This window comes from Netta rufina, assembly GCF_964035555.1.
Source record: "Netta rufina genome assembly, chromosome: 5".
Lineage (NCBI taxonomy): Eukaryota > Metazoa > Chordata > Aves > Anseriformes > Anatidae > Netta > Netta rufina.
In genome coordinates this window covers 12,368,956-12,513,134 of record NC_140128.1, presented here as the reverse complement: position 1 = coordinate 12,513,134, position 144,179 = coordinate 12,368,956, and the positions used below count along the sequence as shown (strand labels likewise).

General features: G+C 36.5%; 1 protein-coding gene and 1 long non-coding RNA gene across 5 annotated transcripts; both read right to left on the bottom strand.

Annotated features, from left to right (window-relative positions):
* Positions 1–11,097: 11,097 nt before the first annotated feature.
* On the bottom strand, positions 11,098–25,932 carry LOC311210461. Its single transcript, XR_014618530.1, has 3 exons — positions 25,835–25,932; positions 13,042–13,171; positions 11,098–11,182 (listed from the first exon to the last, which is right to left on the bottom strand). It is a non-coding gene; the product is annotated as an uncharacterized lncRNA (long non-coding RNA).
* Positions 25,933–43,506: 17,574 nt separating this feature from the next.
* On the bottom strand, positions 43,507–134,545 carry FUT8 (fucosyltransferase 8). 4 transcript variants are annotated; one of them, XM_084287429.1, is made up of 12 exons: positions 134,467–134,545; positions 117,120–117,196; positions 115,698–115,769; positions 94,650–95,078; positions 84,803–84,918; positions 84,480–84,645; positions 79,813–79,927; positions 72,004–72,241; positions 55,757–56,003; positions 54,977–55,153; positions 49,003–49,153; positions 43,507–44,782 (listed from the first exon to the last, which is right to left on the bottom strand). In XM_084287429.1, exons 4-12 carry the CDS (start codon positions 94,850–94,852, stop codon positions 44,465–44,467), a joined length of 1,731 nt encoding a protein of 576 aa, XP_084143555.1. In that variant the 5' UTR covers positions 94,853–95,078; positions 115,698–115,769; positions 117,120–117,196; positions 134,467–134,545; the 3' UTR covers positions 43,507–44,464. The 4 variants fall into 4 exon arrangements, with proteins under 4 accessions (XP_084143555.1, XP_084143553.1, XP_084143554.1 ...); XM_084287427.1 differs by lacking the exon at positions 115,698–115,769 and having other exon boundaries at positions 117,116–117,196; XM_084287428.1 differs by lacking the exon at positions 115,698–115,769.
* Positions 134,546–144,179: the final 9,634 nt, after the last annotated feature.

Sequence of the window (144,179 nt, the reverse complement as noted above, 5' to 3'; positions counted from 1 at the left end):
GATTGAGATGTACGTTCTGATTCTCCATGGTTTTATACTTTAGATAAACATTTACATCTCTGCAAAGAGGCCATACAAACCTACTGGAGCAGTATAATTACTTTACAAAAACTCTGTGGAGAGGTAGTTGACTAACTCTAGCATCTGGGAATAAGAAATTGGGCTGTTTATGCCCCAGCATTTGTTTCTAGGCCCTGTCATATGCTGACTGGGGGCAGATCTAGGGATTTTTTGCACCACAGAGAGCACTAGCATGAACAGCTCAGAGTTTTCTAACCCTGAGGACTGCATAATATTCTCCTCTAAGGCAAGAGCACAACCAGCTGGCTCCTCTTCCCCTGCACCTCCAGGCAGCGTGAAGGTAGAGCAGCATACAGTATCACCTTCTTGATTTTGAAACAGCCATGCTGTCTTCTTAGAGTGGAAAATCACCATTTACAATGCCTGCAGGAACTCAGTGGGACCTGCTGCAGTTCTGGAGAGCACAATGAACCGCACGGGTTCCCAGACAGCTGCCTTACACAGGTGTAGGAAATCACTAAGCCTGTGATACAGCAGCTGCTGCTGTTTTAGGCCACAAGATTTCTCCCCCACTGTGTGTTCTGGTCTGTGAGCCTCAGTGAGTCCCAAACTCACTGTAAGCTGGAAATCCCTGCCTTTTATCATACTTTGATTCTGAAAGCAGCAGCTGCTCTTATTTCCTAATTTATTCTTGAGTCCAGGCTCAGTCAGATTACCATTTCTTGCCTGTTTGATGTGAAGGCTCTAGTTCCCTTCTTACTGCTGACCTCAGCAGGGCTGCAGCTCTTCAGGTGAGGTTCTACTCAGCTGGGAATCATTTTGAATCTTTTCAGCACAAGCCTCAGGTTTTCTGAAAGTGCATCCCATTGCTCATCTTTTCTTCTGCATGTCTTAAAGCGTAATTCACTTACATATCGTTCACCTAAGACTTATGAATAAAATAGTGTTATGAAAGTATGACTTAGTTTCACCTACGACTGATGTCAAAAGCCTCTCAAGGGAAGTGGCCCAATTAGCAGGTACCTATACAGTTTCTTATTGCTAACATTTAAGGACACCTTTCGGATATGTCTGAAAAAATACAGTTTTGCTGCAGTATCATCAAAGCAGCATCTTACTGTAAAGTTAAAACACAGCAGTTTTTCCTTTGAAACTGTATTTCTGTCCTCCCTCCTCTGAATGCTGACAGGCAGTGCTCCTTATTGTGAATTTTGTTTTAATGGTCAGTAACAGCTCTGAGAAAGTCTTATAACTTAATGAACTAGCTCACATTATTTGTCACAGTAAAACCTAAAGTTTAGTAAATATGATCTTTTAAGCAGTGTCCCCTCAGAGTTGGTGGGCAAAGCAGACTAGCAAATTCTGAAGCACTTAATAACAATTTATCACACCTATGTCACATTACTGCTGCACCCAGAGCAGAAGACATGGTGGTGTATACATGTCCTGGTTTTGGCTGGGATAGAGTTAATTTTCTTCCTAGTAGCTGGTATGGTGCTCTATTTTGGCTTTAGAATGAGAACACTGCTGATAACACACCAATGTTTCAGTTGTTGCTGAGCAGTGCTTACACAGAGCCAAGGACTTCTCAGCTTCTCATGCTGCCCTGCCAGCACAAGGAGTTGGGAGGGGACAGAACCAGGACAGCTGGCCCAAACTGGCCAAAAGGATGTCCCACACCATGTGGCATCCTGCTGAACAATGAAACTGGGGGAGTTGTTGGGGGTGGCGGCTGCTGCTCGGGTCTGGCTGGGCATTTGTCAGCAGGTGGTGAGGAATTGCACCGTGCATCACCTGTTTTGTTTATTATTTTGCTATTATTATTTTCCCTTCATTTTCCATTTTATTAAAATGTTTTTATCTGAGCCCATGAGTTTTACTTTTTTTTTTTTCCTTTTTTTTTTTTTTTTTTCTGATTGTCTCTCCCATCCAACTGCAAGGGGTGGAGTGAGTGAATAGCTACGTGGTGCTTAGCTGCCTGCCTGGTTAAACCACAATGGTGTGTAATACCCATAATGTGATGAAAAGCAAAAAGCCCTTCCATTGGTCATAAAAATTCTCAATATTCAGGTGTTTTTTTCATATGTGGAACATTTACTAATTCCTAATGACTTTATACTTAAGCCTTTCCAGATTTAATTATTCCCTTCTTGAAAAAGGCTGAGAAATCCCACTTTGATCAGGTCCAGTGGGCAGCACTCACTTGAGGAAAGCTGTATTTCAAAAGCACCAGGTAGGCTACAATGCTGCAGTGCATCCATCCAAGTTCTTGCTCTTACACATTCATAATGGCTGCTCTGGTGAGGGCGTTCACTGTTCAAGTAAAACTAGCTGCTGAAATACACCCAAAAGTTGTCTCCGAAAAATAATTCTTTTGGGATCTGCAGCTCCTACGCTCTGGCTTGCTGCTTTTCCCGTTCAGACAAACCCAGAAAACTCCAGCCAGCCCCCTTAATGCTTTACTCCTTAAGTGCACATCTAGAACTGAATATCTTGGGGCTGACAACACACCCCTGAACTAGCTCATGCAGCACATCCCATTCCAAATGTTTGAAATCCAAGACCTCCTCAGGAAAGCAAAAACAATTGCACATTCCTAGTACCAAGACACATTGTTAAGACAACCTTATTTGATATAACAAGATTATTTTTTTTTTCTCTCAGGAACAGTTTCTGAATCCTTCCCTTCACTTTGACGTGAAGAGTTTTCATGCTGCCACTGCAGGAGCTTACCCAGAAATTATGCCGAAGCTGCTATCTGTAACAAATGCTCAGATATATCAAGAGTAATAACCTTCATCAGCCTCAGACTCTAGGCTTTGTGAATCAGGGTATGCCTGCAATGCACTGGAGCCTGTAAGGTGAAGCTTTACATTAGTTGGTTTAGGCACACAGGCAGGATGTAAATTGCCTCTGAGAGGCAAAGTAATCCCAGACAGACTTCTTTGCAGCCACAGCCAGCTTGCTTGGTTATCTCTGTGTGGCAGGATTTTTCAGGCAAAAATGTTTCCATGTACTTGCTGGACCCAGGCTCCTTTCTATCTTCAGCTAGCTGCCAACTCCTCTGTACATTTTTTTTTTCCCCATAAAAATCAGCACTGCTCCTGGCTGCGTGCTCCCTAGCTCTTAGATAAACTTCCCGCCTCTTCATCTGTTGCATCTCTGCACGCTGCTGGGAGCTTTGATCATAGTACACCTCCTTCTTTGCACCGAGCTGGTTACATGTAGGAAGTCACATCTCCACATGTTAATATCTCCATCCTTAGTGCCTTACACACAGATTTGTTTTCCCATATAATGAATGGGAAGGGATACAAGCTGAACTCTGTAATATGGGAAGTACTGCTGTAGAGTTTTACAGCATGCTACTGCCTGTCCTTTGCAATGTGCAACAAAGAATTATTCAGCAATCTGACCACGCTTTTCTGATAAGTTTTCCACATACTACCACCACTCAGCTCATCCCAGTTTCAAACCTCTGTGCAAAGACATCTGGAGGCACACAATTACAAGTACAGTAGCACCATCTTCATCTGACTAAAACACTCGTGAAGAGCAAGCACTCAGCAGATGAACTATTGCTCTCACCACTCATATGTGCCTGCTACAGCCCAGCTGCACAGGGCAGGCTGCTTTGCAGCTGCCTTCTGCACCCCAGCTGAACATCATCCTTCCTAGCAGACACATTTGTAGAGAAGATCTTCCCAATGTTCAAAGCTACAGGTGTAATGCCCTTCTGCAGTCTTCAATAGCTCTGCATTATTTAGTTATTCTGAGTTCTGATGTACTTATTTACAACCCAAAATAATACAAGCAATGTGCAGTTAGAAGTAAACTGCTTTAATCGCTTTGGGCAAGTAACAAGCAAAAATTCCACAGAATGCATTTCTTTTTGTTTCAGGGCCTAACACTCAGCACAATTAAAATGTTAAAGCCAAGTACAAACCCTCTGAAAACATTGTTCTTAAAGGATTATATTATGTATTTGTATTTATCAACTTTGAAGAATGAAACATTAATAACGGGTTATTTCCTGTCTACCCAGGACATCTCACATTGTAGAAAAACTTAATTCATCTTTGTTCAAGACATCCCTCTCCCTTTCAGCTATCCCCAGAACCCCTCAGGAGGGAAATAACACTTCAGTTCTGTCTTTTTAACGTGCCTGATTTACATAACTCTAATGATATTTAAGTGCCTTTGGCTGCACTTTCCTTTCCTTTCTCTGTTTCTTTACTCCCAAACTCTCAAGGCAGATGAAGTAACAGTTGGCAGCATCCTGCTCGTTACAGTGCTGCCTGTGCTGTTCCCTAGTCACAGGACTGTGGTTGCAGCTGGCTGAGTGGCTCTCCAGTCCTTGTATGAATTCCAGTTTCCCTTTGAGAAGCTACTTCCAAGTGTCCTCCCCAAAGGGGGGAAAAGAGCTCCTCCTTGGAGTCGTGCCATTTCTCCAGGACGAAGGGCTGGAGGAAAGCAGGGAGGTGCAACAGATCAGGCCAGTTCTGGTTCAAGCCCAACTTCTCCCCTTACATGAGCAGGGACAGTTCCTGTGAGCATCTGCACCATCCAGACCCCGTGTGAGAAGACACAGACATCACTCTGCCCATCAAGTCCAAGAAAGAGACAAAGACAGCAAACCCTGATTAAAGAAATAGCAGACCTGAAGGTATGCAGAGCAGGACAGATTTGGATCTGGGGACTGAATTTGTTATAAAATAGGGACTATATGTGGATTTTGCAGACAGGATGAAAGGAATCTCGGTAAATACGCATGATCTTCAGCTATGCTAATCTTTTTCACTTCCTAATGGTAAAACATGGGATGGCGACCCCAAGCCACGTCTTTTAGGGCATTTCAATGTTCCCAGTCATCAGCTGGCATTTGGCCTTCCTTGCTACTCAGCTTTGTTGTCTGTTCCTGTTTGGCATGCTGGCTCTTTCAATTTTCTTTTCCCTCTGTACACAAAGGAACTTGAAGTATGGGAAACAGAAGTAACTGTTTTTCTTCACTGCTTCCCTGATAGTCCATGTGGTAAGTGAAAAAGGAGAAACAGGAGTGTTCTCTGTCACTCCCAAAGTTGTGCCAGCAATCACACATCTGCCACACAATTTCTGCTTTCTGTCTTTCTAAAAAGGGCTTGGAGTCCTTACCACGCACACAGGCAGAAGACCTGAATAACACCCCCTGCCTTACAGAGAGCCCCAGTGGTGGGCTCCAAACAAACTACCAATTTTCAAACTGTTTAAAGTGTTGTGCAAAACACCCACAAAAGTGCCTAAAACCAATGTTAATCCATGCTGTCCCCTTTTTCCTTTTGGCTGTGACAGCCACATGCCACCTTCTGCACCGATGCCTGGCACAGCATTCAAGCTCCTGCTGTCACCACGATAAAGCACAATTCTTCTTCCATGACTGAAATCCAAGCAAACTGCATCCAGGAATGCTAGAACTACTGAGCGTTTTCTTCACAGAGAAAGATGTAAGAAGTGCAAGCTTGCAGCAGTCCTTATTCAGGGTTTTCTCAAACAGGACAGTATCATTAAAACAACAAAGCCTTCAGAAACAGTTACATTCACGTGATGAACCTCTATCTGTATGTAACTGTATGCCCCATCCCCTGCTCCTACTAACTTTTTTTTTTTTTTTTCAAACCTGGATTTACCAGGAAACCTTCAGCATTTTTCCAAAAGCATACAATGTGTTCTGGGTTAAACCAAAAATAAAAATTCATTGTTCCATTGCTTTCAAGCAACCCTTAAAAAATGCTACCTTCTAACAGAAAGCAGCATGCTTTCATGTAAAGACTAATAAAGTCCTTTTATGGGTCATAATATCACCTCATAAAAATTTGTGAGGACTGGACTACTTTATGTGATTATGTTTAACAAATAAAATCATTTGAAAGGAGCATCCATCTCCCTCAGAAGTTTAACTGGAACAAGACCCCACTGTGCATTCACTATATTATCTTTCTGGCTATTGTAAATTTACTGTTTGGTTAGAATAGTTCACTGTGGATACACAGGGCGTTTTTCTTTTTTCCCTTTTCAAAGAAAGAAATCTGACATCAATGTATTAATAAAGGCAGAATAATCATGTAATCAACTCCGTATTATGAAGTGACCTTGAAACCATGACAAAGGCTCAGCCACAACCATCCAAGTCATACAGTGTGCTAGAGGAGGGAGTGGTCCTTGGCACACATAAAACAGCTTCCAAAGGATGCATCTACATAGCCCAACTTAATTATGGGGGCTGTAAATCTACTTACACTTCACCGGAATGGCATGATCTGCTGATCCTCTCTTGCAGTAGTGAAAAGATGTGACACCGGTTTCACAACATTTGTAGTGGTGTATGTTCATAGGCCAAGTATGAATCAGCAATGAAGCCCTGCGATGTGGAAATCAGTGTCAAAACAAGACTTTGGTTTGGTCTGTTTGTTTTTTTCTTTCTTTTTTTTTTTTTTTTTTTTTTTTTTTTTTTAACAGCTGAAATACACTTAACAGACAGCAACTGGTTATCACTGGATCACTCACACTGTAATATTCACAGCTCAATTTAAAATAGAAGCATTTTCTTCATTCCTGTCTCACAAAAGTATCCTTTTTTTTGTAACAACAGATGTCAAGATGTTGCCTGGGTACACACTATGCCAGTGCCTGTGATAAATACGTGAGCAATTTCATTACCCAGAAACAGAGCTTCCAATAGTTCCCTGAATATAAATATCAAACATTCCCCTACCTCAGCCTTCCCCACACCTTCCAAGAATTAATATAAGTCAGCTTCACTCCTTTCAAGCAATACTAAAGCCTCCAGCACCCTATTTGTCCTTCAGAACTATCTCACAGCTTCCTCAGTGCAGCATGCTGCTAACACCGTATTGTCTGACCCCTCACTGATCTTGTTTTTTTATCATGGCTAACTTAGCTCAGAGAAAATGGTTTCTGGCCTAAGAGAACATTTAAGCACTTATTGATCATAACAGTAGAAAGACAGAGAAAGAGGCTGTACCTCTGTTGACCAGAGAGTTCTGCCCCAAATGTAATTTTACCTCCCCAAGATGAAAGAGAAATACTCTGACATTATACAGACTGAGAAGTATATGGCTTCCAGTACAGTCTTATTACTTTTCCAGAAAAAATCTAGTTATTATTCCAGGAACTGGCTAAACTCATCACATTCTACTACCATACCCCTGTATTTTCATTTGAAGAGTTGTTTTTTCTTTATTTCCAATCTCTATTTCTTAAACAACTGCTGTGGAACATAGGAGAAATGGATGGCTCTCCATAAGGATGGGGAGTGAAGTGAGTTTAGTGAGAAAATCTTTTAAATCCCCGTGGGATGAATGTTAGCATAGATTGAAAGACAAAGATATTTTAGCAACTTCTGTTTTGTAATTAGGGGGAAGGAAATTTCTTTTCCTTTATTTCATTCTCAGAGCAGCACTGTAGTAATAATCTTCCCCTATTTCTTTTTTTTTTTTCCTGGAACTGCAGCATCATACAAGCCCAGCAGGACAAACTGTTCTTGTGAAAAACTGTTTTTTCCTCTGATCTCTGAGAATCTGAAATGGACGGATTAAATGTTGATCCTCTGATTTTCCTTTTCCCTTGTCTCCATGCATACATTTTGCTCTTGCTAGCTTGCTGACCAGTCTTCAAATATATTGCTTGAATGGCCCCATTCCATTAGGGAACTGACATCTCTTGCTTTGGAGTGTTATTAATATCAGTCCTTGAAAACATTTAACCAATGACAATCTAACATTAGCTCACAATGGGATTTAAAGACATTATGGTTCATTAATTTATGGTTTAATGCTGGCTTCTTCCAATCTGTTGTCCTTTCTCATTACAAATGGCAAAACAACAAGCTATGAAGTCTACAGAGTCCTGCACAAAATGCTTGCATAAGTGCTTCATTTATTTACCAGTATGATTTATACATACAAATTCTGCCTGTTTTGCAAGTCAGTTGCCAAAGAATAACTGCTGGACTTATGACAGATACTATTTTTACTTCACTTTTCCTTGTTTTGCCTTTTCTCTTTCCGCACAAGCAATTTACGTATTATATTTTCCTCTCCCATAATTTCTTGATAAAATATGAGAAACATAACTGGTATCAATCAAACTCAACTGAATAAAAGCAATAATATTATTTAAACCTTTTGAAAGAAGACCTTCCTGAGCAGAAGGACAGGTTGGTAGTTACAACTGATTTAAGAAATGCAGGCAGAATGATGTTCAATTCTGTCATAACCCCAGCTCTTTGCAAAATTAGATCAATGTAATCGGGTTTTCATTGTTCAAAGAAAATAGAAGGAACAAAAAATATGTCAAAATGTCCTGTTTGGAAATTGGAATAAAATATTTCACGTCTTCATTTTCTGTTCTGACCTTTCCAGTATTGCCTCCTGGTAAGCAGGAAAGCGGCTGTGCTGAACAGGTCCAGGGAACCTTGGTGGACACCATGCTGTGTCCACCAAGGTTAACAGTGTGCCCTGGCAGCAAAGAAAGCCAACAGCACCCTTGGGCTGTACTAACACTGCAGATGGTGGATCAAAGGAAGCAATTATCTGCCTCTGTTATGCACGTTAGAGCATATCTCCAATGTTGATTCCAGCTGTAGTTCCACAGAACGGGAAAAATAACATGTTCAGTAAAGGGCTACCAAGATTGTTGGGGACTGCAGCACTTGTCCCGTGAGGAGAGGATGAGCAAGCTGGGCTTGTTCAGCTGGAGAAGAGGAGAGACTGACCTTCAGGAGACCTAGTAACAGCCTGCCTGCACCTACAGGAACTTACAGGAGGGACAACCAGACTCTTCACAGCACTGCATGGTGCAATGGGCGTAAACTGGGACAAGAGGTTCAGACTGGATATAAGGAGAAACCTTTTTCCGTGAAGGCAGTCAGGCAGCAGAACAAGCTGCCCAGAGAGGCTGTGCTGTCTCCATCCTTTGCAGTTTTCAAGACTCAGCTTAGCAACCCCATAGCTGACCCTGCTCTGAGCAGGAGGTTGGTCTAGAAGCCTCCTCTGCTGCCTTGCATTCTGAATTGTCCTACAATGTTACAAACAAAAGTGAATTCTCTTCCCAAATTCTGTTACATGCACTACACAGGTAAAACTCTGGAGAAACAGGACCTAGCACTAGGAATGAATTTCTCTGATAGATCAGTAAGATATTAGTATTCCAAGGTCAGAAAAAGGATGGATCTATCCTTGTTTCCAAAATGTTATTTTTTCTCTTGATATCTTCATTAAGTTTTGTGTACAATTTCAGTATTTGAGCTTTGGGGACCAAAACACTCTACTTTTTCCAATTTTGCAGTGTCTGAATTCTGGGATTAGTGTTTTTTGTATTATACAAGGTAACAGGCAATGCCAGAGATTATTGTACAGCCTGACTTTAACCCCATGCTGGCTAAGATATTAGAATGTTAATTAAGTATTAGCAATGACAGCCATAGGCTCACAGACAGAACAAACTCCCCTTAATTAAAATGCTTACTTAAACATAGCCAAGATTTTTCAACTTCAACATAAAACAAACAAACAAAAAACCTCCATGGTTACTTATAAATGCATTTTAAATACATTTTGCATTTAAATAAGCCCTTAAATCGTTATGATGTGAATCAGTCCTGCCAAAATTAAGCTCCCATTTTGATTGGAGGAATGAGTTTATTCAGCAAGATTTAGAGGTGAAAAAACAAACCAGTGGTAATGTGGTTACACATTAGTGCAACTCTGTATCATTCAGAAAGTGCCAATTCTGCTTAAACCTTACTTAAGTTGCTCCACCGGGTATCAATAATATGCACTGCCTAATGGAAATGCTTTTTTCTAATAAAGGGAAGCAGAATATATTTGTGGGCAACTTGGGGCAATCTCTTAGGACTGCCAGTACCTTAGCAAGAATGGTCTCTAATACAGGTTTCATTGCCTTTACTACTATTTTTCTTGTCATTTATTATCTCCCACTCTGACTGAAATACACTTGTAATGAATAATTTATAGCATTACACATTTACTCTCCCAGAAAATGCAAATCATAACTGCGTCTACATCAATAATAAAATGGGTAATCAGATACACTAAAAAAAGATATATAGCAAATGCTTACAGAGATTCACCAAAATTACCAACTATCCATTCTTTCATCACCATCTTGCTCATCACAGACCACTCTAATCCTTGAAAAGCCACTGAGCTACATCACTGTGGATTCTGTGACCAAGCCAATCTCCTTGAAAGTCTATGAACATAGCAAAGAGAGATCTTTATTTTTATTTTTTATAAAGGCCTGCTCGTACAGAGAAGCCTGAGAATAGACTACAACTAAGGCACTAAGAAATGGGCTACCTTCTCTTCCCCTTAAACAGCTACACACTTTTTTTTTTTCTTTGTGATGACTGAAAGATAGTTTCCATGAAAAAGATATGATCCGAAGACCAAGAACAAAAGCCGGTATGTTCTGTGTTTGCTATGTATATATGATATATATCATATGTAAGATGCCGAAAGGCAGGCAGGCATGAAAAACCCAGTCATGAAAAAGCACAGTCAGGTCTGCAGTGATCAACCATTCCTAAGCTTTCCAACAAATGGGTAAAACAACCAATATACATGGTAGTCTACAATAACAATACCTCACATTACCATACAGAAATTCATTATCTATCTCAGCTCAGACAATAGAAGTCTAAAAAGTTCTGAAGAAGTTCTGGGTCATGATTTTTTTTTCTTTTTAAAGGTAGAAGTATCAGTTTTTACTTGAAAATAATTAGTGATAAAATTAAGTGCACATAAAACTTCAGAGAAGAAAAAATTATCATTCAGTCTCATCTTCTTAAAATCTCACAAGAATTAACACCTTGCATTTTTCTAGTACCTCCTATTCACCAAGTACTTAGTGTTGGTGAAGATAAATAAATTAAATCTTGTATTTTATTTGTGGGTTAAATATTTTACAAGTACAAATTCTAAAGAAAACTCGTGGGTTGTTAATGCTTATCTAAGGTGTCTGCAGCAAAGTAAGGAACAGCACTCACGGATTCTGATTCCCCGTCCTGAGCTCTTCTTTCCAGGTCATTCTGACTGCAATTCAGTTTCGGTGCAATATGGAAAATGTTCAATGCAGACATTCTCTGCTTTACAGAAAGAAGGAGAAATAATTAAATGGACAATGAGTTGTTCCACTAGAAAAATCAACAGATCTAGCCATCTGCCTCCATCTTCCCAACTGTTGTAAGAGGAAGCAGCAAATTCTATGACCTTTCTGCTGGCTTCCCACAATAAGAAGTTCAGATTACCCCTGCTTTCAAGTGCAGTGAATTACAGAGCACATACTTCCTAACCCCTCATACTTTACTTGAATGAATGAATAAATGAGAAAAATGGAGTCAGTCATTTATGATTTCATTTAAGTGACACTGGTGAATTAAAAGTCAGAACAAAATCAGAGGAGAAAATAAACAGTAATAAAGGGAGTATGAAGAGGACAGAAGAGTTTGACTTTCTTTTCATCTGTGATCCTTACACAAGCAGCATTGACTTAAATGCTCTTAGATCATTTTTTGTTAATGAATTTACATGCAAGATGCAACAGAGTTAAAGGTGATAATTAATTTCCAACCTTAAGATCATGCTAATAGCGACTTTCTATCCACACAGTAGTCCTTGATTTCTTACACCCCTCCGGGATGGACCATTAGGTTTGAAATGCCCAATGCCACTTTCAGGACTATTATACTTTTGAACTAATTTTTACAAGAGGAAATGTTAACAGTCTGCCACCAAACACAACTGGGTACCAAAGTAGAACCCAGAACTTCATGGTCAGGTGCAGATGAAAATCTTGAAGCAGCTACCTTAACGAGTACATAAAAGATCGCTCATTTTTAAAGCAATGCTTACTGATTTTTATGCTGTACCTACACATCTGGGGAGGGGAATAATGTGATCATTTATGCTCATGAAAATTTTTCTTTAAAGCAAACTACATGAACTGCTAAAAAGATACTGTATTTATACAAGAAATAAAGCAAGAAAAATCTGCAAGCTCCCCTGCTTCACAGAAAAAGAAAAGTTCACACAAAGCAAGTGAAGGAGAAGGGAGGAAATAAAAAAGATGGGGAAAGGAAAGGGGCTTTCTGAAAAGGCATTAAAAAAAAAGAAGAAAAAAAAAAAGTAGTAATAGTTTGCAAAAAGAACCTCGAGGAAGAGTAACTTCTGAAATGAAACTTATCTATGGGTAATTTGTCTTAGAGGAAGCTGGTGTGAAGCACCTCAATGAGGAAGCTCAATGAACAGATGGGAGCTACTCTGGTTTTCAGAAGTAAAGGTGAACGAAGTAGGTAGAATCATTCAGATACCTTTTTTGTAAAATTCAGATACTTTCTGAAGGGAAAATCTGAACTCTCCATTCTTTTTCTAACCAGTTTAACTCCTTAAACAGCTCATTGTGGGATAATGAGAGACTCAATAAAGAGTCTGAATGTCCCCCACGAGGCTTGTAGGAACTCATCTAGTTTTACCTCCAATTCCTAATTCTCTCAATTTCTTAAAGTTTGGGAAAGATACTCAGGCCATTCTTTCCTCAAATGGAGCAGCTCAAACAATATTTTCCTTGTTTCAGCAGATCTGGGCAGACTGCAGAGACTTGCTAAATAATGGTTCTGTTAAGACTGCGTTTCAGATTAAAGTAATTTCAATTGTACATTTAAAGACTTTAATGAATGGATTTAAAATGTGTTCAAACGTGTAAGTATAATTTAAACAGTAAATTCCAACTTACAAAAACTGTATTGAAACTTGGAGACATTTAGCAGGAAAATAAATGACTTGTTTAAAGTTCCAAAGATAGCTGCTAAATTAAACCTTTTCCCCTCAGTTTTCATTTCATTGCGCCTCTTTCATTTCAGATGACAATCTTACTCCACACGTGGATGTGCCCTGTTCTGCACTCTACCTCCACAATAGCCACATTCAAAGTCTCTCTTCCTACCTGCAAGGTGTTCAGTGACCATACTAGACGTTGCCACATTCCAGGACAAATCCAGGGTCAAGAGTCCACAAGAAGAGCTCGTTACCAAGTGGAAAGTTCCTCTGTGCAGAAGTCAGAGGACTGCAACCAACTGCCAAAGAATAAAAGACATCTCAGAATTAACATTTTCTGCTCCACCTGCTAGGTGCAGATCTGTAACCTTCCATCTCTCAGGAAACATGTTATGGAGTGTGCATGTAAAAAAACAGCCCAGTTTTCCTTCTAAATGCCCTATGAGAACAGAAACAAATTGCATGCATGATTTCTCCCCCTGACCCCTAAAGGATTAGAAAGAAGCATCTGTGCCTGACAATTCTGTTATCTAGTTTATTGTGAAGGAATATTAGTTTTGACTGGATTATTATCATTGTGTCTAGAGCAGAACAGGCTACCATTCCTGTGAATTTTAGCTCTGGTCAAGGAAACACAAATGAAATGATTAGCCATGGTTCCAGGAAGTCACTGTGCTGCAAAAAAAAAAAAAAATCTCAATGGAGTTAAACTGGTGTGTAAGTCTCACACTAACTCGTCATATAGGGGTCATTTTTACCCTCAAACAAGCTTCGTTAATCTGATTAAAGGTATATCTGTTTTTAGCCACACTTAAGATGCATTTTAGTTTTAGTCAGTTACTTAATAATATTGAGGATTTTTCTCAGTTACAGGACCTATTCATGAAAAAATCTGATATATAACAAAGACTGAATGAATTTGTCTTTATAGAAGGTAAATCTTTAAATTTGACCTTTAATCAGAGGATATAAAGATGTTTTACCAGGGCAGCTGAGAATTATTATCCACTGACAACATTTGGAGAAGCTAAGGTGCAGAGTCTGGAATTTTTTTCTTATCATGTTTCAAGTCACTGGAAAAGCAGAAACTAAGCAGCAGTACCCTGAAATTCAAGAGTTTTATATCAGATACAGTAATACACTGCTTCTCTGTTCTCTGTGTGGCCTGCACTTTGGAGCAGAATAAGGACTAATATATATAATCACCTTGATATGGTCTAACAGGTTACTGTGACTCAACTGAACCACACTGTGTGCATTTACATTTATTCTGCTCTCACCATGAGCAAAATCTGTTTCAGTTTAAGATTCCTTCATTGCTGACTAAATACAATTAAATTTGCTTTTTGTTTGCCACAGGCTAAGCATGAACTCATAAACAATACTGCAAGTCAGGCACTATGCAGTAACTTGCTAAATCGCAGCAATTTGGTCACTAGGATAAGCTCTCATTTTGATGAGGAAAATCATGGTAATCTCATTTTGTTCAAGACCTAAAGACCTTCCCTGGTAGAAGTCTATCATACACTAACTGATACCATTATTTATGTTGACTGATCACCGATGGCTCACTATTTTGATCACTGATCTGTAGCCTTTAAAATATATCTATGACATGCATACATAATAATCCTATCTACAATGTTTAATATGTTCATCAACACCTCATTGGAATTGGAGTTCTCAGATTTTTTATGTCCCTGTATCTTGCAGCTTTGCAAATCAAGTAGGTATTCCTTCAGAGGCTAAATATCAAGGCTGGGGGAAACAGCGCAAGGACCTGAATCTTCAGAATATTTATACAGCAGACAAATTTTTGCTCTTTCCTCCCTGCCCCGTGAGTCCACTCAGTTTTCCCCTCTGGAATTCTATTCATTTATTTATTTATTAACTAAAGGATATTGAGAGAGTAATGTGCTATGTTCTAACTGGCTAATCTTCACCTATAACAAAAAATGCCTACTATTATGGTTTCAAAATGTAGAAGAGTGTCTACAGACAAGCCATAGAAATCCTGTTCCTTGAGCTCTAGACAGGACAAGGAACAAGTTTTATAGCACTTGACTGCTGGGGCTCCACAAGATAGACGGAATAGGATGCAGGCCTCTGTTCTCATCTTTATGACAGGGTGAGTGGATTATTTCAGTTAGATGACGCATTCCACGAGCAAACACAAACACAGAACAGATGTCAAAAGAAAACACATTTCTTTTCATGCAGAAACAGCAGATGGAAGCCTGCATTACAAAGCCTGCAAGGTAGGGCATTCATTTAATATCGGCTCATACTTCCTGATCATGCTTATGCTTACTTTGTATCACCTCATCTGGTGTTTTTCTTACATTTTCTTGCTTGGAAACAGAAAGGGTATTCTGGTGTGATACTCTTCTAGAGACAAACCCCTCACTGAATAGTTTCACATTACTTTAATTAACGGACACCACACTGTCTGGGTTCCCAACAGTCACAGTTTCTATTTATTGGGAAACCTTTAACTCTCAGTGAGGACGATCATTATCTGATACTCTACAAGTGAAGTGTCTGATGAGAAGAGCATGATTAATCAGAAAGTATTCTGAACAGCTAGGCTTTTGGTGACAGGCCCATAATCACAGAGGCATTAAGAATGTGCACGAAAGCAATTTTGTGATTAACACACACATGATTCTGGCCACTGCTGCATGGAAAACAAAGTGCTGAGAAGGACAAGCAGACAAAAAGTGAGCAAAATTTCTTCTTTCCACAATTTTGCAAGTGAGATCTGAACTGAGTAGGAATAAAACTGCAGTCACCTACTCCATTCAACCTACAAGAACATTAGCTACATAAGCTAGTAAATAACAAACTTTATTTTCCTGTATCCAAAACTACTGACACTCCTTGCTCATTCCCTTATGGCTTAGAATATGTCATGTAGTAAGATTTAAAAAGTTTTATGTTTAGCTGCAAAAAAAGCTAGGCTATGCAGAGCAAACCAGCATTTATTAGAGTCAGCCTGCCAAAATGGGTCTGCCAAGATCCTCTCACCAAATGACAGAAAAGACACCTCACTGTGGTAACTTCATGATTTTTCTGTTACGTGTTTTCTTTACCCATTTTTGTCAATTAATTAAGATGGTAGCTTGTCTTGCTGTCTTCCAGGCTGCCTAACAGAGAATCATGACCAAGTATTGATTCTATTAACTTGTCAGGGACATCTACAAGATTTCCAGAAGGTAAATATTTCTGGTACCCTCACTTCCAAAGGCTTCTTTTATAACAAGGAAACACAGTAAAGGATCAAAACCTGGAAGTTTTGACTTCTTTTGGATCATCGTACTCCAGTGTTCTTTATCACCCCTAAAACTCTTGCTACAATATTGCAACAAGAGAAGTATGCATTTACGTGATCACTAACCTTATCAAAACATCTGAAGGTACAAAGGAGTTATTGCAAAGCTATGCTAAAATATGATTTTTTACACTTCCACGGTAAATAGAATATGGTTTAATCCTTTTTAAGCTACCTTAGGACATAAGAACATGCAAACAAGTAGCTTGCTGTGAAGTAATAAGTGTCCTGAAAGTTTCCATCTTAACAAACATCACACTAACATTTTGTGTGCCACAGTCTGAGAAGGGGACGTTTGGAAATACCTATTACAGATGCTTCCACTCTTGAGTTAATAGATCTATGCCTACAGGCAAAAGTATCTTGAAAATTATTTGAGACACTCTCCACTGCTGTAATCCTTGCACAGCCCTTCACCCTAGCATAGAGTGGGTATGAAATACAGCAGCATTTTTCAGCCACTTTGTCCTCATTTTGCACAGATGTAAATGACTGCAAAGGTGCAGAGCAATGGAGAATCTGGCACTTTATAAATATTAATTAGCAAAGAATTACACTGCCCCTTTGTGGTGCTAAGCATTATCATTCCCATTTTACAAATGGTGCTGCAGTCACTGAACAAGGTTAATTTAGGAGTGCACAATGGCATAAGACAATGACTGAGCCAGGAATAGAATAAAGGCATCTCAGAGATGCTTGGTAGTACTGTGAGCCATACAGTTCCACCTCTGCACATTTGCATTTTTTGGTTTGCCCGTCTTGCTGTGTCTGTTCCCCAAAACAGCTTAAATGACATCATGTTGCTGTCTCTTTACCTGGGGAAAATAATGTGAGATTCCCTGCAGCAAAAACCTGTCAGTGTCACAGCACAGCACAACCAGCCAGGGATGGTTTCCCCAGGGACAAGAGGCATGACAGCCAACAAGCAAAACTAGCAGCTCTAAGGGGCTTTTTGTTGACAGAAGGTTAGTTTTAAAATAAGTATTATCATGTTAATTGTGCTATTTCCATTGACTCTCCAACTTTAAAAGTCATTAGAAAGCAGCCTCCACAATCTAATGACTAAGGTGCATTATAAATAGCAGGCATCTCAAAAGATTCAAAGGGCTGATGGAGCACACAAAAACCTTGATATTTTGATGAATCTTGGATTTTTGCAACTTGCAATACAAATCAAGATCTCCTGCATGCTAGGCAGAAATACTGTGGGGGTTTTTTGTGCTGTGAGGTACAATTTTGCTAACGCCTTCCTGGAATAAGTGTAAGGACTGTCCAGCAGTTCACATCACAAGCACTCCCAGTTAATATCCATTTGAAGAGTGCTTGGTCCTGTATTGAATTGATCTGTATGTCTCTGAGCTGATGACAGTCACTGATGTTTTAACTTAGACAAATGCATTGTCAATTGCTTTGAACCTTTTATAATTAGTGCACCTGGACAAACAAGATTGAACTTTTATAAAATAAAAATGGTTATGTTTTAAATCTATGCAAAGCGAGTACAAATGAGTATATAATGTGTGTTTGTCTTCCCTGTATCAGCCAGCAGCATTATGCCCCCTGTGTTACAGAAGATAGTGAGTGCCAGTGACTAATGTTTTAAGGGCAATACTGTCCTGTGGAAAAATACATCAGCACATTCACAGAGCTGTAATACACAGGAAGACTTTGGGCTGTCACCTTTTCAAATGCAACAGACTCTATTGTACAAACACTACTGGTTTCAGGATTACAAAACCTGACAGCTTTTCCTGGACTACTAACGGGCACAAACACTCTAGGATAATTATTATCAAATTATTTATTTGATACGGGCCCTTTTTCTTTCTTTAATAAAGATATTAAAATGACAACAAGAAAACATTGGCTGCAGATCCACTTAATGTGAAAAAGACAGTCCTTGCCTTCACCGAGAAACAGAAACAAGCAGATGGTGACCTCGGTATTAATGGCTCATAGCAGGCAAAATTCCCATTGGCACAGAGGGGTCTGTGACATTGCAATGAGCACAGAGCATTTCATAAACCCAGTGCTGAGCACCACAACAGTGCCCTTCCCACCATGCTTAGAGGAAATTCACCAGCCCAGTGATCTAGATGTTCATGTTTTCCACTCCAAAGTCCCATGTCTCTGTCTCTGTCTTGTTTCAGTTTGTGAATGTGGGTATGTCTCCTTTTCTATGCACAAACACACACTTAGAGCCTCAGCAAATGCTTAGCAGCAAGAACAATCTAAGGCTACGGCTGCACAGATCTAATTTATATAGTATTTGACCCAAAAGCAAACTGAGTACTGTGGATTCTACACTTCACTCTAATACTATGTTGAAGCTGAGAAACATGGCACACAATGAAAATCAAATGTTATAAAACCACTACATTTAACTGTAAGCAATGCACTTTAGGAAATGCAGCATTGCTTCTCAAAAATGAACTTCATCGACTGTAACTGCTGTTAATAGAAGCAGCCACCTCTCAAAAGAATTTGCATTTTTAATGTTGAATGAATTGTGACAGGACATCCTTAACTGCCTACTGACATGTCAAGGAAAGGACTAATAATGATGTCCTCCCCCTTCTTCATTCTTAAGCTTTGCATTACAAATACCAAATATTCAAACATTATGAGCATCTTCTCCTGCCTCCCCTAAATGTCATAACATCAGTGTTACTAATACAGTGTAAACATGGTTTTGTGCTTCTCAATTTAACTTTTGGTGCTGCTGTTGGACAACTAGTATGAATAAACTCAGCAAGAAACCAAAAAGGAAGGAAAGGGAATTTTATTTCAGTCAAAACTCATTTCACTCACAGTCATTCTCTCACAGATTTAACTCATTGTTTTAAGCTCATTCTTTCATATTCACAAGCACTAAGTAGCCTGGCCATGACAAACAAGGACAGCAGCTGTCATGTCCTTGTAACATCTTCCAGGTCCTTCTTAGATTGGAGATCATGGTCATAATGTTTGGATGTGCCTTTTATATCCTTGGCTTACGGCTTGTCAACCTTAAGACTGACAGTGACTGTGAAATACTCTCTTAATTTTTTCCCACCTCTCTGAATCAATAAACACCACTGATGATTTACTCACTGCCTTTTGTTTCTTTATTATGGGGGTTTATAGTTTTAATTCTTTATCTTCCTGCCGTATTTTCTTTAGATGAGAAAAGCCCAGTAAATACATGCTTTTAGGTGAGGAAGAACCTTTTAAAAAAAGGTCGTTTTGAGTTTTGCAGAGAACAGCAAACAGTAACTGGCTCACTACACAATGAGCCCAGGAGCTCAGGAATAGTACATGACTTGAAAGCAGTCAGGGCATGAAGGATTCTTCCGCTACATTTTTTTATTTGTTAGTAGTTAGACATGGCTGTCTTTATGCTGATGCAGTTCCCAAGCACTAGGACCAGATGCACTGAACACTTGTAGTTCTGAGACCACCTGCCAGCAAAGGAATAGAACTATTGTTTGCTGAACAAGGCAAGGGCACCTGCTGATAAGATGCACTGCTGCATATCAAGCAACCATCCCCACATTCCCTACAGCCCTAAATAATGTTATGATCTAAAAAACTACGATGAGTTTTTCATGCGGATTGTCTCCCATGTGAGGAATTGTGCATGTCTGTGAATGAAACCAGTGTGAGTGTGAAAACTGCAAGCTGAGAATTGGAACGAGCTGGGGGAAAACTCACTATAGTCCTAAATGACGATATAATGTAAATACTTCTCTAGTCCTATATATGGCTGAGAAACCTACCCTTAAGACACTAGATCCCACTTCCTCACAATCCTGGCAAATTCTGTGAAGCAGAGGAAGGGTCCTGCTGCCCACAATCAGTCAAACTCAACTTTGTTCCTTAGGTCTCTTCCTATTTGCACCGTAAAGAAAAGAACCACATGTTTCAAACAAGCTGAGTCATCACACGCTTTACAGAGTTAAGCACGTAAGTAGAAGAGTAGCTAAGAAAAATATAGATGCCAGAAAAGAAAAAATACGCATTTTTCTGTAGAGGCTGTTGAAATAAGATGCAATGTTGGTACAGAAGGAAGCACTTAGCTGCTAAATGTTTCACCTTCAGGAAATTACAGTCAGTTATACCATCATGCCAAAACCACCAGCAAGCCACCCCAAAGATTAGCTGAGGGTGTCCTTTACAGACAGGCTCTCTGAAGATAATAAACATTCAGAAAAGCTTGGTTAGACCGTTGACCTGAATCTGCCTAGACCTTTTCTACAGCAAGATAATCTAAGAGACAAAAGGCTTAAACTGAAGAAGGGACAGGTTTTATAAATACTTGTAAAATACAAGTAACCCAGTTTTCAAAGTGTAAAAAAAAAATAAAATTCAAAGTGAATACTTCGGAAAAATAGGAAATAAAACAGTTTCATAAACAACTCTCCCCTCTGCCCATTGTGTCCCTAGAGACAGATCCTTGCTGGTAGGCATAGCTTTGGATAACGAAGTAACTTTCTGAACTGCGCTGAACTTTGCCAGTCTCCTCTGATCCCAAGGAAGTTCATTCTGTTATCTCAGAGACCTGCTGTCTGCTCCTCTGAGCAGTCCTGCAGTCCCTGTAGGCTGCAGCCTCCCAGGCCCACACTGGGACTCTCCTCCTGCCATACCTTACGACCCTGGAATCAGCTCCCTGAAACAGGCCCTGTAGCTCCCCAAAGATACACCCACCCCCCTGCTGTCATTTCCAAGGGCTCTCCTTTTATGATTACTTCTTGAAGGGATACAGCATGCAACTGAGAACACTCACCCAAAACAAATACCATCTGTCACATCTGGGAATTTTAATTTGTGTATGCATTGACCTGAGACAAGCTCTGTAGGCAAGAACTGAACTAGATGCAGTAATAAATTTGCTTCCCCTAAGCCAGTTCCTTCAGATCTCCTAGTAAATACAAGAAGAAAACAGTTTCCGCAGACCTAATATTCTACAATAGGGTGAGTTATTTTTGGAGCAAGCAAGTCGTATAGGCTTTGACGGAAGTAATGGGGCCTGGACATCCCCATCCATCCCCTTACAAAGGCCAAGTTACACCACAGTTACTCTAGAAATATTATCATCTTCCACATTGATAATACAACGGAGAATATACTATGTTAATCATGCAACAGGCAAACGTAGTGGTGCATTGAGAATGTCCCCGTGACACGGTCTGACAAACAAATGGCCTTGTCACATAGCCAAATCTGCACCCATCACCTGAACTGCAGTTGTAGGGTGGCTGTCATGTCATCTGTTAGTTGTGTGATGGGGATGGGAGAAGGACAGACAGCAGGACAGAAGGATAGACTGAGGAACCGGAGGAAGCCTGGGAGGAAACCTGTCATGAGTTCTGCTCCCAAATACAATGGAAGATACCGTTGTTTTGGAGGAGTTGGGATGAGGATGCCAGTTCTATTTTTTTGGAAGTTGTAGATGAGGGTATGCCTAAACAGTCCTTAAATTAGAAGCCTAAACGTTAGGCACACTCTACTCCAGCCTCTGGGCAACAATGACCAGGTTGGCCTAAAATCTGTATCTACAGTTGCATGAGTTTGAATCTCTTTCCAGATGGAATCTCCCATTTTTTCTAGGGAACCACACCCTGATTTCATACAAGAGAACTAAACTACAAAGGGATAGCAACTTCTGTTATCGATCATGTTACTGGCATCTGAAATGTCTTCAGCAAATAATCCAAACAAAGCTTTAGCAATCAATCAAAACTTTTTCAACAACTGAGTGCATCGGGATTTTCTTTCACTCTTAAAAGAAAATAGAAAGAAAGAAAGAAAGAAAGAAAGAAAGAAAGAAAGAAAGAAAGAAAGAAAGAAAGAAAGAAAGAAAGAAAGAAAGAAAGAAAGAAAGAAAGAAAGAAAGAAAGAAAGAAAGAAAGAAAAAGTAGCAGTAGTAAAATAAAAAGGTGGCTGACAGGACTCATGCAGGAAATTCCATGGAGGGGATTCACAATGGAACCCCAGTGGACAGTGGAAAAGCAAGGCCATTCAAAAATGCCAGCAAAGTTATAGCTCCAGCAAATGATCTGCAAGTCTGGAATATGAGGAAATTGCTGATGGTGTCAACTTTCTGTTCTAAAATAAAGGTATGGGAATATGACAATAATGCAGATGCAAAGGGGAACTGCATCTTGAATTGAGAAGGGAGACCAGTCTGTATCTCCTCTACTGAGACAGATGCCTAGGACAGTACTTTTCTCCAGCTACTTTTTTTTTTCTTTTTCAGTAAAATTATTTGCATAGTAGGACACAGGTTATGACTGTCCTCAGATACAGAATATTCAATAAACCGTCATAGTAACATCCGTAAGTCAGAAGAAATGAGGGCCAGAACTCTAGTCAGCTGATTAAATATTTCTTATTTGCCATTCTCAGCACTTCAAACTGCCATAACATACTCTGAGAAGTTTCTTTAACTATTCAATAGAGTGGTTTCATCGCCTATCTCTCCCCAAATATTTCAACTTAAAAATGCACTCACCTCTATCACCTGGTAATAACCACATCATTTAGATAAGGCCCAGGTAGCTAATGCCATTCCTCATACAGTAACAACCCTATCAACACTCTGAAGTAGTAGACAGATTTTAGCTGCTAGTTTGTCAAAACATTTCCACGACTAGCTACAAGTGATAAGCTTTTAGGTGGGAAAAGTTGGGAGAAAAGTCACCTAAAATTCAGGTGCTGCATCAAACAAACTTTTAACATGACAGCCACATGATGATACTGAGCCAGCCTGCAGCTTGCATCGCAAATGATGAGAGCTGAGTTTGATAGTCTGACGAGCAGCTCCACAGGAATCTTTCTTTACTATGGATTGTGACCAGTTTGCATTAGTCAATAATTAGAAGAGAAGTAAAGGAACCCTTCCATCAACCACAGAGCTAAGAACAGCTGAGCAAATGCAAAAAAATAAAATAAAAGAACAGAGTGATTCTCAGAGGGAAAAAATATTTTCATAGCATCTTACCTGAGACACATCTGAAGTTTAAAAATAAGCATCACTGAAAACTGCAGGCTATTTAGTCTTTTCTTTTTGTTAAAATTGAGTGTATTGTGATAAAAACCAACCACAACAGAGGAAATGCTTTATCAGTGTTCCTCTTTAAACAAGTATGTGCATATTAACTATTTAAGAGCTCAGAAAAATAGTGAGATGTATCAGTTTTGATCACGATACGCTATTTGTCAATTTTTAATTAATTGTAATTTTTCATTATAATCTTTCTGACTCTAAACAACCATGAATATGAATCCACAATACTCCACAGCAAACCAAGCACCTCCTCTTAGAGATACACATAATTACTGTATCAGGTGACAAATGTTACAACTATATTGGTATTACAGCCAGAAGTGGTACAAATGTCCCTGCAGCTAAGACTGCTTTTCTCTTGTTGCCCTTTATATTGAACAGGAAGTCGAAGAAACTCTAAGACTCTGTACCTCTGGCAATGAAAAATTATTGACTCATCCTGCAATTTCTTAAAACTCCAGCAAATTCTCAGTACAGAAATCAGGCAGGTGACGTGGCTATCCAGCTCTCATTAATCTGCCCTCTGGCATGTGTCAGTGTTCTGAGAGATTTTTGTATTATGTTTTAATAATGCCTTTCAAAATGTATTGAATGTGTAAGTAATTTTTCACTGAAGGACATTTGTGTGGTAGTCCCTAGACATAGGCTAATTATTTTTCCTTGTGTATTTTTTAAAGAATAACCAGCTTCAACAATGCAAGAGTCGTATTTTGACATCACTCAGACTCATGTTATTAGATTTGTTTGATCTTTAGAGGACAGCAAACAACAAATTTAGAAATTTAAATGAACCAGCTCCACTAAGTTATTATGCCTATGTTCATTCACCTACAAATTCCAAAGTTATAATGAATAAGAAACAGGGTTGAATTGGATAGAAAAAGAAGCTAGCTCCATCAGATGAAACTCCAGAGAATATATTCAGGGTAATGTTATTTTTTATTTCCACAGTTGCTTCTTTTAATAAAGTATCTCAAAATAGTGAAGTATCACTGAGAGTGGAGGGGAGATGGAGAGAGGAATCTGTCCACAGTATCTCCAGGGGGGCATGTATGCTATTTATAGCCCAGCTTTTGACTTCTCTAACTCTAATGTAACATCTATTTTTGTCCTCTTTCTGTATCATTAACTGGGTCTTGGCAGAAGAACCTTAATAGCATTGTTTAGAAATGTTCCAGTCCCATGATTTTCCTTATTAGAACCTCTGCCCTCTGCAGAATTATTGATGTAATTCTAATTAGCTTGCAATGCTTACAATTAGAGAACCTATAGTTGCACTAGTTAAAAATAAATAAATAAAAATGGATATAATCACTCTAAAGATTAATAAAGCCTCAGTATTAATTCTCACTATGTCTGCTCATTTCCAATATAAATTGTATTTGCTATGAAGAAAGTAGAAGTGTGAAATCACTAAAATTGTGCCAATTCAAATGTCTATGGCACATACAAATAAAGCACCAGATAAATAGCCCTGACAAATTCCAATGTTTCAGAGACAACATCTATTTTACTTCTGCTAGTGCATGGGCAATTTGCCTAGTTCATGTAGTAAAGAAAAAGCAGGTCAGTTTTTACAGTTAATCACCTGAAGAAAGGAATAATCATTTAGTACATCTGCCAAGAAGAAACACCAGAAAGAAGGATTTTGATGATCTATTTCAATTTCTCTTCAATTACATTTTCTTTAACAGATATACTGCAGGACAAAAGTATTCTGTCAATTCACTGTAGATTAAAATCAACAAATCAAATGGACCATGAATTCTCTTCTGCTTTCTTTATAGATTTTGAGGAACTATTTAGCTACATCTGAGTCTTTGCTGCCTATCTTCTAAACATGTTGTGTCCTTCTTCATAAATGAAACAGCAAACAAACTGTGTGCTTACTTAACAGAAGTATGTCAGGCCAGACCAAGACAGACAGAATGTTTATTGTGTAGAACTGTGTCATTTTTAACTTTGCTAATGTCTAGACACAGCTAAATGAAACAGCACATAACCTACCCAACCTGACAGCCTTTCAGGATCTCAGGCAGATGTATCCTAGTAACTATGACAACTGATACTACTTCTGTCTTTCCTCTCCATATTCTTTATGATCAAATCTTTGAAGAAACTTGTTTCTAGAGTTCTCCTTTTTTTCCTCTGCTACAGATTTACTGTGTTGAACAAAAAATCAGTGAATGATTTTGTTTTGTTTCAATACATGATCTGAAGGCTCAATTCGGAGAACACTTGATTTTCTGGCTTCCATTCCTCTATGCAGTAGAAAATAAAAGTTTCAAAAGATCTTCACTTTCCAATACCTAATTTCCCAATACTGTAAGCAAAGCACTGTATCCTATCTAAGCTTGTTAAGCTAATGCTATTGGTTGACAGTTCTGAGCAAGCAGCTCTTAGCCACCTGGAAGGATTTGTTTATCAATGAGACATTCAAACTAAGTAACACTCAATCAGCTGCTCAGTCAAAATTTGCTTTGGAAATGAGAGGATTAAAAAACAACAACAAAAAAGCATTACTCAGACAGTGCTTACTCTCATAGCTTCACAAAGTACACACAATTTGATGTATAGACTTACCTCCATCATCCATTGTCTTGTTTTCTGTAGTTCAAACTGCATTATCAGGTACAGGTTCCTTCCCATTCACATCTCTTATAGGCACATCTGTCTCAGCTCCATCACTTTAGCTTCCTCTCTTTGGTGATATTCATCTTATCTTTCTTGGAAAAAAAAATGGCCAAATGTTATCTTTTATGTTCAATCTGATGATATGCCCTAGGAACCCCATAGAAAAGGAGCTCTGGGGAAAAAAAAGAAAAAAGAAAAAAAAAAAAGAAAAAACCAACACATTACCTTACTTTCAGATAACTTAATCTTGAAAAACTCTCATCTACATATCTTTGTTTATTTGACATGAAATGTAATGTTAGGCATATATGTGACTTATTAATCTTCTCCTCTCACATAGAGCGCAATAAAAGCTCTCCAAAATAGCTCCTTTCTGTATGACTCTGGTAACAGTAGTCAGATGTACTTGATCTCTGTCCCATCAATTAAAGTCCTGTTGGACAGGTATTCATTATGCAGCCCTGTGAACCATACAGAGATGACAATAGAATTGGAATAAAGGTGTATAAAGTGTTTATGGTGCATTCTGGAGGGAAATCTTTCACTGTTTCATTTAAAGAACAAATTGCACATCTTGCTTTCTTAATGGGGTTGGTACAGGCATTGAGCTGATTGGCGTATCTACTTAGTCTCATGCATTTGTAAGGGCATCTGAAAAGATGAAGTTCTAAATTCAACTCTTATTGAAAGTACTGAGAGAATTAACCTGTACACCAACACATGCAGCATGGGGAATAAATACAAGGAATTAAATATCTGTGTACAGTTTCAAGGTCCTTTCTATATCGCATAATCTCTAATTTTGTAAACTACATGACTCAGAAAACATTTACATTACAAACACTGAAAGGGGAAAGATTTGTAACAAAAACAGAATATCACTAACTTTCAAGACAATAAACTTTAATAGGTCAGAAATATTTTGTCACTATCATACTATTTTGAGTATTTACGAGAGCTTTTGTTTAAGTTTCAGACTGTTGGAATCAACAAGGTACTTTTTTTGATTCTTTTTTCAATTCAGTGACAATTATTAGTTGACTTTGGAAAAAAAAATAAGAACAGATTTGTAACTGAAACAGAAGATGTATCAGGCACAGGTAGATAAGAATGTTTATAGTACTGCCCTTCTTTCTACACTTCATTAAATTTTCACATTTATTAGTGTCTCAGATGGAAGAGGACCAACTCTGATACAGACAGAACAAACTGTCTCCTGTTAGGTGGCTACTACAGATGTTTTACATCCTCCAAGACAGAAAAACAAAGTAGTTGCAGTCAGTCTAAATAGCACTGATGAAAGTGACATTTGTTCAGAGGACAGCTATTCATTAAGCTATGGATACAAAAACAGGGGAATTATAAAACCAAAGGTTAATATCTTAATGCTTAATCTCAAGAATGGCAAATTAACAGGAATTCAAGAAATCTAAAATAAGAACAACAACAAAAGCTTTCTTCTCAAATCAATCTAATGCATGAAGCATTCCCATTGTCAAACTTAGGGTAGGAAAAGCATCTCTCAGCATAGCTGAAAATCACTGCTGGGACTGTCTTATATGTACAAAATGGCAGAAAAGCTGCACTTGTTCAGCATTTTAGCTCCTATACAAGCATAAGGGATCAAATCTTACTTATTACCTTTGATTACAAGATTCTTAGCAAAGAAAAGAAAATTATATTTGATTTTACTTAGAGGTATTTATCTGGAAAGGTTTGTCTGCATTTCACATGAGAAGCAACCTTGCAAGTACCTTTAACACTTTCAGTGGGATACACAACAGAAAATCCCTACTTTTTTTTTTTTCCCCAACAAAAGCAGCTGAAAGAATATACAGAAAAAAAGCTTACATGAAAACCTAACTTCACCCAACATATTCTTGTTGCTATTAATAAAGCCAGGACTTCACTCACTGATGTATCAGAAGTTGTAATACCTGCATATGACAATTATCCACATTCTGAGCTGTATGACAGAAAGAAAAGAAAAAGTATGCATCCAGTCAACCTTCACAGCATTTGTTTCAAAATCAGAAACAAATGCAAATTTGCCTAAATTAGTGTAAATAGCATTTTCTACTAAGCCTCTCCCTAATATGATTTTTTTGCTTAGATTCCATCAGGCATTTCACAGGAATCTTTCAATGTTACTAGTGGATTCAGTATGATCAAGTAGGTAAATACTAGGAATCATGACCACTTAGCCTCTGCTTACACTCTATATTCATCAACACTAATAACAACAACTGAATTTGAAGATTAAAGTGCTAGACGGCAACGCTCACTGGTGATCCAGTGACCACACCTACCTTCTGAGAATTCTCCTGCCTGAAAGTTGCAGCCTCAGTCTTCTGTGATTTGAAGCTGTGGATCATTAGAAAAAAAATTGACTATGCTGCTGCAAGTGTTTCACTGAATACAGTCGTTAATGAATAACATAAAAATATTACAGCTAATGTGACCACGTTTCATTTTTCAGTAAATTTCTACCATTTCAAACTACCAGCATTTATTAATTATATTCATTAACAATTTAAGCTCCTGATATTTATTTTATCTAAAGTTTGATTACTTGCAAATTTTCACAATAATATATGACCCCAGATCACAGCTTTTTCTTTAAGTGCTCAATTTTGTTTCTTTTATCTTAATTCTCAGGATTTCCTATCCTGTCTCCAACTTTTCTATGAAACCAACAGGCTTTCCTGAGGCTATATTTTCCTCTTCCTAAATTTTCACACTGCTCTTTGAAAATATTTTTTACAGTTCTAATACTGAAAACACAGCAAATAAGTTATATAGAATCGCGTACTCACTAGCTCAGGTCAACATATGTCTAGACTACTTTCCATCTGAAAAGCAGTAATCCTTCCAACTCAACCATGACTCTTTTTCCTAGAAAAATATTACTGAATCACAGAATCACCTAGGTTGGAAGACACCTCCACAATCATCTAGTCCAACCTTTGACCGAACACTATTCTTTTATCCATATTGCCTCTTCCCTTAGGACAGGTATTTTAAACACAGAGCAATGTTTCATTTAGTTTATTGCCCCTTTTTTGCTTTATTTTAAATGCAAATTTAAAGCCACTGACATTGTTCTCAACAACTGTTAGCAGCCTTCCCAGCCTGTTTCTGAAGACCTTCAAGATTGTTAAGGTCTCTCTTATACTCAACACAGGTAAGCTTCAATATACATTTTGAAATGTAAGAATGACATCTGTAAGAATGTAAGAATGACAAATGTAAGAATACATCTTGAAATGTAAGAAGAAAATTTAAAAACAAGATCTGTTAATTTTTTTTCTTCATACTCAAAACACTGAGTAGGTTGCTTTCTATACTCTACAGTCAGTTTTGTCTGCAGTTTTATTTATGAAAAGTCACTAGATAAAAATAATCCTTTCATCCTATTCCAGCGTATAATCAGCTTCATGTACCAGTCTCAATAATTAAAGTAGTATCTTAACCTTTTTTTCCACTATTATCAGTTTTGCAGTGTCCATCCAGCTTTAAGAGAAAAATCCTGTTCTAGAATGAAGTACAAATGTGGAAGAAGATTCTACTCAATCCAAATTAAAGCATCAACTAAATAGCCTTAACTCCACCCTTACAATTTATTTGACATGGAGGCAGTTGTCACAAATAAAGAGTTGGGTAATTCTCCACTTTTGGAACAGCATATTCACTTAGGATTCCTTCACAGGACACAATGCTGTTTGCTGAGTTCATCTGCTAAGATATTATTTTCTTTCCTAGTGGAAAAAAAAAAAATAATAATAATAATAAAAAAAAAAAACCTTTCCCTGTGGTTTTGATATACAAATAGCCTATGCCAGTAGAAAAGGCTAAAATTCTGAACTAACTTCAATAAGGCTCACCATTTTAGATGATCAGCATATTTAATGAGTGTTTAAACACTATTAGATAGGTGTTTTTGGATGGTCCAGAAAGCTTTTCTCATGTTTGATAGCCATTAGGAGTTTAAAAATACAAAGTGTCTCACACTAGTCTTAGTCTTCACGAGTGTTCTCAAAAGAACAACTAGCCAGATCTTGAACGTATCAAGTGCATTACAATTATGACTTCAGTGTTAGACAGATAGGTTTAATCTAGGGTTAAGCTGAATGAAGGCTTAATTAGGTTATGAGGAGTTTCACTTTACTATGGTTAGATCACTGCTGTTATCCTCAATGGTGCATTAAAATTATCTGAAATATGTCTAACTATATTGCACTTAAGTAGAGACAGTGGACCATTGAGATACAGATATGCATGACAATCAGGACTTTTCTTATAGCTTTACCATCTTATGACACTTATGGACTAAGGCACAATTAAAGCAAAACTCAATTAATTTGTAATTACTCAGCAATAATGATTTTTTTTCTCTGAACATCTGTCGGAAAATGTTTTCGTCTTCACTGAACATTAGTCAAACACCTGTTTCTCTGAGCTGTGATGCTGTGGGGAACCATTCTCCAACAGGGGGGTTAATATGTGCTGAAATGGGAATAACTATGTGTGCTTTTACTGACAAGGAAGAATGTGCTAATACTAGAAAACAGCTAACACTTATTGGAAGCTGAAATAGAAACATAAATTTCTCTTTCAGACTAAATGAGGTGAGCCACATCAAGCCATCTCAAAATAAGTATCAAGGACCAACGGCAATGTTTTTTATCTAAACGAAAGTTTATCTTCACATTTCATAGTTCTTCCTCCTCTTTTTTCTTTTTTTTTTCTTTTTTTAACTTGTTTCATTTTCTATAAAATCAGGATACAAATATATCAGAGTAGTAAAAATACTTTCTACTTTTTCTTGGTTGTTATTTGAGATATGCAATTCAGCACAGACTTCCTATTCCCATTTCTAATTTATAAATGCTACCTCACATTTATAAGAAATGGTGAATTATTTAGATTAAAAATAGATGAAATGTACATGACTAAACTTACAAAATATTAACATTTTGGTTAATTAAAAACTTTTAAAACTATTAATATCATTAAATGGTGAAACAGTATGAATTCAGACTTGAGTTTCACATATTTTAAGGCTTGTATTACACACTAGCAGGTTGGAAGCTAAAAGCCAGTCTGCCACTGCTCTAACCTAAATGATGTCAGGGCTAAGGCAAACAGAAATCATCACCTGATGTTTTTTTTTTTTTAGTGAGTAACACTTAGGTCGATTCCTATTAGCCTCCATTCATAAGATATATGCTCAAATTAAGCTCATTTCTTAGCAGTTATAGCCTTATCAGTGTCAATTTCTAGACACCAATATGGATCCTGAAAACAGAGAAACAGAGAACCACAGTATGCATAAATGATTAATACAGTTGAGCAAATGATACTGGAAAAGTGGTGAATCAATATGAATATGAGTGTGATAAACTGACGAAAGAAATTAACAATCATCATTAAGATTAATGCTAGAAACATGTATGCACAAGTTACTCATTTAACCATACAAAAAAACATGTATCCTGTTTTTCCTCTCAAGACATGAGAATATATAGATTGGTGCTGGATGTGAGGGTTTTATTGTACAACTGAGCCAACTACCAGCTGAGTTGCATTTCGTACATCTCCCACAAACTTGGATTAAGATTAATCTAATTTTTACATCCAAGTCGTTAAATTCTCAAAGAGATAATGGCTTGAGTCACACTAACATGCATGGCTTATCCTGCTGAGCCAGGGAACAAACTCTGTGAATTCACTCAGTGATAAGACCGTATTGCAGTAACAGATACAGCTACCTCCTCACTGATACTGATGTAGTACTAGAATCTCTATGATTAGTCTAAGCAATGACTGAAACTAAACTTTATATCTAGTACAAAATCTCTAGACCTGTACTTCAGGTGTCCATGGTACCTTATAATAGCATTACTTCTACTTTAATAAAGAGGGAGAAAGAATATTACTTTTCAAGCAAATACCTGAACAATTCCCAAGTTCCAGCAAGACCAAAACAGAAAAGTATAGGGATCTTAGAACCAAAAGGATCAGGGCTAATGAGTATCCATTATTTACACTGTCATATAGACACAGACATCTAAAGTGGTCACCATGTTTGTGAATACCTGGACAATAAGGGAGCAAATCCTAAGATGAATGAGTCAAGGTTTCTCTTAAAAGCAGTCAATCTCCTCTAACAACACTCTCCCAAATTAGAAAGCCTAAATATAAAATAGGCAGAATGATATATAAGTGGAAGTTCTAGAACTAGCAAAGATGGATAAATAACCCTAAAGTCAGTGATGTCTTAGAAAAAAAAGAAAAAAGAAAAAAAAAAAACACAGTAACTATGGGTTTGGGAACCATGTATTTGGTGGAAAGCACTGCTAACCTATATTGTGAGGAAAAGAACTGACAGAGGACACATTTGCTCCTCTGGCCCTAAACTCTCAAATATAGGAACCATAAGAGCTGCTGCAGTCCAAAAGTGTCATAGCTGGTAACTAAAACATCCATAACATTGATCACACATTGAAGAGTAGAATATACATGTTAAGACAGCTACTAAAAGAAAAGAAGGTGCACAACTCTCTCAATATCAAAATCTTAATAAAAAATAAAAATAAAAATAAAAAAATAAAATAAAATAAAATAAAATAAAATAAAATAAAATAAAATAAAATAAAATAAAATAAAATAAAATAAAATAAAATAAAATAAAATAAAATAAAATAAAATAAAATAAAATATAAATAATAATAATAATTAAAAAAAAAAAACACACATACCTGTATGGAAGCTTATGTCTTCCAGGTTTATTGCTGCATGAGCAATGATTGGGGCTGGGCATGCATTCCTGCACCTAAAGTCAGAGAATTGAGACCCTTCAGTTCATAAATATACTTCTGCCATTTATGCACAGTGAGTGTAAAGGAAACATGCAACTCTTATTTGTTCTCCATTATAGACTTCATGAGGTATACAGAAATCTAAAGCTAAGGGGAAAGCTGGATAAAAGTGGAATACATATGGGAACAGCCTGTTACAAAGGTAAAGCTGTTAGATAGAGACAATTAACTTTTCTCTTTCTTAAAGTGGTTATTCCTAATTAATTGTCATTTTCTCTCAACCAATAAATGACTAAGAAATGAGGTAAGAAATCAGTCCTTTTTAGTACTGACTGAAGGAATAACTAACTAGAAAACATACCCAGAACAACAGTTGTTCCAAATACTTTGTAAAAGGTCTACACAGAAGTCTATGTTACTTTCTTGTATGCGTGGTGAAAATATTTGAATGTGCTATGATTATATTCAGCATTGGTATTTCTGACCATTCGTAGGATTACGTTCTACCACACATCTGGGATACATACTTTGAAAATTTCTGGTGCATACTACAGAACTTGTCAGCCTCTCACAAGAGACAAATTTTGAAGAGCTTAATTCAAAACCAACTAAAGATTATGGCCACTATGTGTACATTCATCACTGTTTTTAGGGGTTTTAATTATGACTCAATGGAAACCTCGTAATGATGAAGCACAGAGTATATACACAAATGTATTGGGAGTCTCATAACAAAACTTTCAAATATCTATTCTAGCCATTTCAGTCTTAAAATCATACAGATACAAAGGATTAAGAAAGACAATACATGCATAAAACACATGGCAAAGTTCAAATTCTTTTAGAAATTTAATGAAAGAGTATAAAGACAAAGGATACTGCCTTGTGAAGGACAAAAGACTCTAATTGCTGGCAAGTGCATAACAAGTAAGTTCCAGGAAAAGCCCAAGGCCTGCAAAGAAAACTACAGCCATTACCAGCAGTAGCTGTAATTTAAAATTATAACAGTAATAATAAAGATTCCTTTCATGTCTATTTACATATTTAAGTTTTGTTTTGTTTTTTGTAGATTTCTTCCTGGTACTCAGACTAACCTTTTACTGAGCATGGTCTGTCTCAGTCAGCAATGCATACAAAAGCAATGTTACTACATACAGATGAAAAAGGTAGAATATGAAACTAATACTATGTCTTCAGTCAAAAAAAAATCACTGTACTTGAAGGATATGGGAAGGAAACTGGCAGCAAATCTGAACAGCTCTGGGAACTGAGCTTGTCCTGTGTATATACAGAGTACCAGAACAAGCAGTGCTTTACTCAATTTTTTGACTAGTATCAGAAACAGAGAATTGTAAGGAATGCGTACATCAACACACCTGACTTTGGAATCAAAAAGGCATTCTAATAAAAACAGATTCCAATCATCTTTGAAAAAAAGATTTTTCTTCTTTCAGTGCAAACAGATACTTAGCTAAGTCATTCTACTGCTGAAAACAATCACCACTGATCTAGGCAATTTCCATTTGTGCTTCCTGGAAAAATGTCTACTGCAATTGCAAAAATGCTAGAGATACTTAACTTCAATATTGACATTGTAAACCGATGATGCATGCATCGATTCCAGAGCATTAATATTACTGTATATAGAAAGAAAATGCATTTGGAAATTTGGAAAACTCATGTTTGCTTAGGTAGCAGACTGGTTACATTACTCTACATAATTTTAGGAAATTATAAATATTATAATAATGTAATTCTATAATAATATTAGGAGATTCTGAAATGTTATGATAATTCTTAAGAATTATGAAGAAACAGAAGACCAGAGTAGCATAAAATTAATAGATCCCCATACATACAGTAATAAATGGGCACAACACAACGTACTGTCCTGATGTACACTTTGAAACCTGAATATTCCTGAGACAGACATTTTACAGACTGCAGAGCAGCAACATTTTTCTGAACTCAGTATGATGCTCTTTGTCTATTTTGGGGAGTTTTCCCAGAGCAATTTGTGTGGCTGCTAGATAAGACTAAACTATGCTTTGAACCTTTCTGTAATAATTGATTTTATTATTTATTTTTTTGGCCATTTAGTCTGTGACATGATAAACAAGTGACAGACATCAAACTAAGACAAGAGGGAAACCTGTTGCTACTCATAGCTACTTTTCATTAATAATGATGTGAGTTAAATGGACAATGATTTCACAAACTCTTTAGCCCTACTGCTATGCAGTGAACAGTCATACACCTTGCACATCCTGAAAGTGAAATTAAAATGATTAATTAACATGACATATCAATCTATTGCCTTATGCATAGACAGCTGATCGTAGTCTTTCCAGACAGATATACTTAAAGCTCTATCTCTCATGTTATACACCACACAATGGTAACGACCTGAAGACCTCAAGATGCTAAAATATTAAATGCAATAACAGAACATCAACAGGCTCATTTTCTATTATGCTTAAAAATGTCTTGAGATAAAACTTCACATAGTTGTTCTGATATGTAGTCTGCATATCGAAGAGTCTGTTCAGTTCAAAAGATGAAAATTAATGCCAATTCCTCAAAGATAAGAAGCAACTGAGACAAGTTAGATAAAACAACAGGGGAAAAACAGGAAAAATTATAATCCCGTTTATTTCTTACTCTGGCATTCAGAGTAATCTTTCATGCAGTTCTACCTTTAGGACTTTAATGGGATTTCTATTTTTTAATATGTTTGTATTAGAATCTACTGCTTTTGGAAAGCTTTCCCTCCTTCTATAAGCCTTTTTGTCTATTATTTATTGTTTCAGAATGAAGAATTGCTGATTTCTGAGCAATAGCAAAATAGTTTTTTTTGCTTCTGAGAGCTTAAAATTAAAAATGTGATATATAAAAGATAAAATTTGATGAAAAAGCAGATGCATTGATAATTTAATTGCCTTTAGTTCTGTTTTCTTTTTTTATACATATGAAAGGTTGTTTTATTTTTAGAGATTTGAATGGAGTAGAAGAGCATTCTATGTATAAAACAGAGACAGGGAAGATATCAGTTGGAAACAAAGAAATCAAGTTGGCACCACTGGTAGAGAAGTTGCTGTGGAAGAAATTGCATAAATGAAGAGATGAATGAACATTGTTGTGCCTTGTACTAACAGCACGCTTAGAAAACTCATTTGCAACTGCCTTTTAAGCACAGACAACATTATTGCCCTGTACTTCTGCAACTGTAAGATAAAATTTAAAGCAAAGTAAAGCTGGATAAAATAGACTTAGGCAAAACAGTGATAATGTTTGTAGGAAAAAGCATATTACGTAGAATTAGCTCAAACTACTTTTTGAGTACTCCATATGTCCACTGTCACAGAGGTCACCAATCTCTCAGAAAGCAAAACCAGCCAGAAATACCTGCAGAGACTGTAAACTTACTTTCAGTGCCAAGAACTCCAAATTGTTGGCGACAGATTTTACTACTTGCCACAGAAAAGAAGAAAAAAGCTACGTTGTAGTTTTCTAGGTCAGCAAGGCAAACTACAGGTACCTCAGAAATAAAATATGAGACTTGAATCAGCAAGACTTTTTTTTTTTTTTTTTTTTTTTTTTTTAAACTCATGTATGTCTTTATCAGAAGAAAAAGGCTTCAAGGGAGACTTTCATGGGAGATCAAAATCAACTAAGCAATGCAGCAAAGGAAAAAGGAAAATCTAGACTGGTTCACTACAGAGGTAGTAGAGCAGAGCACATGCATTGACAGGACGGATCTTGTCAGGAAAGAACAGTATGTTCTGAAACTGATACCCATCCATCATGAAGTCATGATGGAAAAATGTGTGTCTTTCAAATGAATCCTGAAAGGACAGATCAGGAAGATATGAACAAGATCTTCAGTAAACATCAGCAGCAGATAAAGCTAAGACACCTTCATGTCAAGCCAACCATTACTTTGGTCGCATCCAGTGGAAGGTGTCTCTGCAGGGGGTTGCAACTAAGTGATCCTCCTAAGAGTCCCTTCCAATCCAAATCATCCTATGATCCTCTTCATCTTCCAGAGGTTTCTTCCAGACTCTTCAACAGATTTTATCCCTTTCTATTAGACACAGCTATCTGCAATGGTGTAAGCATTTATCTCTCCACAGAATATTAATGCAACATGTTAACTTGAGAACAAAAAAGGGCATGAGTAAGCTCTAGCCAGTTCAACAAAATGTGACAAAAGCCTATTATTCCCTTGGTTCTTACACTGACTCTCCTATACATAATTTTAAAAGCACCGAAATGAAAGGTATACTTCCATGTTGACTTTCAAAGTACTCACTAATATACATCAATCCAATCAGCATTGGCATAAATTAATCTATTTCAGTTCACGCTGAAATACATTCACAGCATACAGTAAGTTTCTAAATCCAAGAGAAGGAATGACAGCAAAGTACACAAGGCAATTTCTTAAACCATTGTCCTGTTTCAGAACCAAACATACAAATATGCTGACAATAACAAATATCACCACCATGTAGGAAGGAGCTAAGACTACGTTCCTGAATCTGACATCTGATATTTAGGCTTGTGGTTTGGTTTAAGAATTTCTTTTCATGCATGTAACAGTAAACAATCAATATAAACATCTAAACAAAATATTGATGCAACAGAAATAAAAGCAATCACTACAAAATCAAATTGAACTGAGCATTATTGATGAAATGTTTAGCGCATCTTATGACTATTATTACTGTATTGTCTAGGGATCCTACTGAATGACAAGGATTCAATTGTGACAAGAGCACTGGAAACAAAAAAAAAAGGCAGCGGGAGGAGGGAGAAAAATCCTGGATCATAAACCCTATAACCTAAACACTGGACAAAAGGAATGAGCAACACACTCAGAAGCATAAGAATATAAGGCAATAATATGAATTGGCATAATAAAAAACAGTCATAACACACCAGCAGCTTCAGAGAAACACATTCTGAACAGGTAGATAGATCCTGCACATATAATTTATTTTACATTTAGAAAACATTCTTTGTCTTATATAAGCAAAAGAAACATTAAGCAAAGGAATTCATCAGTCCTCAATCTATTATGCAAAGGTTCAGTAGTTGTAGCCTCTGTATACCTAGTGACACCCAGCTTAAAAAATGGTCAAGCAAGCCTAACAGGATTTGTTTACCCTTACTGAATTAATTGAAATATAGTCATAAGCAAAAAATCATTTTAAAAAAACTTCAGTACAAAATGAACTCCATCTGAAGCAAGGAGAAATGTTATTTGGCAGCTTAATCCCACGAATCTGAACTTACTCCTTTAGTATAACAATTTTATTCTTAAGTGAAATCAAGTAGGTTTTATAGAAGTTACAAAGTGACCACAGATTTAAAATGATAAATTCATCAAACATTGTTCTGCAGCAACAAGCTGAAGCAGTGAGGCAAACCTACTGCCATCAACTAGTCAGTTCCTTTCCAGCATCTTAGTTGGACATAACAGATGCCAGATTCCTTCGCACCCATGAAGAAGGAAGTAGGGTGTCCTGCTTTTTGGTTTCCTTCTATTCCTCCAGGTTGCTACTGTTTGGAAAGATACCAGCACATTAGGCTTCGAGACAGATCTTTTGTAGACAACTGAACTGGACAGCAGTTTCCACATTCAGTGCATTCTCACAGCTAAATATGTAATATTCTTGTGGCTCTACTTGCAGTTGAGTCACCAAGAATTGTGCAGCTCTTTATAGCAAATAAATAAATAAATAAATGCCGAAGAAAGAGAGCAGGAAGACTAAAATGATGGGGTATGCTATGAGAAGACATATTTCTTCTGGTCAAGAAGTTTGTCATGGTGTGAGTAGCAAATCTTATTAAACAAGGAACTTTTATACCTTATAACTAATAAATGTTTAGAATGCTTACATCTGATTATGGTGTTTTCTCTTTGATTCCTTGAGTATACCATTTCAGGAAAATAGGAAAATGCATCTTGCAAGAAAACAAAAACAAACAAAGAAAAAAGGACAAAAACAAAAATTGAAAGAAATATAAATTTACATTTTTATGAAAAATCAAATATTTTTTGATGTCCCTTGCTTTTCTGGTCCTGTAATGATCACTAACAATTAGCAAAGAAATCAAAAGCCACTAAGCAGAAAGCTTTGGAAAATGTTCATACAAACATCTGACCAGGCTCAGATGCAAGTAAGCAGCAGGGTTAATGGAAGAGCATAAAAATGTCACAGTCTTCAGAAAACATCAGTCAAGAAGATTCTGTGAAAATGCTGGGACTGGTAGGTGTTTTTAGGAAAATTAGAGGAAATGGGTTAAAATTCTTCTTCAAGAAAGTATAGCATAGTTGGGACTTTGTCTCAGTGTATTCAGTATAACTCTTCATAAATAAATTTAAAAATAATATTCTTAATCTGTAGAAAGGGGAAAAATCATGCAAAATTGAAAGTAAAACTTGTATGTTACAGCAGTTATATAACATGGACTGTATAGCCCAGCAGAGATGACTCCTTCCCTCAGCAGTGTCTTCTTAGGAGTAAGCCTAAGAGCATGGAGTTAATTTTAAGCAATGGTAGACATTTTTGTGCAAATTATTGGCATGCCTTTGTATTAATCCAACGTTGCTTCAAGTGAAGTGGCAATAGGATTCTGCTGACAAGCAAGTCAAAGGAAATAATCATGCAGAATAAAGGTTCTACTAAATAGCAAACAGCATCAGCATTAAGTATTTGTACACAGTATCAAAAGTGGCAAAGACCAGCACTTTTTATTGTAAACACATCGTGGAAAGAATTCTCAGTTTTCTGTAGTAATGCTGAAAGACCTCTGCCTCACATACTTTGATTCTGAAATAATCTCGTACACAATGAATGCAACCAGTGATGCAGGCAGACACTAGCAATTTTTTTGCGGGCTTGGGTATTTTATACCATCTTCTTATTCACCTCATGCAATGTCATATTTCATGCCTTTTAGAAATGAACAGAATGCTATGAAGTCTAGCCCAGACTGTTTATGGTTGACATTTATACATAACTTTTTTTGCTCGTCTTGCTGCCTAAAAACTTGTAGATACGTATAGGGTACCTTAACATAAGTCTGTAGTCTGCAAAGAGAATTCTAGTGGTGCTTTAGGCAAATGGAATTTTTGTGAGTTTTAAATGCAGTTTTAATTCAACACAATAAGTGAACTAAATAAAGTTTATGCCCTTTGGCAGCCTTCCACAAAGACTCCATCAACCCCAATAAGGAACAAAAATGTAATACAGTAACAGCCAAAGACCAGAGTATGACTACCGCAATGTTTATAAACATGACTGGGAGTAGTATTAGGCAAAATCAAAAAAGGATTGCAAATTTTAAGTATTTCTGGCAAGGAGCAGAATGATTCTTCTGGCAGAGGTCCTTAACCCAGAACTGAAATGCTTATTTATATACTGCGGTTTTATTAACCTAATACAGCAACTTAGAAGTATAATATCATGCCTTCTTATTAGACTCTCTCCTTCCCTAAAGAAAGGAGAATTCCCTAAATGCTTTTCACCTGGATTCTTCAAACACTCAAGAGATTACATTGCAAAGAATCTTATGACCTGGGAAAACAGAAGTTCAATTCATTGTTTCGAAGAAGTTCCAAATGGCAGATGTTACTCCATTGGCATGAAGAATATCTTCCTCCCCTTATCAAGGAGAATTTGTAAAGAAAATTTTCTGTTTTATATTCAATTATGTTCCTAGCTCAGAAGATGAGACCTACATTTTTCAATTGCAAACCAAAGAAACAAAATCCTCTCCTGAAAATTAAATACGTTTCTGTTCCATAGAAAATTTTTAGATTATGAATCTCTCCATAAAAAAAAAAAAGATATCATCATTTATCTTTTCTGAAAAACTAATAAAGAAGATAAATCTTTTAAGAAATTGCAAGTTTCCTTAAAATTCCATGGTAGAAGGGGTAGACAAAACATTTCTCAGAAGATAAATATTCTAAAATTTTGGAATAAAACATCACCCTTCAAAAACAAATCCAAAACACTGCAAGTCACCAGAACAGCATGTTAGTAGAGGAGGTTTGTGAATCCCATACATCTGACTGTAGGCTTGACTGAAAATCAAGAACAGAACTCAGGGTGGTGTAATAGCAGCAGCAAACTGATGATGACCCCCGTCTCCAGGTGTACCAAGGTCACAGAAGACTAGTTAACTGAACTACTCAGAAGAGATTTGTTAGCTCAGCTAGTAAGAAGCATTTAGAATTTTCAGTTTACAGAGACTACATTTACCTAGAAAATAAGTTATTATAAAGAATGTAAGAATGATAATGTAAAAGAGCAAAAAAGGAAACAACACTGTTTGCTGGTTTTTTGCTGTTTTGTTGTAGTTGTTTGTTTTTATGAACACAACACGCACACACTCACACATGCACAAATGCTTCTTAAAGAAGAAAAATTTAATTAAACATTAGCTCACTTAAGAGAGTATAAGGGCTGTCTTGTATGGATGTCAGACTTGGTGGTTTGGTATGAGATAAAAATTACATGACTGGATTGCTGCAGAGCTACAAAGTGAACGGAACAAACAAGATGTGTAAATGCTTGCTTGCAACCATTCTGACTGGTATCTTAATGAGTTTACAACTTTCAAAAATTCAGTCTTCTTTCAGGTATCTAAGAATTATATATATTTATTTCCTGCTATTTCATTTTTCAGTGAGCTACAATAAAAATGTTGAGATCTCATTTTCATTTACCCATGGATCCTTTCATATTACCTCAATCTCAGTGTCACCAAGAATCAAGTTTACTTTTATTGTCCCATGGTCCCAGGATTCCAAGACATAACTAACCAGTTGTCTTAAAGGAAACACCTCTAGAGACAGAAGCATCTAGCAAGCAGCCTATTGCTAAGTTTCTTCCTCTGAGAAGTACTGCATTGTAAGCACTAGAGAATCATACAACCCAGGGGAATAAGGTCACAGTATCTACGTTAATACATTTCTTAATTATTGACAGTAATTTTATAATTTCATACTATTTCACTATCATTTTCTCAAGACAATGAGATAATTATTCACTAGATATTTAGAATACGTAAGGACACACAGGTACCTTGCCAATAATTTGTCACCTTCATAGTTAGCTGAGCAATTGACAAATTAATTTGAGTAGTTCCTCTATAGCATCAGTGTTTTCATTTCTCTGGTTATTACATCAGAAGATCTGCTCTTGCTTCTGGGGTCATCTTAGATGTTCTGCTATTTATATTTTTCAGTGATATTTTCAATTGACTTACCTGACTAGAGAGGATTTTTTCATATGTTAATTAATTTATGAATACTATTTCTGCATTACTGTCAAATAAATGAGCTGGGAATTATGATGTCCGAAGCTGTAATTAAAGAACTTAAAAATAAAACACTTTCAAAATCTAAAACCATCAAATATATTTTGTAATATTTGTGTGGAAATAATTAAAAATTAGATTTCCCAAAGATAAAATGTTTTTATGTAATCATTGAGGAATAAATGTTTTTGGGTTTAGTTTTTTTTTTTTTTTCAAGCTAAAAAGGAAAGTAACAATGGATTTATATGAACCATTCAAATTTAAGGAAAAAAAAAAGTTGTAAATTAGCTTACAGTTGTGCCTCTGAAAAAACACAAGTTTGGCTTAAACTAGTGGAAAAATTGTCAGAATCACTTAGATAGGAAACTAACATCAAATAGCTTCCTCAGTAGTTCCGAAATACAGAAATAGTAGTTAATGCTAGCCAGATTCAGTCACAAAAAAAAAAAAAAAAAAATTGACTTTAGCATTTCTTGCCCACTCCTTCTTTCATTTGCCTTTATTTTTCAATCTGTCTTTAAAAATATTCATTATCTATTGTCATTTTTACTAAAATTACTATTTAATACTATCAACAGGCAACTTATCTTTTTCTTGACAGCAGTTTTCAACTTTGATTTTGTTGTTCTTTTTCAAGACACACAATAGCCTTTCACTTGAGGAACACATAACTGGAAGGGTTCTACAGGATCTGTCCTGAAAATAATATCACAGAGAACTAATTGGTTAATTCCATTATATACCAATCAAATTCTACCTAACACACCACTATTTCAATTAGAAAACTATTGCCAAACTTCACACCTCCAGGGATTTCCTTCTTCTTAATAATTTAGGCGTAAAAAGCCTAACATTTATTCATGGTCAAGTGCATCTGCTTGTTCTTGTGTCAAAATTGTCCTTTATCTATTCATAAATATAATTAAATATATTTTTAACTTTTGCTTAAGGTCAACCAGACACATTTTTTAAAGTGTGGCATTTTTTCAGTGCCTGAATAGTAAACATATTTTGTACTTCCAGTATTCCAGATCTGATTGCACTACAACCTGTAAAATGCCATTAATGTTCTTTCTATTTGGAAATACTCTCTTAATATCCTGTACATTTATATATATATACACACATACAAACCCCTCATCAAATCTGCAAATTTGTTTGTAAATTTTTTTTTTTAAATTGTCTCTTTTCTTAATAAAGAGCAGACTAGCAACAGATTTCAAAACACTAAGAATTACTAACAATTTAATGTCATGCAAAAAAAACATCTTTGTTTATATTTTACTGGAATCTACTATTTTCTGGGTAAATTGTCAGATTTTTTGAGTACTAATCCAGTGAAAATGGCATCTACTGATTCTTCTGAAATTACATCTAAATTGGTGGGATCTATAAATAGGAGAACTTGGAACATTTTTGCTTAAAAGCAACTAGATTCAATGCCAAAATGATACATAGCTATCTATAATACCCTGAAAAAAAAAATCAGAAGAAAAACAGAGAGGGCAAAAGAACAATCCTAAAGAGTAGATGTAAGACACTGAGCCACTGAAATTATCCTGCTGAAACCCACTGACAACCACAGTACCTCTAGCTGTTGTTGTACTACATGCATACTTAAACATTTGATGAAACTCCAGCTCAGCTACTTTTTCCTTCTCTGTTTTTTTTTTATTTTTCATTTTTCATTTTTTATTTTTAAATCAAAGGCAATGTCCAAAAACATTCAGTACTAAAGAATTTGTTTATGGCATTGTTTTACAAAAGTTCCTAACAGACAGTGACTATTTTATTGTTGGATGTATCCTTTATTTTATTAATGATGAGAAGTAATCAATGGAATGCTAAAAATAAACTTGTAAAGAAATCTAGTCTGAAATTTGAATCTGAAGCAAATTCAGTGGTCACGGTAACACCAGTTGAAGATTGACTTTTGCCCATTAGTGAAATAGGCATGGCTCTTTTAAAAAGGTCACAAATCTTTCAAATATAGGCACCATGTTTTAAATTTTGCACATACAAAATATGTTCATGTCACTCAAATTACACGATGTGGCAGTGTTGTAAGTCTGAGCATTATTGTCAATTAATGGCAGAGGAAAGAGCCCAAAGCTCACGTAAGACTACTGACTGGGACAAATCTTGAAAAGAGACAAAAGGTATAAAACAACAGTTTTCCTGTTGTATGTGGTTTTGTGTGTGCATGTGTGAGAGTGCATATAACAAAAAATGTTTAGAAGTAAGTTCAGATAATAGCCCATCCATTTGTTCTCAGTTTCTTTTCCAGTTTCATTACCAAAGGCTTTGATTTTAACTGTATGTTAAAATGCAAATTCAAATCCCATATAAACCATTAGTTAGTATGTTGACTGGTTTGAACCAATTAGAAGTGAGAATCACTGTTGAATGTCTTCATTTCATTCTATTTGTCAGCCTCTGGGTACGTAGGGTATTTGACTGTCTCAATTTTTTCCTTAACTTTGTAAGACGGGTACAGGCCTGTTCTTCCTAATTTTCTATTGATGCCTTTTGAATATCCATCCCAGTGATTTCCAGCTACTCCAATTATATCTCCAGGTTCCATAGGAATTTCATCAGCAGTTCGTGGATGATGAGCATAAATAGCAATCTGGTTGTGGGCGTTCTGTCCCCCAAAGTAGTAGATATCATCCAGTGAATGGAAATACGCTGAAGCATCTGGATGCAATGTCTGCATAATTTCATAGGCAACTCGACAAACCTTGGAAATAAAAATAGAAGAGAAGTCATAAATATTATGCATGTGCCTACAATGTATCACGGAAGCCAGCAATCAATGTGTAACAACTAAATTTCACAAAAGAAAGATAAAGGTTTGGAATGTTCAGTGTCTTTTAAAACAAGATAATTGAAAATACCATGTATTTGATAACAAGTGGCATGCAATTTTGAATAAGTATTCTTGAGATCAGATCTAGCAAATAAATAAATACTTAAAATGGTCTACTTTTCTGTAAAAATTGAGAACATTCATATGAACACTAGCCATTATGTCTTTTAAAATGAATGATGCGTAGCCAAATGTAAAAGCAAATCTGTTTTCCTTTTCTACCAGCAATAAAAAGCTTATTTTGCTTCTTGTTGAACCTTTAGCACTTGCATTTTCAAAATTTACTCGGCAGTAATAGAGCTTTACATTTAGGCGGGAGTTGTTTGTTTCTTTAAGGAAACTCTAACTTTCACAAACAGTTCCAGGAGCCAATGGCTTTAAAATGCTGTTACTATTTAGGATAATGGTAAAGTTACGACTGCTAGCAACTTGGAAGAGAGCTAAATGAAACAACTCCAGCAAGATGATGACATTGGTAAGGAGGCAGATGCATTTTGAAGTTCACTTGTGTAACATTTTATGAAGGGAATTTTCTTCAGACTGAAAACATCTCCCAACATCAGAATCATGTTGTGTATCTCAGAGTTGCCAGGAACATAGAAGACTGCCACTACATTAAATGAAGCCCTTTACAACAACATTGGTCAGAAAGCTCTTCTTTGTCAGATGTCTGATTTAATCACTGTGATCTTTTAATCTAGATTATACCTTTCTCTGATCTTGTGTAATTAAATCTTATTTAGTTTAATATAAAACCTGATAAATTAACAGTACTGTAGACTTCTTCAGTAGGAAGAATCATTTGAACTTTTTCTTAACTTCCAATCTGTAAATATAAAAAAGCCTTTTTTCCTTTTTCTTTTCTCCATCTGAAGATAAGGTGAATAGGGCTTTGCTTTTATCCCTCTTCATCTGATCTTTGAAATAACTTTTCAGAAGTAGCTTTCAGAAGATCAGGCAAAGTTAATTATTTTGAAGTACTTGTTATACCCCATAATATAGAAACAAATTTGAATACTATTACACTGGTAAGAGGTTATTTTATAGCTTCTGTGGTTGTTTTTGATGTTTTGTTCTCTGCATGTGTATGCACCCCACAATGAGAAAACACACACACACTGTGAAAGATTCTAAATCTTTTCAGCATAAGTGCTTTTTAGTCAGTGTGAGTGTCCTGCACACCTAAAACATGCAACATTTCTTCCTTTGTAGCCCTGAACCTAGATAACTAAGCTTGAAGTTGTTGATGGTAGTAGACAAGGAACCCACACGCAGAAATATAGTTAAAGCTAAGTAATCCAGCCTCCTATTTTTATTCATAGATTTACTTGTCTTGCAGCCTGTATACTTACATGTACAATGCAAAACACAAAGACTAATAAGCCCTGGAAGGAAAAGAGATTATCAGGAAAAATAAGTCAGGCAGACAGAGCTACAATTTCATCTAAATGAAGACTGAAGAGACAAAAAAGCTATTTGTTTTAATGCGCAATCTTAATTCTGCAGCTGTGTTATGATTTGTGTGTGTTACTGCCATGTGGCTTTTCTATACATTTCAATTTGTGCAACATTACTGAAATAGTGCCAAGGTAGGTTATTTCCCTGAATTCCACATCACTTGACAGGCCTAATTTCTTTAGCAACAATATTTTAATGGAACATCTATTCTTTCATTTATATCAGTATTCATTTAGTTTTGGTAGCACAAATAAGAATTAATATTTGTGCTTCCTAAAAGGTTTAATCCTATTTGAGTATACTGTAATTTTCTATTAATGCCTCTCTAGTGAAGATTTTGACTCTTCCCTCCAGCCCAGAATAGAAAATGGAAAAAAGTCAGCGTAGGTTAGACAGTCCAACATCACACTGGAAATAAATTAGACTATATTCTCACCCTTACTTTGCCTTCATACAGATTGGATACAGGACAGTACTATCATGATTTTGCTTACATTCAAGACAAAGCCAAATTGAAATTTTCCTCAACAGCAGGAAAAAAAATCCAACAGATCTTAGAAAAGCACACTGTAAGAAAATACTGTAGATTGCAATATTTTGAACACACATGAATGCCAGTCCAATGCTGGTTTGCATGTCCAGCAAAATTGATGCAAAACGATTTTTGAGGAGTTTGAATTACTAAAGCAGAAGAAATTGCATAGAATAAATGACAGAAATGGTTGGATCCAATTCACGGTTTTAGTTATTGAGAGTTACAGTCTAATACAGGATTTTCTAGGCTTTAGCAAAGTTTTCTACATTTCTGGAAAACCAAATATGTCATCCAACAAATGTGTCTACTGTTTAATGCAGGCAGTTGGAGAATGAGGATGGCCCTCAAGAATACTATGTACCCCAAAGGTACCCTCAACATGTGGTTATAAAACCAGATGACCTCCAGAGGTCCCCATCAATCCCAATTACTTTAACTATACTGATGTAGTTCAGCATATATTCTTCTTTAGAAATCCCCACAAGTGACAAATCAATTACAATATACTGTCAATTTGTACCTATATGTAGAAATGTTTCTTCTATGTTTATAGACAGTGTTTCATTTGAAGCAAGCTGTTTTAAAAAGTGGAAAACTTTATCTGAACATCGTAATAGCAGAGAATCTTTTAGATTTCTTATTAATAAAAGGTTTTATCCAAGAGCACTTAATTCTTCTTTCAGAGTGTGAACTATCTATACACTGAAGCATAAGACATACTTAAGACATACATAGCCCTGAGTCTTAGTTGACAATCACCTCTTACACTGATATGCATTCAGTGAAGATACTTCAACTGAATCAAACATTTTTATAGAATTGGATGGTTCCTTACAGGATTTTCCTAGTGAGGATTTTTACTTTGGAATTTATTCATGTCTTGCCCTGAAGTAGCTTACGTCAGTAACCTTCTAAATATGATACAAAAAGTCATTTTCTTTGCAGGGTGTGGTGAACAGTGAAAAAAAATGCCTCCATAAGCGTGACTGAGGGGGGCTTTTCTATTTCTTTTCTGGTTTTACTCTCTTCTTGCCATAGTAATGGAATTAAGAATTTTGGCTGTCAAGATCGATATATTGCTCTACTGATCACATCTGAGTATTAATATAACGTTTGTTACCTGATTTTCATTACAGCGCAGGAGACAATTTACATTTGAAGCTACAGAAAGTTGTGTTTTGAAGTGATTTTTAATTTTCAATTTTGTGCCCACTTCCACATAACGGTACAATTGTATGCAATCAAAATCTATCACCATCTGTAGTAGAATGCTTTCCTAACCAGAGCGCTATCTAGGAGCACATATGATGAAGGTAGATTAAAAATGTTCACTCTTTGATTTCAATTATATTTTGCCATAACTGAAGTAGGTGTATCACTATACTTCACAGAACATATGCCTTCTCTGGTATTTGGTGCTTTATTTTTATTATTATTATATATATTTTTAAAACTTTAAATAGCTTTTAAAAACATATTTTCATGATATATGAAATTAATATATGCTATGACATCATAAAGAAGATGCCAACAGTGACAATGATATGATGCAGTTTTCTAATGAACTCCAACATGCTTCACTGGACCACTCAAGAAAACTTACAGCATATAATTATCTGCAACCAGAAGTTTCTATAGCTTGCAGTCGTTAGAATTCACATTTACTGTCCTCCCACCAAATTACTAGAAATGTAATAGATACTGAAGAGAAATTAAATGTCTAGTTTCTTCATTCTTTGCCACTCCAGCTATCAACTGAGGCAACAGCAGATGTGTTTAAGTTGTAACAGAGTGCCACGAATTACAGAAATGGATGGATACAAGTTATATATTAACTTTATGCAAAGTTTAGAAGTGTTAAACATTTTAAAGTATTTTTTACTTCATTCAAACACCTTATTAAAGCAAATACTTCCAATTGAAGAGAAGTAATCAACCAGTGCTTACAATCATCTAAATGTTCACATAGTATAAAAAGACTAACACAGCCATGAAATTTTCATAAAAGATCACTGAGAACAAGATAACAGAAGCGTGAAGAAAATTAAAATTTAGAACTGGTATATATAATCTATACTGTATTTGTATTGCAGTTTACCTGGGATGAAAATGTACAGACAAGGAAGTCTGCTTGAGACAAAAAGTGGATATCCAGAATAACACCTCTTAGGGAGTTTTCAGTGTATCGATTGTGAAGTCCTGCTGACCAAGATATGGAGTTATCACTGATAAATTCATAATTTGGATACCTGTGAAAATATAATACACTGTTAACAGAAGTGTTTTTTTGTTTATAAGTTCTGTTAGTAAGTATTGTAACTGCTGCAAGATAAAGTTGTTAATCTGTTTTAAGTGAGCCTGTGTTTTACACTCTACTATATTACTGCTGCCTCGGTGCACACCCTCTATTTATCCAGAAAGTTAAATAAAAATACACTACAAGTCTGAGATATGAATCTGCAAAAAAAAGTGTAAAAACATCAGCAAGTATATGCTGTATTCTGTTAATTGTATTGATTTTTACACAAAATACACTGAGATAATTTAGCTTTTTCTTCTACTAAATGGAGTATAGGACAATCTTTGCTAAACTACATTTTTGTTGATTAATATACTTTTTAATAGATAGCGATTATAATACTGTGCAAGAAAATCAGTCACCTCCAAAAGGACATATTAAATAAATGAATCTAAACTAAACCAAAAAGGAAATTGTCTTTCATAGTTATTAAGGCTGTCCAGAGAATAGATTTTATACTTTACTAGTCAAAAGGAAATAAAAGAAATGTAAACCTTCCTATTAATGTATTTCTTGAAATATCAGACAATTGGTAATATTTCAAGTAAAAATACTTTTATTTGAAATATATATTTGTGTGTATATGTATATATATGTAAGGTTTTACAAAGTAAAATAAGTTTCTAATATGTAACAATGACTTCGAAAGAAATAAAGTCCTTTTTGAAAACACTGTAAAACAGCGATCTTTCTCAGAATGTTTTCACTCTTCACTGAGGAGCTGAAATAAAACTGAGTAAAGTAGTGTGGATTAATTAAATTTTAACTCAGTCTCTCACCAAAAGTAAGTTCTACATGAAAAATTCCAGGAAGATGTAACAAAGATGATAATTACTCTGCTGTTACACAAATTTATTTCAATCATGAAGTGCAAATTGCATGACTAACCTACCAACTACAAGTTTCTACTACAGGGCTGATTATAAAAAATTTAAATAAGATGTAGTTTTCAAATTTATCATTTTATAGCAATTATAAAGCAATATATTACATAAGATAGTAAGGTAGCTAATACTACATTTGTAAGAATTAATCGTTATTAAAGTGTCTAATAGAGAAAATCAGAATACAGAACAGGCCCCAGTGCTAGAGCAACCATACTTAGACTTCTAAGTAGATTTTTCAAAGCCTAATAGAACTGTGTTGAACATTCCTCAGAGTAAGGAGGTTTATACACAGAGTTCTTGAAACCTTACTGAAGTTAACACACGTTTATACACAACAGTGTAACATGCAGACTCTGGACGCAGGGTAGACATAATTACGACAGCCTCTGGTACAAATATGCCTGATCTATTCCATTTCCATGCTCAAACTATGGGAAAACTGTTTTCAGAAGTTGAACAGGTAAATATAGTAGGCTTTTCCACCAAGCATTCACTAGCTATATGACTATCAAATCAGGAAATTAATTGCAAAAGGCAATCAAAAAGGTTTGTGCAAAGCTTCCATATCTAGGATTAAATAATTTGAGGAGTAATTTGAATTTATCTTTATAGTAACTTTAATAGAATTTTACCTTCCCAAGAGAAATACCTGCTCTAAAAATTAATGTATCTACAGTAAATTTATTTCTTGAACAACCTATTTCTTACTAGCAAGATGTCAGTCCAGTAACTTAACAAATAATGAATTTGGAAAAAAAAAAAAAAAAAAAAAAAAAAAAGTATCATATTTGATCCTGTTTAAAAAAAAAAAAAAAAAAAAAAAGTCATCTGCTGTCTTGTACTTCTGACAACAGAATGAAAGCAGGAGGCACAAAATAATCCCATCCATAATGTAGTTTCTCTCCCAAAATATAGTCTCCCCTCCCCGGAGAAGAACTCCTTTATCAGGTAGCATAGTGATAAGACAAGGAAAAATTATTTTAATCTAAAAAATGGTAGATACAGATATTAGGAAGAAATTCTTTAATTTGAGGGTAGTGAGCCAATGATACACATTTAAAATCATAAAATGGTTTGGGTTGGTGTATCTCTTCTTCATATCTAAAAATCATATCTAATTTTTCTAAAGCTACCTAACAGATTCTTGATAGCTATATACAGTCCAGGCAGGACATTTTTTCAAGTTAAGAAAAAAAATAAATATCAGAGGAGGTTGGGAAAGACATAGTTTAAAGTCACTCCTTCCTGCAACTACCAGCCTCATAACTATACAAATCAAGCAGTTTTATCAGAGAATTTCAAGTTCCCATTGGTTTCAGAAGCTGGTCAACTAGCTTTGTAAATATAGCTTACTGCTAAATTGTGCAAGAGGTGCAAACCAAGGAAAGTCTCAGGGTCCTTTTCTCAAATTGCTACAACTGAAGATACATCCAGAACAGGCAATGCATTTTTTTCCCTCCAAAAAGACAGTGTGAGCATGTATGCATATGCATGCGTGTAAACAGATGGATAAAAGAATGTGTTTGTCCAGGTCTTGCCCTAAAAAGAAATGGAAAATGTACAAGCTGTTGAACAAACAAGAACTCTGAAGCACTGCTAAATTCTACATACTGGATGTAGTGCAACTTGGTCATGATGGGAGGGGGCATGGGCTTGCAACAGCTAAACTACAGATATTATACAAGGAGAAAAGACATTTAACTTGCTATTTCGGAAGTAAAGCAGCAGCAAAACAGTGAAAAACAGAGCTTTCATAAGGGCTGGAAAAACTCACTAGAGATAGAAATTAGTGCAAAAACTGGAAAAGCAAATTACAGATGACATTACAGGTAAACAGCCAGAAGAAAAGAATTTAATTTGCTTTATTTTAGTGCTTATTTGGATGAGAAGGAGATGTAAACAATTTCGTATATAAACCAGAAAGATATTGAATATTCTTTATTATTTTGTAGGCATGTTCAGATGCACTATTTTGAGCACACTACCTTGAAGAGAGAAGATGCTGTCAATAATAATATAGACTAGAAAGACATAAAAAATTAAAAAGTTTGTGTTTGAAAACTTTTAGATCAGCCAAAGAACAAGCAATTTACAGCATCCCTAACATATCAGTATCCATGAGAAATGCCATGACCTCTGCTTACCAGAGTATTTAGAATGTTTAATCCCATAATCATTACGGCTCCTCTCTAATCATGTTCTATGTCACAGTGTTTTGCTTTTTTTGTGTGTGTGTGTTTTGGGATTTTATTTTTGAAATCAAGAGACACACACACACAAACAAACAAAAAAAACAACTCAACTCTTACAAACCAATACTGCTGACTCCACTGTCTTTACTATTTGTACTTGCAGCGGGCAGACATCTGGCTACAAGTCTGAATATTAGTGTTTTCATGACTATCAATACTTTGAAATACTTAATAGAAAGAAAATGCCTATCCATGTGTATGGTAGCTAAATTTTCATTAAATGCCAACAATGTTTGATGGTCAATCACTCTCATATAAAGAGAATTTCTATTACTTACCAATATTACTGCACCAAATAATAAATGCAACGTAAGAGTTATTCAAGTACAGCATGACAGTTTTTTTGATCAAAGCAACATGAGTAGAACTTCTTTATTTTTGGTCAAGCATCAAGTAATTTGTAGCTTTCTTCCCAAGTAAAGGAAAAAAATGGTTCATTATTCCTAAAGCTTGACCTTAACCTGAGTTCAGATATCCTTAAATGATGAAGTACCAAATTGGATCCTGCCTTCTATCACAGGAGGTTTCAGATGTCTTCTGCTCTATTGCAAACAGCTGTTGCATGTAAGAAACTTGGAAAATTATGTTTCAGTGTAAACTACATCACAATGAAACCTCAGCAAGAATACACACAAAAGAAAAATCTTCACAATTTACAGACTCTATGACTTATTAAAAGAATACAAAAGAAATTACTAATAGGATAGTACTAATTATTAATTACTAATAGTACTAATAGGATATATCTATTCATATTTTAATAAGAATGTGATTTAGAATGTACTTTGAACTGCCATAAAAACTGAAATACTTAATAAAATTCAGAACTGTTTTACTAACTCACAATTCTAATATTAGGTTTTGTTTCTACAGAGGGCTTGGGACAATATAATTGCACTGGTAGTGCATCTTATTATTATTCAGAGCTAAACAGTGCTAACAATTTAATATTGAACAACAAAAAAATGCATAACTAAGACTGTCAATGCAACATCGAGTTTTGTTATGTTACAAAAAGTAATTAAAATTATTTAGGAAAATGTAATTCACTAAGTACTACAACCTCAACCTTGTATTGCCCGTCTTTTCATTGTTCAGATATGTACTTTAAATTTTATGCTATCATAATTGTTTCTGCTGCTGTTCTTGTTCCTACATATACAAAAAAGGAAGGATTAGAATGCCATCACCTGTGGAGTTTTACACATTCATTTAATTTTTTCAAAACTCCATTAATTTTAAACAGCTGCTTTTTTAGAAATGAAAGAAAAACAGAAATAGCAGATCTAAAATACACAGGTTTGCAATGCTGTAGATAATTCATCTATTACAAAATAACATTTTCTGCTTACCTTGTATATGCCAAAGAAGTTTTATAATCCAATATGTTATCTTAAATATTTTTTCCAAGCATGTCTAACAAGAATAAAACAGTTCAAAACCTGCGATTTTCAAGTTATCTTGATTTTAAAATTTTTAGTTTCCTTGCTTAAAGGAAAAAAAAAAGAAATCATATATATTCTTTTGCTCAAGAGACAAAAAGAAAATAGAAATTGGTGCTATTCAGTAGGCAGACAAATAGCACTCAAAGGGAAAATATGTTAATCTGTACTCAGTAACAACTATGTTTAAACTCAATGGATCTAAAGTTTATCCTAGTTTCCACAGTCAGGGCAAATAAGCATTTGTGAAATTGTTTATATGCCATGAACACCTCAAGGAACATTATTCTTCCATATGCATCTGCTTTCTTTTACTAAATAGTAGGTTTTACCATCTCAGTAACACCTGGAAAAACACGCAACTTAACAATAAGTTTGTACAGGGAAATATAGGCCATGTTGGGATGCATAGTATACATTTCCAGGTTTAAAGTTAAATTTGCTACAATAGACAGGGATGTCATATAGCTAGGACAAGTTGTGACAGCCATGTTCTAAAGAGATAGAAGAGGACAGAACAAAAAAAGGGACCAAGACAGTTGTACAGACCAAGAAACCCACGTACATTTAAGGACATACTTTACATTTATTCAATGGGTACTGTGAAAAAACCATGTCTTACATGTAGTGAATAGAGAGAAACCTTTCCAAAGACGCTTGAGGAGTTTTTGAACTACTGTTTAAAAATTTATCTGGCAACTAGAATCATGGAATAACCTGAGCTGGAAAGGAATCACAGGGATGATTGAGTCCAACTCACAGACCAACTGTTCACAGAAAGGTATTGTTTGGACAGATGAAACTTCTCAATACATTAACTAGTTTGTAACATTATTCCAAAACAGCTTCTTTTTAATACATATGTTCTATGTATGTTGGTGTGTTTATTATTTACATTAATATATTAAGAAAATATTTTATTTTTACTTCTCTTTTAGACCATTGGGTTGTTTTTAGATAGCCATTCTAGGTGAAATGTAGAATTAAGCTTTATATTTAAGCATCCTTGGGAAAAGAAATCATCCAAAAAAGAATTTCTAAGAGAAAAATCAGAAACTCTGGAAGCTGAAATGCAATCTTAGCTGTATAAATGATGGGAAAAATAATGATCTGTGCCGACAATAGCCAGAAACTGTAAATTGTAATTGTAACCAGCAGGAACAAACTGTAATATATACATAATTCATCTTACTTGGATTTGGCCTCTTGCAACAATGAAGGGTCATCTGTAGCCAAATACACTCTTTTTTTATCAACATGCATTCTGCGAGCAAGAAGTTCAAACCGCTCTTCAACATGCACCATATATTCTTCAATGGGATGAAATGCTGCTTCTGTTCCTACTTTGTCTGTCCTTCGAACATGAACACTGGAAAAGAGCAGAAATTACGCATTATTAACTGCAAAATCTGAAACATATCTGAAAATTTTTAACATGAAGTTCACTGTCAGCCACCTCTTGGAAGCAACATAATTATCTTATAAAGAAGGTAAAGGATAACTGGATAACTGAAATAACTGGAAGAAAAGAATGAAGAAGACTTAATTGCCATGTATGGTGGCATGTAAAATGTTGACTTAGCCTTTTTCCCTCAGCTATAAAAGCAATGGTCACTTGAAAAGAAGACACAGACAGAAAAGTGTCTACAATACAAACTGTAAGGCAACTCCATGAATGAAATTCTGTTTTACATTTCTAAATATCAAAGGACACTTAAACAAACCTTCTATTGAGCCTCCTTTTATACAATGCTTTCCAACTACAGGTCTAGAAGTATGCTTTGAAGAAATACTTGTGATCAACTTATATTACACACAATTAAAAAACCAATTACTTCATCTAGAAAGGACCCTCTGTCTCCTCAAAATACTTGAGGCTCTTGGACAACCACCATAAAACAATTCCTTATGAACAGGAATAGCTATATACACATATCAAAGTACAGGCAATTGAACAGAAAATAATACCCACCCGATTACTGGATGTTTGAAACCAAGTTTCCTTGTAGCTTCCTCTATTTCTTTTTCTAACCAAGGCTGTGGACGAATCAAGTATTTGACAAACTGTGAGACCCACCACACTGCAGGATCCCCATGTACACGAATTAGCCTATCAGCCAGGTCTTCAGGGATAGCCAATGGTAAATAAGGTGGCCGTGGGTGCAAGCTGTCAACAATGGGAAGTTCCACCACCTGGACATCCTTATCATTAGCCTCACCTGTTTTAAAATACATACAAGGATGAGTCATGTAGTTTACTTTATTAATAAGCTCTACCACTGACTTGTAACATCCCAAACATATCAGCTAAACAGTGGCTTCAGCTTCAAAAAGACTACCAAAACCTTTCTCTACTTTTTCAAAGACAACATTAAAAGAAACACAGTTTCAGACTAGAATTATGTATAAACGTTATCTAGCAATCTATCCCAAAAGAACAGTGTTGAAGGTCTTTAAATTCTTAGCATCTGGTAATAAATAAAATATAAGTTGCACTCCTGTTCATATATTCATACTTTTTGTTTCATATATATATGACTACAGCATTAATGTGTGCTAAGGCTTACTTGGCCGTAACTTGTTATTTAAAATGCTTAAATTCAGTTTCAGGGGGAAAACAACAACAAAAATACCTTTAGGCATAAGAAACTGTTTAAAAAAATAACAACTATACAGCACTATTGTTTTTTTATGAGTATTTTTTGCTTACCTTCAACTTTTTGAATACATTTTAACATAGCAAATCTCAGCATTTCAGACATCATTAGAAGCACTGAATTAGCTATTCTACTGACAGAAAGACAATTCTTGTCTTGAAGAACTTAAACTATGAATCTAAGCAGCAAACTAAACAGATCAAGGAAAATATCCAAGCACTATAAAAGTATGTGATTTACTTAAAGATAAGAATTTGTTATCTTTAAAATACCAACTAAAACAACATACAGATGTTTTAGATGGGACTGTCATTCAAGGCTAGATTGCCCTTAAACATTTTTAACTCAGTTTTTACAAATTACTCCAATGTAAATATCTACATAACTGATAATTCAAAGGCATTTTCATATACTGAAATAAATAATGTCAACAAATGGCAACATTATATAATGCATTACATTTTTGAAACATTAAACATTTCAGATAAAACTTCTCCACTGTTCATTTCATCTAAAAGAATATTTTCATTTCTTGCAGTGGTTCCTGGCGAAGATAGTTCATTCGCTGCTTAAGTGCTCACCATCCAGGAAAGAAAACTGTTTTACATATAAGCAAATCAAACTGCAGAAGACCAAGTAAACCTACTGGCTGACAAAATCAATTCAGTGCAAACATAATAAGCCTCATTATTTTAAGAACAGTTAGATATCACTAAGGTTACAAAACTTTTGTATGCACCAAAAGTCATTCCAGTATATTTGTGACAGTCCTAGAAATAAGACAATTGCATGATTAAGTCACGGATTTTCCAGACATTACACTAATACAAGAGGGCTTACCAAAACTAGTCAAGATTCAGCAGTAATTCTCTGAGAAATACTTATTTAAATAAGGGCCTTATTTGAAATGGTTAGGTATACTTGCAATTGATTTTTAACAGATTTGGAAAATTTGTCTTTATAAATGTTAATAAAACATCGCTGTGCTGCATAACACCACTATGAAGGCATCTTTTAGAATAATTTCCCACAGAATATGTACTGCAGGTACGGATGATACTTAATTCAAGAAGGCAATTCATATTTTTAATATGCATTATATCACACTTACAGGAAAACATTTAGTAAAAATATTGACCATTTGAGTTTGTTTATAATTAGATAGATGATAGTTCAGCAGTACATCTTCAGAAAGCTGCAATAAATAAATTTAGCCTGAAGCCATGGAAGTGCTAAATCTGGTGCTTCTGCAGCATTCTAAACAAAACTTTCAATGTTTGTAGAAAGATCCCTAATGGGCGAGATTATTATAAATCTAGAGCTCATCTTACCGTATCTTCAAGATTAATGATATAGTAAATAAACAAAACTGGGATTAATAGGTAAGCATATACATTAAAAAACATTCAGAAGCCTTGTTGATTGATACAAATTGTAGCTGTCCTGAAGACAATGAAGTTGGATTAAAATGATCTACTTAAACAAAGATTTCACTAGTTTTAGATACTCATTCTCTAAATCTTAAAATATTCATTCTTCTACTTGCAAGTTGAAATCAGTTAAATAATGCATCATGCCATAAAAAGTAATAATCTGTCTTTTTCTTATGTTGATAGTTCAAATCACAGAATCATGTCAATCACTGGCCAATCCTGTCCAATTTCCTGCTCAGCTCAAGGCCAGCTTTGACATTTGATCATGGAATCATAGAATTACTTGGGTTGGAAGACACCTCTGCAGTTAATAGGTCACCAACATTTCAGTAGTCCTTCTAGCTACTTTTTACAATGTGATTCATTTTGCTTTTATAGCTGCCAAAATTTTCCCCTATAATTCAAATTATAGCTTATCTAATTTTCATGTGATTCAAGGTGCTATTTCTCGGTTTGTATTTACCCACATAATTGCCCTCCAAATTTCTGTGACTTAATCAATTTTTCCTTTCCTGAATAACCAGAAGATCACACTTCTTTGTAATAATCACAAAGCACTACAATATTTATATTACTCTTATCATAACATAATACTCTGGAGGAAAACTGAGGACTTTGAGGTTGTGGAGTCTTCTCTGGAGATATTCAAACCCCGCTCAGATAACATCCTATGCAACGTGCTCTAGGTGAACCTGCTTGGCAGAGGTGTTGGACTTGATGATCTTCAAAGGTCCCTTCCAACCTCAGCCTGTGATTCTGTGATTCTGACTTGTAAATAAATTGGTTTTTATTCAAAGAATCCATGCCAGTTGCACCATCTAGTTCTTCTTCACCATTTTTCATATGTTAACCACTAACAGATCAGTAATATACAGTTTCAGTTTGCAGGAGTCCCACTGATTACTTTTTAAATACTGAAATCCACTGTGTTTGTTATATGAAGCATAACATTTCACCACAATATCCCAACGTGCCTTAATTGCTTACTTTATAGCTCACAAGACTTTTTGTGATTTGACATAAACTTACTGCCTGTATGCTTTTCAGATTTAGTATTAGTTTTCCTAACCTAAATCCTATTTAGATCTGTTTGTATATTTGTATATTTCATACCAATTTCTTTGAAGACTAAAAAATGTTGGTTTGGCTCAAAATTTGTCATACATTCCCACTTACTTCCATCTGAATACCAGCTCAGAGCTGTATTTGGATGGGCGTTTTTGTTGGGTGTGAATTACTTTCCATGGGAAAATATTGTCCTTATTCCAAGTAACAATCAATACTATTGGTTAACAGAAAAGACTGTTTGAACACTTCATACATTTTCCCATTATCTCAAAATTCATCTACTTTCACGATAGTCTTTCAAGAAGCAGCACCTAAAAGTATGCTATGAACATTGTGCTAAGGACATTTATGTTGTTTAAATGAGAATTTCCATTTAATTTGAGTTTGTGTTGCTAGAATCAAAACCAACCAAACTCTGATAAAAATGGAATAGCTTCATTGCTTTTCTGTTTTTATAATAAAGATTTCTTTGAGGCAATATCAACTTGCATAGGACTCTAATCACAGCTCTTCTTAAGTAGCAACCTGAAAGACCTGTTGCCAATTTGAATCCTCACTCTGAGGGAAAAATTCTAAATTCAATCATATAAGAGGTGTCAGAGTGCTAGGAATACTGTTCAGATTAGCATAAGATAATATGGTGAGAGGGACTGTGCTGAATTCTCACAAGGCTCCTCATTGTCTTACAGGCTACTGCAATGTACTGCAAAGACAGCAGGTTCATGGTTCATCAACTTCAATGATATTTTAATGTTTCTTGTTGCAAAGCAGACAAAAACATATCTAATGGAAGCTATGCAATGTTCTGGTGTGTTCTGCTATTTATGAATCATCAACTAGTTCAGAAGAAAGGAAAAGTATCCTTCTTTTATCTGTTCTGTGCTGCACACTACATCTCCTACAACTCTGTTTTGGACATTTACAAACATTTTTATGAGAGTCAGCTATTAAGAACTTTATGCCATGTTTGAATTATAAAGTGGAATCAAAATGAGATAACGAATCCTATTTTGTCATACTACAAATTGTCTTTTTATTTGCTTTATTTCTAAGATTTTGCATTGTACATTTTTAATAAGAAGTTTTTGAAACTGGATACCACTTACCAAGTTTTTAAATTACTCTTTATCTAACCAAACATTTCTAGGCATGCAGGTCTTGAATAAATGTGGTGCAATTCAGTTTTAAAGAAACTGAAAATACAGTCTCTTTTTTTCAGGATTTATATGCCATAACATTCAGGGCTTTTCCTGCACCCTCTCCTCTCCTCTCCTCGGACACCATTTTTTGGATCCCCTCTGACTGAACTCGCCTCGCCTCAGACGCCATTTTGTGGGTCCCTTCAGACTGAACTCGCCTCTCCTCTCCTCTCCTCTCCTCTCCTCTCCTCTCCTCTCCTCTCCTCTCCTCTCCTCTCCTCTCCTCTCACGCCATTTTGTGGGTCCCTTCTGACTGAACTCTCCTCTCCTCTCCTCTCCTCTCCTCTCCTCTCCTCTCCTCTCCTCTCCTCTCCTCTCCTCTCCTCTCCTCTCCTCAGACGCCATTTTGTGGGTCCCTTCTGACTGAACTCTCCTCTCCTCTCCTCTCCTCTCCTCTCCTCTCCTCTCCTCTCCTCTCCTCTCCTCTCCTCTCCTCTCCTCTCCTCAGACGCCATTTTGTGGGTCCCTTCTGACTCTCCTCTCCTCTCCTCTCCTCTCCTCTCCTCTCCTCTCCTCTCCTCTCCTCTCCTCTCCTCTCCTCTCCTCTCCTCTCCTCTCCTCTCCTCTCCTCTCCTCTCCTCTCCTCAGACGCCATTTTGTGGGTCCCTTCTGACTGAACTCTCCTCTCCTCTCCTCTCCTCTCCTCTCCTCTCCTCTCCTCTCCTCTCCTCTCCTCTCCTCTCCTCTCCTCTCCTCTCCTCTCCTCTCCTCTCCTCTCCTCTCCTCTCCTCTCCTCTCCTCAGACGCCATTTTGTGGGTCCCTTCTGACTGAACTCTCCTCTCCTCTCCTCTCCTCTCCTCTCCTCTCCTCTCCTCTCCTCTCACGCCATTTTGTGGGTCCCTTCTGACTGAACTCTCCTCTCCTCTCCTCTCCTCTCCTCTCCTCTCCTCTCCTCTCCTCTCCTCTCCTCTCCTCTCCTCTCCTCTCCTCTCCTCTCCTCTCCTCTCCTCAGATGCCATTTTGTGGGTCCCTTCTGACTCTCCTCTCCTCTCCTCTCCTCTCCTCTCCTCTCCTCTCCTCTCCTCTCCTCTCCTCTCCTCTCCTCTCCTCTCCTCTCCTCAGACGCCATTTTGTGGGTCCCTTCTGACTCTCCTCTCCTCTCCTCTCCTCTCCTCTCCTCTCCTCTCCTCTCCTCTCCTCTCCTCTCCTCTCCTCTCCTCTCCTCTCCTCTCCTCTCCTCTCCTCTCCTCAGACGCCATTTTGTGGGTCCCTTCTGACTGAACTCTCCTCTCCTCTCCTCTCCTCTCCTCTCCTCTCCTCTCCTCTCCTCTCCTCTCCTCTCCTCTCCTCTCCTCTCCTCTCCTCTCCTCTCCTCTCCTCTCCTCTCCTCTCCTCAGACGCCATTTTGTGGGTCCCTTCTGACTGAACTCTCCTCTCCTCTCCTCTCCTCTCCTCTCCTCTCCTCTCCTCTCCTCTCCTCTCCTCTCCTCTCCTCTCCTCTCCTCTCCTCTCCTCTCCTCAGACGCCATTTTGTGGGTCCCTTCTGACTGAACTCTCCTCTCCTCTCCTCTCCTCTCCTCTCCTCTCCTCTCCTCTCCTCTCCTCTCCTCTCCTCTCCTCTCCTCTCCTCTCCTCTCCTCTCCTCTCCTCTCCTCTCCTCTCCTCTCCTCTCCTCTCCTCTCCTCTCACGCCATTTTGTGGGTCCCTTCTGACTGAACTCTCCTCTCCTCTCCTCTCCTCTCCTCTCCTCTCCTCTCCTCTCCTCTCCTCTCCTCTCCTCTCCTCTCCTCTCCTCTCCTCTCCTCTCCTCTCCTCTCCTCTCCTCTCCTCTCCTCTCCTCTCCGTACCACCTGCTATTGAAAAGTGACATTTGTCATAAGTCTGTCACTGTTTCTTACTTGCGTATTGGTCTGAATATTGGCTTCTGTGGCTACATGCACATACCCAGGCTACCCATTTTGATGATCCTTACTGAATATTAACAAAACATACGGCTTTCTTTCAAATTTAGCTAATACTGGTCCAATATTCAGAAGCTGTAGGAAGTTAGAAGAAGAAATTAGCAAATAGGAAGGTATAGCATGATGACAAAACATTTGCTCTCTCAGGAAACAGCTAAATAAATTCTCTGCCAAGTATACTATTTTATCAGTCTTACCAAAAGGAAAATATTTGCTGGCTCTCTTATTTCTGCTCCAGCAAAGTTCTAACTTCCACAGCTCTTAAACTACCAGTGTGTCTTGTAACACAAGTTCCATTCATTGACTTTCGATAGTATTTATTTTCCCATGTCATTTTGGATCTTTGAAAATCCCACATATAACCAAAAATGCAACATAAGTAGTGATCTTACTGTCCTTATAACTAACAAGATTTTATTGTATGTTGTCAGTCTTGGACCTAATGAAAACATGAACTGGGCATGTCCATTTCTGCCTCTGAAATAGCAAGCAAAACTAAAGCAGCAGTACCTATTAATTGCCTTTAGGGCCTCCATTCCCTTAAGCTCAGATGGACTATGTTATGAGGAACTATATTTTCAAATCACTCTTATCACTTACATATTAGAAGCTGTTTTGGCCATCACCATCACACTTTGAGAGAATATGATAAGGTAAAGATTTTCCCTTCCACACTTGTTTAGATACCCAGCATGCCAACTGAAAAGTTTACAGATGAAGACTGTGATTCCACAAATTGACTTCAAATTATCAGTGAGTGAAGGTATTTTCAGTGGACAATCAAACTAAGTAGAACCCAAGAAGCTTAAGAGTAATTTATTTTCCCTTTATCTTTATATATTCAAACTTCTTTTGAACCATGTCCCATTTCTTCTGTACAGCCTATATGAAAAGGGCACCTATCCAAGAAGAGTTCAAGTTCACTGACTACTGGAAAATGTGATAAAAAATATATTTGCAAAGGCAAATATATATTTACAATGCAAAGGTTGTTTTGACATGTTATATAGGTTTATTCATTCACCCAAACAGTTGAAAGAGCTGGCAATTTAAAGGTAAGATCTTACACAGGGATAGCTGAAATTACTTAGAAAAACATATAGAAAAGATCTCTACAGAAATATTGATGAAAAACTAATTTCAGATTTAATTTGAAATAATTCCACTGAAGATGATTGCGTCTAATGTTAATTACTATATAACCAAAAGTACTTCCAAATACTTTCTTTGCATATTAGTTTGTCTTTTCTGGAATGGATGATAAACAGCTTTCTTTTCTAATAATCATTTAACAGCTGCAGGGATTGATCTCTGTCATGTATAAGCTAACTGGACGTGCATACAGGTCTGTAACATTTTTAAGTGGGAAAAAAAACAAAACAACCTATATTTTAGGGGACCTGTAAGTTCTCAACAGGTCATGAAAATGGGGTTTAATATCTGGAGTTGGCTGCCCAACTAGCAGCTAAGTGCTCCCTTTTTAGAACAGACATTTATTGCCTTTTTGAGCTAATGGTTTATAACTTCAGCTTACAATCTTGTTTTGTCCTACATTTAAACACTTGGAACACTCCCCGAGAGCATATCTTCCAATGAATTAGTAAAAATGCCTTCATGTGCAAGTCCAGATGGAACATAACCCTCAAGGTGCACATAGACAAAAAGATGTTTTAGTTGATCATAAATAAAACAGTAGAGAATAAAACTGCTATAGTGTTGGAAATTCATAGCAGTGAGGCATGCTTCACCTCAACAGGGTAGCTAAAAGAAACTAATAGAAATGGGGACACATTCTACTTCCATTGTGTGCTAACGTAAAACAGAGGAAAATAAAGAGGGTCATTCTGTAATAATGGAAAAGGAAATTTCTCTGGTCTTCAGTCATAAAGTGTATGCCTATTTTCAAGTGGTCTGAAGACATAATTTTGCATTTCCAAAAAAAAAAAAAAAAGTAAGGGAAAGAAGTAAGGGAAGAATCAATAACAAGGAATATAACTCACATTTAAGTACATTTTTCTTCACAACTGCTACAGTAACAAAGTATCGTTAATATACACACTACTAGAAGCTTTTCTAAAAAAATAATACTGCTTCTTATAGCAGTTAAGGGCACTTGCAAAGAAAATAACTATGTTTTTGTGATTTGTCTTGGGATTTATGCAATAGCAGATAAAGGAAAATAGGTTCTAATGATTTCTCTTCAAAACATGTTAGATGGTATCCAATAGATATTTAATACCAAAATGATGAGATTCTAATAAAGTTGTGTGGGTATGTTTTTCCCTAGGAATATTAAATGAATATTGTTTCACATGAAATGTTAACAAAATAATGTACTTGCTATGTAGGTAGAAGACCAATGCACCTTTTTCTCTTGAAATGATTTCTCTTGAATGATTTTCTCTTGGAGAAGTGGCCAGTCACTTCTGATCCGTTTTTGCTCTTATTTAGTTGTCGTACCTACAGGTAAACGTCCCCTGCATCTAAAAAATGTTGACAAGTAGTATACCAAAAAAAAAAAAAAAAAATCCATATAAGCCAAATATCTAAAACAGGGCAGGATTTTAAGGCCAGAGTAATCCTAATTGCAAAGTTGTGCGTAAGAATGTGTAGGAAAACTATCCTCAGTCTGAAAAGTTTTCCTAGACTGACAAAATACCAAGCAAAGAACCACACAAGGTGAATTTTAACCTAAAAAATAATGATGAATAATGGCTAAAGACTACAGCAATAAAGATGGCTGGGGCTTAAAAATATCATATAGTGAAGTGCTGTTACTGCAGTACAGGTTGCAACAACTGAAGAGAGTATCTATATTTAATTTAAAAAAAAAAAAAAAATCTTTTTATCTTTTCTTCCTTAATGAATGTATTTAATTCTTGATATTCTTACTGTGTTCATATCTAAAAAAAAGTGACACTGACAACATTCATTGCTATATCATCTTCCCAGCAGAGGTAAGAAATTCACACGCCAGAAGCAGCTTGATATACACTCTTCAATTTTTAGTGTCTTGTTCATCTTTGAAGTGCCCTGACATTTTTTTAACATAAGAGAACATATATATATATTTACTGTTGACAAGAAATACATAGTAGGATAACATTTAAAAGACAAATGTAGCAACACTGAGTTAATTATCACTTGTTTAAGGAGATAATTAATACCTATATGTTGATACTCAAACCATTTGAGCTTATGTGACATCATGCAGGTGTTTTCTGACTGTGGTACTTCTACACCTGGAGTTTCCTTCAAAGTGAAAGTCCATCTAAATATTTCTGTTTTGTTCTTACTCTCAGTTCTCTGAACAGAACAATGCTGTTCTTTTTCAAAAACTGTTTCTATATATAACTACTTGATCCTACTTCCACTCCAGGCATAGAAATAACTTTTGAGAGTATCTTCATTTCTCTGCAATGTTTGCAATGAATGCCAATCTACTAAACAGCAGGATGGGACTACAAACTTCAATAATGTTGCCATACACTATATTTAAAAATTAAGCCAAGTTAAGTGTTTTCATGTCGATTTCACTAGGTATAGAATTACTCACCCTACTAATATTTTCAGCTGTGTCTATCTGAATGGTCTCAATTTTGACTGCAAGATTTTGAAGTCTATGTTACTATCTGCCTGGAAAATAGGCTGGGAAATCTGCCTGACAACAAGGCTTTTAGGAGCTTCTGTAAACAGTAATATCATAATGGCATGAGAATGTGTATCAAAGAAACAGTAATAAAGACACCAATTTCCAATTTTCAGACAATAACCTACATTAAATAAATTTAGTTTCTTTACATTTCTCTTTTTTTTTCCATCCCCCATCAAACCAAAAAAAAAAAAAAAGCATGGGTATTACAGTAACTAAAATATCCTTTAGATGAAATATATATTTAGATGAAAATTCAACATTTGTTATTGCTGTTGTTTTCTTTTGTTTTTGACAGACATTTTCATATTAAGCAAAGGATTATAACAAGAACTTACAAATAATTTATAAAAAATAATGTTCTTCTGGGCTTCAGTTTAACTTATTTTGGGGCTAAAAAGAAGCCTTGACTCTTTACTGCTGCAATGAACAGGTCTATATATGTAAACCCTTCTTAAAGAAGGACAAAAGGGAAAAAATATACTCCAATATATTTACCAGGGGCATTTTTTACTGCAAATTGACATTGGAGCAGAGTTCCATTATATTACCACTTATTTTCTCAATGATTCTCTTAACAAAGTCCTGAAGATCATTTGTTTATGCTTGTTTTACATCAGAATGATGAAAATAAAAGTTAATGAGAAGAACTGGTTCTTAGCAGGAAAAAAAAAATACAAATTTCTCTACTCGTGTTTCATAACCAGATCACAATTACTTTTTTAAATTAATGGAAAGCTACAAAAAGCCTAGTGTTCAGTTTCTCCGACATCCTGAAAGCATCAAGTTATGTTTTTTTGTAATTGATGTACATTTCATAAAAAGCAGCACTAAATACTGACTTGCAATGATAAAAAAAATTCTATGCCTAATATGAATTCAGTGACGAGAATGAAAAAGACAAACAGTACTTTTATCAGGACTGTTGGTGATAGTACTAGCTTAAACATATTTAAATTTAAAAGAACAAAAGTCTTTTACCTGTCTCTCACAATATATAATTTCTACCTGGAAAGAATGTAACTTCCTTTGAATTATACTCAAATTTTTGCCTCATTACACCTGATTGGGCATTGCTTTAAACATTTATTGATCTTCACATTGAAATGTATGATTTCAAATCATTCACCTCTATCAGTTTCATTATTTCTGAGTATTGCATACTCTGAAAATTTTTGATTCAGACTTCTAATCAGAAGAGGATTTCAAAGCAGCTCAACTCTAAAGAAATCAATTTTTAACCATTAGAAAAGAAGTTTTTCAGAATTTCTAACCATCTCAAACTCTTGTTAGGAGATTTGCAGTGACCTCAAAGACAATATATCTCTTACAGTAGGCTCAATAAGACAGATCAGTCTCTCTCTCCCTCCATCTCATTTCTCTCTATATGTGAAGTGTTTTCCTTCACTGTAAAATCAGCTGGTTAAATCTTACAAAACACCTTCAAAAGACAAAACAAAACAATAACAACAACAACAAAAAAAAACAGAACCGTGATATATCAGTAGCTTGATTTCTGCATTAATCCAACTGAAACAAAGGACAGTTGGATTAATGCAGAAATTTAAAAAGGACAAAAAGGACAGAGCAAGTGAAGTATGGGAGCAAAACGTAATTAATACAGATGTATAGAAATTCAAAAGTTTTTTAGTTTAATAGAAAATATTCATCGGATTTGTATACAAGGAAAATTACTGTCAAGGAAGACCTAGTTCATGGAATAAAAATTTTGTTTGTTTGTTTATTGCAGTAGATTCTCAATAACTTTTTACGGTTTGGGTTTGTAATTTTCATTTAGTCCTTTCGATTATTGTTGTCTGGTTGGCTTTAATAAATTAAAAATTAATTTTGTGTACCCACAGTATCTTCTGTCTTGAATTATACATATAAACATATTAGTTAATTTATATTTTAAAATTGTAGGTCAGTCGATACTTGAAAGCTGTCACTACCTCCAAATCATAGAGAATCATAAAATCTTTAGGGTTAGAAAAGACCTCCAAAATCTTCTGGTCCAACGATCACCCTACTACCAATGTCACCCACCAAACCATGTCCCTAAACACCAAGTCCAACCTTTCCTTAAAACATCCCCAGGGACAGTGACTCCACTACTTCCCTGTGCAACCTGTTTCAATGCCTGACCTCTTGTTCTGAGAAGAAATGTCTCCTAATTTCTAACCTAAGCCTCCCCTGTGAGAAGAGGCTGACCCCCAGCTCCCCACACCTTCCTTTCAGGTAGCTGTAGAGAGCAATAAGGTCTCCCCTGAGCCTCCTCTTCTCCAGACCAAACCCCCCCAGTTCCCTCAGCCGCTCCTCACAGGACTTGTGTTCCAGGCCCTTCACCGGTTTTGTAGCCCTTCTCTGGATATGTTCCAGGGACTCGATGTCCTTCTGGAACTGAGGGGCCCAAGACTGTACAAAGTACTCAAGGATGTGTACTGAACATGAACAGCTCCGCCATTTTGTGCCCTCTGGGCAGCCCTGCCTTAAAAGCATTTGTTGTTCAAACCAAGACTAGAAACAGCAAAGTCAATATTCAAATGTTACCACAGGAAACTTTGTTTCAGGTTTCCTTTTTCAAGCTATCTTTCATCTTAGTGGCTTGGCACGTTATGGAAGCACATACTGTTATTTAAGCATGCAAATGTCATTGTCCACCATGTAATGCAGATATGACGTCTAACTGTATACTGACCTGTCCTTAATCTATTTTCTTTTCCCATTTAGTGTATTGTTTCTTCTTTATTTTTTTTTAAAGTTGATTGTTTTATAGCCCTCCTTCAATGTATTATTGGAGAATGGAGAAATTATTGGAGAAATATTGGAAATTATGACCCAGTTGTCATAAATCAGCAAGTAAAAATGAGGCCTACTCTTTTTTTTTTTTTTGCACGTTGCAATGATAACAGAACATTAAAATTAATTAATTAAATTGGGAATTAAAAATAACTGGGAATTAAAAATAAACTGGGAATTAAAAATATTCATGCTCAAAATATCCTTACAAGAGAGTCTTAATCTTTACCCTTACAAGAGAGACATGGACTTACAAGAAAGTCTCCACTGAAGGGTCACGAAGATGATGAAGAGGGGGGGAGAGACAGGACATGTAAATACCTGAGGGGAGACTGTAAAGATGAAGAAGATGGAGCCAGGCTCTTTTCAGTGGTGCCCAGTGACAGGAAAAGAAGCAATGGGCAAAATCTCAAACACAAGAGGTTCCATCTGAACATCAGGAAGCACTTCTTTACCGTGTATGTGACTGAACACAAGCACAGCTTGCCCAGAGAAGCTGTGGAGTCTCCGTGCTTGGAGATACTCAGAAGCTGTCTGGTCATGGCCCTGGGAAACCTTCTCTAGGTGGCCCTACTTTTAGCGGGGGGGTGGACCGAATGACCATATAAGACACTTAATTCTGTGTAGAAGAGATTGCTATCTAAATTGTTTTGCCGAGGATAGACTTTGGAAACCTCAAAACTCGATGTTGATAATACAACTAAAATAAGTGTCAAGAAGAGTCTATATAAATGATAAGAAGAAAGGCAAATGTATAGATTTAAACAATTTTTGTCATTATAGGAAAGAAACACCATTTACTCAATTATTATTCTATGCACTGTCTGCAAATTATAGGAAAGCAATTATTTAAATTTATATTTTCTGACTTTTTGGCCTATTTCTGTAATTTATACTAATATCCTGTTACAAGTATTCACTTGAATAATTATACATATATATAATTAAAAACAACTTTTATTAAAATCTTCTATACAAAGCGTTGTATGTACAGTATGTAGGAGTATATTGTTTACAATAAATGTAAATAATAATAAATTTTAATGCATTTTTATATATTTATTTTAAACATCTAGGAAATCCCATGCTGATTTCAGAATACATTAGAAAAAAATGTTAAAGGTGCAGTTCTGCAGACAAACCTTTTAATTTTGGTTAAGAATTTCAGACTTACTTAGAGGACAGGGAATAAAAGAAAAATGAGAGCAAAATCTATATCAATTTGGGGAGACAAGAAAAACATAGAAAACCTCAGGAAGATAAAATATCTTTCAAATTTACTGGCAATTAAGTATTCTCTGCAGATTCATACTGAAGCCACACTGGAAATAATGCAACAGATCAACTGTCAGTATCATTCTTCCTCAGTGATCACGCCATTTCAGAAGATCAGAATTTAACACACTCTGTAGTGCTAGTGGCTAGCTAGTAGGGATCATAGATGGAGTCTTTCTTTGCTGAATGTTTTCTCTCTCTAGAGCACTGAAATTCAAACTACTGGCATTCATTAATTAGAAGAAAATCTGATCATACCAAGATCATGTTCAGCCTTCAAACAAGTTATCCTGATGTAGAGACTAAATTAAAAATATCTGTAGAGAGCTAAAAGCAAACATTATTTGTACTTTCATCAGCAAGAGCCCATACTGCAGGAAATAATTATCTATTTCAAGACTTTTGTGAAAATATGTAGTTTTTTTAAGCCATGTGTGCATAAGTGTTCCACTGGTTTATAGCTTATTATAGTAAATGCAAGGCTCACAAAACTGCCTCTAACTAAATTCTGGGGTCACGTTGAGCAGGCTACCCAAGACTATGTCCAGATGGCTGTTTCAGTTGCTTACTTTGCCAAGCATGAGTAAAACTTCAGCTGAAATTTTTGATATCCATTTTCCATTTCAATCTACTTATTTTTAGAAAATATTCAACCATTTCTAAAACCTAATTTTTGGAAAAAAATCTCATTTCCAACTAGATTTTTTTAGCTAAAGTTTTTTAGCATCTTGACGCTTTGGGGAACAGACCTAAGGTATAAATGCTGTCTTGATGTGTAAAATACACAATTATGTTTAAGCAGCTATCTTTAAATTGCATTTTGCAAAACTAAAAAATGTTGATTTTAGACCTCTAAGATATCTATTGAGCTCCTGAACCCCTAGGCAAGGGCAGGAGGAGCAAAGTCCCTTCCACTGTAATCGAAGATCAGGTTCAAGTCAAGATCACCTGATGAAATTGAAAAGGTACAAGCCCATGGGGCCCAATGACATGCATTCCAGGGTCCTGAGAGAACTCTCTGATGAAGTTGCCAAGCCACCCTCCATCATGTTTGAAAAGTCTTGGAGTCAGGTGAAGTCCCCAGTGACTGGAAAAAGAAACATTAACCCCATTTTTGAAAAGGGTTGAAATGGGAAGATCATGAAAAAGATCCTCCTGGAAGCAATGTCAAGGCATATGCAAGACAAGGAGGTGATCCGAGACAGCCAGCACAGCTTCACCAAGGGTAACTGGTGCCTGACCAATCTGGTGGCCTTCTGTGATGGAGTGACTGAATCAGCTGACAAGGGAAGAATGACTGATGTCATCTACCTCAACCTCTGTAAGACCTTCAACACAGTCCCATGACATCTTCATCTCCAAATTGGAGAGCTATGGATTTGAAAGGTGGACCATTCAGTGGAAAAGGAATTGGCTTGAAGGCCACACCCAGAGAGTGGTGGTCAATGGCTCTAGGTCCAGGTGGAGGCCTGTGATGAGTGGTGTCCCTCAGGAGTCTGCCTTGGGACTGGTACAATACCTTTGTCAATGATATAGACATGGGATCAAGTGCACTCTCAGCAAGGAAGTGTTTAAGGCCAGGTTGGATGGGACTTTAAACAACCTGGTCTAGTGGAATGTGTCCCTGCCCATGGCAGAAGGGGTGAACTAGATGATCCTTAAGGTCCTTTCCAACCCAAACCGTTTTATGATTCTATGACTGATCTACAAATAGAAAGGTCTTTATCATTGCCACTGCTTTTACAACTTGAAATTCAAGTCAGTTTGGTTTATATTAGAAGTTATTTCAATCTGGGGTGTGTATGGGTGTGTGTGAATGCCTATTGTTTTACTATTATCTTTTTTATTTTGTATTGTATTTATTTTGCTTTTTATTTTAAACATGCTATAGATTACCAGCAATAGCCCCTATTTACTATTCTCTTCCCACAAAAATTGGACTCATACCTGTCCCAAAACACAGATGCAGACTCCTGAAGGATTATATTTCAAACCTAAAACTTGAATTAAGAAAAAAATCTCTGTCAAAGCACTAGAGGCGTCTTAATAAGTATATTATTTTTTCAATACACTGAATAAATAAAATTTAAAAGATGCTTATGTATGCAATTGCAATCATAGTTATTATGTTCTACATAACAATCAAGGAAGAAGTATCAAAACAGTTGTACGTGAGAGAAGCTGAAAAAAAAAAAAAAAAAAACTTATGAGAAATTTTTTGAGTTAAGTCTTACCTGACCAGTGTCCAGTGGTGGTACCGGATCTGTCAGTACATGTCTCACTTACAGGCCTAAAGACAGTTTCCCAACCACCAGTAGCATAGCGCCAATTCTGAGACTCTAAAATGAGTGTTCGCTGAGTGCCATAAGCGATCATGAAGCAGTAGACTACATGATGAAGTTGACAACCATAGCCGCAGCCTTTGTTGATATTACACACAAGTTTCTTAGCTTTGCTGCAGTCCTTCGGGTTCTGTAAGTATGGATGAAAAAGTAAAGCTGAAGAGAAGATATACACAAAGGCATACATACTTTTTTGTGTGAAAAACTGTCAAATGTCATAAATCACACAAGCCATCCTGCTATAATACATCTCATTAAAATGAATGAGCAAGCCTCAGCTCCATGAAAATTTTATGTGGATTCTTCACAGTGAACATGAACAGTTATTGAGCGTACTTCACTATCCTAATGTAAAATAGAATACCTTCAAGATTTTAAATTATTTTCTCATTTGTAAATCTGTTTGAAGAACGTAACATTTGTACTCAGAGTTCACATTTAACTAACATGATTCTCAGGTCTGTAATGTGCTTTCTTAATTTTGCTTTGGTGTTTTTCCAAGTTTATTAGTTCTTTTTCAATGAGTATGCATAACTTCTCAAAAAAAAAGAAAATTTTCACCTGTCTACAGAATGGACTTACTAATGGACTACTTCCCAGACTTACTTACTACACACCATATACAGAAAATAAAACACATAGCTGAACAGATTGATAAGAGTACTACCTATAAAATAAGGTACCATTATACTTCTATAATCCAAGAAAGCACAACAAAGGAGGCATATGTGAGTGGGATGTGAATACCAAATACCAACCATTAAATATTTTTAGGTATGTAAATGAAACAACAATATAATCTAACTAAGTTTTTCTTTCTGTAAAACACAGTTGCTTGCTGTATACATTCATACTTGCATGTCTTTAGATATACTTCTGCATTCCAAAAAGCTTTTTCATAAAATCCCTAGGATGTAAAGTTAATTTTCAGCTAAACTGTCAGAATACTGATATTTAAGCATGAATATAAACTCTCTCATATCTAACTGACTTTAAATGAAATTTTCTATAATTCAAGCTTTGAACAAATCAGATCTTTCAAAAATCCAGCAAACACTTTCTGGAGAACTAAGATCTTAAACATAATCTGAATAGTTGAAGTCATGAAACACTTAAAAAAAAAAAAATTTAACTTGTGGATTCATATGTGTAGAGGAGGGGAGAACAGCTCTGATCCAAAAATCAACAAACAAAAACCACTCTGTTACTTCAGCATTTCAGGTTTTCATTTAACATCAGGGGTGGTGGTGAAGGTGTCCACTAAATGGATACAGCTGAACTCACCCAAATAGGGAAATATGCAATTATTTTCTACCTTTTAAGCATTGGCAGTTTCCAACTCCTTCTCCCCTAATAAGTTATACAGTCCTTTAGGCTGCAAATGACCTTGCCTGTCTAGGTTACAAGGCAAGTAGCACATTCAGGTTTCCTCTGCGAGAATTCTAACACCCTAATTTTTTCTTAGTACTTAACAAACTTTGTAAGGAGGTACACGGGCCGTAGAAAGGTAGTTACATAGAAATGAGATACAGAAGTCTGGCTGACATCTTTTTATTGCAGCTGGCAAATCGCCTATTACATTGCAGATCTACAAAACTGCATTAGTGCTCAGAGTGGTGTTTATTCTTGGATTCAATTAATGTTCATTGGTTTGCCTGTTTCAAAGAATAACCTTGAATGTCTTCTTTTAAATAACTGACTTAGGTAGCTACTTTCTCTTCATATGACTTATTTAAAATGGCTCCTCTACATCCATTTAAAAATTATTTTAGCTGAGATATACCAAACAGGAACCATGAGCCTCTAAATAAAATTATTTAAAAGTTATTTTTAGTATCTATGGTTCACCAGAGAAATGCTGACACTATACATCTTTACAAGAAGAATTAAGAAACTGAAGCAGATTCCACACTATTATGACTGACTGCTCTGAATATTTAAGTTTATTAATTTTAACTGTAATATGTCTTCTGAAAAGACCAGACTCTGGTTCCCTACTTGCTTTCTCCATAGTAATCAAGATTTTGTAGACCTCTGTGTGTCACATGCCTGTCTCAGTTCTCTTTGACTGAAATCTTCACCTATTAGTCTTAGTTCTCAGAGTTGCCAGTTCCATATATTAGATCATCCATGTTTCTTTCCTCTTCAGGTTTTTCTGGGTTTATTATATCCTTCCTGACACTATGGAGCTAGAACTGCACAGCACATCCTTAATGTAGATCCACTGTTAAATACTGTTGAGCATGGAAATAGAATTCATAGAATTACCTGTGATAACTCCAAGATCCTGTTACTCAGTGGTATTAAGTCAACTGTATATGTGTATCCACATTGATGACTGCCTTCCCTCAGGTACATAACTCATAATTCAGTGCAGATGACTGTAATCTACAGTTTTCTTATCCAGTAAGAAATATCATGACTGGATTATTACCTAATAGCGTGAGATTCTTCTGCATCTGTTAGTCTCAAAGTGTTTAGAATGCTCATGGTATTAAAACCAGCCATCTCAAATCAATGACTTAAAATACAAGATCTTTTTCTCAATTTTCTAGCTCTAATTAAAACCAAAAAGAGAGAGGGAGAGAGAAAGACTGAAATCCTGGAAAGTAATAATGTAAACTGGTGTTGAAAAAAAAAAAAAAAAAAAAGAGAAAACATGGGAAATGTTTGGAGGGAGATTATACCTATAGTGGGAAATACTCACTACTGAGTGGGTATTTACTTTTCCCTTAAACAAATAGCAATATTTTATGTGGAACCACCAGCACGAATGATGAGAGCAGACCATATTTCTAGTCACATATATTCTAAATAAATCAAAAGACTAAATAGATCTAATGCACTCAAACAAATTATTCATGTCATGATTTCAATTATTGTTTCTTATTCCCAGGGAATGACTCTTGAATAAAATAAAGCCATGGTCCACTAAATTTGTAAACCACTGAAAGATGCTGAAACACAACAGTACTTTCTTCATGTAACATGTGGCTCCAAAACTAGATTTTCTGCTATTTTTCCATTCAGATTATTAGCATACAATAGTAGCAGCAAAAATCAAATTAAGTCAAACCTGTTAGAAACGTGATCATCTGAAACACATATAGGCTATACCTATACAGGGAAATCAAATGTGCTTGATACTTATTCTGGCTGGCATAGAATATACTGCACCCATGTTATTAAACTCTCTAAATCTCTTAGAAAAGGGTAGACACACACAGCAGATTTATAAAAAGTGTCGCATGCTAACTCTGAAGCACAGCAAAAAAAACTATTTGGGAGAAAACTACTTCATATGAGTCGAAAGTGTGCCAGGAGCTGTTCTAACTATTTAAGAATATAGAATATTATGTTCCAGTGTCTGGGAATGTTCCCTGTCATTGTTTGACTAGAGTAAAAATAGTCTTGGGACTATTTCCCATCTCCCACTTCTCTTGTTGCTCAAAGAGCCTCCTTCTCCAGGGGTCTTTTAATTAGCATATTCACAGAGCCATCAGGATCAGATGGGAAAGATGTCAGAAGTAACGCTTAAATGCCTCATAACCATCTACTGTTTTCAAGTGGGCAGTTAGCCACCAAAATACATGACAAACTAGCACAAGTAAACACTGCTATTTACCATACATTTTACTAAGAAAAAGGACTGTTTTGTTTGTAGATATTAAGTGTTTAGAAAAATGCATTATCATCTAATGAATCAGGATAGTTAAGACTGGAGTGGGCGAGCAGTCTGCTACAAACCACAAGGTAACCTTATAAATACAATAATGTTAATTAAAAAAAGGTGTTGATTTTTATATTTTCAATAAATACTGTATTGCTTAATGCTACACAGTCTCATGGAGGAGACAGTCCCACACAGATTTTGTGGAAAATCCCAGTTTTTGAGAGAATGATGTCAAGGAAAGGTCTTCCTCATCCTAGTTACCACAAACGCAATTCACACAATCTTGTATTCCCCCTTCCTTACGACGGTACTTTCAATGTGTAATGGGTTCTTTTCATACTAGCTCCCCTTCAGTATTGGTGGGGAGTTTTCTTCCTTTGCTAATCAGAAACAGTATGAATTGGATTTTACATGTTATTACTACCATGTGTGCCATAGGGAAAGAGAGTTAGCCTTATCTACCTCTAATGTTAATTCCTCTAGCTCACACCTATGCTCCTACAATAAACATGCTTCACAAGAAAAACATTGCAGCATGGAGGTGGGCTACACATGAAGCTCCTCAATGCACTATATACAAATTCTAGAATAAAACTTTGTGTAGGTATCAGCAGTGACTGCACTTTGTAAACAGGTTATTTTCCTAATACCATACTTACAGAAACTAAATTTACTAAAAAGTTAATGAAGATGACACAAGACATGTCTCAAGAAATACTCAAATCATTTTTACATTTTCTTTAAAGTACAGAAATGATAGAAAGAACTCAATTCCTTTTTATACCTTCACAAAAAAAGTCAGAAAAATTGGCTTGCCATCTGCTTTTCCTCTTTAATTATTTTGTTTTATTTCTAAGTCTTTCTATTTTGCCCAGAAAGAATAACTTTTAAAATGATTGGATTCATTCATTTGCTTATGTTTTTTTGTTTGTTTGTTTGTTTGTTTGTTTTCTAGTCTTTTAGGGAAGGAATCAAGTCCTCTCTTCCATTGCTGTGCAATTAATTCAATGATCTGACAAAGATGGGAGAAGAACTGAAAAAAACAAGATGAGCTTGCAATATCAAACTGTAAAGACTGTTCAATACACAATGAAACTGTTTACAAAAAAATTTAGTAAGTGCCAGAGATGTGCAATCAAAATAATCAAAATAATTGCTTTTATTAAAAACACCTATTATTAACTTTAATGGGGGGAGGGACGAGAAGAGAGAAAATTTAATACACTTTCTTAAGACAGAAAAAAAATAAGTTACAGATTAAATCAACAAAAACACTGGTAAATGCGGACACCTTTGAATGAAGTCTCTCTTATGTATACATACACCACCCCAACTAATTAGTATGACTATGGTGGACTATGCTGTTACTGACTACTTTAATAACATTTTTTTTTTACCTAGCTAATATTTTTAACCTCAAAATTTGAACAAAATGTCAGATTTGCGTTTTTTATTTAATTAAAAGCAAAAAATATTCTGCTATTGGAAGATGGCACGGTGAATCATAAAATCCCTAAAATACATAAAACAGAAAAAGGAAAGAGCAGTAAAGCAAACTACCCCCTTATTTTTTTTATCATTTTCTCGCTCTATCCTACTTCTAGAATAGAGTACTATACTACACAGTAGTATTGGAGCCCTTGTCTGACAATTTAAACATCAGACTTCTCTTCATACTCATCTCTGAATGTACAGTCTTTTGCTTAAACGTAAGCTCCTAGCCTTTTAAGTGTTGCTCTAACTACAGGGAACAAGCTAAATGTAGCCTCATTAAATCAAATTTATGATAATACCATCCAAATGAAGTAGCAGTCATCACTATGCACAATCATTCAGCTGAATGATTTCCCAGGGAGACGTCCCAAAATAATGCAGCTATCACGGTTCAACATGTCCCAGCAAGAAACCATGCTGTACTATTATTCTTCACCCCCCCACACCCCAATATTACTTGGATGTTTCACATCAGAGTTTTTGGTATGGAGCTGGGAAGGTTGGTTTTTTGTTGATTTTTTTTGTACACGGTTATTTTATGAATAGAGGTGCATATCTGTAGTTTCAGACCATGGACAGCTTTACATTGCTTACTCACAGTCAGCACTACACTCTTCAAATTGCTGAAATCCACAAATGTATTTTTAAACATAACTACTAGAAAACACATCAATTAGTCTTCAAAACATAGTCACAGGCACATTCCAGTTTTGGATCATCAATCAGTCAAGACAAGAGATATTTTAAGCTTTAGAAGAGCTCTAAAAGCTTATGTCCAGCTTGGTGTATAGGCATGTAGGCAAGAGTTTCCACCTTCTTTTTTTAATTTTTTTTTCAGTCAGAGGAATAAAGATAAAAAGGCAAAGAGAGATGACAGTAATTATATATGAGAATGACAAAACAAACAAACAAAAAAAACAACAACAGGGTATTAATACCTGTTCATAAAACATCCATTTAATTTGTTTTAATGTGTTGCTGCTTATTTTTGAAGCACAAAAATAGTGATATTTTTAATGACCTTTTGATTTGCTAAAAATATCAACCTTTATCAAAGTTATAGCTACATTTTTTGGAAAACACGTACTATCAATTTAAATCTCAAAGACAAGTATTAAGAAAACACATGGCCTTTCTAGATCCTTCCATGCAAGACGGCTGCATAAAATTTGGATCTGATGTACAGCTTCAATACAACGTTCTTAATCTCTATCATCTACCAGTCACGAGCTACTAAAAAACAAAAAAACAGCATAATTCCTTCTGTAATATAGAAGATGAAGAAAAAAAAATGAGAGAAGAAGGAAAACACTTTATTATATGCTTCTCTGTGCTACAGGATGAACCTATAATGCTTAATTCTATATTTTAAATACATGAACAAATATGAAAAAATGTTCAGTTCTTCCCATGTGAGAAATATTAGGATTGATTCCTTTTTAACTTATTTGTAAAAGAAACAGAGAAATGAAAACAGCCTGCATGATGGAAATTGACCCAAGTATATTAGACCCAATTCAAATTCTGAACCTAATGCCACAACTTTCTATAAATCACCTAATCATTGTGATTATCAGGTTTTCCTCTCAATGTAATGAGATAAAAACACTTACCCTTCTCAGAAGTACTTGGTGACATAATATACTTTCTGAAAGTCTTTTACTAGTTTTGCTACAAATACAAAATATTATTTAATATTCTGCATTTGTTGTGAATTGGCATTGGTTTCATTCTTAGTACTGTTTTTACTTTTTTATTAAACAAGTCACCTCTACATGGACGAAAGCTTTGTTATATCCTGTACATACCTAAAGAAATTTTAGGAAGATCTAATTGGGCTTTCAGCCGTTTGTAGGTAATTTTATTTCAATTTCACTAGAAAATAAGGTAAGTTTTTAAGTTTTGTCTAAATCTTATAGACATACACAAGGCATATATATACATTAAAAAGGCTTTATGAGCTCAAATATTATGAGTACCTGTGAGTACACAATTTTTGAAACAGACTAGGACTGTACAGCATTCTATACAAGCACTTCAATTTTGTGTACTCATTCCTCAGAGCAGGCTGTTTGCTCAGAATTTGCATACGAAGACTTTCATGTTTTATTTTTAACACTACGAACATATATACATTCTTATACTCTAACAGATGTAGATACAAAGCAAAGATTTAACTTTTGTAATAAAATAAAGAATCCAAACAGAAAAGTACAACGAAGTGGAAACCATGGATACAGAAAAAAGAAAAAAAAAAAACACAGTACAGATATACTTCTGCCCAGTTACAAATAGAACTGTAAATAGCCGTTTCTTATTATCCTCTCTTGCCTGACATACTATTCCACATATGCATAAAATAATTCTCAAAACAAATGTTCTTATTTCTATTGTATTCAATTCATTTATATATAAATATTCACTTAAAATTATCGTGTAATTATTCTGTTAAAAAGATACAGCTAAGTGTTCTATCAAAAAAATTTATTTTTTTAAATTAATTTCCCTTGATTTAAAAGCTGTATTGTTCCTACCTGTAGGTAAGTTATTCTCCTCTGTACCAGATCTGTTAGATCTTTGGCCTCTTTTTCCCGCCAATCTCCTGCTCCATCTGTTTGACTGAGGTAGTACAAGTCCGTCATTATTGACCTATAAACACCAGTGGGAAACAATCTTGAGAAAATAGAAAACAATCCTAACACTGAAGGATTACATGAAATCAAAGAAAAATGAAACAGTTATTCCAATGGCCTCAAAACCAGTTTCTTCATGTCACCTCCTACCCTACAATCCAAGCAGCAACCAAGAAAGACTGTGTCCTCCATTTAACATATGTTCCCTAACGATAAGTAATTATAGCATTAAACAGGTGATGGGCTAGAAAAAACATCCCAAATCATTCTTGTGGATACTAGAGAAGATGCTCTTTGAATGTAGTCACATTACTGTGATCAACAGGCAGTCAATACTGTCTTGAGACCATGAAACTTTATCTTATGAATTCATGCAAGAGGTTTCAGAAAGTACTCACAATCCTTTGTTAAAAAAATATTTACTCTGTAAATGTCTGAAGTAAACCAGGAACAAGAAATTCACATGTGTTACCACACAGACATGATGATAGGTTACTGCAGATTTAACATACAGTCATGGACACCTCCTTTCTTTGCTCTTGCTAGGAAATGTGCATTCTTTAGGTTTATTTCTGCTACATTCTTTTGCGTGCAGCAGACCACCACAATAGCTTAATAAGACAGATTTATAAAAGACATGGACAAATATCAAAGACCAGGGTTGGGCTCCATATAGAGAGACAAAGTAGGGGGACTGGTGATCACTTAGCCTGAGATAGCTAAGTGCAGACAAAAGATGAGCCTGAATAGGATTAATAGAGGATATTGCGGGTGGCAAAGTGGCAGAAAGAATTTCAGATATTGGACTCGTAGATCCTTATTAAGTCAAATGTAGTCTCTCATTGTGTTACTAACCAACAATATCAACTGTTTGTTGCTATTTTTGTTTCATATCATAAACTAAATCTTGGAGCTGCTCTGGAAGCATTTTGCTCCTAGAAAGCAGAGTGGAGTAAGGAATCTGGCTCTGTATTTCATCTGCATTTGATTGTCACACACACACACACAAAAAAAGCGGGGGGGTGAGGGGTCATTTTTATCATGTTTTTAAAGTCTAGGCATTTATTCTAGCCGCATGGCAAAATCACGTATAAATATCCTAGACACTGCTGCACATCAATAAATAAAAACTCAGAGGAAAAAAGATGTTAGATGTTCCACCAAACTGAAATAATGTGAAAATATGCCCAACACTATGCATCAAACCTTGGCCAGCTACCACAAATACAATGATGACAACTGTTCAACAGGATGAGAAGGAATGAAACATGGTAACAGCCACTTGGCAAACAACAGAAAGCCAACATAGGATACAGTCATGGCAACTAGTAGATTAATCTGTTCTTTTTTGTTAACTCTATATCAAATAGTCTTTCCACTGTTAAGATGAAGCTATTCTCAAAGACCCTCTTCCCTATGGCAACTACAATAATATAATTACATATTCCAACACAGGAAACTCTGCACTGGACTACGTTGTTTTTGAAACAGACTAAGTAGTGAAATACTAGACTAAAACATCTATCAAGACTGGCACCCTTAGTGAGAAAATCTACACAACCCCTAGGGTAGAGCCAAGAAATAGCATTTAAGGTATCAGACAGTAGAAGTGCTATCATGTTAGCAACAGACCATTTGCACAACACCACTAAGGTTACCAAAGAACTCCAATACTACATAGCTGGAGACACAGAAACCATCTTTAAGTCTATCATCTCTAAAAGCAAGCAAATTTTTAATATGACAAAAGTTTTCCTCACAAGCAACAAGAAAAATCAGCTGCTTTGCTTAGATAGCTATCTTGTCACTGCATGAATTTCTACCCCTGTATCCACTTTCCCACATAATGAAGACACTAGAAACTTCCCTAAGTACTTACACTTAACCCTAAGCTTTCTAACCCAAATATTATTATACGTAACAAAATATGTAAGTAAATTTATGTATATATATAAATGTAGCAATACCAGCTTAACGTACAGTATTTCATTTATCTCAGATATATAGGCAATATTTTCAATCAGCAATTACCAAAACAGCCAAATTCCAGTGAGTCTCAGAGTGAGTGACAGCATCTGACTTGCTCGTTGTAAATTTACGTTCCTTTTTAGGAAAAAGATCATATGGACCGTGTGTAGGGAAAAAGACACTGGGTAGCTACAGTGCATCCTAAGGAAAAAGGACATCCCATAAACAGCATTGCTGCACAGGCTGAAAGATGTGCACACAAGAAGCCAGGAATCTTCCTGTAGCTTAGGAAAGACTGAGACTAAAATGAAAGGGGGAGACAGACTTCAAAGGTGAAAGAATGAACTTTCTAAGGAATAGATGCAACCAAGAGGTGCGTTCTGCAGCACAAGATCTTTTTTCTACCTGAAGCCAATGTTGCAAATACACCAAGTACACAGACTGAATACTGTAGGAACATTTTTGTATATTTTCTCTTACAGTTGTTTTGAATTTCCATATTTCAAAAAATTAGTCTACACTTTATTTATTTATCTTTGAAACAGTTTCTGGCTGTTTGGTTTTCACTTAAAAAACATCAGAATTCTTTGGGGACCTCACTACACAGGAAATTCTACACAGATCTGCTTCTAAGACTCAAAAGACTCCATGACATTCTTCTTCTGATAAACACCATGTAAAGACTGATCTTATTCAACAAGAAAATTGTTTAAAAAAAAGCACAGCTGTTATTCACTGTACCATATATACAAACTTCTTCAAGTAACACAGACTTCTTTGGTGGGACTTAAAACTTTGAGAGGTCTACAATGTACAATTTTAATATGCAGTGTAAAGAAGTGTGTTTCTACCAGGAGTTTCATCTCATCCTTAAGTAAAGATGGATATGAAGATAAGGCTGTCAGACAGAAATAAAGATAACTTGAAAGTTGGTCTTAATGAATTAATAGTCATCGGTGCTGGAAGGAAAGGAGTAAGAGAAAGATTCATCCTGGGAGGTAGGGACATAAAAATATTCTGGCATCAAAACAATATTCAAGATTCCACTGTCACTACTGCCTGCTGCAATCTAGAGTATATAAACACATCAGTAATGTGTACAGCAGTGATTTGGTCCCCATGATGGATATCAGTAAGTTTGCCATAATACAACGTGCTCCAGTTTCAGCACACACAGTTTAAATGATATGTCAAAAATCAATGACCTGCAGCCCACGAACCTAAGAGAAAATAACTTCTCTGGAGGCAAGCAAACATTTCTGAGTAGAAATAACTATTGAAACCATAAGGATGTGGCAGCTTCTCTGTTGGTTGACTGTTCAATGGAAGATCTGAGGTTTTTCAGAAAATACTGCTTGGCCAAGCACTACTTCAGTCAAACATGCATTATTGCACTCAGCAGAGAAATAATTAAATGAAACATAATGGCCTATTTTATACAGATAATAACTCTAGATAATTGAATGGTCCCTTCTCACTTTAAACTCCATCAATCTGTGACATTCTGGGGTTTGAAAGATTAAATTACAAAATTAAATAGATTGAAGTCTTTGCCCACACCAATGATCAAACTCATATTTTTAAACTTATCTTTTTTTTTAATATTGTTTACATGACTTCCAAAAATTTCTTACCAGGTTTTCCTTTTACTACAGTAATATTTTCAGAGGCTCATGCTTTACTACCGATGTTCAAACATGCAGATCTCTCAGATTTTGGGGGAGAGATACTTGTTTAAGGTGGTATATTTAGTTAACTCCAAAATTTTCTTTTGACTATTTACTAACAAGACAGAAATTGCCACTGAAATCCTGTTGGGAACATAACATTTTAAATGTAATTGGCTTACAGAGATCTTACTTAATTTTTGACACTTCTTGAAATAATTTTGTTGAGCAAGAACAAGACTTACACCGAATGTTTTAGGTATTTCAACAATGATATTTCAACAAAAGGTATATCAACAATGTGGAGGCCAAAGATCAACAACTGAAAATACAATTCCAACATAATAATGAAAACTTAAGCAAAGGTAATTTCTATTTGATATATTCTCTGTTAAGTTTTAATTAAGGGGAAAAGTGACTTTTCAGAATGACAATTAGTCCTGAAATTAAGATCTTACCCAATTTTAAAGTAATTATAATTATATAATATCCCCACAATCAATGGAACTTATATTCTAGTATTTATGATCAGATACTATATGATGTGATTTTTATAATATCAAAAAGAAATATTTTGAACGTTTTCTCATGGTTTTGCTGTATGTTCAAATACACGTACATGTATACGTACAGATAGATGCAATTGAAAAGCTTCAACTGGCATTCTGAGACACAAGTCTTCCAATTAAAAACCAAATATCAAGTTAAAGGGTCATACTCTAAGCTACAGTGACATAAGCCAAATATATAATTTATATCCCATTAAATAAAGTTATAATTTTATTTTCATGCTTCAGACATGCTATTTTAGCCAGTAATATCACACCAGTAATTTATCCTATGAAATTTTTAAAGCAGTACATCAGTATTTTACTTACTTAAGTCAATCCACAGTCCTTCCAATATAAATGCAGAAGCAACTAATACAAATACCTTTCCTGATGACCCAGATCAGACAGAAATTCATCAATGCGTCTTTGCAGCTCACTTCCTTCTAGTTTTTTTAACTTCTTTAATTCACTCTGGAGGAAAAACCAAAGTTCTTTAGCCCCATTTTCAATCCTTCTCCTCAGTATTTCATGGTCTTTTCCAAGGCCTCCTGTTAAAATTAAAATTAAAAAAAGGAAGAAACATAAAAGGATCAGTATTTGTAGCGCTTTTTTTTTTTTAATGAATACATTAGTAATTAGTACTAATACATTAGATATGCAATGGCAAAACTAATTTGAGAAGTAAAAGAAAATGTATCTACCAACCATCTCCTGGCCGCTTCTTATAGTTTTCTATCTGTTCTTTGGCCTTTAAAAGTTGCTCCTCTAAAGCATGTACCTTTCCTGCAGCTGGTCCCTGATCAATGGGACCATCTGGTATCCTAGGATACAGAAAATAAAGAAATTATGATTTATAAATGTAAGTGATATTTGCTAAATTATCTGTGTGAACAATTCAGCTCTCCTCCCATTTTGTTCCATGCTGTTTTGCTGATAAAGTTCTTGGCATTTTTTTAAACCAGAAGAAATTAAATATATTAACATAAAATAAGATTTTAAAACCTTGGGTTCATGGGAAAAAGTATATAACATAGTGCATAGATTCAGCCTAGTGTTACGCTGTTTACAAGGCTTCCCCTTACTGAGGATAACAATCCTAGGCCCTACATATGAAAGCAGTATTTGCAGCAGCTCAACTTTTCTCCTGTAAGAAACAGGATAAACATGACCATTTGCTAAACTGACTGGCACACAAGCAAAGCTAATTGAGGGGTGTTCCTTTACAAGATTCAAGTTCTGGGTACTTATTATTTTCACACAGGAAGATCATTCTAGTCTGGAATGCTGGCTATGTATTGCTAGAGAAGCAGGGTTCCAACACTGCAACTCTGCCTTTTAAGTTAGTCTTTCCACATATAATCACAAGATGATTTCAATGTATTTTTTTGGACTGAGTGCAAGATCCTAGCTTCTCAAATGCATCATCGTGATAATTTTTCTTGACAATTCTAGTTATCTCAAATGCTGGTGACCTGAAACAATACTAAAAAATGTGACAGCCATTTGTGAAAATTCTGGTATATGAGCACAGGAGAAGCATGGAAATGCTTATCCTAAAACCTGTAAGCCACCAATCAGCCCTGAGGGTATTACAGAGATTTGCTTATCATCTCAAATTGAATCCACAAATTAATAAACTGAAACTGTTGAGGAATAAAAATAAGATACCACCTTCTATTTACCTCGTGAATTAAAAATGAATGGAGGGAAAAACATAAACCCTTTCGTCTATGCAAAAATGAAACTTCTGGTGGACCTGAGGGATATAAATTATTCCAGCTTTTTGTAAGATTTTTTAAAGAGCTGATCTTGCATAGAAAAAGAGGAAGCAGATATGTAATGAAAAGTTCCTAGAACTATGAGGAATACAGAATTCTTAGAGAATATGAAAATAGTTCTTCATTCATCACAAACACAATAGTATCATAAAGATCATAAAGAGAGATTCTCTCCACACACATATACTCAGAATTTCAAGACGCAAAAAGGGGAGATCCTTTGCCAGATCAAAGATGCCTCTAGCATAGAGAAAATAAGTGCCAGAGGGAGTATCTTCACCCTAAAACTGAAATTGCATTTCAGTAGGATCTTTAGGAGGTTGTCATTAACTTTAATGTCTGTCAGATCTGGATGGTTAAATATCAACATAAATTTTGGTGCTGATGAAAAATCCATTATCACTTAAACATTTGAAAGGGATAAATATCTAACATGAGCATCAGAAGGGTATATAAAATGAAGCATAGCATTAATGCCCTTTTTTCAGAGTAGGGAGGGAAAGGTAAAAAAGAAGGTTATGCAATCTGACAAATTTATTTTAAAAAATCTACAATCAAAACTCCATATTAGAAGCAAATTAAATGAGTGCAAGATATTTGTTTGGGTTTTAAAGCTCTCACCGTTCATTCTACCATGGTAAATAAAAAGGAGTGATCAGTAACTGATCATATATCTGTATTTTTATGCACTGAGGAAGCAAGCATGACAAAACTAGAGAAAATATTCTAAGCTGATATATGTGTACTCCCAAAATATATTCCTCCTGAATGAACAGGCAAAAACCACATATTCGTAAATTTGATTCTAAAGCAAATACATAGTAAGATACTATACCAAGTTATGATATTGTATTGCCATGCACAAAACAATACAAATCAACCCTTAAATACATACTGAAACTTATTTAAGTTCTTTCAGTAGTTTAAAACTACAAAGTTGGAATCTATTTGTGATCCACCAACTTGGTATCACACTTTGGATTGTGATAGGACACCTAACCACAAAATTACTGCAAAGTTTCAAGGAAAAAAGGAATGGCTTATCTTGTATAATTTCAGTTCCCTAAATGTAGAATTTGTGAAGAATGTTAAGGTAAATGATACAAAATTGTTACCACAGGAAATCCTCAGACAGCCTATAAATCGTCTGAACATAAAGTCAGTCTGCTAAAGTAGCAATTAGATCCTACAGATGGATGGATAATATGAAAGAAGCACAGTAACTGTGGTCATCTGATATAATTCAAATTTTAAAGAAGAAAATTACATGCCATTTAAATTTTAACTTGCTTTGGCATACTGCAATAAAAATGTTTACAATACTTATGTTGTCAGATAAAAAGAGCTAAGATGGCAGCAGGGAGGGATTCTCCTAAGCTAGTTGTTTGGATTTTTTTTTTTAATTACATCATTTTGGGATAAAACTAAAATAACTTTTTTTTTGAAGTTTCATCTCTTAATCTGTTACCTCATCAGACTTGGAACTGCTGTCTTCCTCACTTTCATCCAGTCTCAAAATTAAGGAAAAGGTTCTTCTCTGCAACGAGCTCAGCTTTCTTGTTACTGCCCTCTACAAGTACATCTACTGAGTTGGAGATAAGGCAACATTTGAGGGAAAAGTGTTTGAATTGCAATCCTTATCTATACTCATGGCATCTATGCAGATAACTTCCAGTGCAGACAGTCCTATGAATAACACACACTTATTCATAAGAACTCCTGTTGAAAAACATATGCATAAGTTTTCATACCAAAATCCACCCTGACAACTGACTTTCTCCTTAACTTTTGAGATTTGAGTTTAAAGTGAGTTAATCTAAATTATGACTGTTCTTAACAACAATAAAAGAACATGTCAGAAAGCTTCTAGCACATACCCTTCATTTATTGCTATAATAACATTGTAAATTAAGTTATAAATACAAAATAAACAGATTTATAATCCACTCACATGGGCAGCCATGATAGTACATCAAATAGCAGTTCTGTTTGAATTATTTTTCTCAGTACTTACAAGTTGTGATTTTTGCATACCGCTTTCCACCATTTTGAAGTAAATACAAATGATCTTTTCCATAATAAACTCATAGAAAATAAAAATATTGCTGTATAGCTTTCAATATCAGAGGAATTGTTACAAAGGTAAACAGTTTCTGCTTTGCCCTTGTTTACTAACCCAGCTGCACTCCAAGACAGAAAAAAGAAATCTGTGTACACTAGCCATATCACTGAGGCCATTTTCTCATCACCTTATGTAACAGTGGGACAATGGTAAAGTAGCATCTCTAACCTGAGTCTCTGAAAGCAAAAAGAAGCACTCAGCAATGTAATGTAGTGACTTCCAATTTAACTGCCATATTTTCTAAAATGCTTGTAAATAAATTTGATTCAAAAATTACAAAAATATGTTAATCTTTTTCTATTTCTTATGTATTTAAAAGTTAACATTAATTTACCAGCAAAAGGAAAAATGTAAGATTTCAAAAGCTCACACATTTTCTCATTCTTTTATTTATATCTTTCTGAGTTCTTTGTGTGGCACTGGAAGGCCTATAAATAACTAAATCCACATTGTGTTTGGCATTTCTTCTTTCTACAAGAAGGAAATTATGTTTGATTATTAATGACTACTAACACACACAAACAAACAAAGGGAATTTAAGCTGTCACTTCACCCTTCTAAGATAAAAACATCCTCAGTAAATAAAACTGAAAGAAAATATTCAAGGTTACCTGCAAATAAAGAGTGAGCAGGCTCCCTAGTCAATTTAAATCAGCATGGCCCTGATCAGTGCTGATTTATATCCCCTGAAGATGTGTCCCTTCCCTTAGTTCAGAATTGCACCAAAAATAAATATAAAATAAAATAAAATAGAAAGACCAGAGATGCATACCACATAAGACAATTATTTTCTCCTTCACTCCTTGGCCCTGTGAGATGACCTCAGCTTTGAACATGAGACACTTAAATAGAGCTAATAGAAAATATTTTAAAATAATATTTTAAATTTTGTCAACCTAAACATATTCTTGTATCCAAGTACCTTTCAATGCTTACCAGGTTCTACAGGCTTATTGGGCCCAAAACTGCTCAGAGTAATTGACAGAAGTGCTTTAATAGATTTGCATGTGATTAATTGATCCTGAGGTTGGATTCTGTCCCAGCCTCAGCTCCAACGACGTTAAAGCAGTCATACTGCTCTTTCAAAATCAATATATTGTAATTCTTTGCTCTGAAGCTACACTCTAAAATATGAAAATAGTGTCTAGAAATACCAGTACTTGTCGTTTTTTGTTGTTGTTTTTTTTTTTTTTTTAACTACATTTTGCCCTTTTTCACTCCCATTCCACTTTGTAACACTTTCTCCTATTCAGATAAGAAATAGGTTATTGTACTTATTAAAACAATTGCATTTTCCACAAAATTTAATAGTTAACAGACTCAAGGGAGTAAACATATATCCTTAAATATAAATGGAATGTGACATATTAGTAATATGAACACAGTATGAATACATTTAACAAGATTCTCTGTTTCCCTGAAGAGAACTCTGAAATTGCTGGTTCCTACATTGCCAGGCATATCTGCCAGGAGAGGGTACGACTAACAAACAACGTAAGATAAAAATGTGAATGTCTTCCAGCAACATACAAAGGAGTATGTGAATATTATGAACCATTAATCTATTGTAAAAAGGAAGTCTAGGGGATAGATGAAAGCATACACACAACTTTTCCAGCTTCCATTTAAGAATATCAGAAATCACAAAAGTAATCTTTTTAAGTTCTCCTTGTAAAAGCCTTGTATCACCTAGACGCAACAGCAACAGTCTTCAGCAGTCTTATCATAATCCTACTCGTAAATTTGAACTTCAGGTAAAACTACAGTGCAGGATGATAATGAAACAACATTATGCAATACTTTGCTTGGATTATTACTCCTTAGCAAGTCTCTTTTAAGTAAAAACAAAATTTGTAGTAAAGGTCAGAGCTACAGGCTGGGAGAGGAATGGTTGGAGAGCTGCCAGGCAGAGAAGGACCTGGGAGTGATGGTGGATAGTCGGCTGAATATGAGCCAGCAGTGTGCTCAGGTGGCCAAGAAGGCCAACGGCATCCTGGCTTGTATCAGGAACAGTGTGACCAGCAGGGCTAGGGAGGTGATCGTCCCCCTGTACTCAGCTCTGGTGAGGCCGCACCTCGAGTACTGTGTTCAGTTTTGGGCCCCTCGCTACAAGAAGGACATGGAGGTGCTTGAGCGGGTGCAGAGAAGGGCGACGAAGCTGGTGAGGGGCCTGGAGAACAAGTCCTACGAGGAGCGGCTGAGGGAGCTGGGCTTGTTCAGCCTGGAGAAGAGGAGGCTCAGGGGCGACCTTATCGCTCTCTATGGGTACCTCAAGGGAGGCTGTAGCGAGGTGGGGGTTGGTCTGTTCTCCCACGTGCCTGGTGACAGGCCGAGGGGGAATGGGCTTAAGTTGAGCCAGGGGAGTTTTAGGTTAGATGTTAGGAAGAACTTCTTCACTGAAAGGGTTGTGAGGCACTGGAACAGGCTGCCCAGGGAAGTGGTGGAGTCACCATCCCTGGAAGTCTTCAAAAGACGTTTAGATGTAGAGCTTAGGGAAATGGTTTAGTGGGGACTGTTAGCGTTAGGTCAGAGGTTGGACTCGATGATCTTGAGGTCTCTTCCAACCTAGAAAATTCTGTGATTCTGTGATTCTGTTTCCCTTTTTGCTGCAAGTCCTATGACATCTATAGTAAGTGGTCTTGAAGGGCTCTTTCAATTCTACTAGAAACAGAATAGTAAAATTTAGAAAAGAACTCCATGTGATTACTATTTTGCACTAATGAGATGTAGGCTACTTCTAAAATTAACCCGGATTTGCTCACGCCAATATTGTTTATACACATGTTAGGATTATGGTAATTCTCTAAATCTCATTATGCCGCAAAAATCATGCACATAACTTCTAAAATCCAGGCAATACAAAACATCTTTAATTTCATGTATCTTCTGCATCACTGGTATATTTCTGTGATCACAAGTAAAATTTTTAAAGAGCAGCATATTAACAAAAGAAAAAATGACATTAACTTCTCACCTAAGGCTTTCCAAATGCACTATAAAAAGGAGGTGAAGCCACAAGTCCTCAGAGGTGCAATACAAAAGAGCACTTAATTAATAAAGGAATATCTTAAATCCAAGCAATTTTCAAAGATAGGACTGCTCCAACTTGCACTATTGCAAGGCACCATGAAATCAAACATACAAATGTTAGGAAAACAAAACAAAACAAAACAAAACAGACTTCTCACTGACCTAGACCCTAATTCTACACCCTATACATCCCACATAGGAGAAAAGCAAACAGGGAAAAATTACAAGATCTAATGCATTTTTAAGAGTAATAAAACAAAAGAGAGCAAAGCAAGGTTTTGTAAAGTTTTGTCATGGATACAGCACGTCTCAACTTTTAAATGGTTGATTTTGCATGCATGTAGGTGGAAAGATCATTTCTTGTTGCCATGTGCTAGCCTGCATAGATGACCAGATGTCATCCATGCACAGCCCAGCTCTTAACTTTCTATCGTCTCAGGGGACTGTGCTCTTTTATTATGTAAGTATGGAGTCAGAGAAGCCACAGGAATCAATGATAATGGGAAATGATGGGCAAATGAAATGTGCTATATTGAAATGTATCTTACCATATAACTAAGGTCTCCATGTAATTAAAGATCAAATACCATTTTTTTCTAACTTCCAAATGGAAATTGTTTCAATGACTTCTAATTTTATTAAACTATACAGTTTTTGTATTCATATTTGCTTTCTGTCCATTGCTCCCTAGGTATCTATTATTAATGGCACAGCTAGATATGATGGTAGTTTTCTGCCATTCACAGAGCTTCCATCCACTGAAATAAGTTTACTTGGGGCTTCTTTTCCACACATAAGTTTTAACTAATTATGTGAAAATATGTTTACTAATAAAGTTAGTCAGATTCCTGTGTATTGCTCCAGCAATAAAAGAGTGCTCCAGCTAGGTACACTTGTGTTTAAATTCCTAGTGACTTTAACCTAGAATTACTGTTCAAATATGTTGAAATTCATGAGCTAACTTACCTCTGTCGTATGTTATATTCTATATCTAGAGTAATAGTTGTCTTCTCTAATTCTAATTTTATTTATTTATTTATTTTTAATATATATTCACAGCAGCAGTAATCTCTTACAGGACACATACTGAAACCACAGTCTGTTGGCTACTGCCTCATTGTAAATAGCCATATTTAAAACTATAAATGGGTTATTTTAAATCCAATAGCAATTTTTAACACTGCTTGTTCTATTTGGCAAACATAGAAAGAAGAAACGGAAATCCTTTATCACTTTTATGATTTAATAATATGGAAGGATGACCAAGAAACATATCTCAACCCTATTTGTGAAGTTTCTACAAAAACAACATTGTGGATATTGCACAACAGAAATAATTAAAAGGCTTTACGTTGTGATATATTATTCCCTTCAGAGTCTAGTACATCAACAATCTCAGATCACCTCCTTTAAAAAACTATGCCTTCCAGTCCCAGGATGGCTCATTTCTAGCCAGCACTGACTAGTGAACGTGTAGGCGTACTGCTATTCAAATAGGTCTTGAAAGTCATTGCAGGTTTTCTTGTGCAAGAGTTTCAAATTTTCCTGTGGTTACATTGAGCCACTAGGAAGAAAGGTTTCAGAAATGTCTTTCAGCAGCATATTCACACAGAAGCTGTACTGAGTCCAGTTAAGACAGTTTTGGATCACTACTTTAATTCTAGAAAATTGTAGTAATTATCTGAAGTATAGAGAAGGAATGTTCTGTTCTAACATGCTTAGATTAGAAATAAACTAATGGTTTTATTTATATAAATCATGGCAAATTATCTACGGTATAAACTACTATTTATAAATTGGCACTGAAAATACAGTATTTTTCTGAATGTACAAAAATCAAGGAAAAAAAGAAAGGTGTTTAAGAAAATCGTCACTGCCTAAAATATACTTTATTTTATGTCTGCATCACAGAATCAACTGCCTCCTCCTTAAAAGGAAAAGAGTACCCTGCCATCTGTAAAATCAAGAGCACTTACTCTTTTCTAGCCACTGTGTAATTTGAAATGGTCATATTTCAATGACTGTGCAATACCACTCATTCAAGTCAGCCAAAGGTGGGAAGCTGAAAGCATGAGAGTGGTAATCTTACATTCAGGGCCAAATATTTCCCCTCTTAGACAAGAAACCCTAAGGTGGCCTAATACTGTCTAATATTGAATGAATTTAAGGCTGTTGTTATGCATTCAAATACAAGACCTTTCTTATGTTTCTTTACAGCAACATACTCTATATTACACCATTTCATCAATAAAAGTATTTAACTTTTGGCCACTGTAGTTGTTACCATCTATTAATTAACTGAATTTAGTCAACTACAGCCCACTCAAGTATTCACAGCCATATTACTCTAGGTAAAAATCACCTTTGCTTAGGTCAGCAGCATTAGTGCACCTCTGTGCTGCACTGCATGAATGCTGAGGTATGTCTTCAGGGCTAACAGATCCAAAACATTTTTCAAAACACAGAGCCTAAGGTAAGAAGTCTTGTCAGCATGCAGCACATTTCAGAATCCAGGAACAGAGTGCAATTATAAGATAATTCAGTAAGATGCGGAAGTCACTTCACGGCCTAGCTGATCAAATAGCCCTGGATATACATGAAAGAGAGAACGCACAAGAAGAAATATCAGAACAGAGTTAAAAGGAACGGGGTTAAAAGAAAGATATTCATTGAGCTGCTAGAGAATTAATGTGTGATTTCATTCAAATGAAGAGCAGAAGTAAACTGATCTGAAGATAAAATATCGAGACGAAGAACGGGACTAGAACTGTAGAACAAGTAAAGAAGAAAAATGAAGAAATGTGTACAATTCAGATTTTTCCAGTGATTTATAAAGGGCAAAGCCAAATACTGAGGTAGAAGCCCCAAAATGGTATCTGCCTCTGAAAAGTATTAAAAGGCAAGTCCAAAATGAGTTTCCCATTGCCAACCAAGAAGAACCCAGGAGACACGATGAGGATTCAATAGCCAATGCCCTGTGTCTACCTTGTCTGCCCAGGTTATTCTCGTCAGACCACTTCGACACATGTATTTATTAATCGCCTGTATGTGATTGTGGTAGAGAAAGTAAATGAATTCAGCTCGCTTAGAGATTAATAAATAAATAAATAAATAAATAACACCGTTCAATTCCCTACGTTATTGTATTGAGTTTTGCTCCTCTGGTTTCCTACTATAGCATATGAAGCCTCTGCGCTTGTCCCCCTTGAACAAGTTCACATATATCTTCAACAAACTATACAAATTCTCACCGCTTTGAAAATGAATGCTTCCAGTTACTGCGTGTAGAAACAGAAAAGTTGCTAGCTGTTCTAATTGGTTTAAATATCATACCAATTGCACTTGTTGACAGTGAGAAGTCAGTCACTTACAGAAGACTGGTATTGTGGCAACAGCACTTGGACACCATTAATTAATGACTCTATGTTAGAGCAAAATTAAATGTAAAACATTATTTAATTTCTTTAAAGATTTTGGAACATACTTCCATTTATAACGCTGACTGAAACACTGCCTTATACTTTAAAATATACTAAATGTGAAGTTAAAAAAAAAAAAACTTTAAGTTTTGATATTTCATACAACCATATTCTGAACAGTTTTAATTATTTTCAGATCCTACCTGAGAGATTCTGCCATCCTCCTTAAGTCTTCATTTTGCTGCTTTAAACGTTCAAGTTTAGCAAGTATCTTGGATAATTCACGACTAGAATGATCTGGGTGCTCACTGTCTCGTACCAGGTGTCCACCAATATAAAAAAGTAAAGTTCCCCAAGCAAAGAGGATGAGCATAATCCAACGCCAGGAACCAGTCCATGGCCGCATTTTCAGATGTTCAATTCACTCCAGAACTGCTTCTGCTCACGAAATAACAAACATTTTAAGTCCTTAGCCTGTACAAAAAAGTGCACAAATTTCAGTTCCTCTCCTTCACCACATTGTACCGGAGAAAAATTATTCTCAGTGTTTGTCTTATTGCAACTCCTTAGAGAAGATCCTTACAGAGCTGTACATAGAAAGCATTAACATTGTATCATTCTTGAAGTATACTCTGTGAAAAGAAAAAAAAAAAAGAAAGAAATTATAATTCTCGTATATAAAAATACACTTGATTGCAATTAAGCTAAGTGTATTGTCATTAACATTCAGGAATAATGACTGAAAATGTTGCTACATTCTGTCAAACAGAAAAAGAAAACACTTTTAACTTTGCACACTAAATACACGGAGCTCAGGCACAACTACAAAAAGAATATTCCATGAATTCTGGCTTTGAAATGGTCAGAATAAACATGACTTTCTGTAAGAGAAATATTTACCAGTTAAAGTGTCGTTTCACACTTTAAAATACATCAAACATCATTCCGTGGTAAACTTCATATTCTTCTTTATCAACAACAGAGAGTTTTATTCAACTATAAATTAATTTTCTTTTTTTTTTCCACTTTTATGAACTCTCTTCTCCACTGTCTTATAACATGACTAATACCCTGTAACAAAACTGTTATTGCCATTTCTAACAATATATTGGCATGTAGACTGGCCCAGAAACAGTTGTAACACCAATTAAGCAACTGCAAGCACTGCGAAGACTGTAAGCAATAGTTTCTACACAAACAACCCATTATATATCTTTCTTTAAAATTTCTAGTGACCACTGGAATGATCATCTAAAAGTAAAGCCAAAATTTTATTTCTTGCTTAAAATTGTAAGACAACACAACTTGTCTCTTTACCCTTCCACCACACTTGCTGAAACAGATACAAAGGAACACTGAAAATTTAAAAAGTAAAAAAGAGGGGGGATTTCAAGTAAAGTCTATGCGGCATTGTTATGCTCACAGATCTGAAAATCAGGCTGGAGCTCAGAAATCTAATTTTTAGAAATGGGTTTCTTCTGCATTAAAACTACCAAACCCAGTTTGACAAGCATTATTATTAAAAGTACAAAAATGCTTAAAAAGTAATACCCTCTTGCATCGACAAGCACTGCATTCATTTAAAAAAAAAAAAAAAAAAAAGCAAAATCACCTCTTCATTTTCTACTTCGTGAACATCACTTAATGACTGCAAGAATTTCCTCATTTTATCCAGAACAAACTTTAAGCTCTAACAGATAAACGTTCAAAATCTTCAAAAGTGCTTCTTACTCCTCTTCACCCTTACGCCTTTTTTAATCAATTTCCAAAATAACCTCTATTTCCAATACTCAAAGCTGGAAATCTACCCAGTTTCTTCTGAGATGTTATCCACACCCACATTCTCCCAAATTATTATTCTGCTTAATCCTTCCTTCGCCTTAATTTCTTTTTCCTTTCACTTAGATTTTTCTTTTGTTTCAACTCCATTTCAAGTTTAGAGAAAAGACTCCCCATTAACTTTCAAACTCACCTATGCACAGAGCACTTACTTCCAGATAGAAATATTCAAAGGTTAAAAATATTTTAAAATGCAGAAAAAATTATAGTTATTTTGCTGGAAGATTTTTGTTTGTATAATTTTGAAAGAGGCATAAAAATTTCCACTTAAGACTAGTAAGATGGCACACGAGATAAACCATTTAAAAACTGAATGCTACTAATGAGATGGAAAACTTTTGTACTACCTCTCTCAGGCCCTTCCATTTAATGCATCTATGACAAGATGAGTTATGAACAGATTTTTTTTTGTTTGAAAGCAAGGTCAGATTCCCACGCTAGGAGCATATCATCTTCTAGAGATCTCTAAGAAAGCTTAATACATATTTTGCTTTAACGTGGTAAAAGTGTGGGACTGCCTCTAGGAATAGTGGCTTCTTCTATAATCTTTTAGATCACAGCACAAATAAAAAGTGTATATATAGAGTATAGGCCATACCCAGACCACAGAGGATTGCTGCTGTAAGCAAAGCAAGCCTGGAGTTAAATCAGTTACCTGCAGGCGCAATTAATATAAAACCCCTATGGACTGAAGTTCAAGTTCTAAGTGGAAAAGTGTATGCTTACATCTATACTTCCAATCACCCAGAAAATGGATGACAAAAGTTAAAGTTAAATTGAAAGTAAAGTATCACCTATCTGATTTAACCCTGTAGCTTTATTATAAAAACTCAATATAAAATGCATTATTTAATGAAGTAAAAAAGTTTTGATAAGTACTTGCTATTATAAATCATTAGGAATACACAATCTTTAATGCATCAGTTGAACGGAAACTAATATTGTGAGAAAGGAAGTCAAATTAAATTGTATTTACTGGCAAATGCACAGCACATAAAAAGTGGTTAGTGTCACAAATTTATTTAGATTCCATTAAAAATCAGACAGAATATTTACATAAAAGTAAATGTCTGCTTCAATGACTTAAAAATCAAATTGTTCACACTACACTTGTAAGCCACATTTCATTGTAAGCGTACAAAACATTCTGTAGTCAAATTAGCATGAAAGGTTTGATTAAAAACCACTATTTCAAATGAAAGAATGCAGTGTTTACAAAATTACTAAAGGAAACGGTAAAAGAACACTAACCTAATTAAAATGGTTTAAAAAAGAAGATTGAGGTGTAGCTCTGCCATCAGAAGAAATAATATGCACGCATATCAAAGTTCTTTTGCTACAGCAAAACAATTAATGAATGAAAAAACTATATACTAGCTTTCCTCACCTTGCCCCCCATAATGTCTTCCTGTAGAAGATACTTACAAATCAGAAACTTGACTAACTCAATACCATCATTTTAAATGAAAGAATGTCAATGATTTAAATAAGGTCCTTGTTAACTTACTGTTCCCAACATGATTTCAATAACAAATCCAGTGATAGAGTGGAGACTTCCTGCTTGCTTGTTTTTGGTTGCCAGTCAGAATTATGGCCCTAGAATAGCATTATAACCTTTTCCTTGGCAACGTGCAGTTTCAAATTATTTTAGACTCAGTTCAAAGCAAGCTAAGCAAGTGTACTTTTGGCTCAACTACTTATTGACCTGGTTTCAAGGGTACGTTACATAAGCTGAAAAGAAAAAAACTACTCATGAAGTAAAACTCATGCATCATTAGAGCTAATACATACACCATTATATTTAATGACATGTAAATTATCTAAAATTCTTTTTCAGAGCATGAAATACGAAATTCACTCCACTGTTAAGGACTAGCACAATGACTTTTTGATCACTAAATGTGGAACATTCAAAAAGTAAGTTTTCCCGTTCATGTAACTTAGACTGGACGCTCTTATCGTTGTTAGTTTTTCTCAATAAGACTTATTTAAGTTGATATTTTTAAGATTTCACCTGAGAAAGCATGCTGGTCTAAGCATATTAACCTGTTCTGCTCTTAGGAGAAAGAAGAAAGCAAACACAAAATTGCCAGTTCCAGTTCCTATGTAACAATGATGTGACAGCAGTGCTTCTGACAAAGGACTGGAGACTAAAGAAATAATCCTTTTAGAATTAAAATGACCAGGTAGTGTTTGATACAAATAAGCAAACAGATTGCAAATATTACTCACAATGTGTACAATGTATTCTTAATGAAGGGTTAAATACCATTTGTTTAATGAAAACATCAGGTTCATAATCTCAGCTAGGTAGTAAATAGTTTAGAAAAGATTTTTTCAGTCACAGTCTACACCCTGGCATTTCAGGTAAACTGTCACAGAAACTTGTTTATAAACCAATTAAGTTCCACTTAAAAAAAACAACAATGTTTTGCTTTAACACGTTATTGGAAGGCTGTGCCAAAACTCATTCTTCTAATGCTTAAAGGCTGTCTTTAATTTCCAAACTAAATCCATACTTAGCATATCTATACTAGAGCTCTCTTGTGCTAGTATGAACTGGGTTTATAGAGTGCAATTCCTATCTTATTCTGTACCCAGAACATGTCTACAGAAAGCGGCCATATCCTTGCTCAGACTTAAATGCTAGTCTAAATAGAACAGGCACTTCACTATGAGAGACTTGCAAATTCTCTGCATCCTGGACAAGCTCCCTTTCAGATTAAATCTTTTCAGAACATCAGGAATCACAATTGTATACATAACATGCAAGGTGTTATCAATACGTTCTATGAAGCAAGTACTTCCTTTTCTCTTAGACCTGCTTTCTCTCATGCACCCTAGGACTGAATTTGTCTTTTTCATGGTTCCATTACTTTTAGCAGTCCTCAACCATTTTCTGAGGATATAATAGCTCCAAATCGTTTTGCACATATATCTCTTCAAATTGATGAGTTCCTGTTCTATGAACAGAAATTTATTTTTAATCCTTACACTTGGTGTTATCATACTTTAGCCTATTCTAACAGTCCAGTATCCAAATTAAAACAATTCCTCTTGCACGTTATTCTGACTCTCATCACAACCCCTCTCTACTTTATCACTTAATTTTCATTAGAATCTGTTTTTGGGACAGTCACACTATTTGGATATCATGAAAAGGTTCTTCACCAAGAGGGTGGTTGCACACTGAAACAGGCTCCCCAGGGACGTAGTCACAACACCAAGCCTGTCAGAGTTTAAGAAGTGTTTGGACTGTGCACTTAGTTATACGGTCTGAATTTTTTGGTAGACCTATGTGGTGCGAGTAGTTGGACTCGATGATCCTCGTGGGTCCCTTCCAACTGGGGATATTCTATAAATCTGTGATATCATCATGAACCTGAGAAGGGTAACAGATGCAATTCACAAGGAACTGCACTAATATTGCCTCTCTTCCAGTCTAAGACTCTTCCTTGCAGGAGAAGTCACTGTCAATTCGTGCCTTCAGCCACTTCCTTTTCTAATACCTTTTCTGGAACAAGGACATAAATTTTGTATTATTCCATATGTACATTTAATTATTGTATAAAGTTGCATCTTTTTTTTTCTTCTCAACTTCTATCTACATGTATCACAGGACATAAGTAAACATAATCATGAGGCTTATTTACTGTTTACTTCTACATCCACACCTTCATCTTTACTACTGTTTTTGTAAAAGCCTAACATTATATCTCTGTGGATTTCTCTGAGAAATCTATGTAATTTTCTCTTGGTATACTCCTCTATGATTTTGTGTGAGATGAGTGGATTATTTACACAATCAACAGATTATTCTCTAATTAAACATTTTCTTAATGGAATTCACCATCCTTTTGAATTCCATTGCAAGTGTAGATTTATTCAATAATGAAGCTTTCAGATACTATAATTTCTGATCTTCACCACAACAAACTCCCTGGCAGAAAGATATACCCACAGCGCTTGGGATTTTTAAGATGAAAGTGTATATGGGACTGCATTTGAAATAGTTTAACAAGAGTTCAGAATTAACTAAAGTAATAACTTTTTAGAACTAGGGATGTCATCAACCATCTAAACAGATACTGTTTGATAATATCGAGCAATCCTCTGTTTTAGATAAGGTAATAAAAACAAGTGATTAAAGATTTTATAACATACTACATTTGAAAGCTTGAAAAAAGATGCAGTAATTTCTAAGCATTTTATCCATGCAGACAGCTGTTGAAGTTTCAGTAGATGACTGATGCAATGTTAAACAAAAGAGGGGACTGTACCTTAAAAGGATAAGAGAAATACAGCTTGCTTTTCAAACACTTTTAAGGTTCTCTGCAAACACTTAGACAAAAAGCAACTGGAGATTTTTCTTTTAGGAAGAGAGGAGAGTAATCTGCAGGAACAATGTGCTTCTCCATGGAAATTACATATATAGACTCATTTCAATAAGCAAGGGATAAAACAGTCTTTGGTTTTACAATTCTTTTTAACTATTAAAATAACACATTAACCAGAAACACAACAAGGTTAAAAATTGTCTTATGTGAACTAACCAAATGTCTTTGTAAGATATAGTCATCTTAGTAAACGAACAGGACAATTATGTAAGAGAGGAGGTTTATTTATTCCTGTTTGCTTACTGAATTAACACTATACAGCCCTAACATAGCACAGTTACAGCCAAGAATGAATTATAAAAATTTGAAACACCAAGCATGATCTTCTTCCACAGTAATAATCTACTGATAGCCCTTGAAAAAAACTCATTCCAAAAGAGAATAGGAAGAATGAGTGTTAAGTCTGAGGAAACAATACAGTAAAAGAAATGAAAGTTAGCAGGACTCTGTAACTTACGTTAAAAATGAAACGATTTCTGATGATGAATTGCTTCTTGCATTTGCAAACAGAGGTGTAACAAAATCCAAGGTCTAGGAGTTTAACCTAGATAAATTAAGTTTATGAGAAAGGGGAAAGGACGGTCTACATCTATAAATGTATAACAGCTAAAGGAATTAACTATTGAAACAGTTAATGTAATGAGATAATGGATCCTCTGTCACTCATTCCATTTAAAATGAAGCTTCAAAAACACTTACAAAAATATAGTAATCACTCAAGAGTTTGAAAAGAATTGAGTTTTCTGGCTTGCACTAGTCAGGTAAGAACCGATGAATAGAAACAGCCCATCCTTTTCTTTACAGAACTTAGAACTTACTATGTTCTTAACAGAGCACAGAACTTAATACCCACAGTTGTGTAAAACACCACTGGAGATCAGTAAAAGTCGAGAGCAAAGAAGACCAGTCTTCTTAGCCTACCAAGCTGCATACCAAGTCTTAACATGGTCAATAGCCACCTACTATGCCATGTATTTTGAAGAGATGAAGAGATCAGAACAAGACTCAGCGGAACATTTGATCAATGCAACCTGCTGCTGGTTGGCTTCTTCCAGCAGCTTAGAATTTATATTAACCCACAGCCTCTATGTCAGCATGACCAACTACTGGTCACAACGTGATTCAAAAACGCAAGTTGCATTTAAACTGCATGTAAGCTACACATTAGCTATCAAATCTCAGAAGAATGGATTGCAAGGCACTCTAGCCAGTTAAAATGTACTCACAAATGCTTACTGAGCTTGATAATCTTTCAGACAACTTTTAGCCACAATGGCCTAACTTTTGATTTTTTTTCTCCAAAGACCTTTCCTCACCATCAGGAATGGATATTTGCCAGAGGCAGAAATGGGAGATAATGGTGAGGGATGCTGCTGTTGCTTGGGGGCAGCACAGCTGCCAAATGCCAGTATAATCTCACCTTGGGTAACGAACAGAGCGGCAGGGGCAGGAATGGACAACCTTTAGCTAGTATTTGATCCTTCCATTCTTTGGGTGCTAAATCAACTTTAAACTCCTTTCTGCCACCAGCTTCCCCACACCATTCCTTAATGGCTGCAAACATCAGAAGCAAGATCAGAGGTAGGATATTTCTTCTTTGGCTGGCATCAAAGCAATATGCAACATCTAATTGACAAGAAACTTAGCAGCAGCCTGTTCACAACTCAGCTGGATGTTTATAAATCAAGCTGGAAAACAGAGAAAAAAGCTACTGAGTTTGTAATTGTTATGCAAAACTGCGTGACACTTGGCAGCCACAAGTAAACTGGAGTGCTATTTGCAACCAAGAGGTTTTTCAAACTCCTGGTGTAGGGAAGGCTATACCATACTCAGAAGCTTGAAAATAAGTCACAGAACTGACCTAAATGCCTTCCTTACTACACTCAGGAGACTTGGAGATTGGGTGATTTGACAACAAAGTAAAAGAAACGCTAGAATAAGACTTTGAGTTAACCATATCAGACAGAAAATATCTGCAGTGATCATTATTGAAATATTATAGATTCACTTTGTATCACCATCTTCTAATTTAAGACTGTTTTCTACCATGTTTTTACTAGAAAAAAAAAAAGTTGAAGACTGTTGAAATACTAATACCGCCATATGATAAAGGAGTATTTGCCTTAAATTTAATTCCATTATGGCACAATATATGTATTTTAATGTGTAAAAATTCCCCTTGGCACTCCACTTTTCTTTTAAATGCTGTTTTATTTTTATAGATAGAAAACTTTTACTTTGGGACACTGAACCTTACATACCACAAAGACAGTAGAGATATCTGATCTGCAAAAAATGAGTTAATTCCAGTATGGGAAGCAATTTATCTGTATCAGCATATAGGCTCATGTTGCCTAATTTACTCTGCTGTACAGCTTTCATGGAGCTCCATGCCACCAAAACCAGACTGCTTACTGCATCTGATCTTGGCCACGCTATGTTTAAGTGCATTGCTGATCTGTGATCTATTTTTTCTAAAATTAAAAATGAAGGAACTGAAACACTCAAAGAACTTCCTACAACAGCAAGGCTATGAATAAACCAGGACTGTGAAAGTTGCAAGTCAAAATCTCAGATAAAGCTGCCAACAGCTTTTCCTCTCAAAACTGGTGCAACATATTATGGGAAAATCACAAAGGACTTTCAAATCTGCTGAGCTTAAAGCACCTGTGAAGCTTTTTGTTTAATTCTGTTTATAGCAAGCATTAAGATTACACTATTAATTGAAATTTTCATTTTTGTTGTTAACATAGCTATTAGTACTTCATAAATTGGCTATCATGGTGGTGTTGATAGCATGCAAGATCATTGTATTTATATTTGTCTATACCAATCACTTTACCAATAGAAAAAAATATTAAACAAGGGCTACTTTACTTTAGAAACTGCTATAAAAATATGATTGATGTCATATAAAGTCTGTAATTATGAAAACTATATGGATACCATATTCTAAGGAAGGTCTTAAAAGCTAAATTTGTGTATTTTCTCACAGTGCATTCTAATGAAACACCATGCAAGTATTTCAGAATGGTAACAAGGAGGGTAATGTGGAGTCTGAAATATGGTTGTAAAAAAAGGTTAAAACTGCAGAAAAAAAACTACAGCTGTGTTTTTCTTATTTCCTATGCAAGTTTACAATACTATTCACAAAGCCACTAAACTCTTAGAATCCTTGCATTTGGACTTGTTATTTGGGAGAAAAGCAGTGTTTTCCTTTGTGGTGAACACCCTGTTCACTTTGTAATACAGATGTAGCTATTTCATGGTCAGTTGTTCCTATGTTTAGCTGTCCTTCAGCAGCATCGCACTATTCTTGAACTTGCAAGTTACATTTCTTTTATCTACTCCCTACTCTTTTATACCAGATATTATCTTCTCATTCCTATTTTCAGCATTGTTTTTGTTAGCCATTCCACTCAACTTCCTTTATCTCTGAACCGTTCAGCTTCACTGTAGCAACCGCATCACGAAGGATGAGACGCCCGCCATTCCACGCGCCGGTATTCGAAGAGCTCTCCGTGGTTCTGAGCTGCCTCCTGCCAGAGTCCCTGCTCCGGGAACGCTTTCTGGCCAAAGACCAGCCACAGATAAAAACTGAGTGCCAGGCTCACAGACTTGTTCCAGCATGATACACCCCAACACAGACTGATCTAGAAAGGCAAAGGGGAGTCTGGATGGTGCTGGAGTTCAGCTCCACAGGATGGGCAGAAGATAAACGATTCACTTCCTCATAGCTGAAGCTACTCACAAAATGAAAAGGCACCACTAAATCAGGAAAACAAAATCATTCTATGACCCCTATTTGTAAGTCTGTGTTGTTCTTTTCAATTAAAACCTAAATGGCAGCAGAAGCTAAGTGGAGGGTAGGGGTTTCCCATGAATGTCTCAAAGATATACACAATCATCTACCTTGAGATATTCAGAAATTGATTCAGTTCTTTGAAGCTGAATTTGCTAAAATAGGAGATTTTACATAGAGAAGAACACCAAAGAGAATTTTAAAGACCTTTAGCAACCAGCTACAGGTTCATGGATCAAGGGGCAACAAGAAGACAGAAAATTTTAATGCAGAAACGGTCTCATAAATCTGATATTAGATGATACTGATGTCACTCTTACATGCAGAGTAACTTTTTGATGACAAGAATTCTAAAGGACATAGGAAGGTAGGTTATAACTGTGAGATGTTAAATTATCAACCACATAGATATCCAGGTGTTTATTGCTAGTGAAGGCCCTACGATGGCTGACCTGAGTCCTAACACTGAGAGTTTTATAACAAAACTAGATAGTTTTAGAAAATACTGAGGTGGAGCTGTGAATTTAGTTTTTAAAGAAATTCAGTTATGCATAAATATAAAAACATTTGTGTTGTCAAAACCTGGAATAGACTTTAAAAATGTATTTTCATATTCATATTACAATACACAAAATATATATATGCAATAAACAGCAACAACTGCTAGACAAAATGTTTCACAGTTTTTCTTAAGCAATGCATATTAAGATCATAACCAAGAAAATGGGAGCATTTAAAGCCATTGTTTTGAATTATGCCTTTAATGAAGTGAGTTAAATTTAACTCCTTCTAAAAATTCACTGAAAATCTTACTTTTCCTTGAGCCAGAAATGAACCTGAAGCAGTATTTTAACATTTTGTTAAACCTGAACCAAAACAAATAGAACTAAACTGAAAATGTTGATGGTTGTTTAAGTGTATGTAAAACATATCAGTGAAATACAGAACAACTCAGGGGGCCAGGGGAGGGATAGCTTGTTTTCTACCCAGTGAAGATTTATGTTTATGGAATGTAAAGTAGTTTGCATTTGTAGTTGTCACTTGTTTTAATGTTTTCACATAGTATGCAAAAAATGCTTTCACATACTGTACTGAGTAACATAAATAGTGTTATTCTTCACAAAATACTATAGGCATATGTTTATTTAGTATCATTCAGATTTTATTTCTTTATTTTTAATTAATTACCTAACCTTCTCCCAAATCTCAATACATAATCCTTGCAAACTTTCTTCACTCCTACTCTGTTACAGAAGAGTACAAAACATTGACACTCAAAATGTAAGCGTTACGTCAAAATTATTTATAACCAAATATAATGCTAAGGTTTCCTATACTGATTATGTTTGGAAAAAAACTCAAGACAGTCTGCTTTCTAGATAATTTATTCTAATGATGACACATGATACAGCACAGTTCCTTGAACATTATAAGAACAATCCGTGCACTGCTTTATTATAAAAAATAACTATATATTCTATTTTTTCCTGTTCTCTTTGATTTACAAGTTCACAAAAAAACAATTTCTCTTATTGCAGCAGACCTTCATTTTTCTAACAGTTGATTGTTGAAAAGCCTTGCCAACAACAGAAAATTTAAGTATATTTTATTGATAAGAACAGGTCTATGTTTGTGATATACTAACATAACACACTCAAGCATATATCTAATAACTCTTTTTCAAAGTTTCTCCAGATTTGCTTGGTACAGAAATGAATCTTACAGATCTTTTGCCTCCAACACTAGCTTTGGAATTCTTTTTAAATAAGGTTCTGTCAAATTTGTCGTCTTCCATTTTTCTGGTACAGATATCAATATAATCAATAGTTATACAACAAACTTAGTTCTATAAATACATATGAATAGGATCTGGTCCTAGTACAGAACTATAGCCAACTAGAATAAGGCTACATCTCATGAAAGTAGCACTTACATTACCAAAAAAATAATGCAGGCCATCATTTCAGCTCTGTAGAAGAAGCCTTCTCACTTACAACACAAACCTTTGGAACATGTTTGCATAAGCTTTTTCATTTTTTTTTTTCTTTCTTCTCTGATTGACAGAAAAGGTATTTAATAAATCAAAACCACTGACCATTAGGATATAATAAAAAGGCATGAAACTCAATAGATCATCACATTCAATCATAATCAAAACATTCTTTCCATATTTACCATTCTGATGATTTTAAAAGGTTCAGGACACCATTATCAATAACAAAATGAAATAGGGCAAAAAAAAGTGTATTTATTCTAATAATGAAGTAAGAAAAACATGAAGTTCCCCTAAACACTTTGTACTGTGATAAGTTCTACCAAAATGATCCCAAGCAAATTCTCAAAATTGGTATTTTTAAATTATTTTTTAAGTGATTTTATAACAAGCTGAGAACCAGATGATAACTCCTCTTCCCTGTTTACTTAGTAAAAACATATTTTTCTAATCCATTTCTGAATCTTACACAATCAAATGACAGGAGAAAAAAAAAAGGCAACAGATAGAACACTCTCCAAAATTTGACTCTACAAACTGCTCCGGAGGACGAGAAGGAAAAAAGGGACATATTTCTTCTTGCTTTGAGGAATCCTCAGCTCCTCAGCAAGCAGTCACATTGAGCAATTGAGCTGCTGAAGGAAGATAATCAATTCATAAATACAGCAATCTTTCTAGATGAATGAGACGCTTGATTACTCATCATAACAGGCCAGGAATTAGACCAAAATCAAAGGGAGTTACAGCGTTAGGCAGAGTAACATAATAAAAATGCATTTTGGAAAAAATACTGTAGGTGTGTATAGAAAAAAAAATGGATAAAGCATTTGTTTATACTCTGGCTGCTAGAAAGAACATAGAATCAAAATGCAAAAATTATTGTATGCATGAGGGCTGCGCAATCCCAAGCACAAATACAGGCTGGGCAGAGAATGGTTGGAGAGCAGCCCTGAGGAGAAAGACCTGGGTGTGCTGGTTGATGAGAAGCTCAATGTGGGCAGGCAACGTGCTCTTGCAACCAAGAAAGCCACCCATATCCTGGACCACATCAAAAGAAGCATGGCCAGCAGGTCGAGGGAAGTGACTCTCCCCCCTCTGCTCTGCTCTCATGAGACCCCACCTGGAGCACTGCATTCAGCTCTGGGATCCCCAGAACAAGAAGGACATGGACCTGTTAGAACAAGCCCAAAAGAGGGTCACAAGGATGATCAGAGGGCTGGAGCACCCAGCCCCAACAGAAAAGAAGGTTCCAGGGAGACCTTAAACCAGCCTTCCTAGTAGGTCAAGGGAGGTGATTGTCCCGCTCTACTCTGCGCTGGTGCGGCCTCACCTCGAGTACTGTGTGCAGTTCTGGGCACCACAGTATAAAAAAGACATGAAACTGTTGGAGAGTGTCCAGAGGAGGGCTACGAAGATGGTGAAAGGCCTGGAGGGGAAGACGTACGAAGAACGGCTGAGGTCACTGGGCCTGTTCAGCCTGGAGAAGAGGAGGCTGAGGGGAGACCTCATCACAGTCTACAACTTCCTCGTAAGGGGGTGTCGAGAGGCAGGAGACCTTTTCTCCATTAACACCAGTGACAGGACCCACGGGAACGGGGTTAAGCTGAGGCAGGGGAAATTTAGGCTTGACATCAGGAGGGGGTTCTTCACAGAGAGGGTGGTTGCACACTGGAACAGGCTCCCCACGGAAGTGGTCACTGCACCGAGCCTGTCTGAATTTAAGAAGAGATTGGACTGTGCACTTAGTCACATGGTCTGAACTTTTGGGTAGACCTGTGCGGTGTCAAGAGTTGGACTTGATGATCCTTAAGGGTCCCTTCCAACTCAGGATATTCTATGATTCTATGATTCTATGATTCCAGTACCTAAAAGGCACCTACAAGAAAGCTGGAGATGGACTTTTTATCAGAGAGCGTAGCGATAGGACAAGGAGTAATGATTTTAAAATAAAAAAGAGTAGATCTAAATGAGATGTTAAGAAGAAATTCTTTACTATAAGAGCGGTGATGCGCTGGCACAAGTTGCCCAGAGAAGCTGTGGATGCCACACCCCAGGAAGAATTTAAGGTCAGGTTGGATGGGGCTTTGGGCAACGTGATCTGGGGGGAGGTGTCCCTGACTTTGGAAGCAGGCAGTGGAATTAGATGATCTTTAAGGTCCTTTCCAATCCAAACCATTCTGTGATTCTGTGTGGCCACATACTTGATTGTAAAGTCACTAAAGAAATAGCAGAGATTAAGATTCTGGGAAAAAAAAAAAAAAAAAGACTCTCACAAATGTAACTGGGTAATGACTGGGCAAGAGTACAGAGAAAGTGGATTTGGACAGCACATACCTGCATGGAAGTAATAATTTCTAATAACATTCTGTTTAAATTATCAGTAGTTAATTCTTCCGATACTTCTTTGCAGCCTGTTTTGTGTCTCATCATATACAGAGGTAGAGAACATCTACAGATTTCAAGAATTTGTACAGAACCTAACTATTGTACCTGGCACGCATCAGGAAACTGTCTCATGCTCTGTCATCAACTCCATCTCCAGATGATTTGTTTACAACCAATTACTAAATTATGAACGAGTAAATGCAAACGAAAGAGTGAGATGTAGGCAATAAGCAATCCTTCAAAATAAGGCAAATGGAGAGAAAAAAAATAATCTGAGGGATTTATAGAGCTCAAGCCTGAGAGATCATTGCTCCAAAAGGCATGTGGAAGAAACACAAGCAGAGTGAGGGGGTGGGAACACTTATGTTATTAACATACTCCCTGAAGACATCAGAATGCATGAATTGCATTCCAGTAATTTTATGAGCAGAGTTTGAGTTTTCCTTTTTCTTGGCCTTGCTTTATGCTATGCTCCCTGCTACAGTGAAGCACCAAAATAATAATGAACTCTAATATGAATGCTGCTCAGAGCAAACTCAGAGATTATTTTACACTGGGCACATCCTAGTGACATTCCCTAGAACACTGCTATTGTACTAAGCAAGCAAAGAATAAAGAATAAAAAAATAAAAGAATGTACTAAAGAATATAAGCTACTAGTTGAAAAGTGCAGGAATCAGTTGAATAGTTCTGTAGCGTCAATTCTGTGGTGTGTTCGGAGTACACATGCATGCTATTTCTTTTGATTCAAAGTGTACGTTCCAGAACAGAAGCAGTTTTCAGAAATGTAGTGTGTCAAAGGTATTACAAAGCACTAATGGAGAATGACTGTTCAATTTTCAGTTTGTGCAAAAATAATTTCAGAAGTATCAGCATTAATTAACTTTGCCCCTCCTCCTACAAAGCTTTGTAATACATTCACATACAAATCATTTCATAACACAATACAGTTGAGAATTATCTACTAGTTAAAAGCAACGATTATGAACTAAAAATCAGAGATTCCAAGTACACATAAATTATTTTTCTGGAATATCTTAGGAAAAACAGAAACAATGCTATAAAATGGTAAGAAAATATGGAAAGCAGCAGACAAAAAAAAAATAAAAATAGAAGAACTGCTTGAATGAAACCAGTGTGACAAAATTAGTGTAAGTATCTGTAATCTGGCTGTTAATTTAAAACAGAAATGGTTTAGTAATAGAGAAATACAAACACCATAAAGAACCTATTCCAATAATATTGCTACACTAGAAAAAGTTTCATTTAAGAAAGTATCAGTTGCCATACTGCTGCTACTAGTGACAAATGACAGCACAGCACACACTTGTTTTTGCCACTGTTCCAGCTCCTGTTCACAAAATCTTCCATCAAGAGAGATGTGCAATACAGGTAGCATTCCAGAGCCATCTTTATCACTGCCTAAGATACGATTAATAGATGATTTTACAATGCTCTGTAGAGTACTAATCACAGCATTAAGGAAATTATGAAAACTCAGAGTTCCCACAATTCCATTCATTGCTTTTTAGTGCAAGCTTTTAAAGCATGTGGAGTTTTCATTTTGTCATCCTTCTCAGTACACAAATCCTTCTCAGATGAGTGTTATGCACATATAACAATAGCATACATAATTTTTCCATATTTACTTGACTTCAATAACTACCAAATCATGCCGAAATGAAGACAAGATAATCAAGGAGAAAGGATGCATGATACAGATGGTGCATAAAAATCACCAACTGCTGCAAGCATTCATGGGCCAGCTGCACAGTGCTGAGTGGTGCTTTTGGGCCTGTGAAAAAAAAAAGCACCTAGTTATAAGATCATTCACTGTTACAGTTATAGGACAATGAGCAATCCCCTCACATCCTTCTGACAGAGAAGTTTACATTCATGACAAATACAACTGCCACATAACACCAGTGACAAAGTCATTTGACAACACGGAAAAATGGGACAATCGCCCTCTGGACGTTTGCAATCCCAGACTACTATCAGTCACCAAATAATCAATTTGGTATGGAAAATGTGAAGTCAATAGCTATCTCCACATATAAAGAGCCATAAAGTACGTGACATCCTGTGCAGCACTGCAATTCCTGCAATTCCTGCAATAAAATGAAGGAAAAAGAACATTTTAAGGCAACAGACTTCTAAAATGGGATAGATCATGAGTGAAGAGACATATACCAGTTCTGCTTTCCGAAGCCAGTCTTAAAGACAGAAGAAAAAAGGGGACTTTTCTATGGTTAATAAAAGGAATATCATTAATATTAACACGCTTGGGCAAAAAGTGCAGAATGCATCTTAAAAATAGGACTTCCTGAAAACCAAGTAGCATTTTTCCTGGAAATGAATATATTCAATGGCATAATTGCAATGTAAACATTTGTTCTGAAATATTCTACCTTTAGTCTGATAGGTGAAATTCTATAGTGTCTAAGGAGAAGAAAGGAGTGATACTACTACTGCATACAAAGATGAAGCGTGACATTTGAATATGCATTTAGTTGAAAGCTGGTAATGCCTTGAGAAGAGGATGGGTTTCACAGAAATTAGTATTTCTGTTACACATTGTATTTTACATAGAACATGTGACTAAGGGTAAAATGTTCCCAGTAGTAAGTTGAATTTGGTAAGGGTAAGGCTATGTTGATAAGCTGTTGACAGAGTGGAACATGGTACTGAGAACTGTAACGATATTACTTCGTAATATTCTGTAACACAGTCATTCCCTCAGCAATCCTATAAGGTCCCATTTCCATCTCCATAGTCAATGACAGTTCTCCTTCCTTTTTTTCTTCCCAAGTGGATGGTCTACTATACATAGTCCTGTTGCACTGCCTCTTAAGGCATCATACCTCATCTTTGCTTGCTGAGCAGCCTTTGTACCAACAGAGAAGCTCAGAAAAATCATTGCCTACGCTATTTCTTCCTTTTTCCTAATCAAAATCCTTTTTTCAGGCAAGTGATACCTCAGCCAAAGGCCACTGATGGAAAGCACAAATTTATTTCATTCGCCACATTAAACAAGAGAGGGGGGGAAAAAGGAGAAGAAGAAAAAAAAAAAAAGACACAAATACCATTACATTTTTCCTAAAAGAATCTATTTGAATTATATCAGTTTGTTCCAGGAATGGTTTGCCACCACTCTCAAGAGAACTGTATACAGTTAGCACAGCTCACAGCTACAAAAAGGCTGCAGGGTGAACCATTGAGTTGCTGAAGATACAAATGTAGGAATAGCACACTAATGGTTGCCAAAATTTTAGAGGCAGGGGCGATTACAGCTGCTGTATGGTTTTGAGGGCAATCATGGCACAGAAAAAGCATCTGCTCAAAACTTTTCTGAAACAGCACAAAAAAGAAAAACAAGAATTGTCTTTCTATTATTCATATTGCCAGTTTACTTTCCAAATCTGGCTTAAAAATCAGTTAGTTTGGCCAACTAATTACTATTTTGCTTTCACAGAGTATTTCAAATCTCCAATGTATTGTATTTTATGGTATTGGTTTCAATATATTTATGTTCACAATTAACCATTTTGGTAATACAAAAAGAGAAATTCTATCTTGTTGCCAGAACACAATAGCTTATGAGCTGTTTCATTGGCTTTTTATGGCCAACCAGGTTTTTAAGATATTTTGAGAGCTAATTCTTTTGTTTCCTTTTCTTATCACATACTCAAAGCTACAGCCAGAACCTGGAGGCTGAGGTTAAGAGCTTCATCAAGCTTCTGCAAGAACAGAAAAGCAACAAATACAAACTACCTCCCTGAATTCACCTTATCCATTTGTCAGGTTTCACGATGGTATCCAAAGTCTCCTTCCTTTCTCTAAGGGTCTGTATTCTCTGGCATGTCTCCTTTCAGTGAATTTATTTTCACAGATGTTACTTTGGTACCCTCTTCTCGGTTTTAAAAGATATAAACATCTGCTCACAAGGAAATAATGTTTCTAATAGATTCCAGAGATGGTATGAAACCATTGGCACAGTTTATGTGTCAATCACAAACTCATGTTGTGGAATCTCCATGCTTGTCCAAACAGGACTGGCTCTTGAGCAAGCCATTCTAACTGGAACTGCAATTGAGGGGCTGGACTAAAAGGAAGTCCCTTGCAACCAACATGATTCTGCCATTCGTGCAAGCTGAAAAGATCTGTGCGGTTTACATTACACAGACTGAAGCATAAGGCCTGTAGCAGGAAAAAAAGTTAGCAGACTTTTTCATTTGCAAAACATTCATTTTTATACAAAATTCATCTTTATCATCAAGAGCTGAATACTGAAACTGAGGTAGGCAAAGTTACCACAAGTGTTGTTATTAAGATCAAAATGTTGAACTGGGGGCTCTGCTACAAATATGCATATAGATTTTCTTCGTACTTCAACAAATTGGTTTAAAAAAATATCAAGAATATGTTTAATAAAAAGCCTATTTAAAGTTCCGCCACTTTTACACATTTTTTTTTTACAGTATGAATGAAGGCTAATTATTCCAGTCACAATGCTTTCTGGAATTCACGTTGAACTATGTATCGATAGGATTAATTTAAAAAGCTTGCAGGGCAGGGGGAGGTATTGTTTATTCAGAATATGTTAATTCTGTCTCCAACATAACTTGACATCCCAGAGACTGATCACTGAAATCCAGTAATCATTGAAACTCAATTTTTGCATCAGAACCACGCATTTTGTCCAAGGTAAGGCACATATTTTACTACATATATTCCATCTGATTTATACAAGTTAAATGAGAATGATAGATTTCCAGATAAATGAATCAAATAGTTAGTCTATGGTTGGTAACTAGAATACCAGAATAAACGTATTAAATCTCTGAAATGAGATATACTTTCCCAGACTTTGAATGATTCATAGCTCTTTTCTAAACTCCTTCCTACTTTCTACAATTACTTCTGAAGACTAGACCTCAGACCTTACCATTACATGCCCAGCACAGTCCATTAATATTGTACACAGCAATATCACCTCCCCTCTCATCCATCCTACTGTTGTTTTATTCCAAAATATTGTCTCTAATCTGTAAATGCAATCTAGGCTTGGGAACACACATTTGATCCTACCCAAATACAAATGCTTCAAATAAGCCCAACTTACCAAGCAATTTAACAGTGATCTCTTCCTGTTATTGAACCTACTACTTTTATAGATTTATTTTGAGCCATACATTCTCCCCAAGAGCTAAAAAAGACAATGACAAAGAACCCACACACACTAGGCAGCCTTAAAGGAACCTTCCTGAAGGTGTGAAAGTTCCCTCTTTGCTGACATTTTTTTGGATTCATTAAACAATTTTAATACAGTTAGCATGAATTACAACAAATATCTTCAAGAAAGATCAGTCTGATTAGAAGTTAGTGTCATTGGGATCCATTTCAAATGAATCACCCTGTAAGTAGCAAGGCATTTCATTTTTCTCCTTCCCTTTGGAACTAGGTTATTTGTACATCTCTTCAAAAACAGAACAGGACACCAAAAAAAAAAAAAAAAAAAGCCATGACAAGAGCAAAAATAATTAAATGAAGACCTTTTTAAGTTAACAGGGTTCTACCAGTTTCCAAAGGGTTTATTAGCCACCATCTAAAAATAAAAATATAGACACAATAAAGTACAGAATTATCAGGGTAGTATGATTACATCTTCCTTTAAAAATAAAGAGAGCCAAAGTAACTACAGAATATTTTTATATTGTGGATGTAACCTTGGCATTTATCCACATCTGACAGGAGCATTTTTATCTTTCTCCACTTTTCTAGCTGACAAATACCAAAACAAAGTCACAAAGAACAGGTCGTTGGGAAGGTTTTACAGAATAAAGAATTTGGAATGGGTCCAGAAGGTAGATCCAAATATGTTATCACAAAAATAAGTTCAATCCTCATGTTGATGCAAGTTTTCCTCTGTATGTATGATCCAAATGAAAACCACATGCTACATACATATGTAGGTTTCTGACAGACAGACAGACAGACATTTGGCAGGAAAAAGTTACAATCATTCAACTGGTCACATTACCAATTATATTTGAAATGTTATTTTTCAGGCACTATAGAAATATTAATTTATAGACAAATAGCATCCACTAGGATAACTTCTCTAATCCTGCCAAATTCACAATTAATGATCTGTATGATCTGAATATACAAATTTAAAATTAGGTGCATTAACGATCAAAAGTCACTTAGACCCTTACATGAAAATGTTTCAGCTAAACCAAAAAAAAAAAAAAAAAAAAAAAAAAAAAAAAAAAGCTGAATAAAAAGCCATAGCCATACAGGAACAAAAAAAAAGCTGTAACCCAAGATATAGACCAATTGCTGTGTTATGAAATTATACAACATCGTGTATAAGGGACCAGACAATCCTGATAAGAAATGAGGTTTGCAAGACTCATGCAAGGTGGTACATATTTCTCATTCATTTCCAGGGCCTGGAACACACAGATATTTCACATATGTTTTTGGGGGGAGCAGCAGGGAAAGGAAGTGAGGGAAGGAGAGCGAGTGTATTAATGCTTTTCCAGATATCTACTAAGAGTTTTTAAAAATTATATTCCCCATGTATCATTGTTTCTATTCAGTACTGACAGATCACTCCTACCAACAGCAAGGGCTGGGAAAGATCTGGCAAGATTACTCAGTTCTAGTCTAATGCTATCACAGAGGCTGTATCTGTTCTACTCAAAAGTAAAATCGACTATTTCTTATCTAGTGACTTTGATACAGCCTTTCCACAAACTGCTGGACAGATTACTAACTTGCTGCTGCCTAAAGGGTCAGGTTATGCTCCCACGCTCATTGCTCCTACCTGCATGCGCTCATTTCTTCCTTTTCACCATTTTAACACTTTCTGAAGTCTTATTTGAGCTGATCCAACTCACTAAGCAAAAAAAAAAAAAATAGTCACCTTTTTCTGGGTTTGTGAGATAAATCAGTTCACAAGCAGGAGTCAGAGACTGAGCAAAATGAAGTGAGAGCTGGGCTCAGGAAATGGAAACAATGTCTTTCAGCAACAGCACTGACAATGGCTAACCCAGTTTCAGGAAACCTAACTGGGTGCTTGGAAAGCTACCTTCATACTCTTTGTTCTGTCCCAGCCGTGAGATCCTCAGAACTATTTATGTCTTTTTTTTTTTTTTTTTTAAACCATCCATTAAATTCTTAAGCTATCAAAGTACTTCAAGAGTTATGACTGTATAAATAGATCATAATTCAAAGTACTTTAGCTGTCTTCAGATTAATTCACAATCATTACTGAAGTTGGATGAACAGTAAAAGCATCTCATCTGCAACAAATTTACTTTGAACTAGTTGTCTAATTTGTTTAATTTTGAAAGGTCAAGAAACTTTCACAGACATATCCTTACCATAATTTACAATATTAATGACACTGATCACAGCAGTCTTTTCTACAGTTGCATCAAAAAAGAATGTCATAACATGCTTGGGTTCTAAGCTCACAACTCAATTCACATTTCAGTGAAGTTTACTTCACTCTCTAATCCATTTTCAAAAAGAAGAGTTACTATTTTAAGATTTATTTTTCATTATTCATCTATTTAAATTAATATTATAGCCCCTGCATAGACTTTTAAAAGCATATGGATATGTAATATTAAGTTTTGAATATGTGTCACCATTTGAGATAATCTAGCACTGGATTTAGAATATCCCAGAGCACACAACAGTTTCCAGCCACAGTGGGCTAGTTGCTCACGGTTCTCACAGAGAAACCTGAGAGAATCAAGCACGTGCCTCCCTTCTACAGAAGTATTGCTTATCTGTGAGAAATGCATGTAATATCTGCAGGTCAGATTGAAGATGAAAGGGCCCAAGAATACTGCCAAATATGGGCTTTACACATAAGGCAGAGGATACATAATGCATCTATCAAAGAATTTCACTTTTCAGAGGGGATAGGAAAAAAGGAAGGAGGAGGAAAATGGGTGCTGTGAGAAAAGGAAGGTGAAACAAGTGTCTGATTGACCCAGTTTAGTCAATAATCTGACATTAAAAAAAATGCATTCTTCATAAAGCGAATCAACAAAACATCTAGTAAAGAACCTGACCTCTCAACTGCAAAGTTTGCTTCTTCCAACTGACATGCATTTACCATCAGAAGGGCAGTTTTCAGTTGTTACTTAAGTAGCACAGCTCTTCATCTAGTTTCTTCACATCTAGCTATTGTCTCAGTGGCAGCAACATCAAAGAGAAAGAAGTACTTACCTACCAGCAATAATTTTTGTTCAAATTGATACTTTCAGGGACTCTTCTTCCTCACTTTCATTTTGAAGCCTAGTTAATTCTCTGAAAATGAAAGAGGAAAAGAAGACCATTAGTTTTTAATCTGTGTTTTCATCCTTTGTCTGCTACATGAAGTATTAAAGAGATTTAAAAAATTGCTCAATTTTACATGATTTGTGATTAGACAACTGACACATAGCACAACTCTCATGAAAACAGAAATTAATACACATGAACAACAACATTTTATATTGTGGTTTAACAAAATAGCAACTGCCTACACTGCTGCCAAAAAAAACAAAGGTTAAGTATAGGCCTTCATTGCGGCTGGGAAACAAATTCAGGAAGTGAGAGGGGAAAAAAAAAAAAAAACAACAGTGGAGTAATTCTTAGGATATATATAGACAGGCTTTAGAAGAAAAAAAAAAAAAAAAAAAGCAAAAAATTATACGACCGAGATCCTAAAACCCAGTGCCAGATGCCAAAAACTAAAATAGGAAACTACTCAAACATTTGCTATGGGGAAAAAATAGGCTCTACCTTTAAACCACATGTAAGAAAACTAAACTGTTCTGTACTACGTACTTATGTTGGTACATAATACACACAGACTGTACATAATAACAATATATTTTAAATAAAATCTTTGTTTTGGGTTATCAAGGCATGGAGTTACTACATCACGGTAGTCTCACTACTCGAATAGTTGTATACCACTGAACTAGGTGTCGATTGCTGGCCATTTAATAGAAAAAGCAATCAAAAGCTGCAAATAGCAGACTTTGCGATAACGTAAATTGGATATTGAAAAAGCTAATTTATGAACTTAACTTCAAGGAAGGGAACAAAATTGCGGAAGTTAGCAAAAAGAAAAATAAATAGGAAACCAATTAGACTAACAATAGTACCAGGAATAGGAGTGAAGAGAAAATGATAAGTGCTTCTGATAACTGTGTTTTACTGCAATGAGGATTCTGCCAAATTAATCTCCTTTTTGATTGAAAGTTATTAAGTGATTTTATATTTCTAAAAGAAATTCAGCAACGGTACTGTCAGATGAACAAGTTGAATGGGCAACTCTAAAGATCTCAAGCAGCAACAGTGATAAAAAACCTCAAAAATAAAAAAGGGCTGAATTTTGTATTTTTTTCCACTCGTGCAATAAATTATTTAAAATAATCTGCACCTACAATGTCAGAGCCCATGAACTTCCAAAAATGGAATGCCTGGGGGAAACTGAGATGGCCTATTTTCATTTCCATTTGAGATTGATAGTTTCAGTATACTTCAGCTAAGGTGGCACTCAATAAAAATATACGGCTTTTCCCATGATAAAGAATCTCAGACATCCAAAGCAAAAACACTACAGTTACCCCACATACAAGCAGTAACAACAGGATTTTAGCTTTCCAGTAAAACTCAACTAGTTCTTTTATTGCACCTCTCATCAAATCGGTTACACTGCCCGTGTCACAACAACGGAGAATTGAAGCTATTGGCTAGAGGGCAGTTGGCAAGCCAAGCACAACTGAGTAACAAAGGGGCAATGTTAAAAGTTCATGTAATTAAAAGAATTGTTAATAAATATACAAACTGGTGTGTCTATAAGCAATGGAATTACAGGCAGTCCACCAAAAGGCCAGTCATACTAGGCTGGGCACTTCACCACACCCTACAAAAAGCTCCACAAAATTGTCAGCTGCGATATATTAAAAAAGATAAAAACAGACCAGAACAATAAAAGGAAAAATGTATATATTTCGATCTTTTTTCCATACAGACATACAAATCAACATAAAGTAGCTACGTAACAGTTCTTGACAAATGTTGCAGAGAAAAAAAAAAAAAAGTTTCAACGTATTTTATACCTCTGCTCCAAGCAAATATTTCCACAATGTGAGTAACTCCAAAAACACTACAGTGAAATATACTGAGCTGGTTTAACAAGAAGCTGTGCAGCCTAGCTCCACTTAACAGATTCTATCTGTATGGCAATAACATTTTAACTTGAGTTTTGCAACCACAAGCACTGGTTGTAGAATATTTTTTGTAGCCCATAACCTGCTCAGAGTAAGTTGCAAAGTACCATGCTGTACTAAAGTCGAGGTGTAGAAGGCGAGTAATTTTTTTTCTCCATCCATTAATCTATTACTAAGAGGAAAAAAAATAAACCCTACATTTAAGATCATCATAACTAAAGTAAAGTGACTATCTGCTCCCAGACTTCACTAGGAAACCATGATAAAAAATAGCCAGCCTATTCTGTCATTCAAAAGTTAACAGCTACCCAGAAGCTTACCGTTTGCCAACCTGATATTATTAATACATCCTTGAAAACTGATCTTTATAAATACCCACTACTATTTAAATAATTTTTGCATCTACTGTTCAATCACCTCGGCAAAATTTACAAACATCACTAGATGAATTGGACAGAGGTGCCTTCCAGACAGGTCTGCCCCTGCTCTGTGCACACCTTTTTATAGATAGAGGTCATGAAGAGACCTCACCATAAGAAAACTTCGGTTCTGTGCCTGATCCTGACTTAAATTGGTGGTACATTGTACCTACTTGCTACCTTTTATTAAAATGAATCTATTTATAAAAATATATCCTTATTTTTATAAGAGGTCCCATATTAAGCTTAATCCAATTTCTTGCATTACATGAATACGTTCAAAACAAAAGTCCAAACCACTTTATCAATACTTTTCATGTAATTTGAATGAATTTTAAAAACACGGAAAATTTGAATTCACAACGGCAAGATAACAGAATTCAAGGATGCCAGCTACACCATAGGTCCCTGCAACCACAGAATGTGTTAAATGAAAATAATCTCATCACCTCATGAATACAGAGGAGAGGGAAAAAAAAAAAAACAAAACAAAAAAAAACACTTCTGTCCTCCCTTCTCCATCCTACTGGGGCAAACTCATTTAAATTTGAATGCAGGCACCAGCCCCCCATGCCAGGCCTGAACTATTTTCCCACTAATACAGGAAGAACCAGACACCTCAACTCAAAATCCCTTTGGTCAGTGGCAAATTGCCTCTGCTTCAGAAAAAGATGGATAAAACACCAAATTTAAGCTATGCACCAAGAAGGAATAAACAAATAAATAAATAAATATTCCCTCCTGTTCCCTGCAGGCTACCAGTGGAAGCCCTGAAGAACAGAATATGTAAAATTGGAAACGTTATGACAAACAACAATCAAATCTTTTCTCAGCTGTGCTATCCCTTCTCCAAAATTTCTATTTTTCTAGAACTAAAAAATCTCAGATGTACGTCTTTAATTTTTACCTCTGGGATCAACTTTATCATCTTACAGAGTACTACTATGTAATTGTACCAAAGATCATCTTGAACATCTGAGTTTCTCCCTGCTACTATTTTTTCAAGACTAGACTGATTTTCAAACTAGTTTTGTTACTAAGTTTATCCCTTAGATACAGTTATTTTGTGTTATTTCTCTCTCCCATATACTTTCTAACACTCAGCAAAGACTATTGTTATTTCTTTCTAGGCGTCACTTGCCAAATTCTCTTTCATTCTCCTTTAAGAAAGGAAGCTCAACTTTAGCATAATCACACTAAGTTCTTTTCTTTCCTTGATCTTTTGAGACTCAGCCTTTTCTGAGTGTGACTGATCAGAGCTATATACCATGTCCTAAATGCAAATGAAGCAGTGCTTTATTGGCTGGTCCTAACAACCTCTTTTAAATGCTAGAAACCACCTCATGTGGCTTGGAATCACGTTACTGCTGCAGAGCCACATCATCTGAGAAGGAAACAGATCAGGAGCTGGGTCATACCACAGCCATCTCTCTCTGATGAGCAGCCTACTTGTGCCAGGAGCTCTTCTCAGCACTTGACTATGTGAATTTGCAATTTTTTTTTTATTATTTTATTTTATTGAACTTAAACCACTGTTTTTAGTTCCAAACACATAAACCACCTACTAAGTATGATAATCCCATCTCCTTGGCATTTCAGAAGCAGTCAGACCAGCTTTTTAGCAAGGTCACTAACTTGCTCATTTCAGTGTTGGCTCTATTATTTCAAGTAGCTGGCAGGGAAGTGACTAAAATTATGTTAAGAAAAATATTACATAAGAGAATCAATTTATCCCAACAAAATCATTAAAAAAAACAGAACTGCAACATGAGCTACATTGTTACTATGAACATTTTTTTTCCACATTTGGTAAACAAAAACAAGGAAAAAATTATTCCTCCAGTAAACCAAGTGCAGCTCCAAAGAAGTGCTTTCAAGTTTAAAATGACAGAATGTTACTTCAATGGTGAAACACTTACTTAGCTGGAAAAAAAAAAAAAAGGAACTTAATTTCTCTTACACCCATCAACCCACCTGTCTGATATCAGCTTTAGCTGCTAACACTAAGTAGGTTTCCTCAAACAAACATGGAAAGAAAATACAACCCAGGGGAACAGAGAGAAAGATAACCTTTATATGGATAAAATAATCTTTATATAAGTCTAAGATTTCATTACTGCTAAGAGCTAAAGAAAAGCTAGAATATACTGAACCCATAATATTTAAGGATTCAATCCAAAACATCTAACTTATCCTGCAGAGAGGATAAAGGCTCTCAGGAATTAGCTGTTACGCAGCGAAGTGCAAGGGATTCTTTCCGCTGCTCAGTTTGTAGTAAAGGTTCCCCTTTAAACAAGCTGTGACTACTGCAGTTTGAGAAGGACATAAAATTGTTTAACAAAATAATACTGAATCAAACAAGATGCAGATTTGGAAGCATTATATTCCCCTCCAAGTCCACAAAACAAGCCTAAATGACAAGGCTTTCCTCACTTACATTTTCCCCTTTTCAGGTAGAACTTTGGCACTTCGACTTTTTTCTATGCCAGTGCTGTTTTAATGGTACAAATAATAATTAGGAACTGAGTTCAGTATCAAAGTGCTTATCCTTACTGGAAGAAAACATAAAACAGATGCTCTAAGATATAAAGTCACTTTGAGATACTGAAAATTTCAGACACAATGGTTTCTCAGAGCATAAATATAGAACAGTCAACAAAACCGATATAGTACAGAGCGGTATATAATCAACACATTTCCTTCACAAACATACTTAAGTCCCTAATAACTAAGTTACTGAACAACATCCTCAATATGTGTTTTAAATATTTGTTTTGCATTGGTAAGTCACCCTAAATGAAATAAGGCAACTGGACATTTTATAGTTTTGCTAAGCTCTTTCCGGCTCTCCTCTTTCAAGAGGCATTAGGCCAGTCATTTGACTCATTTTTGCCTTTTACTTCAAAAATTGATGGCTCTCACTGACACATCACGACACGCCCTGAAGGAAGATCTGGGAATACCCCTACCCCTAGATTTTTCACTCTAGGGAGTTTCACGTATGCTGTAGCAGCATTGCTACTACATTACACACTTGCATGTGTAACACAGATTTCGGGAAAATTAGGGAAAAGGCAGGAGGCACTGGACCTCTCTTAGCTCTCTCAAATCCAGGAAAACGTATGTTGTGTTTCATTTCCCCAGAGTTCCACTTCTTCTCAACCATGTGAAGTGCCATCTGTGCTTCCCAGACTGGAAGCTAAAAATCTGCTGTCATTCGTATCACCAATGAGCAAACTAGAGGCAAAGACTTTCTTCTTTAATAAAATAAGAGGGCTTACAAATGCTAACCTAGTTCTCAACTCCAAAGTGAGGAGTGGAAGCATAGTTAAATGATCACAGGGAAGGAAAGACAGCAAACTGCAGACTGTCTTCAGAGTTTTCTTGATCTCTAAACTAATGATAAAACTATGGGGAATAAGACAAGAGCTGGAAATCTCAGAATGTAAACAAAAATATCACTCAATTGACAACATGTTTAGAGGGGTACTACATAAAGTTAGAAGGCACATTTGGCTTAGGAAGGACAGATACAGCTAAAAAGCAAGTAAAGCAAGAAATTTTGTCCTGAATATCTACGGTTTATACCCTCGTTCTGAGATCCAGACCGTAACAGAAGCCAAACATTCTGAAAGTCTCCACATAACGTTAAAATAAGAATGTTACAGCGATGAGGAGCAAAGAAAAAGAAAAATTGCCAAACAAGAAAATTTAAGTGGTTGAGGGAGAGGTGGTTTGTTTCTTTTTCATTATATTTTTCTTCTAGACAGCTAGCAGAATCATTCAAAGCACCAGAGTTAGTATTAATGAACCACAGAATAAGGCTTTCAGGAAGCAGATCATAGACATAGTTGAATTTACTTCTAATTAGTAACTGGGTTGACTATTGGTTTTGTGAAAGCGAACCTAAAAGTCTGCATCAACATACGAGCGCCTGAAACTTTCCCAGACACTGAAATGCAAATCATTGCGCTAGAACAAGCCCCAAAATACTTTTGATAAAGGCCAACTGCACTCTTCTAAATAACCCTTGGGAACACTCTTAGGGTTATCACATCGCCAGGAAAACTTCCAAGTGGTACTGTGCATGCAACTACCTGCTTTGAAAGCCGAGAGATTAACAGAATGAGCAAATTTCATTCCATGCCAGCTGTCCTCAAGACCAGACAATGGTTCACTTTATTAGTGTTGATACAGCCAAAAGGGATTTGAAATCAAACCAGCTTAAGAAAATAAAATCTAAGTGCAGATAAATCTGGAAGAGTACAAAAAACTAAGAAAAGGGAAAAAGTGCAAAAAAAGAGAAGAAGCAACCATCTTCAGAAATCTAACAACCACTCAGAAGGAAGGACAATGAGAAAACTGTCCCTAAACAAAGGCTACTGAAAGAGAAGACCGAAAAAAGCTGTCAGAAAAGCCAAATTAAGAAAGTTTTTAACTGAGAATACAAGCACCATGAAGAATGAATAAATGCTGGCAAAACCCATTGTTTTCAAATAAGGTCAAGAAATTCAGTAAGAAGCCAACCTCTGCTTAAACCTGAGGAAGGAAATTATTTGTGCAGTACAGCCTCATGATTATTTGTTATAGGTTACAGTTATTAGCTTAAAATAGAAGACCTACCCTATAAAGGAGAAGGGTAGGAAGACAAAGTTTGACAGTGCCAGCAAGAAAAAAAACTCTAAGATGAAAACCAGCAAGCTTCACAGAGGAAGAAAGTACCATGCAAGCCACTGAAAAACAATAGTGATGTTAAAAATGCAACAAAAAGGAAGATAACTGTAAGACACACACACAAAAAAAAGGTTTTGTTTGTTTGTTTGTTTTTCAAATTTTGTATTTATGTATAAAAAGGTAGTAGTCCTTGGTATTAATTATAAGGAACTATTTTAAACTGTGGGGTTTGACTCAGCCTATTAAACTTAAGATATTAGGGAGATAGTTATTTTAAAATTAATAAATACACATCTCTACTACCACTACAGAGACCACTACAAACACCAAAGCACGCATTACTTGGGGAAGTAACACGTAAGACAAGTGCCAACAGAACTACTAAGAATCCTTTATTGCATATTAAAACAATTCATACAGTAGCAGATTAAAAGAAAAATAGCATAATATTTTGTGCCACAGAGGTGTTCCCTGTTGCTTCCTGTCTTTTTCTTCCTTTTTAAACAGGTAAGTAATTCAAAGCTGCTCATAGTGAGCCCACAGTTTGATATTGCTATGGAAATTATACCAGGAACTAGTATACATAGTAATATCTCTACATAATGCCATCTTTCACTTTCAGTTTTTCAAACAATAACCAAATAATAATCACAGCACTTTATTCCGAAGTCTATCATCAGACAGCTTCAGTGACTCTACTTTTATTAACTGATTAGTCAAATAGCAGTAAGGTGACATTAACAAGACTGAGGTTAACTCTACTGCTGTGATTCAGAACCATCCCAGCAGCTGTGCACATTTCAAAGATGGTATCAATTTCATATTGCTGCCATTGCTGCTCCATGGGAAGGCTATGAACAGCTGCCAGCAGCGTTCAGCATCCAGGAAGCTGAGAAAAAAGGAAGAGACAACACTACTCCTTCCCTCGGGGCTAGACAGAGCTGCAGCTTCGTGTTTATCAGACACATGCTAATAAAAAGGTAGATCCACAAAAAAAGGTTGAGAAGACTATCAGAGCTGAGACTCTATCAATTAAGATCAAAGAAATGGTCAGAGATTTTTAATAAGAGCCTGCTCCACAGAAACCTGAGAGACTTTGTCAAAATTTGTTAGGTAGCTGATGGTGCCCAATAATGAAGGAAGCTGAAAATTTTTATTCAATATAATTCTGTTAGCATGAATATTACACACACACACACAAAAATAAAAAATAAATAAATCTATGCTTCAGTGCAGCAAAAAAGTACAAACTTTAAGAAGCCTAAATGTTAAGGGAAAAAACATGTACTAAAACTAAGATAGGTTTAATTTCATAGAAGTTTCAGGTCTGTCAAGTTGCTCATTTTTGCACAATCATTTTGTAACATACCTTTTCCTTGAGTGTGCATACCAATAAACAGACTAAACTAGTATGATATTAAGAAGAAACTATAGCTAAATGTATGCATGAAGCTTCCTCCTGAAGTGCTTCTGCTCCTTTCTTATCCTCTTCTTTTACTATCCATTGAGCAATCTTGCATTCCTCTCTTACTCTTTTGATGCTTAATTTTTAATGGAAATTTCTAGAAAATTATACATCTTTCCTATTTAGTGACAAAAAGCAAATATCCCTTTCAAAGTTACATGTTTAGTTTAATCCAGCTGAACTTCATCTTCTTCTCTCTTTCAGTCTGCAGTGTATGAACCTCCACAAGAGTCCTTCATTCACTCCCAAAACAAGTAGGTATCTGTTGCAGTGTAGGTTTCCCTGCACTACCCAATGACTGTGTTACAAGCTACCCTAAGTGACTTGTATTAGAGGATAATCCTGCTTTTATATAGCAAAGAACTTTTTAAATTACACCAATCACCACTGTTTTCCTTCATAACAACTTTTTCTTAGCCATAGATCACCCTTTCCTATAGTAGTCAGGAGGCGCTTACAGAGGCACTAAGACACCAAGGAGGAATACAGAATTACAAAATTGGGTTTTCTGCTAAATCCTAATCCCAAGAAAAAATGGTCAGAAAGAAAAAGGTAGTATATAGAAGAAAACAGGGAAGAATGAAAGAAAAAACACTGAGATGCCATCTTAAGTCTGATGTAAAAGCACATTTTGTAGTAGCTTTTACTATAAGCACAGTTTTACAGAGATGCAGTTTGACAACAGCGCTGTCCATCATTGAACTCATTAGTGAGCCTACTGGATAAGGAAGGACAAACCTGTCACTATGCTTCAAAAGTCTGTGTCAGGAAATAGAAAGTCTAAAGCTTAAAAGGGCAAGATAAAAGATAGCAGAGAGACAAAACATCTTGTTGAGGCTCAGGCTGAATCTTCAAGAACTGATGGCTCCTCTTGCCAAGTATCTTTTCACCATGGTACACATGCTGACCAAGTAACTCTCAGCAATTACCCCAATATTATAAATGCCACTAGAAATCACAATGAGAGAAACAATATTCCGTTTCAGATTAAGCAGTCCAGCAGAAACTTTTCACACTGATATGCACTACTAATACACTGCAAAAAGTCTTTATACTGATTTTCCTTAAATACTGCCATACTTGTTTTGTTTTGTTTGTTTTTTTATATTACTTCATGCTAACTGTGCACACCTGGGACTGTTCACCTTCATAACACAGTAACGTCTTCACACAGCACATCTAAGCACAGCTGAAGAATTCTCAGATGGGAATTCACAGTTCACAGCACATTTTTCTCTATAATTACATTTAACCTAGCATAGCAGTAAAAAAAAAAAAAAAAAAAAAAAGGCCATAGTCTAAGGGAACCGTTGAGCTCTACGTACCCTTCAACACCGAGCAATGGCAGTTAATAAGCACTAAGTTGGTGCAATGTTTTTGAGCAACAACCAAGAAAAGAGCTGTCCAACAGAGCATTCCGTACATTTTCATTCCAAAGCACTTACTATTTCAAAAAGCACAGTTAAAGCTATCATCTCTTCCGATAAGAAATGTCTAAACCAGATAAAGAAATAATCAATCTACCTGTCGTTGCTCCTGCCAGGGAAGTTAAAAAGCTTAAACAACAGTGCTACACATTTGCAAGAGACTTCAGGAGAAAAGCTGCTACCAAAGGTTATCAATCTACAGATCCTCTGTTTATGACTTGGAGGAACACTTGAAAAAACAGAAATGGTGCAGAGTACCATTAAGAGAACAAGCAATGCTTTACCGCGTTAGAAGCCAGGTCAATGGAATACCCCTCCATATGCCCAAAACTGTACTGGTTGAATATGCTTAACCTGCAGGTGCCACTGAATTACACCCACTACTCAAACTTCTCAGCAGGAAACAACAATCTTCATGAACTCCCAGGATACATCTTTGCTGTCTAAAACAGTGTGAACATATTGCAACATTTCATATCAGTGTCAGGAGAAAATATATTTAAATAAACTGTGAAAAAGTGTTTCCATATTTACATTGACTACATAAACATTAAGAGAGTCAGAGGAAGGCTCCTTAGACAAATCTTCATGAGCTCTCAAAACAGCACTCAAACTAATGGGATCCCATTCTGTTTCCTATTTATCACATTTATTTTCAAAAATAACCATGCAATTGGTGTCTTGGTTGACACTTCTGATGGGGCACTAAAGCATATCTCCATCCACTAGCTGAGATTTTCAGAAATAAAAAGTTAGACAAATCTACAAAAACAATAAGCCATCAAGATCAATCATTTATTTTTCTAGTTAATTGGTAGAAAGACACAATTAAAATTTTATATGGATGTCTTCATCAACTCAGTATGACTTAGGTGTAAGTCATAATTTTCAAAATATAAACAACTTCCTCAAGTAAAAATACAGAAAGCACTGCTATTATGTCTTCAGATAAATGAACAAGATGCCTTCATTTCAAATATTAAGTCCCATCATTCTTCCCTTTGCAAGACAGCATCATGCCTGCAGAAATGCCGTACTGCTCCCTACCATTCCCTACGTTTGGCGATAGCTGTCACTAGCTCGTGAACAATTCACTTGACTACAGCCAAGAGGTCTAACCTAGAATAAAAACTCTTTTACAGTGACTATAGTAAATGACAACATCATAGGAAAATCAAGTCTTATTACATGATAATATTTATCAAATATTTTTTCAACAAGAGTGAACCATAAATGCAAGAAATGCAAATAAAATTCTGTTAGGCATTCAAACCTTTAGCAATTACATGCCAAGAGAGTATTACTCAACAGGGAGAAAGAGAAGATCACCATACTACATATACTGCAACAGCAAAAACTGTTCATTCTCAACTACACAACCATCTAATGTGTGAATATCCATATGGACTGTCAGGGGAAGTTGCCTAACAAACACCCAGAAGGAGGTTAGATGTCAGCGTAGCTGACATATTTTATATTGTATATTTTGTATATAATATATACATACATGTATATGTAATATATATTTTTCAACTATATTCCATATTTTATCATCATAAATAGAGGCAGGGAGCTAAAGACAAAGGCTCTGGGCAATTTTACTGAAAGCTTGCATTTTTGAAAGAGGTCGTTTGCTTCTTGGTCAACAGAAACCTCTTCATTGACAAAGAGTTTAACAAATAAATTTATGTAATTGAATACACTGATAATGTAGCAAATTTGTTGGTTTTTTGTTGTTGTTGTTGTTTTTTAAAAAAAAAAAAACAAAAACAAAAACAAAAACAAAAAAAAAAAAAAAAAAAACAAAAACACTAAGTTCTATGAACCAGTCAATAAACAGCATGTCACATCTTTTTGCTTTACTACACACATACACACAAACACCTCCAAAAAATTGAGAAAAATCTCCAAAGAGCTTGAAAAGTGCATTTGTACTCATGAAATCAGATTTAGCATAAAGAGTTATGACACTGTTCAAGTTCTATCTATCCAAATTATAGTAAAGTTCACGATAAGAAATTTAATAAACTAAAGATAAACATTGGCAGGTTCTTGGAATAGAATTCTTAGTTGTTTTACAAAAAACTTATGGAAGAGCAATGCTTTGAAGGAAGAGTCTCACACAGGGCAAGCCAGAATTAGCTTCCATAAGATATTCACAGCAATATTCCAAGGCTTCTAAAAACAGTCTTTACCTTGCAGAATTAATAATGTCATGGTGATATGCATTGCTATTACCATCTCGCAAAAGAAACTTTCTAGCATTACAGAAAATTATTCACCTTAACACTATAAAGTTATGAAGTAAACAACAGGGTTGGGGATCCAGGGGGGTGTCCCAAGCACTACAGTTTAGCTCATACAAATAACAGAGCAAAAACTTCAGAAAAGGTTTATTCAAAGACTTCCTCAAGTAGTATCTCATACTTCAACAAAAATAAAAAATGACAAAAAAAAAAATATTCCCAACCTGTCATTTAATAGTAGCCACAGACAGCTCTCCTGATTTGCAGATCTGTAGCCTGAAGTCTTAAAACAATTACTGGGCATCTTGCATCTTAGGACTGCTTCTCCTCCTTTATTTGTTCCCCATCCCTGTATGAAAACTTGGAGCAGTAGAGGGAGGTAGGTTAGAAAATAAGAGGAAGAAACGGTAATTATGTGATAGAACTAGTATATCATGTATTGGGGAGTAAGGGGGAGTGAAGGGGCTGAAAATTGGTTGCAACTGATTTAATAGATAGTCTGAAAATCATCACCTTGAAATGATGCATTATGAGCTGCATAATATGAATTAACTTATCTATCATGACAAACGATCCAGAAAGATCACCCGTTTTTAAGGCTACCAGATAATATCCTATAGAAAATTCATTTGTTTTCTTTTAAGTTCTCAAAGGCTTTCCAAGATGACCCATTCTGTGCCAGGTGTCCAAATCAAAGCTGAGTTCCTTCAATGTTTTCTTTTTATGTGAAACATATTTTTTTTCCTCCTTTCCAAAGAAAGCTACAGAAAGCTACCCTTTTGCACTACAAAAGGTTATCTTTTCCTTAAAAAGTGCTTGAAGGTCCACACGCATCTTCCTAAGAGACAGCAAAACGTATATCCTGACACACAAATGATGCTTTTGTCAAGCTCACTGTAACTTTATTGTTATTTTGTTTTGATATGTTACAGCTGAGCCACCTACACATTTTCTCTGTACCAACTGTGTTCCAGCACAAGGCCCCTGGGAGCTAGGCATTGGCAGTTTTAGACTGATATAACACAGGTTGGAAGAGGCCTCTAGATGTCCCAAGTCCAACCTCCTGCTCAAACTCAAGTCACCTGCGAGATCAGACCAAATTGCTCAGCTTTATTCAGCCGGGTCTTGAAAACTTGTAAGACAGAGACTGCAGAACTTCTCTGAGCAACCACTTCCACAGCATGACTAAATCATGTAGAGGAAGTTCTCCACCCAGTCTGAGCCTTCTTTACTCCAACTTATGATCACTGACTCTTGAGCTCCCACCATACAGCTAAGAAAAGAGCATTGCTCCATCTCCTCCAAGGTACCAGCATGGTTGTTGTTAAGATCCCCCAGATAAAAAATAATGGAGCCTCTTCTCCTGCCAAACAAACTCAGCTCTCAGGCTCTCCTCACAGGGCAAGTGCTCCAGCTCCCCTAACCCTCCTGGTGGTCCTCCACTGAACTCACTTCAGTTTAATCAATCTTCCCTGTATTGAGGGTCCCAAAACTGAACAAGGTACTGTAGATGTGGTCTAATGAGCCCCAGTAGAGAGGGATAATCCCTTCCCTCTATCCACTGGCTGTGCTGTTCATACAGCCTGAGATGCCGCCGGCCTTTTCCTGCGGGGGCAGGCAGCTGCTGGCCTACATTCAGCTTGCTGCCCACCAGGACCCTCGGTTCTTTTCAGCAGAGCTGCTTCCCAGCTTGCCAGTCCCCCACCTGCATCACTGCAGGGTGCCCTTCCTTCCCAGGTACAGGGCTCTGCATTTGCCCTGTCAACTCTAGTTGACACAGTGAACAAAATCTTGAATTTAGGTTGCACAGCAAGGCTGAGATGGGTGAAAAGACTGGTAGGAAGAAAGAAAAACTCAGGCGAAAGACCACATGTACAAGGTGCTTTTGCTGTATTAGTGAACAAGATATTTTAAAAAGTACAAATAATACTGTATTATACAAGTACTTGGCTGTATGTGCTGCAAATACTGGCAAGTGTAAGGCTAGTAAGATAGGTATTACACAAAAAGGGAGGGGATTATTATTGTCCTGGAGGATTCAATTTTCTTCTGGTTCCTCACAAGCAAATCCTCTTAATGAAAAAAGGTCTTTCAACGGGCACTCAAAACTTTTGACTTAGTATCTTGGGGCTAACTTTACAGCAGCTCTAGATATTTATACTTGCAGTCTAAATCAACAGACATCAACCTACAAATCAAACAGTAAGATCTTTTGTAGCATACCCATTCACAGATCCCAGTTAAGTGATCTACAAAAAAAAAAAAAAAAAAAAAAAAAAAAAAAAAAAAAAAGGTAATAAAGAAAAGCCAGGTTATTGTTGGTACCTGGGAGACAGACCTTCATGATAAAGCATTTCGGAGCATGCAGATCATTAAAACACTGATAGATTATTTTGAAAAATCATGTCAAAAGAGCCCTGAATTGGGAGCATGAAGGGACACATAACACATCTCCAGAGAATTCTGTGAAAATGTTTCTAGTGAAATGTGCAGGCACTAGAGACTGAAGGTAATGAAACAGTAGAAGAGAAAATTAACAAGGTACGGTAAGAGAAGCATGTAACAAATAGTGAGGCCACATATTATTTGGGACTAAGATATCATGTTGCTCACTGAACACAGTCTATGCCATTCTACTCCATACACTAAAAGAAACATTGTAAGGGAAAATGCAACATTTAACCAAATATTTACAGTCCAGGCTACAGTTTTACCAGAATCTCTGGCATTTCATGATTTATGAGAGCTTGATCTTGCTACTTCTAACTTTGAAGACGGCTGTTGTTGCATAATAGCAAAACATGCAAGTGATTTTCCTAAAAACCACACACATCATCTGCAGGCTATACTCATCCTATAACAGATGCATATTAATGCAATCACACATAGCGTGCATCATCTGCGTTTGTTTTCCTTATTGTATTAGAAGCATAATCTATGACCAAACAGCAAGCTTTTGAATGAGACCAGAAAAAAATGAAGTCACATTTTGCTTTGACACTAGCTCCCCCTCCAGACCAGCCTAACATTATAGTAATTATTTTTTACTTAAAATTCTGGTTTAACAAGATTTAAATACCTAAGTCCAAAATTTCTTCACCTTGATCCCCTTAAATTTCAATGAACAGACTGATCAAATAAAAAATAATTTTGTACATACATTTTATACTGTGCATAAACTCCAAGACTGGAAAAATAATTCAGTTTAATACAGATAAAGCAGCAATTCTATACAGCTACAGAGAGATAGGAGTGGACTGAAAATTTTTCAGGTTAGTCCCATGAACGGTCTGTAATATCTGTAATATATGCAAACTTCCCTGTACAATCAAGCCTCTGTTTGCAGAGTCACAGATGCCAAAACAAAAGGAAGTCACTATGTGGTTTAGTATTACCTTTGCTAATTCACTTTGTATCCCAGCAAGCACTGATAACACTGTTTTTTTTGTGTTCTAGTATTAACTAGACCTAATATCTTTTAAGTTGCTCAGCTATTGTTTCTTGTTTTGTTTAGAATTTTGCTGGTTACGGGAGTAAAAGAAAAAGAGAGATACTACTTGCAGCCCGACCTGCTGTGCTTCTCTGTTGTCAAGCGTCCTGGCAGCAACATCACTGAGAAAGTGAATTTGCATGATTTGACATTCCAGGCTGATTCCTACTTCCCTCATTACTGAGCTGCTTCCTCAAAAATATGAATAATTGATTATACGTTGAACCTGAAAAAAGGTTGTCTCATTATGTTTTGTTGGGAAAATATGCAAACTCTGCAATATGATAGGTTGCTAGTTACAGGTACAGATAGGTACGTACCCTACCTAACACATATATAAAACCCTAACAAGTATCAATAAAAATTTGGTAGTAAGCATATTTGTAATAACTGGAGAAATGGATATTACTGGAAATACATCAAAGTACAGTCATTAATTTATAAGTTCTAATAACTAGCTCTCTTTAATAATGGAAAGAATTATAACAGAGCTTTCTGTAACATTGCCCAAAGCAAGAACCGCACAGGCAATGCTGACTTTTTTTTTCAGCTCAGACTTCTCCAAAGTTTTTGATAATTTACACTGGAGAATGACTTAGAACAAAAATTGACTAATGCTAGAAAAGCCAAGGACCTTTTCATGCTTAAACACTCTTTCTGAAGTATTTACTCCATCAGTTTTCAATCAATGCCTGGATAACAAGACACCAAAACGCTGCATTTTGGGGTAGAGGAAGCATGTGTGTGTGTATACATCAGTGTTCACACACACACAGACGCTGTATTTGTCACACAGAAAGTGAAGAATATTCTAAACATTGGTAGTTTTCCACATCCACCCCACATGCGGACGACCACGCTGTGTTCCCGCAGGTTATGCTGCGCACACTGAGGCAGGTGCTGCCCCAAGGAACTCAGTCCTTCAAGCAGCAGCGTCAGCTGATGTCTGTGCCCGGAGGCTGTTTGGTACAACCGGGACCAGGCACGATGCAGCAAACGCCACCGGATAACAGGGTTATGAAGCGAGAGGATGCTCAGGGCGATCGATCAGCAACATTCAGCCCTTTCCTCCGGTCCCTGACTACTTCTGAGGGCAGAGGCTCGCAGCCTTTGGAGAGCACACACGTGTGACAGACCCGAGCAGGCGTTAAGCACAAACTTGAGGCAAAAAAAAAAAAAAAAGAAAAAAAGAAAAAAAAAAACAACAAAAAACACCTCACCAGCAACAGACCCCGAGAGCCGAGCAGCGCAAGGAGCCGCGAGCAGCACCCGCCGGCTCCTCACCCCGCACTTCCCCGAGCGGCCCGGGCCGTGAGGCGCGGCCCCGCCGCCCGCAGCCCAGTGGCTCCCCTCAGGCGGCCGCGGCTCCGGGGATGAGGGGACCCGGAGGCCGCCCCCCGCCCCCCGCTCCCCGCTCCCCGCTCCCCACCGGGCTCCTCACGGGGCCCGGCCCCGGCCTCCCCGCTCCTCCCGGCGGCCCGGGCCCCTCGCTCAGGTGCGGGAGCCGGGCTCGGGGCTGGGGCCGCCCCCCGCTTTTCCCTCCCCTCACGGCGACCGTTGCTGAGCAGCGGCGGCGGCGGCGCCAGGCCCGGGGGCTCGGCGCCCGCCTCCCGCGACCCCCGCATCCCCTTACCCGAGGGCCGAGGCTGCGGAGAGACGCCGGGGCGAGGAGGAGGAGGAGGAGGAGGAGAGGAGGAGGAGGATGAGGGGCGGGCAGGGGGGTGGGGAAGGGGGGGCAGCGGGGCGCGGAGACGGAAGCGCGCAGCCCCAGCCCCGAGCCCCAAGCCCCAGCCCCAGCCGCCGCCGCCGCCGGACTGCGAGACGGGGCGCGAGACGCTGACAGCGCGCGCGCGCGCGCGCGAGCCGAGGGCGGGCAGCGCCCGCGCCTGACAGCGGAGGCGGCGGCGGCGCGCGCCCGGCGGCTCCAGCGCGCGCGCCCCCGCTAGGGTAAAGGAGAAAGGGGGGGGGGGAAGAGAGGGAAAGGGAGGGAAGGCGGCCTATGGGAGCGCGCGCCGGCCTCCCGCTGCTGCCCCAGCGCTCTCGTCATGGAGCGCTGGGAGCGCGCATGCGCCTCGAAGGGAGCATCCAGCCCCCCCCCCCCCCCCGCGCGCATCTCCGCGTGCCCCCACCCCAACGGGCGGCGCCCGCGCGGCATCGCCACACGCAGCGCACCCCCCACACACACACACACCCCGACCCCGCTCTCTGTGTGTGTGTGTGTGAGGGGCTGCGGATCCCGGCCCCGCCGCTGCCGCCCCGCTTCCTGCGGGGGACGTGGCGAGGAAATGAGGCGCTCTCGGAAGGGGAACTGCGGAGAGAGCGAGCGAGCGCCTCACGCCGCCGCCGGGCTCCCCCCTCAACGCCACCACCAGATGAGGTGGCAGAGGTGGGAAGGCAGCAGGGGCTCGTTCCGGAGCTCCCTGGTTCGTGTAAAAGCCAAGGCTGGCAGGGGTGCATCCCTGTGACTGTATCGCTCCCTTCCCAGCAGCCCTCCCAGCCTCAGAAGAGCCATCCCGAGCATCAGCGCTCCACCACCAATTCGTTCACACGTGTCTTCTCCGGCTCGTTCCACGTGAACCCTCATTTTTTTCCTCCAGAATTAATAAACGCTCCCAAACGTGCTTATGAGACCTACAGACCTGGCCCTGGTTTTCCTCTTTTGACTTGGTGAGGCATGGGCCAGTTGCCTGCTCAGGTGGAGCTTGGGTCAGGGTTGCTGCGGGCGTTGTGTGGGGGCCAGAAGGAGCAATGACAAAGTTCTCCGCCCGCAGCAACCTTCCAGAGAGGTCTGGAGATGCAAAACTAATGAACGTATCTCTTTTCCCTTAGGTTTTAATTCCTAACTGATGATACAAGAGATTAGTTCAGAAATTGAAACAGTAAGCAGATCGCCAATGGCTCACAAATATTGAGTTGCTGCTGCTAGTCCGTATTACTGTGATGGTTATTATAATAATAACTAACAATTATATTGCAGTAATGCCTGCAGCCAAGGACTTGGATTCCAAAACCCACTGGGTCAGATACAATGTTTTAAACAGTTAAAAGAAAAAAAAAGGGTTGCTGCTTCAAAACAGCTTACGGAGGTGATATAGATCCACAAGTAAACTACTGCTGATACATGCATAAAGAAAAGAAGAAAAAATGAACTATCATTAACAAACTTCAACTTTTTAACCCACTACCCCTTCAAAGAAAACAAACAAACAAAACAGTGCAACAACTCAAAAACATTAGAAAAGTCTAAATACATGCAGAAAGGCCAAAAGTGCATGCTGTGCAGGTAAGGGAAGGAAGTTGCATCAAGATAATCCAGAAACTAAGGTACAGTTTTCCAAAGGACACATTTAACCATAGACTGCCATTGCTTGGAGGATCTCACCTAAAACAAGATTCTGAACGAAAATAAAACTGTCCAGGGAGACATCTGAAAATTGAACAGCTTCTCCTAATAAGTCTTCTCTGTATAGTGGGAAATTACTATTTTATAGACATAAATAAATCTGTCCCCTAACCCACAAAAGATTAGGGTACATTCCATGTGAGTGCTTCTGAGATACAATGTCCACAAACCGGCACATAATCAAGGCTGAAATAAATGGGCTATTTCATTAATATGCTTGTGGTGGTTTCAGCAGTACTTACTATGGTGTGAAATTAAATGCATTTCAAATGATTACTTAATGTGATAATGATACTACTGCTGGTTTATCTGCTTGCAAGTCCCTTACATTCTGTGCTATAGACATGCTATCTTACACCAAAGAACACAATGTAGTACTAGGATTGACTCAGTATCCACTAGAGATACCAGTGGATGAAATGTCATCAACCTGCCCATAACTTGAGCAGTCAGGAGTTATTTTTATTTGTATTCTAGTTCTAACCATGCTTTAGCAGCTACTGCTATAAGCCTCATTTTTATTTTGAGGTGATGGAATTGGTGACCTCAGCTGTGTTAAGCCATGACATAATGAGAGAAATGAAATGAGGGGTGAGAGATGAAAAGCTAACTGATGGAAATGTTCTTACAAAGTGCTAACTTTTTACAAACGCTACCTGCAGCAGGTATGTACTTTTAGCAGTACATTTCCCAAACCAGATCAAAAGGCCAGCAGTTGGATTCTTTTTACCACAAAAAATCATTAAGTGTGGGATCTCACCTGAGAAACCAATAGCAGCTCCTTCATCAGGTGGTACAGGGTCAGAGCCTTAGTTTAGGGATACTCTGATACCCTTGATTGTCTTCATAGTAATGGTTCAACATAGAAAGACTTTCTCCTCATTAAGTTAATTGAAGGTGTTGTTGATGGGCACATTCAAAAAATTTGAGCTCTAGTTCTTCAAATTCTCTGAGAATCGTATAGCCCCCAGAGACAACCAATATCCATTTCTGAAGACTCTTTTAAGTGACTTGATTGATGTCAATCAGTGTCATAAGCACAAAAACTTGTCACAGCTTTCCTTATTACACAATCTGTCCTTATTCATATCTACCCTTTGCACTGAGCATAATTTTTTAATGGAAATTTTAATGAGAATTAAATGACATTTTTTCCTTAAGAGAATGTCAGTAATGGTTGGATTTGTGATTTTTAAATCTACAGCAAAAGCTTCGGGTACTTGAGCTTACAGGATTTCTAGTAATACTGGTAGGGTTTTTATTTCTGCACAGACTTGGTGGAGCTGCATGACTATTGTTCAATTCGCCAAATAGCACTGGAATGTTTTTAGAGTCGTGAATCCCTAATTATATCCATGTCCTGGCAAAGCTGATGATTCGAGTACCAGTGGTTAGATAAGCTAAGTGTACACAAGGAGTGCATCTGCTCTTTTCAGAAGAAGGTGGTTCAAATAAATGAGGTGGGTCAATTATATGACACAGCAGTGGTGTCCTTGCACAACTGCCAAAAGCATGCACAATAATAAGGTCTGTAAACTGAACAGAAATATCAATCTGTAAGATGAGACTGAAAAGAAACTTTCTCTCTGCAAATCAGATGTCATCCACTAGGCAAGGATATAGGTCCAATGGCTAATAAAGCTGTTGATATGTGAAAGTCAATAAGCAGTGGCCAAGCCATCACAAGGAGCCAGAGAAGGGACATCAACAATACAAATTTTATCTGTTACCAAATTCAGTAACGAGTCCAATAAAATCTGCTGTGTGGGGAAGGGTCAAGATTTTTATAAATCATATAGTCTACCCAAATCTGGAGAGACATTTATGGTGAGGCTGTCCTCACGTAAAAATAAATGAATAAATAAATAAAACCAAGTGCTTTAGTCGAAGTTCCTGACTGCAAAAGCCTAAGCCAAGAATATGAGTTTGAAATCAAACAAAGATTAAAGTGAAATTTAGGCAAAAGTGAAATCATAAATGACTAACCACATATGTTTCTGAAGTCTAAAAGCACCTGCATTTTCATCACTTATGTTCCCTGAACATCCCAGAAATGTTACATTCTTTTCTAACTCTCTAACTCATGCCTAATTCACACTGAGTTGTACAGATAAAGGAGGCTGCAGCACATGCACATGTGAAATCTCCAAGTAGCATCAAGACTGGCCCCTTTATGCAACCAGCTCTGTGATCATCTCCACAGCTAATACTCTGATCTCCACATTAAAAAAAATAAAAAATAAATAATAAAAAAAAGGCTGCCTTGATGTTAATATTCCTATATTCCTACATTTCCCTAGAGCCTTCTCTCTCCCCCCGTCCCCCCCCCCCCCCCCCCCCAAAAAAAAAAAAAATAATAATAATAATAAAAAGCCCAGTGGGGAAATTGTAATTAAGAATCAAATTACCAGTTCAGGAAAAGTTTAAGTATCTGAGAAGGGATATGCTATACTAGAACCTGTGCCACTTTTTCATGCTTATGATTAGGAAACAAATAATGTTAAACAATTCTGCAGCTTTAAGACAGAGGCTTCTAGGTTTTGTTGTCCAGTGCACATTTTCTAGTTCTTAACCTCACAATCTTAATATATTACCTTTAACTTATACAGTCTCACAATCTGTTGGCATCAAGGCAACACCTCCCTTCATTTGGCAACAAAGTGCATTTAGGTAGCAGGTGGAAGCTCAGCAGGGCAACCCTAGTTTCACTTCGGTGAGACATCCTGCCACCTGTCTCAGAAGTTACTAAGTAGCATCTTAACACTAAATGTAAAGATGTTTAACTTTGCCCCCTAAACACACAGAAACAATCTGAAGTCCCCAGTCAATGCTCAGAGGATACAGACTAACTACTTGCGTGAAATGTTTCTTTCCCTGTGTTAGCTGTCTCCAGCTCTTCACTACCTACAGAGCCTGGTGTGGTAAAGAAGTCCAAGTGGATACCACCAACTCCTATAAAAATACCTAAGCTTTAAAATCCTTATCCCTTTGAGTTGTATGATGGCCTCAAGATCTTTAGAAGCAAATTAAGTTGTTAGCTATCATAGTGCTAGAAGTAAGCTTGAAAGCAAGAATCACCAGTGCTAGAAAGCTGTTTAAAAAAATATTTCTGGAATTGATTTGGGAATATTCATTACATGTCAATTCTGTTTTTTTGTTTGTTTGTTTGTTTGTTTGTTTTTTTTTTTTTTGTTTTTTTTTTTTTGTTACCTTTGCCTTTCTGTACACCTTTTATTTATTACAATATACTTTGCAAATACTTCACCCACAAAGATGTTCTGTTTTGTACCACTAGGATTTAAGGGAAGATCAAGCCACTATCAGCAGGGAGATTACAGAAACAGACAACGCTAAATACATGATTTCTTTAAATTGCCTAAGAATACTGTTGACTGTTTAATGTAAAAATTTGTATCTTTTATAATTATTGTTATTCTAAAGAATGTTTTAAAGGGTCCTTCAAATATCTTTTTCTAGCCCTCACATTTTCTTGCTTTCTCCACAGACCTAAAATTTGATCTTGTACTTGTTGAAATCTCAGTTTCAGATGAAACAGAATTTCAAGTAATTGAATAAAACGTGAGTTAGTAATGTTGTAAGAAGCTTTTTTAAATGATTTAAATCATGACTTACATCTACATCAATGAAAGTGTATCACCAAAATCCGTATCTCTTATTCTCCAGGAAATGCCATCAAGTATAGCCAGTCACAGTAACTGCAGTACACGGTAATGCTTCCTCCTCTGTGGAAAAAAAATATGTTTAGAATTAAAAAGAAGTATTGCTGTTGCAAGATACAAGCACTTTAGCATGACTTACAGAAGAACTTTCAGCTGCAGATCAACTCAACAAACTTTCCTATCCCATTTATCAAAACACCTTCAGTTTCCAGCTTCAAGCAGGTGAAACCATAACAAATATTGCACAAGGAATGTTTATCTGTATTCAAAGTGTTTGAATAAATTGTTTATATAAATCAGCGTAAACTTGATCTTTCTTGACACTTCCACTTTTACAATACTTTACTTCAAATTCCGACAAGTTCTGTGGCATACAGCTTTGTTTCTGACCACACACTGGTTTTATAGCAAGCCAAGACTTAAAGGTCAAAAGGAGAGAAGTACAAACACTATTAAAATGAGCTGCACCAGTCACATAATGATACAATCACATCGTGGATGCTCAATAAAGATCGAAGGTGCCTGTGGCTATGTGGAAATACTGCTGTAGAGTGGTGTCTTTTTTGAGTGAATGAACCAGGGACAGATCTACCATCACAGCAGCAGCCTGTGCGTCCCAGCAGAACAGAGATGATCTGCTCATAATATTGGAGAGGCAGGACTGTAAATGCAAAGGCAAAAGGCGCTTCTCTGTGTGCATTTTTTAAGAATAGAGCTATAAATAACAGCTATATGATCTTAATCAGTTGTTCCAAGCAGATGAGCAATTAAAATACAAAATACTTAGGAAGTGTTTTGGATCATCTTATGCACAGTAAGAGCTGCTTCAAGATTAAAGCTCAACCATGCTACTTGCACTCCAAGCTGGGCTGGCAGCAGTGTGAACACTGCCACTCGAGGTCTGCCCAACACTTCCCACTTTAAGATCCCACTTCAGCTGCTTAGAGCAGAAATACTTGGTTTCATAAATTGTCAACTATTTGGACTGTAATTTTCAAAGCTCTGAGTTTTCTAAAATTCTTTTTTTTTTTTTTTTTTTTTTTTTTTGGAGTGCCTTAAGCTTTGGAATAAGAATTTCAGATCTGTCAGGATTACTCTGCTGAAAAGAATGTGACTTCAGCTTTTACTCTAAAAAACTACTTTTATTCAGCCAAGCTATTTGTATAAGGAGCAAGGGGAGCATATATATTTTTAAAATCAGGCTTTTCACAGAAAGTGAATACTCAGGAGCAACATATAAACAAATCGTTTGCTGTGGTTTAGCCCTGGTAGGCAGCTAAGCACCACACAGCCGCTTGCTCACTGACTTCCAGCGGGATGGGAAAAGAGAAGCAGAAGAGCAAAAGTTAGAAAATTCCTGGGTTGAGAGAAAGACAGTTGAATAAGAAAAAAAATACAATTAAATATAATAAATAAATAAATAAATAAAACCACACTCAATCAAGAGAAAAACCCAACAAGTGCAACAAAAAGAAACTGCTCACCACCAGCAGGCCGATGCCCAGCCAGCCCCCAAGTAACAGCAGCCCTGGCAAACTCCCCCCCAGCTTTTATTGATGAGCATGGGGTCATATGGTTTGGGATACTCCTGCGGTCAGTTGGAGGCAGCTGTTCCCATTGTGTCCCCTCCCAACTCCCTGTGCACCCCCAGCCTGCTCGCTGGCAGGGCTGCACAAGAAGCTGAGCTGTGCAAGCACTGCTCAGCAACAACTAAAACACCACTCTGTTATCAACACTGTTTTCGTCACAAATCTGAAGCATAACACTGTAAGGCTGCTATGAAGAAACTTAACTCTATCCCAACCAAAAATAGAGTTTTGCAACTATCTTTCCAACCAAATTTCCCAAAAATGCAGAACATATTGTATATGATCTACTATTTCAGTAGGACCTAAGCTGAAACTGAGTTGCTGGTCTAGGTGTCTATGGAGACTAGAAGAAAGAAGTCTTCACACTCATGTTTTGGGTAGTCTCCATGAATCTCTGACTCATGAAAAGCTGACACATCCTTACAAACTCTTCATTTTTGTAGTGTAAAGGACCAGGAAAAGCAGCATTACTAGAGCTGATCAGTGATTACAAGACCTAAATATGTAAATGTGGAATTACTAAGATGTGAATTGCTACAATATTTGAAGGAATCCTTGTTCAGCTTTTATTTTATAATAACCAAATGCATGACACTCAGAAGAGTTTAGTGTCTACATGATCTCTGAAGTACATAAAGCTGTATTAACTCTATCCTCTAGACACTATTTTCCTCCACAAAGCAGCGGAGATATGCTTGTTCATCAACAGCCCATTTTTACATGAAGATTTTCTAGCTTTACTTCCTAGATCCTATTTCTGCCAATAGAGGCAAGGGGAAAGGGGCATTTATTTTTGAATGCTTACCTATGCAATGACGTTTCTTCTAGGTAGTTTGCATTTTGTATTAACCTACAGAGAAATACAAAGCTGCCAGACTGTCAGTATTTTTGTAGACTAAGTACAAAAGGCCACTCTTTTCCTTTAAGAAGAGCTTGGCCCTTGGATTTGCAATTCTTGCTCACTTCCAGTAACTTATTCCAGATTGATGACCTGCCTTTGCTTTTAACTGGGCATTGTAATTCCTACTTGTTAATTTGCTTCCTCACTCAGATCAAGTTACCTACTCCAATAAAGTCGTGTAAACACCTTTATCATTTCTTATAGGATTTTCAAAATCGGAGCTATAACAATAGCATTATCAGATCACTTCTAGGTATTCACGCCTGTTGGAGAACCAGGGCTTATCAGAGAGCTGCATCTGTATGCGCAGAGGGGTGCGGTACTCCCTCAGCTTTCCAAACAATGGGCTTCCTGTGGAGGAAAACTTAGCTCCAGAACAGCCTGGTCTATTTCACAATCCGAAACAGAGATGTGGAACACTTTATCTGTGGTTTACAATGAAAATACTATCACCTACCCAAATAATGACCCCAGCTGTCCTCCTTCTCAGCACTGTCTTTGCAAACGGTTTATGTGCACGCTTTCAAAGGATCAGCTAATCAAAGATCTGCCGCAGAAAGATGGGCTGTAGGACTGGCCCAGCACGTCACGTGGAGCTCTGCTGAGTTCTGGACGTAAATACGCCTGTAAACCAAAACCTGTCAGGACAAGCATTTTCAATTCAATTAATCTTTCATTAGGTTTGATTACTTTATTTTGCTTTTGACTAAGTTCTGTGCATTTATTATCACATTAGTGGCTACAGTTGAAACAGTTCTTAAATTTCCCATGGGCATTTCGTTGTTATTGCATCCAGCAGTACTTGGCGCAAAGGGGAAAGCAGCAAATAAGCAAGCAAAATTAATTTATCAGTTCCATTTACTTATCAGCCCATTCTCAAATCACATGCCCCACATGCAACTTGAAAGACCAGTTTTTCTTTCCATTAGCGAGTACCTTAAGGAAAAGGGATCTACCTCCCAGCAAGTGCCAGATAAACTAGATACTGTATCCTACCTGGAAATTAAAAGTTATATGCAGGGCCTCCAGCTGGCTTTCAGTCCAGTTTCTAGCAATATCAGCACAAAGCAACGACTGTGGCTAACAAACAAGGATAAAGTACGACTTCTTTATCTCCTGAAGTAAAATAACCTCCACGCAATCATAAATTACCTACCAGAAAAGAAATGTAGCCTTTGCTTCTAAGAGCAGGAACTAGACCAGGCAATTCTCCTGCAGTACGGAGCCACCCCAGCAGCTGGGCTCTCCGTCTGCTGCAGCCCTGCTCAGGGACAGCACCGGCTCTGTCCCCCTGCTCCCAGAAGATCAGGGCCATTCCCAGAGCCAAGATATTTCCAGGCAACTGAGGTAAAACTCTGGGAATGGGTCTTGCTACAGTGAGAGATGCATCTCTTTCTTAAAAGACCTACTTTCTTAATTATTAAATTCCATTATCCCTGGGAAAAAAAACCTCTTGCTGGTTCAAAACATCCATTTACAGGGAATGAAGGACAATTGTGAGCACTCTACTCTGCCTTCTGCAGTGGCTCTCTGCCAAGTGTCAGAGTTGTTCAAGGTTGTGCTTGTAACATCCAGCATTCCCACCAGCAGAAGCTCCCGTGGTGTCCCACTGCAACCAGGGAAGTGTCAGCCAGTGGGAAAAAACAAGCTTTTGTCAGTGACACTGCACAACTTGCTGCTTCCACCAAAGAGTGGTTGCTGCACTGTTACCAGCTTTCAGAACTGGCTATCTCATGTCTTCATTTTCCCTGGATTCTTTTGATAATCAATTAC

What these genes read in the sequence shown, in the direction of transcription:
- FUT8 (XM_084287427.1), bottom strand. Translation starts at nt 94,852, where the DNA reads ATGCGGCCATGGACTGGTTCCTGGCGTTGGATTATGCTCATCCTCTTT. An exon ending in CACCACTGGACACTGGTCAG is followed by an intron (nt 56,004 to 72,003) that starts GTAAGACTTAAC and finishes ATTTTAAAACAG; the next exon opens with GTGAGGCTAATGATAAGGAT. An exon ending in TTCAAACATCCAGTAATCGG is followed by an intron (nt 55,154 to 55,756) that starts GTGGGTATTATT and finishes GCTCTTTTCCAG; the next exon opens with TGTTCATGTTCGAAGGACAG.